Source organism: Glycine max, chromosome 19 (genome assembly GCF_000004515.6).
Source record: "Glycine max cultivar Williams 82 chromosome 19, Glycine_max_v4.0, whole genome shotgun sequence".
NCBI lineage: Eukaryota > Viridiplantae > Streptophyta > Magnoliopsida > Fabales > Fabaceae > Glycine > Glycine max.
Window position 1 is genome coordinate 46,627,842 of NC_038255.2, and position 142,855 is coordinate 46,770,696.

At 31.9% G+C, this 142,855-nt stretch overlaps 18 protein-coding genes and 3 pseudogenes across 26 annotated transcripts in view; 6 read left to right on the forward strand and 15 right to left on the reverse strand.

The window, feature by feature from the left end:
- Nucleotides 1–5,968: 5,968 nt before the first annotated feature.
- Nucleotides 5,969–6,961, reverse strand: LOC100527344 (uncharacterized). The gene is made up of 2 exons (NM_001364712.1): nt 6,889–6,961; nt 5,969–6,298 (listed from the first exon to the last, which is right to left on the reverse strand). Exons 1-2 carry the CDS (start codon nt 6,935–6,937, stop codon nt 6,096–6,098), a joined length of 252 nt encoding a protein of 83 aa, NP_001351641.1. The 5' UTR covers nt 6,938–6,961; the 3' UTR covers nt 5,969–6,095.
- Nucleotides 6,962–10,109: 3,148 nt separating this feature from the next.
- Nucleotides 10,110–11,202, reverse strand: LOC100500046 (uncharacterized). Its single transcript, NM_001249158.2, has 2 exons — nt 10,911–11,202; nt 10,110–10,531 (listed from the first exon to the last, which is right to left on the reverse strand). The coding sequence occupies exons 1-2, from the start codon at nt 11,145–11,147 to the stop codon at nt 10,274–10,276; spliced, it is 495 nt and encodes a 164-aa protein (NP_001236087.1). The 5' UTR covers nt 11,148–11,202; the 3' UTR covers nt 10,110–10,273.
- Nucleotides 11,203–17,120: 5,918 nt separating this feature from the next.
- Nucleotides 17,121–18,674, forward strand: LOC100790570 (40S ribosomal protein S28). Of its 2 annotated transcripts, none has more exons than XM_006604628.4 (2): nt 17,121–17,229; nt 18,226–18,674. In XM_006604628.4, the coding sequence occupies exon 2, from the start codon at nt 18,227–18,229 to the stop codon at nt 18,422–18,424; it is 198 nt and encodes a 65-aa protein (XP_006604691.1). In that variant the 5' UTR covers nt 17,121–17,229; nt 18,226; the 3' UTR covers nt 18,425–18,674. The 2 variants fall into 2 exon arrangements, with proteins under 2 accessions (XP_006604691.1, XP_003554511.1); XM_003554463.5 differs by having other exon boundaries at nt 17,144–17,229; nt 18,223–18,674.
- A 1,408-nt stretch (nt 18,675–20,082) lies between these two features.
- LOC100779549 (NPL4-like protein 1) lies at nt 20,083–24,362 on the reverse strand. Its single transcript, XM_003554443.5, has 2 exons — nt 23,156–24,362; nt 20,083–20,639 (listed from the first exon to the last, which is right to left on the reverse strand). Exons 1-2 carry the CDS (start codon nt 24,140–24,142, stop codon nt 20,385–20,387), a joined length of 1,242 nt encoding a protein of 413 aa, XP_003554491.1. The 5' UTR covers nt 24,143–24,362; the 3' UTR covers nt 20,083–20,384.
- Nucleotides 24,363–26,732: 2,370 nt separating this feature from the next.
- On the reverse strand, nt 26,733–28,446 carry LOC102661865 (peroxidase 39-like; annotated as a pseudogene).
- A 6,425-nt stretch (nt 28,447–34,871) lies between these two features.
- On the forward strand, nt 34,872–38,201 carry LOC100781160 (rho GTPase-activating protein 2-like; annotated as a pseudogene).
- A 1,948-nt stretch (nt 38,202–40,149) lies between these two features.
- Nucleotides 40,150–41,121, reverse strand: LOC102659645 (uncharacterized). Its single transcript, XM_006604630.3, has one exon. It carries the CDS (start codon nt 40,606–40,608, stop codon nt 40,237–40,239), a length of 372 nt encoding a protein of 123 aa, XP_006604693.1. The 5' UTR covers nt 40,609–41,121; the 3' UTR covers nt 40,150–40,236.
- A 3,643-nt stretch (nt 41,122–44,764) lies between these two features.
- Nucleotides 44,765–49,376, reverse strand: LOC100776362 (RNA-binding protein BRN1). The gene is made up of 9 exons (XM_003554437.5): nt 49,113–49,376; nt 48,921–49,003; nt 47,620–47,671; nt 47,363–47,488; nt 47,190–47,269; nt 45,914–46,093; nt 45,409–45,742; nt 45,112–45,255; nt 44,765–45,031 (listed from the first exon to the last, which is right to left on the reverse strand). The coding sequence occupies exons 1-9, from the start codon at nt 49,273–49,275 to the stop codon at nt 44,904–44,906; spliced, it is 1,290 nt and encodes a 429-aa protein (XP_003554485.1). The 5' UTR covers nt 49,276–49,376; the 3' UTR covers nt 44,765–44,903.
- Nucleotides 49,377–55,957: 6,581 nt separating this feature from the next.
- On the reverse strand, nt 55,958–61,359 carry LOC102659913 (uncharacterized). Of its 2 annotated transcripts, none has more exons than XM_026126988.2 (8): nt 60,870–61,359; nt 60,099–60,455; nt 58,016–59,925; nt 57,660–57,929; nt 57,493–57,573; nt 57,266–57,377; nt 57,102–57,168; nt 55,958–56,410 (listed from the first exon to the last, which is right to left on the reverse strand). In XM_026126988.2, the coding sequence occupies exons 1-8, from the start codon at nt 60,916–60,918 to the stop codon at nt 56,329–56,331; spliced, it is 2,928 nt and encodes a 975-aa protein (XP_025982773.1). In that variant the 5' UTR covers nt 60,919–61,359; the 3' UTR covers nt 55,958–56,328. The 2 variants fall into 2 exon arrangements, with proteins under 2 accessions (XP_025982773.1, XP_006604694.1); XM_006604631.4 differs by having other exon boundaries at nt 60,099–60,464.
- Nucleotides 61,360–62,045: 686 nt separating this feature from the next.
- On the forward strand, nt 62,046–63,134 carry LOC100801858 (zerumbone synthase-like; annotated as a pseudogene).
- Nucleotides 63,135–65,124: 1,990 nt separating this feature from the next.
- Nucleotides 65,125–66,229, reverse strand: LOC100527606 (uncharacterized). Its single transcript, NM_001251677.2, has 2 exons — nt 65,994–66,229; nt 65,125–65,635 (listed from the first exon to the last, which is right to left on the reverse strand). Exons 1-2 carry the CDS (start codon nt 66,222–66,224, stop codon nt 65,363–65,365), a joined length of 504 nt encoding a protein of 167 aa, NP_001238606.2. The 5' UTR covers nt 66,225–66,229; the 3' UTR covers nt 65,125–65,362.
- Nucleotides 66,230–67,134: 905 nt separating this feature from the next.
- On the reverse strand, nt 67,135–78,551 carry LOC100802387 (auxin response factor 2). Its single transcript, XM_006604634.4, has 15 exons — nt 78,193–78,551; nt 77,922–78,091; nt 77,499–77,611; nt 71,999–72,100; nt 71,847–71,903; nt 71,389–71,544; nt 71,223–71,307; nt 70,759–70,849; nt 70,254–70,424; nt 69,995–70,111; nt 69,754–69,829; nt 69,475–69,652; nt 68,775–69,310; nt 67,969–68,159; nt 67,135–67,462 (listed from the first exon to the last, which is right to left on the reverse strand). Exons 2-15 carry the CDS (start codon nt 77,983–77,985, stop codon nt 67,366–67,368), a joined length of 2,034 nt encoding a protein of 677 aa, XP_006604697.1. The 5' UTR covers nt 77,986–78,091; nt 78,193–78,551; the 3' UTR covers nt 67,135–67,365.
- A 9,761-nt stretch (nt 78,552–88,312) lies between these two features.
- LOC100777958 (flavin-containing monooxygenase YUCCA10-like) lies at nt 88,313–92,521 on the reverse strand. 3 transcript variants are annotated; one of them, XR_005889833.1, is made up of 5 exons: nt 91,798–92,506; nt 91,302–91,535; nt 90,248–90,373; nt 89,811–90,081; nt 88,313–88,684 (listed from the first exon to the last, which is right to left on the reverse strand). XR_005889833.1 is itself a non-coding variant. In NM_001254572.2 (4 exon segments), coding segments are annotated over 4 exon segments (1,173 nt in total). In that variant the 5' UTR covers nt 92,413–92,501; the 3' UTR covers nt 89,704–89,883.
- A 715-nt stretch (nt 92,522–93,236) lies between these two features.
- LOC100783309 (protein NETWORKED 3A) lies at nt 93,237–97,113 on the reverse strand. Of its 3 annotated transcripts, none has more exons than XM_003554449.5 (3): nt 96,927–97,113; nt 95,938–96,058; nt 93,237–94,176 (listed from the first exon to the last, which is right to left on the reverse strand). In XM_003554449.5, the coding sequence occupies exons 2-3, from the start codon at nt 96,032–96,034 to the stop codon at nt 93,371–93,373; spliced, it is 903 nt and encodes a 300-aa protein (XP_003554497.2). In that variant the 5' UTR covers nt 96,035–96,058; nt 96,927–97,113; the 3' UTR covers nt 93,237–93,370. The 3 variants fall into 3 exon arrangements, with proteins under 3 accessions (XP_003554497.2, XP_014627559.1, XP_040868628.1); XM_014772073.3 differs by having other exon boundaries at nt 96,790–96,928; XM_041012694.1 differs by lacking the exons at nt 95,938–96,058; nt 96,927–97,113 and adding an exon at nt 94,266–94,636.
- A 4,732-nt stretch (nt 97,114–101,845) lies between these two features.
- LOC100802909 (cysteine proteinase inhibitor 1) lies at nt 101,846–102,316 on the forward strand. The gene has a single exon (XM_041012695.1). It carries the CDS (start codon nt 101,940–101,942, stop codon nt 102,282–102,284), a length of 345 nt encoding a protein of 114 aa, XP_040868629.1. The 5' UTR covers nt 101,846–101,939; the 3' UTR covers nt 102,285–102,316.
- A 792-nt stretch (nt 102,317–103,108) lies between these two features.
- On the reverse strand, nt 103,109–104,209 carry LOC100786484 (translation initiation factor IF-2). The gene is made up of 2 exons (XM_003554455.5): nt 103,890–104,209; nt 103,109–103,449 (listed from the first exon to the last, which is right to left on the reverse strand). Exons 1-2 carry the CDS (start codon nt 104,060–104,062, stop codon nt 103,362–103,364), a joined length of 261 nt encoding a protein of 86 aa, XP_003554503.1. The 5' UTR covers nt 104,063–104,209; the 3' UTR covers nt 103,109–103,361.
- A 15,734-nt stretch (nt 104,210–119,943) lies between these two features.
- On the forward strand, nt 119,944–123,753 carry TIR1C (protein TRANSPORT INHIBITOR RESPONSE 1C). Its single transcript, NM_001358245.1, has 3 exons — nt 119,944–120,630; nt 121,913–122,408; nt 122,532–123,753. Exons 1-3 carry the CDS (start codon nt 120,161–120,163, stop codon nt 123,327–123,329), a joined length of 1,764 nt encoding a protein of 587 aa, NP_001345174.1. The 5' UTR covers nt 119,944–120,160; the 3' UTR covers nt 123,330–123,753.
- A 2,245-nt stretch (nt 123,754–125,998) lies between these two features.
- Nucleotides 125,999–126,784, reverse strand: LOC106797396 (N66 matrix protein-like). The gene is made up of 2 exons (XM_014771685.1): nt 126,276–126,784; nt 125,999–126,188 (listed from the first exon to the last, which is right to left on the reverse strand). The coding sequence occupies exons 1-2, from the start codon at nt 126,782–126,784 to the stop codon at nt 125,999–126,001; spliced, it is 699 nt and encodes a 232-aa protein (XP_014627171.1).
- Nucleotides 126,785–130,934: 4,150 nt separating this feature from the next.
- LOC100784376 (rRNA-processing protein FYV7) lies at nt 130,935–133,992 on the reverse strand. Its single transcript, XM_003554451.5, has 3 exons — nt 133,376–133,992; nt 131,751–131,860; nt 130,935–131,599 (listed from the first exon to the last, which is right to left on the reverse strand). Exons 1-3 carry the CDS (start codon nt 133,620–133,622, stop codon nt 131,303–131,305), a joined length of 654 nt encoding a protein of 217 aa, XP_003554499.1. The 5' UTR covers nt 133,623–133,992; the 3' UTR covers nt 130,935–131,302.
- Nucleotides 133,993–135,599: 1,607 nt separating this feature from the next.
- LOC100784906 (CASP-like protein 1E1) lies at nt 135,600–137,277 on the forward strand. Its single transcript, XM_003554452.4, has 2 exons — nt 135,600–135,966; nt 136,599–137,277. The coding sequence occupies exons 1-2, from the start codon at nt 135,731–135,733 to the stop codon at nt 136,951–136,953; spliced, it is 591 nt and encodes a 196-aa protein (XP_003554500.1). The 5' UTR covers nt 135,600–135,730; the 3' UTR covers nt 136,954–137,277.
- Nucleotides 137,278–140,655: 3,378 nt separating this feature from the next.
- COL9 (zinc finger protein CONSTANS-LIKE 13-like) overlaps nt 140,656–142,855 on the reverse strand; it is a 4,680-nt gene continuing 2,480 nt past the window's right edge. The window contains exons 3-5 of one of the 3 annotated variants that reach the window (XM_041012382.1): nt 142,705–142,855; nt 141,977–142,080; nt 140,656–140,906 (exon numbers count right to left, since the gene is read on the reverse strand). The exon at nt 142,705–142,855 is cut by the window's right edge and continues 112 nt beyond it. In XM_041012382.1, coding sequence (XP_040868316.1) covers nt 141,984–142,080; nt 142,705–142,855 — 248 coding nt within the window. In that variant the 3' untranslated portion in view covers nt 140,656–140,906; nt 141,977–141,983. Of the gene's footprint in view, nt 140,938–141,976; nt 142,081–142,704 lie in introns of those variants that run through there. The other 2 variants (XM_041012383.1, NM_001254470.1) reach the window with 2 other exon arrangements.

Below are 142,855 nucleotides of genomic sequence, written 5' to 3' on the forward strand. Positions count from 1 at the left end.
AGATTGTGATTCCCTATAATTTGATGTTTAAATAAATATTACATATTGAGATTGAGATTGTGATTACCTATACGGTAGAATTGTTCCATGCAGCCATCGTTTGGATGCTTAAATAAATACTATGTGGTTAACTTGTGACGATTACAAGTTTAGGCATTCCAACTACTAACTTAAAACATTATTATTTTGAGTATTGTGCTTAATAAAAGTTTAATCAGGCTCAAGATAAATACAAGTGATCACGTATTGAGATTGAGATTGTGATTCCATTTGAAGAAGAAATTGAGCAGTCTTTGAAGAGGTGAAGCATCCTTGTGTCTTGGTGTTGCAAATTATTTTTCCTTTCCCTTCGAATATTGGTTGTGGCCCCTGTTTTGTTGGTGTGAAATCTTTCGTCAATCCAAAATCGAAGCATAAGATGAATAGTTAAGTATGTGTATGTTGCTTTTTAATTATCCAATAACAGGTCAAGACTCAAGACGATAGATGCATGAGTTTTTAATATTCTATCTATGGTTTTTGCTTTATTTTTGTTATTTTATTGTTAGCGTGTGAAATGGACTAAAATGGGCGATTCGACCAGTGAACTAACATAGTGCATTCCAACCTAGGGAACCAAAATAGCTAAAATATGGAAAATAATACACTTAACTAATTCAAAACCGGTGTACTAGTGAAAAAAATGTTTTGGAATTAGAACCCAACCATTGTTTCCCTAAAACCAGCCTCTATCAATTGACAAACAAGTCATTTTCGTCAATCATATGCCATTGACTTAACCTACGTTTGCTTAAGACACGTGACAGTTAATTGGTTTTGTGCACAAGTTTTTGGCTTCGTGTGATTGTAATTACCCTGTTTTAGTATTTCAATTCATGAATCTTTCCCTGCACGAAATTTTGAATATCTGGGTCCTTTGACATCGTGATCTTTATCGTTAAATTTTGCATGGGTATTAATGAATCAGGAAAGTACAATACAATATTAGATCAACTAAATTACATTCGTATTTGATATGTTTTTTCTCAAATTGTATCCGATACTTTCTCCTTTTTTTATATTACTTTTATTTTCTTTTTGTTAATGTCATTAACTAATAACAATTAAAATATATAAGCACATGAAATTATCTTAACATCTTTATTACACTTGCACTTTTGTGTTTTTTCAAATTTCACCTAATACCTCTCCTTTTTTTTACATTATTTTTATTCTTTTTGTTAACGTTATCAACTAACATCAATTGAAATATGCGAACAAATGAAATTATCCTAACATCTTTATTAAATACTCAATAACAAATTAGCAGTTGATCATGTGAATGGACCTTTCTTAAGGCAATAACAAATTTTCTTTTAATATTTGACTCCTACTTCATTGTTGTTAACACTTAAATAAGATATAACTCTTGGCTGAGATATTATATCAAACACCTAACCATAAAAAAATATTTCAAAGAAAGAAGTTAAAACACTAATGTAGGAGCAAAACACTAAAATTTGAAGTAAATGACCATATTCAATCAATAGACATTGTTGGGAACACGTTCAACAAAAACGCAACAATCAACCAAACGACTCAACACGTACAAAAGAAATTGAACCAAAAAAAGAAGAAGAAGGAAGGGTATTAATACATGCGTACCAACAAGGTGGGTTCATGTCTAATAAAAAGCTAGATTCATGTTTAATTAGAGAAAAAAGAAAAAGAAGAAAAATTATTAAAATATTTTCAGGTTGAAAATAGTGTCATGTCTTCTATGGAGTTAAGATGAAGAAGATAAGGATATTTTAGACTTAATTTTTCATTAAAAGTCATATGATAAACATGTGCCTACTTTTTGTTAAATTATTGAACAGTGCTTAGGAAGGAGAGAGGTCTGAGTGTAATTTGAGTTAAATAATTAAGGAGTTTTTGTAGGAGGAAAAAAAAATAAGAGTGTCGAGTGCAATTTAGAAAAACACACAAATGGTGTGATTGTGAGGAAAAAGATCAAGATATTTTAGACATAAATTTTTATTAAAAGTCATATAATGAACATGTGTTACTTTTCATTAAATGATTAAACACTGAAATGATACATGAATGTAATGAGAGCTAAACAAATAAGGGGTTTTTGTGGGTGAAAAAATGAAAAGTATGGGATGCAATTTGAAAAAAACACTAATAGAGTATAATTTAGTCTATTATATATTGGAATTGCTAACTAAATACTGATTTAATTATTCATAAAAAAAGACTAATTCAATTAAAACATAAAATAGGAACAATGAATCAAGAGAATACAATATGCATGAGCACGGGATGCACGAGAGTAAATCCCATTTGTAAACATTTTTCTCTTTATTCTTAAAATTGGTAAAATAATTAAAAGATGACAATTAATCATCATGTCACAATTTTAAAAGCCACCCTTTGTAAAATTTGCTCTTTATTTTTGTATTTGACAAAATAAAATAAAAATGGCAATTGAACATTATGTCAGCTTTAAAAGTCAAATCCACCTAAAAGCTTGCGATTATTGGTGTATTTATGTTAATTATACAAAGGACAAAAAAATACAATAATAATGTTGGATTTTCCTGGAGATATCCCGGGATAAACATCAATAAATCAAAATTTCAAGTTCCACATAATGTAAGACTTTAAAATAAAATAAAGAGGAGTACTGATAATGTGTACGCATTTTTATTTTATTTTTTATCACATCCTTTTTAACCTATATTTTATTATTGATTAAAATTTATTAAAAATTATAAAATTAGGAGAGTGATTAAATGAGTTTTAAGATTCATCAAATTTCGTGATTTTCCTCAAATTTAAGTCGATAATAGATTGTGTATTAAAAAAAGTATGTTGTTAATATTTATCTAAAATAAAAGACCCACATATCCTAAAGATCGTAAAAAATACAACTCAAGGTATGAGTTACCCAACGCACATAAGAAGATGACACGTAACATGAGGATTGCAATTATTATCCTACGAAAGCAACCATAAATAAGTAGATCTTAGATAAATAAAAATGACCTATGCTCATTTTAACATAAACAAATTAATGCAAGAGACGCGTTCTTTTTTATTCTATCTATGTTTTCCCTATCTCCCCAAAACTCCCTCACAATCATATATTCTTTTTATCCTTCTGGCCACGGGCGGATGCACGTAAAGTAGTGCTGGGCAATTGCCCCCAACAAGATATAGTTGTTATTTGTTTGAGTGTAATTAAAAAAATTTCTCCATAAAAATAATTTTTGTTTCCATAAGATATTTTTTTAAAAAAAATGAATGTAAAAAATTTAAGATAAAAAATAACATTAATATTAATTTTATTATTTTATTCTTTTAATTTCTAATAATATTGACCATGAAAAAAATCATAAAAATTTTTAAAGTACGGAAATACATAAAAGACAAGTGTAATGTATATAAGCTAAAATATTTTGAATTTTTTTCATGACATTATGTAATTTGTAAAAGTTTTTCATATTTTTATTTTGTAAAAATATAATAAATTATTAGTTTAATTATATTTTGTATCCCCTAAACTTTGTATAAATTACACTTTTAACATTTAAACAAATATTTTAACATTTTTGGTTCCTATAATTCTTTTGTTAATCAATTTAGTTCTTGTTGTCCGATAACAATGTTAATTAATGATACAACTAGTAACATTAAGATCCAAATAATTTGTTAGGTCATCAAGGAGTCTAAGAGAGACCACCATATATAATTTTTTTAGTAACTATGTTTAAATTAATTGATGATGTCAAATAAGTTTATGAGAGATTAAAAATATTTTAAAAAAAATTACATACAGTTGTTCTATCAAACTCTTTGATAATTTGATAAGTCATTTGACTATTAACATGAATATTATATCATTAATTAACATTGTTACTATCAGAATAATAGACATGATTAATATATAATCTTGTTCCTTAAAAATATAATCATGAGTTCGATCTTTAATTGATGCGTATAGAAAAACATTTGTTAAGAGAAATTAATTTTTTAAATGAATCTTTGAAGAATAAATCCTTGACTCTTAGGCAAAGAATACCGTAGTTCATATCAAAAGAAATTAACATTGTTACTTGATAAAAATCAGTAAAACCATTAATAAAAAAAATATAGGAACCAAAAATATTTAGGAGTTAAACGTAAAATTTACAAAAGTTTAAGAAATAAAATGATAATTAATCCTAAATTATTTGTTCTCACACTAAGAAGAAAAAATTCTGGATCTGGATTTGGCGAACGCCATAGCAGATTCCGTCACGGAACTTGTCTCACTCTTTTTCTTTTTAAAACAAAAACATCAGCCTTTTAATTCACGTGAATCAAGATGAATTTAGGAAAATGCTGAATTGTGAGAGAGAAAATATACAGCGGAAGGGAATCAAATGCATGAAATGATCCCTGTTGCAATTGAATTAAACAATGGGAGGTGCGTTGTTTTCATTGTAAAAAAAAAACGGATTTTCGTTATCAATTCAAACACAAAGACAATATTATAAATATCTAGCCATGAAAGAAAATAAACTTAATTGGTTCGAACTTATTTCGTCCCTTTTGTCTTGAAGACCAACATATTTTAATTCGGGCAACTATAACTAATAAGTGTTTAAAATAATCTCGTACTTTATGAAAACCAATATCTAGAATTAGTGAAACAGTCACTAAGCAAAGCAGTGGTTTTGAAATCAGAAGGAATAAAGAAGAGGTTGTTTAGCCTCTTTAATAATTTTTTTTTGGGGGGGGGGGGGGGGGAGGTGTAGATTTAAAAAACCTAAAGTAGTTTTTAAAAATTAACTATATATCTTAATGTTTCTCTCATTCTCATCCTAAACTAATTGATGTAGGACAATGAAATAGAATTTTCAGTTTTTTTTTAACAAAAAAGCTAAAATTGTCAAACAGCTACAACTTCATTTTGAATATTTATTCTTTAATTTTAAAGTAACTTCCAAGATAAAAAAAAAAAGACCAAACATGGCCTAAGTATCATTTGATCCGATTTTGGTTTAGGTACGAATCAATTTTAAATTTCATAATTTGATCGGTTGCCTTTGGACTAATCTTTGACCCGACGCTGGTATTACTCCTTTGAGATCATCCAACTTCATCAACATATAGAAACGGGAAAGAAAAAGAAAAAAATTATAGTCCATTGGCACAAGTTTGTTCATGACTTTCTGAAAAAAAGAGTTTATTCATGACTTCTTATTTGAACTATTATTTTTCTTTTGATCATAAGATACGGATGTCCTTCAATTTACTAAGTCACTGGTAGAATGAATTTATAAGACTGAAATAAATAACCTAAGAATTAGATGACTAGATAGTTAGATAATATCTTTTATCATTATTTAGTTTTATTTTATTTTCCTAAATTCTTGGATCATGGCAAGCTTAGGATTTTCATTCATTAGGTATCCTATTTAATGTAAGATTACAATGTCTTGAGGCATGAATAAAAATATTGAGACATGAATGAAAAATTAAAATTGTTATTTTATCTTCTCTTAGCTTTGTTAATAGTAGGTAGCTTAGGAGTAGGATTAATATATTTTTCTTGCGCCTATCATTTGGAGACTAATTTTATTCATAATATAATTGTCGTTGGTCTAAAAGATTTTATATTAAGAAAGGATCGAACATGGATTTTTTTGTTAAATAGATCGTTCCTCACACATAAAGTATCATGATCTTATATCATTATATAATTCTATGAGTTATATTAAACTAACATTTAGGTCCACTTTTTTCTCTATTTCATTTATATTCTGGTGGTTATTAATTTTGTGGCCTTTTCATATCAGATATTATTGTGGGAGATTAATCTAATTGATAATGTTAGATGTTGAGTCACCTTTGATACACTAGGTGTGCTTTCTGAAGTATAGGTTTGATGAAACAATGAAACTTTAACAGTTTAACCCCTTGACAGAGCAAATCATTTAAATGCGTCTATTTTTCGGGTCTAATTTATTAATAAACTCAGTAGCAAATGTCATTTGAGAAGTCGTGTATTGTAAGGCACAGATAAGAAGCACAAAAGCATGTGGAACAGAAAACAAAAAAAAAAATTATAGTGGGGGATCTTTACAATAGTATGTGCAGAAGCAAGTGGAGTCCTTGCATTCTCCAATTCCATATGGTTGCTTAGAGCACTCTTGAAAGCATTTCTGCAACTCACAATTGCTTAAATGGATCAGCTTGTGGCACCAATGTTCTGGGATCTTCACCCCATGAGCACGCCCTCGCACTACAAAATCAGAGGCTATTCCAGCTGCCCTCGGAAAATTGAATAGTGATCAATGAATTATTTCATCACTATTAGAATAAGAAAGGACAATTGAATAAAAGAAAGAAAACGAAGGAACAATGCACTTGCAACTTGTGGAGCCTCACAAAAATTGATGAACACCTTTACAAGATTAATGATAAAAGAAAAATGAATACTTATTGCCAATTCATTGCCCACCTTGCATTCTTAGTTAACCTATAAGAAATGTATACATATATGCGAGGGGCAAAAACACACTTTCTAACACTTCTACTCATTAACTGCCTACTATTAATTAAAATTTATTAAAAAATATAAATTCAAAAAGAAAACTTATTATATAAAAAGTAAGACCCATAAATTTTATAATTTCTAATAAATAGCCAATAATAAAGAAAATGTGTTTTAAACAATGTTAGAAAGTGTATTCCCAACATTTCTTAGTCCTCAATGATAAACAATTCTACTATGTTTTCAGTTTTCTGTATCTTAATGAAATAGACTAAAGAGGGAAGCATGGAGACAGAAGAGCACAGAGATTATATAACGTTGATATAGTGAGAGAAGGAAGTTAAATGGAAGATGATTAATACCAGAGAAAATAAGCAGTAGGAGATGACAGAGTGTGTAAGGTGTTTTCATTTTCCAACATGCACCTGATCCTCCACTTGTCTCAAGGTGGTAGTTCCAATATTTGTTACAAGGAGTGAGAAGTGGGGAAGGGAAGTAGATTGATATTTAAGGTGTGGTGGGTATATACATAGAATGGCCAAGTTTTAGTTCAATCAAAATCCAAAGAAGCAAAACCAGGATCTTTAAAAACCGACAGCTGTTGCCAAGGAGTGATGAAGAAGGTAAAAATACCGTCAAAATGAAACATGCAAGCTATCTCGTGTTTTGCCACGTAATACAATACAATTTTACTTGAAGAGTATTACTGAATCAAAGTATCTAATAACACAACTCTGCTTTCTGTATTAATTGTGACAAATTGTTTTCCCCCGGCACATATTCTTTCCTTTGTATTTACTCAATAACTTTTTTTGTCAAATTCGAAAGTAAATTGATTCAATTGTGTAAACCGTGCAATGCGGTAGGTTCACAAGCTTTCTCCTACCGAATGGTTTTGGTGATGCGCATAAAGTTTAATATGAAGAACGCTCACAATTCTAATGATTCTTAAAAAATATATCATCCATCATATTAATTCTTAAAATGATAAAAAATTCGTGCCATGACTAAATGCATATTTAAAGAATGACTAAACACATTCAGCAATCACGAATATAATCATCACTAGGAGATTAATATGACCGACACTAGACCAATATCGACTAATTTAACTACTTACCCGTTAGTATTATCAGCGAAGTTACAGATGACACACCAAATGGGCAAAATTATACAAATCGTATACGAATGAACCATTCAAGGTCAGAATGTTATCTCTTATTTCTTGATTATTGACCACATCGCATGCCTATTGACTCTGAAGGTGACATCCAACACCTGGTTTCCTTCACAAATATTTTTGGATAAATACCCAAATTCATCCCGGAAGTGTATTTCACGGGCATGACTCCCTTGAAAGATAGAAAACTACTTTTTTTGTCCCTCCTCAATATGTTAAATTGCCGACATATCAATCCTCTCATTAATTTGGTTCGTGAAGTTTAACGTCTCTACTGACATGACAAGCAAAAGCTGAAATGTCATGACAAAAGATTGTTAATTAGTAGCTAACAACTGGACTAATTTATCATCAAAATGTTGATAGAGTAATTTGTCCCCTCTTTCTTTTTTCTCTTTCACCTTATTCTCTTCTTCTGTCAAGGACCTTAGTAATGGTGGTGTTGCGGTGATCGGAGAAAAATCAGATTATGAGAAAGTGAATTGAATCCCATGCTCTGCACAAAATATCATTGCAACCAGATTTTTCTTTGAATTAAACTAACCCAATAAACCAGAAATCAAGAAATTGCAACAAAAAAAATTATTTGTTTGTTCTCTGGCAAAATTCACAAAAGGGAAAAGAAAACATAAAAAGGGTTGAGAATTAAGTAAAAGTATAAGCTTGCCACGAGGTGGAGTTGATGGGAGGAATAAGAGTGGGTAGTGAAGAGAAAAGAGAGAACAAAGAAAATGCAAAGAGCAATGGAGATAACTAAAGTGAAAAGGATGAAAGTTGGGATCCTTGAACGTAGAATTTGAGGATTCACCGTTACGACATCGTCGTTTCGAATAATAACTGCCTCAAGCAACACCACTTCAACACCCTCATCTACCTCTACTCCAACTCTGTTGTCGACCCTTCTCTCAAACCCGTAGCCCTTCACATGTTCGCCCTTGGCATCCTCCCCAACAAGGCCACCATCACGCACATCGTTGCGGTGAAGGGCATAGGCAAGTATAACAACGCTTCTTCGAGGCTCTGAACCTACGACCCTGCGTTGTTATGTTACTGTGAAATTTTTGGAGCAGTTAGGGCCTATAAGGTGGAGGAGCATATGAATGGGGGATGGGTTGGGAAGGGGGATTAGGTTGATTATTTTCTGGCAACGATCAATGCGTCGGTTAGTGGATATGACAACCAAGCATGAATGGTGGGAATGTCATATTTATAGATCTGATTGGAGAAGCAGAAGGGAAGGTCTACGGAAATATCTTTTCATGGTGACGGACCCTTTCCTCATGGTCCAAGAAAAAGAGAAAAGGAAAAACAGAAATGAATAAATTCTAAAAATCACAAATTAACTTTTCAATACTTTGATGACATTAGTAATGTCGAATCAGCTATTCAATGACAATCTTTTCTTATGATATCTTAGTTATCACTTGCCACTTTACGGGAATCAACCTAATATGAGGACTAATATGTTGATCATTTTACATATTTAGAGAAAAAAATTAACTTTTCATCTTTCAATAGCAAATTACACTTCCAGGAACCCAATATTTTTTAATTAATTAGCAAAAAACAGGTGCTTCGAGCTCAATGCAGACTATCCATTCAAGTTACTTCTTTAGAAAAGGTTAAAACATTTTACTGCTTATTAATTGTCTACATTTTAGACTTTTAGTCCTTACATGAGATAGATAGTTATAAGTTTTAATCCTTACACATACTCAAATTAAAGTTTGGTCTGTAGTACTGGTGTAAAACTACAAAAAAAAATATTCTGACATGAAAAACAACTAAAAAAAATTGTGTAGAGACTGAAACTAAAACTTAAAACAAGAACAATAGGACCAAGTAAACAATTTAACATTAAAAAGACTTAATCTCAAAATTACAATTCACAATTGATTATTTTAACTAATGTGTTGATAGACAGTGCAGTGGATCCAATTCATCATGTCAAAGCCCTGCCGCACGAGTCTATCTCGTCGAGGAATATTGCAAGGAGATGATATGAGAATTCAAAGCCCAAACAAATAGATCACGTCCAATAGCAACATTAGAAGGAGTAATTGCCACACTTCTGCTTCAGCCGAAGAAGGTATACCAGGAAAAATAAGGGGTAGATTCAACCCACCCTCGATTTGCGTCCACAAAGTCAGCAACCATAATAATACACAAAAAACTCTACCTGAACATGCTCACATCCACACTACCACTAATCACTTTCACCTAATTAAGCGTGCAAAGCAGCTTATACATCACAAATCCAAATATGGGTTTACCCAGAACGCACACATTAAACCCTATCAGTTTAACTACTTCATTACGTAATAGACACAATGCTGGCATGAAAAACAGCATATTCACAACTAACACGATAAAGATAAGGAATAACGCTGTAAAACACATTCACGAAGAGCTAAATAAAACATATCATTGTATGTAGATAAGCAAAAGAAAATAAAACAAAACTTAATAGTCTCGTTTGTTCATAAGTAATGGCCTTTTCAACCAAAAAGGGACAAAAAACTCAAAACAAAAAACTACTGAAACCAACAATCAAACAGGTAGACAAACTAATAACCTCCCTTGAGGTCATTGACAACATCATATGGGATGGGGGTAACTGTCTCAAGGGTCGCACCCTCCACCATGAAACCGGGTTTGGGACCCTGAGGCTGTCTCTTGGTGCTGATCTTCTCACCCTTGACCTTGGCTTCGGCCTTTAGCTGATCATTCTTAATCTTCCTGAGGCGGAACTCCTCAGTGCACCTTGAAGGCATAACATGCTCTACCCGCACATGAATCCTCTTCCTTATAATTCTGTTGCCAACCTGAATGAACATCACACAAAGTAATTTCAACAAAACATAATCCCCAAATCAATAAGGTTGGCATACACAAGAGTTTGACATAAAAACCCTAGAAACTAAAATTAGCCACAAAGGCAGAAACCTAATCGAGAAAATGCCATTAGGTGTAATAAGAATGCGCTGAAAACATAAAATATCTTATAAAGAACGCCTATAAATTTTTAAATTGGTATCAACAATACATGTGAAGGTAAAATATCTGAACAACAAAAATCAACAATCAAACACATTTAATTATTATTCGACACGAGAATATCACAATAAGAAACAGAAAACACAACAGATCGAAAAGCAGAAAAGGAAAGAAGGGTGGTGCTAGGGTTAAGGAAGAGTGTGAGACCTGCTTGTTGACTTCGACGCCAACAGCACGTTTGGTGACATTCCAGACGCGTCCGGTGCGGCCATGGTAGAATTTGTGGGGCATTCCCTTGTGAACGGCACCGTTAACCTTGACGTCAACATAGTCGCCGACGTGGTAGGTTCTCAGGTATGTGGTGAGGGCGATGGTTCCCTTCTTCCTGAAAGGACGAGAGAAGGAATCTCTGGTGCGGGATCTCAAACCATGACCAGCCGGCATCTTTTCTTCTTACCTAGGGTTTCTCTGACTCCCTCTCTCTCTCTTTAGGGTAGATAGAGGATCACTTCCAAACCCTTCTCGTATTTTATAGTGCAGCTCATCCCTAGGGTTTTGGTTTTGCCCACCGGGCTTTTTTTTATTGGACTTTTCGTTAATGGGCTGGAATGGTAAACCTCAAACCTTGCATTCTTTTTTATTTATTTATCCGTGAGACATTGCTCTTCGTCATATCAAAATATTTCATGTACAAATATTTTATTTTAATTTTCTCTCACTCTTCATCCTTTTAGTTGATGATATACATTTTTTGCTTTTAAAAAAATATATTTGGTGTTACAAAAATAATTTTAATTATAGTTTTCTAAGAAATAGAATACTTTTGTTTTTTTAATTTATCTTTCCAAATAAAATTTTATTATTATTTATTTACTTTGTTCAAAGTCTAAGATGATATTGATTTTATTTTTAATTATTCTTCTATTTATGTCTAATTTTTATTTTATACACTTAGTTTACCGTAAAAAACAATGACTGTTTGAGTCAGCTCCCTAGCTCATCGGGTTAGATTAGACTCAAGAAATATAGACCCAGATTTAATTGAATCTATTTTGGTCAATAGACCTGATTGAACTTCAAAAAATAAAACTCATATAGAATATAAGTTATTCCGACTTGATTCATTTTTTACACTTACTCAATGGACTGCCCTGATCAGCTTTTTTACTAGACTATATTCTTCTGGTATTTTTCTGGAAGTGTTCTTTAAATTTAAGCCCGACATGTAAAAAGAAAAAAAAAAGTCAAGCATGCCTCATGTATTGTTTTCTATCAATAAATGAAATAAAAGATAACAAAAAGACAATACAACTATCCAACAAAAGAGATGCTTAGAACATTAGCAAGACAACAAGAAGAAAGTGGAGCTGATCAAGAGTCCCTAACTTGACAAAGAGATTGGTCGGCTTCTCTAGCAGTGTGCTTGAAAGAAATGTTCAATTTTAAAGTAAACTTGATTTTTATATATATAAATGAAGCTTAAGCATTAAACTGAACACCTTCAACTCACTTATGAGTTGATTGCTTTTTTTTTCTTTTTCAAATTTTTCTCTAAGTTAAATTTTATTTTTTATTTGACATTTAATGAACACTTTCATTTTAGAAAGTAAAGTAAAATAATAAAAAATAGTTTATGAACTTAGTGAAGACCATTCTTATATCGTTTAATAACTTCTATTACTTTTTTTTTTCAAAAAAAAAATATCATTGGGTTAAAAGTTCTCAACTTATCATTTAATCATTCAGATCATCTCTAAAGTAAACTATTTGAAAATTTTAAAGTAGTCCCTGAAATTTTGCTGCAATGGCATGAAAAGAACTATTCACAAATCACACAATAACAAAGAAGTAATAATAATCGCACATTCACGATGAGCAAAATAAAAAATATACTTGGTGCATAAACAATGGCTCTTCCAAGTAAAAAAAGGACTAAAACATAAAATAACACAAGGGAAAGAAAGAAAGCAAGCAGGAAGAGCAAATTAACTAGTAGCCGCCTTTAGGAGCCTCAGGTTTCCTCTTGGTGCCGGAATTCCTCGGCGCAGCGGGAAGGCATCACGTGCTCCACGCGCACCTAAACATTACATCTTATTAAACAATGTAAAAATAGTAAGTCTTACATTAAGATAAATCAATTCCTCTGTTCAGCTCAACATTGACCAATTCATCATCACAATAACAAGAAATGCCAAGTATTTGAATTCATATATTAAAATTCAACCATGTGTCATCATCTTGTGTTTTTGGATATAAAATTCAATATGTTTTGTTTGGTAACTAATTTTTTTTAAAAAAAAAAGAGGAAAGACAGACATAAAATAGACAACTTAAGTACATATGTATAAATGCTTTTTGACGAATTAAACACTAAGATGTACTGATTTTATCGTGAGTTCTTAAAATAAAATTATAATTTTAATTGAAAAGCAGCACCGAAAACATTAATAATATCGCACCTAAATTTGTCATTCAAAATTTTAATTACATTTTCAAAATAACATAATTTCATTCCATTCTATGATTTATTTGCTCACAATGGGTTATTACGCCGGACAACCAAAAAATGAACTTTTTTTTTAGGAAACCAAAAATTGAACCAAGAACTTCGAATGTATAATTTTCACTAGAATCAGACAACGTTGACCATTATGGTGAAATTTTTATTCGATGAGATAATGGCACGCCAGCATTTCAGTTCAGATTGGCCGTTAAGAAGCATGGCACTGAACTAATGTATTTTCAGCAGAAAGACCGGAAACCTTGATTAGAACAAGCTCTATATATACATTCTGCAAGTTGAATTATAAACAGGTACTCCTAATCTTAACAAGTGTGGTAATTAATGAGTGCCAAATCAATTGCTAACATATAATTGTAAACTACAACTGTGGAAGACTAGCTTGATGCCCCTGCACAATGAAAAGACAAAGTGATAGAAGTTAGGGGGAAATACAGAACAAGTTTTTTTTTTAGGTACAAATGACTAAACATTTATATATATTTTTTGGAACCAAATGTTCACCATATACTAACAAGACGCAGAATTAACCAGAAAAAACAATATCAAAGCAGCATAAGATAACAGCTACAATCAACGAATCAAATAATAATAATAATAAAAGCTACAATTAGTTATGTCTCGTTTCCGAGGAGAAATTTATAGAGATTGTAAAATCTCCAAAGAAGTTGCATCCTCGGTCAGAAAAGCTCAAGAAAACAAGACTGAATTACAAAGTTTTCCGGACAAGTTATTTGAAAAAACAAAAGAAAAAGAGAAGCAGCAGCACATTAGGTAAGCATGTACAGCACACAATCACTTCAATGAGGCCAAAATATCAATTATCAATGATATCTCCAATTAACTTGGATGGATAAACAAAATTCATTTCCAAAGTCAGACATGCAAATTTGTTTTAAAATGCTGTATGAATAGCTTGGTCAGTGTCCAGCAGCAAGACAGATACCAAATATTGATTTGCTAATGCAAGATACCTGATGTTCTAGAAACTCCCAGTGACCTTAGCTTGGATGATGATGGGATTGAATTTATCAATCGATCATCTTCATCCTCATGTCTTTTCCCTTCATCTTGTGTTCTTGTTCATATGCACTAATGGAATCCTCGTCTTCACTTGAACTCTGCTCATCAAAAAGCTTCTTTCCTTGTATGTTTTGCCTCTTCCGAGGACGGCCCCTACGCCTACCAGAAACCCCTTCTTTCTCATCTGAAAATGATTAACTCAGTTAGTCATTATGTTGTGTGTTTGGAATTAATAAGTTTGGGCCCCAAAAGTTTATTGATTAAAAGCTTTTTAAGAGAATTTTAAAAAATGATTATTTCATTAATATAAAAATATCCATCTTTGTCATCTTAAGTTACATCATGTAACACGCATAGGAAAGGGAAGAAGATATTAGATGTAATTTAATTGTAGAGTTTCAAGTTAAAAGATAAGGTGCATTTAATATATAGTGGGAATTAAATTTTATCACTAAAGTTTAGGTCATTTAAATACAAAATGAAAGATTTCATTTTAAACTTATTTGAATGGATACATTCAAAGTTGTTTTTGTTTCAATTTTCAAAATAACTTATTTATTATAGTTGATGACAATCTTCACTATAAATAGAAAAAATAATTAGTGGGGAAGAGATAGAGGGTGTGTGAGAAAAGAAATTGTAAAACAAAATCACTTTGTTGAGAGAAAAGTATTTGTGTAAGAGTGTTATCATTTTTTGTAACCATTGAGTGAGGTACTCGAGTTTGTAGAGTAATAAACTATTTAAGGTGGGGATACAATCTTGTAATCATTTTTGTAATAAATAAAATACTTTTGAGACGATTTCATGGACATAAGCAATAAGTGCCGAACCACGTAAAATTCTGTACACATCTATAAAGTAATATCCCACCACCTGCACATGATATTCAATTTCAGTGCTAGTATGCTATAACAATGGCAAAGCCATCATCAAACGTCTAATAGGCACCTTAACTTTGATTTATCCTCACTCGATAGTAAACCAAATTCACTTATCTAGAATCCTAACTTTTTACATTAACAACTATATATTTGCTACAGAAATCAAATTATGTACTGTTCATAGTTTCACACACTATTGAGCATCCTCTAATGAGTAAATCTAACATTCTTGATCCTTATCACTTCAGTTAAGGCTATCTTTTATGTGATGGCCCCAACAAGCCCATGATAATCGATTAAAGAAAGGAAACATAATCTCATTTCTTTCAAAATTAAAAATGCCACTCTCATCATAAGTCTTTTTTTTTTAAATATGCATCTACAAGTCATTAAAACCTCCAAGCTAATCCAAGGGTCATGCTATTCACCCAATTTGGGAAGTACCACTATACATTATAATACACAGCAAATGAAACGGCAACAGACATACACCAAAAATTGCCGAATAAAAAATGTAGATAGAGATCACAAGTTAAATGAAAACATTGAAAGTATTTTTTAATGTTTAAGAATCGATTCTTATGAAATAATTGTTCTTGTTCCATGTTATCCACGTAGAAGCACTCCAATACTAAAGAAATTGCGAAATGATTGTTGCATACAAGAACTAGCTTTAAGAACTAATGTTAAAGATGGATAACAATATTAGATCACCCTTTTCCCCTATAACCTAAATATTGGATCTTTCCCATTTGCATTGGACCATGCATTTGTCCCAAAACCAACACCCACATTCTCCTTCTCATTGCTTTGCCATCATTTTTATCTCTACCTCCTTGAATTTTGGGCTCATTCATATCTAAGAATTAAGGGAATTGTTAGGGACACCTAGTGTTTTGCAGGTACATCCAGCAAAAGATGTGCAATTCCAATTGTACCTTTTTCATAAGCCTGATACGGATTGTCAATTTGTATGGGCTTACGGATTGTCAATAAGATTTTTTCTTAATTTTCTTTTTAAAAAATATAATTTACGATTTAATTTAAAATTAATGGTTCAAGCAGGAATCGAACTTGTGCCTTCCGCATTATTAATAGAATACTCAAATCAAGCTAATGGAGACTATTTATTAATAACATAATGTGTTTATTAGCTCAGTTGGTTTGAGTGTTTTATTAATAATGCGGAAAGCACCAGTTCAATTCTTGCTTAGACCATTAATTTTAAATTAAATTGTAAATTATTTTTAAAAAAAAATTAAAAATCCTATAGGCCACATGCGGATTGACAGGTGCACCCTCTCTCTTCTTCTTCTTGTGTACGTCGCTACAGTTTGCCGTTCGCTGCTTCCATTGACGGATTTGAAGAAGTCTCCACCATCGTCGTGTTGTTTCCGTGTCAAGGTAAGGTTTCTTCTTCCTTTTTTATGGCTACTTCGTCTTTCCGTATAACACATACGGGTTACCTAATCTATATGCATTATAGAAATTAGGTAATGATTTTGATTCATGCCATGCCAATTTGGTGGTTTTGGTTTACATTCCAATTTAAACTTTAAACTTGGTATAATTTGTTTCATTGATGGGGATTTGGGATTTGAATTTCGAGGATTATGGACTTGGGGTGGTGCCTTTTTTTATAAATTAAAATTACTAATAGCAATTAAAATTTGTCACGGAGTGAAAATGATTATTCTTTAAAATTAATTAAAAAATTATAAAGCGAGAAATTTTAATTGGTAATATCTTTTTTTATTTTATTTTTTAAGTATAAAATAAAAAGCAATGAAAAAGAATGAATAAAATAGTGAGATATATAATAAAAACAACGGAAAAAAATATATTGAGGTTTTTTTAAAAACAACGAGACACTGAATTTGTAAACAAGTGACATAAAATTGAATAAAACAAATAAATAGTAAAAGAAAAAGTAATTAAGCTTATTACCAAAAAAATACATGAGGGGTAAAAATGTCATTTCAGAAATTATTCGGCCCTTTATAAATCTTGCGAGGAGCTAAAATTTTCTGTGGTCGTCGAAGCGCGAGCAAGCATCCCAAAACCCTAGCTCGCGTTCTGCTTTCGTCTTTTACATCAGGTGCGAAAATTCACAGCTGATCTTTCTTCTCTACCTCTAATTAATTATTTTCCATGTATTGTTCTCGCTTCACTGCTTCCTGGTTGCCATTGTCATTTCAAATTCCTATGATAAACGTTTTCGTTTAATTCGAGTTTGGGTATCTGGTGAGGTGTATCGATATCTCTTATTACTGAGTTTACGACTTCATGGCGGAATTATTGTTTTGTACGTGACGTTGAATTTGTGGTGTATGTGGTCATCTTTTGTTCTTGATTTGGGTCCCATAGCTTTAGCTGAATTTTGTATTTTTGAGGTTAGTGTTTGTGGTTTGTTTGGTAACCCGAGTGTTCTAACAAATGCTATGTTGGATTTGTAAAATTAGCATACTTTTTTGTCACTTATTATTATAATGTTCCTTAATCTTCATTTGCATTTTTGATCTTGGGAATTCATGTACTGCTCAACATCATCAAGTATTTGGTGGGTATTATTTTGAACTAACATTCATTTAGTCCTGCTCCAACAAAAGAGTCTGGTGTATGTTGTATCCTATGAAAATGTATATCTGCTGAAGTACATTAATTTCTTTATAAGAAGACTAATCTGTTATTGATATTATTGCTGGACTGGTTTTCAGTTTTCCTTGTATGTGTAGCATGTAATTTTTTTTTTACCTAATCCCCGGGAACTAGTTTTATGTCTTCAATTTTCATTCGCTGTTGGGATGTATTCTGTTGAAATTTGAAAGTTGAAGAGCTATGATTTAAGGTTTTGGTCCTTTTGGATTTGGTATGTTATTCCTGATTTAACTGTCACGGTGACCGATTAGCTGTGAAACTGTGAATGCTTTTGTTATTTCCTGTACTTTGGATGTCTTTAATTCAAGGTTTTTAGTCTTGTGGATTTCGAAGGTGATACATATTTACCTGTCACGAGGACCGATTAGCTGTGATGCATTAAACCCAATTGTTTTCCACATTCATCTCATAATAACTGTTGATTGTGTTTTAGCAGGATGGAGTCTCAGGTGAAGCACGCACTTGTTGTCAAAGTTATGGGTCGTACTGGATCCAGAGGACAAGTAACCCAGGTTAGAGTGAAATTTTTGGATGATCAGAACCGTCACATCATGAGGAATGTGAAAGGACCTGTGCGAGAAGGAGACATTCTCACCCTACTCGAGTCTGAAAGGGAAGCAAGAAGATTGCGCTAGATGGTTTCTTTTGGCTTGCCTCCAAATTCGAACAAAACAGTGTGATTTTGTTGATTTTAATGGTAGTTGGTGGATGTCAAAGGTTTTAGCACCCTATCTTATTGTCTGTCTTTGGTCTATTTTTATTCGAATTATGGCGTGAACTTTGGATGATTTGAGTTTAAGCTTCAAGGTTTTAGTATGTTTTGGTTTAGTATATGATTTGAATCATGGCTTGAATTTTGGATTAATATATATGATCTGGCTTCTATATGGTGCTATTCCTGCTACATCGTCCTCTGTTGAAATAGAATAGTGGTCAATAAGTAACTTCAAATCTCTCAAGTTTAAATGGGGAGATATATAATACGTTATTGTAGGTACTATGTCTTGATTCATTTTTTAAAAACATTTTAGACAAAATTTCTCGATAAAGATGTAGTCTATTGATGTTAAGGGAGTTCATTAGCTCGAATCAGCCTGTTAACTCAAGGATCCAAATCGAATCAAAGTTAGCTTAAATTTTCCAATACAATCAAGTCCAACTTGAACCAAACCAAACTAACCCAATGTGATTAGTTTTGCAAACCCTTTAAATTCAAATTAAACCAAACATGTATTATTATTATTATTATTATTATTATTATTATAATAGTTGGTATCCCAATTACAACAAAAAATATATTGTTTATGCCGTTTTTAATGACACAAATGTATTTAGCTAAAATAAATTTTATTTTCCAAGGTTGAAACTCCCACGGTAGGTACTTTTAAATTGCTGTTTTTCAATAAAAGCAGGACATGTATAATAACCACCACAAATTTGTATTTTTGTTGACTAACTGCTTTGCTTGTTATATTCTATTTAAAAAATGACAGTACTCAGGATGCTTTTTGGGGTGATTTTAGGCTGTAATTTTTTCAAAATTTTAAAAACAATTAGTTTAGTTTTACTAAAAAATTAAAATCTCATTTTGAAAGTTTACAATAGTGTTTTTTTTTTTTTGATCATAATGATGAACATCAATATTGATAGTGATAACAATAACGATATCGATATTAGTGATAGTTAATAATGATGATGATAATACTGACAACAGTAATAATAATAATGATGGTGATGATATTACTTATGATGTGAGATGCAATGGTGGTGGTATGATAATATTGATAGCAACAACAATGTAAGTGACAATTGACAATAAAATGCATGTGATGGTGTGGCTATAACCATCACGATGGTTATGAAAGTACCCATGCTAGTGGTGACAACATTGTAATGTAGGAAGAACATTTTTTTAAAAAAACTAAATCAAATTTCCAAATCCTTTTTTTTCTTAATTTTGAAATTGAATCTTAAAATATTTTGAAATGAAGTTAAAAACTAATTCAGTTTTATTTTTGCCAAACACACTTTGTTTCAATTTGAAAACCAAAAACTCGTAACTAGTGCAAACAGATGCTAAACTTCAATTATGCTAAACTTAAGGGTGTTTGTTCCTGCACCCCATCAAGAAGCACCCCTTGATATTTCATAAACCCTTCCGGAATATCAAGGGGTGGCACTCCTAGAAACTTTGATGTAGTATAGTATTAATTTAATATTCATAGCCAAGTTCGACATTGGACTCCACGCTCACAATGCCCGAGAAAGACATTCCAGTAGCCTTGAGCACACATTTTAAACATTGTCTTCATTCTATAATTTTTGTAGCAGTATCGCACTTAAAATAGTAACTATTAGAAGGAGCTATCTCTAATTAATTTAAACATTAAAACATGTAAACCACATCAGCTCATTTTCAGTAAAATGACAGATCCGAGATTTTCCGCAGCAATAAAGAAGCAATGTACAAATTACCAACATACGAAACATTCCTTGAGTGCTATGGGGCAATATGCACCATGTTGCTGCAAAGGACCTGAACGTAAAGTGCATAATTCTCGTGTCACCATGAGTCCAGAACAACTGCATACAGCATCAAGCAGTGCTTGCCATAGACTCAATAAGGATCTGATAACCTTCTGGAACAGAAGTCTGTGTCTGCACACATTCCGTCAATGCAGGAACATCAGCATTCAGGTCTAAAACCCTTGCTAATACGAGAAGAAGATGAAAATCAGAAATTCGCTTCACAAATGGAAGATTTTTTGACCGTTCCAGATGATTCTTCAAAGCCTTCATAGTCACTTGAGTGTTCCGGTTCTCAATGGGAAATGATGATGAAAGAGGACCCTGCATTTTGGCCACAATACACTATTAAGTTCCGACAATTATAATTTACAAACTCTATAACAGATGGAATTAGTAGCTCAGGACCCTGCATTTTGGAAGACAAAAATCATTTTTATAACTGTTGAGTGCTGACATTATATTACACACATACTTGGTTCAAGTCACGGTTATACAAAAAAGAAAAATAAGATTAAAAAATTATTGAGTGTTGACATCTGCATAACGAAACTTAATTAAGTTTGGGGCAATAAGAACCGCACCATCAAACATAGCCTCAACTTCATAAAAAATCTGCAGAACCAAGGAGTTAAGCCCAATTCAAGGTGACAAAGAAACACTGAATTTTTGGTTTCCTCATCTGGTTCTGATAACAAACAGTTTGCCATCACTTGGCACTTGAAGAAAAAGGAACCTCTTGTTGTTCCTCAACGAGACATTGAATGACTTACAATATTTGAATGGTATTCTGTTGAAGAATTGCTCCACGCTAAAGTGCAGGCCTAACTTGCAGTTTCATTATGAAGTTAAAGCTAAGTCTAGTGGTGCAGTTCTATTGCCAAGCTAAGTTGAAGACCATATTGACCAGTTCAACTGGTTGAAGTGGGAATGGGAACTGATCAGGTCATCAGTTTGGACAACTATGGAAACAGATAGAGCAAAGAACATGCCAAAATTAGGTAAGAACCAGTGGTAGAAACCTAGTTTCTTAAGAAAATATTTTAATTCTATTTTTTTAAAATAAATAAATAAAGGCTCATTTATAAGATCAACACATGGAGTGTTATTATTCAACTATTATTAATTTCTAACTTATAAGACACATATAATATGATCCTTAACAGCTCATTCAAAATTTTACCTACCTTGATTTTCTTACATATATAATTATTACCAGTTTGATCCTACTACATAGTTTAACTATGTTGAACCATGAATCAATGCCTTCAGGGGGTTCATTTTAAAAACTTTGATTGCTATAACCAACTTGTCTCACGGGAAGATAAGAAAAAATCAGGAATTTTATTTATTTTTTGTCTCAATATCCTACTAAACCAAAACAATACGCTGATAAACAGCAAGGCAGAACAAACCAGTTTCATGGTATGAATAATTCACATAATAAACCTTGAGAGAGAAAATAAGCAGCAGCAGAGTTGCATAAAACAAAACTAGCACCTATGTCATACAGCAAACATTCATGAAAGGTTTCTAAATTTACTGCAGCTTTCAAGAACAATAGAATAAGTAGCATTTTGTGATTCAAATATTGGTAATACTTTCATGACAAGTAGCAATTCCCAAGTTTTTGGGATGAAAAAATTCACTTGTTATCTAACTATGATTGCCCATTTGAACATATTAAACTTCCTTTTTCTTCTCATAAGTTCTCATAGGAAGACTTTAAGAAACAATAGGTAGAAGACTCCTTAAACCAAAATATCTACCCTCAAAACAAATCCTGCTCAGAGAAGAATTATAAACGAGAAAACATTTTTTGATTCCCCAAAGAGGTTAGAGACTTCATCAATTATATGGCATTCATTGGCATGAATAAAGAAACGTTATTTTGCAAGAAACTAGTTCCTATTGATCAATTTTTTTTGTCAAACGACAGGGATCATCCATTGATTACTGTGACAAGCTGAAATCTATGATGTTCTGTAAATCTGTCAAAACTTCTTGTGCACATATTAAGCCCATACGCACAACAGTAGAAAATTTAAAAGAATGAAAGCCCAGCAATTAAATCATATCTAATTATAAATCACCATTGAAACCATGCTCCGTTAAATTATTAAACTTGATATATGGAAGAGAAAAAAATTACTATGACTCAGTGTTCTCCAATTTTACTAGCATCCACTGAAACCAAATACCAATCTGATGAGGCACATCCTCAAACCCATGGAACCAACTTATGCTGATACAGAAATTTATAACTTACACACAATCCAACTGATTCATCCATAAAAAAAAAAAAAAAACTAGGCTCAACAGAGCTGAGTAAGCCACTTTTTGTACCGAACATTAATCTCAAATTGGCTAAAAATCAATATTCAATTGCCTACTTATTTCTAGTCCTGGCGTAAAGTCTAAGGGGAACTAGAAAACCATGGAGAATTAATCCCTTCCCCTCTATTCCCCCTCCAACAGCCACCCCAATTTAAAAAAAATCACGGTTTTTGCAACCCCAATTGTCCCAGCATCAACCGCACTTGTCTGCAATTTGCCATAATATCAAGGATCATAATTGCAACAGTGACCACAATTTAAACATTCTATAACTTTATACCCCTCATGAAGACAAACTCTTTTGATGCTTATCCTAAAACAAGAGTTCCTTACACCCCTCATAATCCTAAAGCAGAGTTAAGTTGCAGCTATATATATATATATTGGTATCTCAGCGGCAGAACTAAATAACAGCTTAGGGGCACATGATAGTTGGTAAGAGACAATCACAATCACATTGACCTGAAGTAAAAGAAAGAGTAAAACCAATGTACCAAACATACCTGATGATCAGCGATTTTGACGACGACCAAGAAGAAATCATTGTCAACCTCTCTAGTATCCTTAACCCCGACAACCACATCCTTCTTCATCTTCGACAACTTGGGATCATCGTCCTCCTTGATCTCCGTCTCGAACCACCCTTCCTTAAACAACCTCACACACACATCACTCATCTGAAACGCTTCAAAATGCACATCAGCACCACCCATTTCCTCATTCACCTCAAGCTTAACCACCGCAGTAGCCCACTCCTTCAACCCACTCTCGGCATGGTACTCCACAGCCTGAAGCACCTCCCTATTCGACAAAGTGTAATCCTTCTTATCCTGAGTAATCGTCTGCGTGAAAATAAACCCAACCTTCCTCATCCCCAACCCCACCGCAATAGCTTCAACAAACTTCTCCTCTTCTGGGTCCCTGAAAAAGACGAGATTGTCCTCCGAACCCTGCTGCGGAGGCTCGTAGATGAAGTCCACCTCGACCTTTCCCACCTCCGAAACGGTGCCGTACATGAACCCCCCGCGCTTGACGGCGAAGGCGAGAGTGTCGTTGACGTAGTGCTGGAACGCGTTGGCGCAGTCGCGGTCGAAGGAGACGAGCTCGCAGTGTGGATTCTCCTGGCGCGTGACGCGCATCTGCTTGGCGATGAGGTCGTCCATGGTCATCTTGCGGCCGAAGGAGCCGGCGGGGTTGAAGGCGGGGCCCGCCACGCGCCGCTCGCCCTCGTAGGCCAAGAAGACGATGGAGCCGTGGCCGAGGTTAAGAGACGAGAGAGACGCATCGAGGTTGGACATGTCGGTGAATCGGAGGAGATCTTCGAGGGATTTGGCCAAGAGGAGGTTCTGGTTGGTGGAGAGGGTTTGGTTGTGAACCGGGATTCCCAATTGGGTTTGGATAATCCGTTTTAGGTCCGAGACTGTTGTGGCGAGGGGGTTTTCGACGCTCACTCGCTCCAGGCCATCGCGGCTACGAATTCTGAGCATCATCGTGACGGCGGTTTTATATATGTAGTATGTGAGAGTGTGGGGTTAGGGTTAAGTAGATGAGGATGAAGCGATTGGGGGAATGCCAAAGCTTCGCGCAAGGAAAACAAGTTTCACCGTCGACGCCAGAAGGATGCCAACACTGTTTGATGTGATCACATTATATACCTCTCATCTTCGCCTTGGATCCTGGGAATTTCATATTTTTTTTTTTTTCGTTTCATATTTGATGATCATATTATTAAAAGGAAAATAAATAACTATCTTATCTTTGTTTTAATCCTCTTTTTATTATCTTTTCTTCTTCTCATCTTCTGTTTTATCGTATAGCCCCCTTTCTATCACATTTTATCATTTTACCAAGCCAATAAAAAAACTGAAAATTGATATTTTTTTATAATCCATGAGATCGGATCAATTTCTTCTAGCCATGTTTACGAAATTCAACTAATCCAAACCAAATTAATATCTTTAAGAGAAAAAAAAATTGTGTACTATAATATAATTTTATACAATCATTTAATATCTTATCCTATATGATAATTTTGTTTATTTTATAATAATTATCTTAAAAATTAAATAAAAAATTATTACTTATTTATAATTGAATGAGAGGATAAAATCATTTTATACTATTAATGTATAACCATTAAAAATAAAATATTACAATGTCAATAAAAGAAAATAATTTTTAAATAGGTGAATTGTTTAAAAACAAATAATACAAAAAAAATAAAAAAGAGACATGTCAACCAATCAATCAATTGTCAAGAAGGCATCAATTAATTATCCTATAACATGATTTTTTTTGTAAGACATTAACTTATATAATTAAAATGAAAGTTAAGGAAATATTTTTCATCAAATACATAAATTAATTAGTATAAAATTATTCTACTTTAATCCAAGGTGTCAGATCCAAATCTTAGATATATAATTGTGTAAATATTTGGCTGAATAATTTTATTATTCATAATAATCATATATGATTCAATTCAATAAAAAATACTTATCATTTAGACTAAAAGATAAAAGCCAATCAAAATAAAATAATATAAATTATACCACGTTGGTTAAATGTATAACAAACGCATAATAAAAATATGAGTGAACCATGGAAAAATACAATAAATTAATTAATTATCCTTTTTGAAGACATCAATTAATTATCCCATAACATGCTTTTTTTTTCGAGACATTAACATATATAATCAAAATAAAAATTGATGAGTTTTTTTCACCCAGTGCAGAGATCAATTGACCTAAAATTATGCTAGCTTAATAAAAAGTCTCAAGTTTGAGTTTAATATATACAACTACAATATAGACATTATGAGAAAGACTTTTTTCGTCCATAATAAACCTATTCGACTTGAATAAAATACCTTCCATTAAAAGATACATATAATTTAGACCGCAAAAATAAAAGTCAAACAAAATAAAGTAATATATAATTATACTACGTTGGTTAAATGTATAGCAAAAATGTAATAAAAATATCATTGAAATATCGAAAAACACACTAAAATATATAAGTTACATGTGAAATAAATAATAACCTATGTGTATTAAAAATGAGAAAAAAATTATGCATTATAGATTAAAATAATTTTACACTATAATTCAATCAAAAATTATTATTTATGATAAATTGATTACCTTTTCTAAAATTATCTTAAAAGTTATAAAAATATAATTTTTAAGTTGTCTCCGTAATGACCCTTGATCCTCTGAACTCTTTTCTCTAATAATTAAAAATAGTCATTTAGTAATTACTTAAAAAGTAACAATAACTATAACTTGTTCGGTAAGAAAGAAATGGGGAAGAAATAAAGGAGTGAAAATAGAAGGGTGATAAAATTATTATTGTTAGATAGCTTAAAAATCAATAGTCCAATTTTATTTTTTGTGTTTTTTTCTCCTTGTTTCCTAGTTTGTTCCTCCTCCATTCGCATGCTCTACAGGGAGAAAGACGAAAGCTCCTGATCCCGTCCTTCAGGAAAATATATTTTCTTTTTAAGCATGCCAGCTTATCCTAATTAAGGATTTTATTTCATCTAAGCAGCTGAACAATAACAACGAAACACCGATCCAAATGATTACTCAGTCAAAATTAGTACCCTTATCAGAGGAACCCTTTAATCTACATGGTTTTGTTTAAGGTTCCCCCACCCCCTCTTAACACTATGACACAGATTAAGTGAACCCTGATGCAAAAATAGTGCATGCACTCCGAGTATTGGCGTGAACACTACATGAATTTTAGTAATATAAGGTAAACTAGTAATATGTAAGTCGAAAAAATTATCACATCAGGAATTAATTTTTGAGGTTGAATAGGCTCAAATACTAATTTTTAAATAATATCAAAATCTATGCTTGTTATTATATCTATTAGACCAAGTCTTACTGGATCAATTGAAAATGTTTAATCTCATAAACTTTACCGTCAAGAGGTATTGTGAACGGTGTGAAGAAATGTTAAAATTCCTATATTAATTAGTGATATAATTAAAATATTAAATAATATATATAAATGGGGGCAACTAAGTACATATATTGAATGTTAAGTCAATGAGGAAAAGGTGACACCGTTAATTTAACACAGCCTTCATTTATTTTTCACTCCCATTTGAAGGTATCTCAAAACAAACTTTAGCGGCTTTGCAACCAACATTAAATTGTGACAAAAAAATGTAGCAAAAGAAACACACCAAATTAAAACCAGAAAACAGCTCTTAATTAAGAGTTGACAACAGAGCACTTTCTCCTTGTTTTGTTTAACCAATTCGTTGACAATGTTTCTTGATATCTTAGTTGTTAAAAGGGCAGCATCTGATTGGAATAGACCCTTGTTCTGGCGAAGGATAGAATAATAGTCACGGTCAAAGGTGTTTGAGCTGTTAGGATCCATCTCTATTGTTGTGGTGGTGTCACTGAGACCTTGGCATTTTGTCTTCAAAAAGTTGGCATAAGTAGGATTCAAAGAAGGATCTTGATCACCTTTTCCAGTGAAGTTGAAAAGCCTGTTACTGAATAAGTTACAATGACCTATCCCAATTGCGTGTGCTCCTACACACACACACAAACAGCCAATAGGTTAATTTAGTCAGTTTAATTTAATATCTGATTGTGATAATTTGGGTGATCCCTTGATTACAATTAGTATTTGAAAAAAAAAAAATAGATGTAGTTCCCTAAATGTTTTAAGCAACATTGCGCAATTAAAAATTGAAGTTTCATCTCAATAACCCAAGTTAACACATTTAATGTAAACTTTCATTGTATGAATTACTAAAATAAAATTCCAATTCTAATGTTAAAATAGTTCTTAAAGTATATAAGAAACTGCATCTAAATTTTGTCCTTAGTACTTATTATAATATTAATTATTTATGTTTAGCATTGAGTTTATAAAATATTAAATGTACCTGATAACACAACCAAGTCATGCACAGTAAGCCCTTTACTAGCAAAGCTTTGTTTGAGCTGGGTGAAATTGAAGAAAGGTGCTGGCAGATTGGCTAAGGTTTCACCACTTATGGATACTCTGCCATCTCTTCTACCGGTAAGCACTTCCCACATTGGCTTATTAAACTGCAAATATTATCAATCAGCTACGTGCATAAACTAAGATTACATGAAAACATACCCAAATTTTGTAGTATATATAATGGTTAGCTTTAGGCTTTAGCTTACTTTGACGGCAACAGCGTCCCTAGCTGCCAATGTTAATATATCAGCACAAGATACAGCTCCGAGACATTTTTGCCTCCAATGCTTCTTTTATTTCATCTATGACATCAAAGCCAGCCAAAGATAAATTGGGAATGGCATCCTTCTCTGCAGTGTTGGTGGCAGTGGAGTCCAGCAAAACCGAACCATCACAACCCTGAAATGTTGTTTACAACAATGCCACGTGAATCATTTATATGTAGCTCTAAAACACATTGCATGGAAATTAGCATTGTTGTATTTAAATTTGAAATGATGCATGGTGTAATTAGTATTCATAAAGAGCAAGGATTAGGAATGTTTACCCTGACAAAACAGTCATGAAAATGCATTCTAATCAACTTGGCAGGCAAATCAGACCTTCCAGAGACATGTTCCTGGATTTTTGTTCTAACCATCTGCTCGGCTTGAGGACAGGTTTTCTTGTAGAATTGCTTTCTGAGGTTGCCTCCTTGGCAAACCTCTAGGATGCAGAACATTGCCAAACAAGCTACAAGGAAAAATCTCATCTTCATGCTTATTGTTTAATTAAACCCTTTCCTTACTTCTAAGCACTTGTCTTAACTAGAGAGTGCAATGCTTAGCTACAATGCATTTGCTCCCTTTTATAGGCATTCCATGTCATATCAATGTAGCAAAACCAGTTGAGCATTACATATTATAATATTAAAATCGTTTAGGAAAGATGACTATGAGAAGGAACTTATGCCCTCATACCAGGTTCAACCATATATAATTAATTGCAACTTCAATCATTACATGCATGTATGTATCTAGTTGCATTAAGATAATCTCACCTACCATTGGTCTGAGAGGATATAATTAAATTTTTTAAAACATATCTCTTAATTGGTAATGCCACTCTATAATAAAGTCAGTTTGTGTTGAAAGAGATTTTCTTTTTCTTTTCTTTTTGTTGAGTTTGTGTTGAAGAAGTTGAATACGTTGCTCAATTGTATAGTGGTTACAATATGCCAGCACTCTGCACGTATGTTCTTCACTGTCATAACCTTCGCGGGTCAACCCTTTTTTAAGCTTTCTTTTTTGGTTTGAGTGTTTGTCTGAGTTCTAGTCTTCTAATCTCTAACATCGAGTTGCTGATGAATCGGTATGGTTTTACAAGTTTTTTTTCTTTTCTTGGTACAGAAGGAAAAGTTTTACAAGTTAAATGTACATGACAATTGAAAGCGTACGTAAGTTTTGAACGAAACATTTTAAGATAACTTCAGTAATTTATATAGAAATTATAAACTATAAATCAATCCACTTTCTCAAATTTTAATCATCGGTCAAACAATTCGAGAATTAAAAAAAATGACAAAATAATCATAGAATTATAAATAATCAATCAATTTAGTTCATCCGTTGTTAGCTATACCGAATTGACTTGTCAAGTATCCGAGTAACAACCAACTAGATACATTTATCACATCATAAGTATGAAATAATAATTACTTTTTTCATTCTCTACATCTTTGTTGTTCCTCTGTACATTTTACACTAGTTTTACGATCTATCTATTGAGTAAATGCCACCAGTAACTTATCATTAGTCTTGTTAGAAAGGTTGGTCCCTGCATTTAATCATATGATTGTTTCACACAACTTATTTACTACACTAATATTTTGATCATTTCTATAGTGTGTGATAATTACGTGTATGTGTCAAGTTGATTGTCATTCAAACACTTAAAGTCTCAATTCTATCTGTTTAACATTGTAAGATGACACTATTGAATATCAAAGAGATTAAATTGATTGATGATTTAGAATTTCAGAATATTTTTTTTTTATCTATGAGAATAATTCACCTGAATTTTTTTATGGTCTCAATAACAAAAATGATTTTTCCATTTAATTAATTTAAGAACAATTTGTTCTGTTGTTTCAATTTCAAGATTAAAATATTTTTTTTTTATTTATAAAATATTGATCTATTAGAATGTTAATTTTTGTTAATAGAAGATATCAAACACACAAACTTTTCTTTTTTTCTTAATCATTTAATCCACCTTATAGTTCCTAAAAACTAAAAACGATTTTTATTTAGTGGAATGCATATGCAGCTTATACCAGAGTACACGTACATGACTTCAAATCAAAAACGCAAATTGGGTTATGAAAAATGCAGATTACTAAATGGACAAATAAAAAAAAGTTATTATGGAGCTAAAATTTACTAAATTGCAAATGGTTGGGATGTAGGAGGTTATTTAGAAGGTTTACTAAATTGCAAAGACGTAAAAAGTGCCAATACTCAATTCAAACTATAGTTTGAGCTCCATGTTTGTTGTTTTGTCCCACAAGCAACAACGACAACAAATTCGATGTATACGTTAGGTAGTTCTATAAATTGTTCTGGTTGTTATCGTGATCGAATGTCAACGACTAAAGTATTGCAAATTTGCAAGCCAGTGCAAAGGATTTAGAAAATTCAGCAACCAAGACAATCTTATGCTTGTCAATTGTCAAAGGCATCGCAAACATTCGTTTCTTCACAAGTTGTTCTTACGAGTTCGTCGTCTATATACTTGTCCCACGGCACATGCTTGCTTAAGATTTCAATTAGGAAATAGGAATAATAGCACGGATCCATGGGGGCACAGGTCGGTCCCCTCAATTTTTAATTTTTTTTATATTTTAAGTTTAATTATTTTATAAAAATTGAGATAAGATCAATTCTTGTTAATTTTATTTAAAATTATATCTCAATAACACATTATAAAAATGATTTCTTTTATCAATTTAACACTTGAATTGTGTAATATTATAGTAATCATCATATATATAATTTTTAAAATAATTTACACATTCTTGTAATCTAACGATAAATATGTATAACCCATCTAAATAAATAAATAAATAAATATGTATTTATATTTTTAAAGAGTGTATGAATGTTAAAATTAAGTAATGTAATAACATATCAATTAATTTTCAAAATGTAACAAAACTTTGTATACTTAATGTATTTTTAAGAACTTTAAATTTAATAGTTAGTTTGATAAAAAAAAACACCTTTTTTACAAAATAAAAATTTAAAATATAGTTTATAAAATTTAAAATTTCCATATAATATTATTCATTTTAATTATTATACTATTTATTTATTTCTTAATAAAATATCTCATCTTTAAAAATTTTAATAAGAATTTTGAATTAATAAAAAATATATTATACCTTAAAATATATTTTGTTTATAAAAAATAAAATTTATATAAATATATCATTTTACATTTGTAAGCTATTCAAATAAATAATTTTATTAAAATTTAAATAAGTTTTGTATCCTTGCAAATATTGTAGGGCCCTATTATTGGAAAAATATTATGTGTGTACAGTTATATATTTTCGTTCAAAACTCGACTTTCTGGTTAGGCCTCTCCAAGGAACAAAGTGGTGTTAAAGAACAATTGTTTGAAGAGTTCAATTTATTTTTCTTTTTGTCAAACAAACGCAAAAACCAAAATCTGAATTTTAAACAAACTTGGGGTTGGGGCAGGGTCCATGGGCCCCTTCAAAATAACAAGAGGAGCCGCTCCATTTGATCGACACAAACAATCTTCTCAGTGTACGAGACCTTTGACCTAACAATATACCTCACACAAAACGAAAAATCTGAGTTATATAAATTAAACTAAATTATAAACATTCACCTGAATGGTTTTGTATGTGTTTGACTTAACGATGTTACCATACATGCAAACCCTGTCAGTAGGTTTGATAAAGTTATATTTAAGGGAAATATAATTGAAAATAAATACGGATGGAATGAGAAGCAAATAAAAAAAAGGGAAATTAGAAAAAAAAAATGACCGAAAAATGTGTTACAAGACTTTAGAAAGAAAAAAATAAATAAATATATAAATGAATGTGCGCAAAATGCAACTTTTGTTAATATTTTGATCCAATTAGAAGAAAAAGAGCAAACTCGGTCAGAAAGACAGAAAATTTACATTTCTACATGCTATTAAGGATAACATATTTTTTCCCTTACAGAAAAAATAAGTTTTTTTTTTTTAATTCAACACCAAGCTCCCTCACCAAAATTAGATAATTTATATTGGTATAAACTGAATAGTCAATATCTCAAGCTTTTAGAAACCATACATATTCATTCTCCAATATCATAGTCATAGATCAATTGAATTCCCAAAAAATAATATCAGTGGGTTGAACCTGAATGGCCCGTCCCATGTCAGCCCCCAAGTGTCTCATCCCAATCCCATGTTAATCTATCTGAGGCATATGGTTCCACAATTACCCAACATAGCGGTAATTGTGTTCTTGGTTAGGACCCACCACCCACATTAATCTTTTCTTCAGACACTAGCTCCTTCAATTAATCAATTGTGAGTGCTGAGTAGTAGTAGCAATGTGAGCAAATATTTCTATCATTTCCCTGGGTGATGAAAATGTTGTAACGTAAACATTTATTGTGCATCTCATTTCTCATAAAGCATTTGGAATCTAGTAAAGATTCATACTAGTTGGACATGCAAAAGTTGTCGCCGTTAATAAGATGCAGCATCTACACAATAAGGAAATTGTTCATAAAAGACCGATCATATTTCTTTGCAACGGTCTTCCATAAAATTTGAATTTCGTTGTCAAGGACGGGATGTCTTTCTATGCTTTATTGGAATTTGGAAAATTGTCCTTGTGCCAACCAGACATCAATCATCTAATTATTAATTACAGGAGCTTAATCATGTTCATAAATTCTAAATTTTCATCATTTTGATGGACAAATCAAATCACCATTCGCGACTTGTGTTGTGTATTAAATGAAAGCAAGTTACTGATTTGATGTCAAAACTATTTAACGCATGGTAAATAGTTGTACAAATGCCAAATTTGATGCCTTAATTTTATACTGATGAATGTTTGTCTTGTTTTATTTTAGCTGACTCGCAAATCAGCAAGTAGCAAACGATATCACTTTTTCATAATAGAAACTATATTGTGAACGAATTCTTTTCCTTTACCCAGGCACTTATGTCAGCCTATGAATTGTTCCCATAAGAATATACTATTCTAATATTCTAAACCGTTATGTCGTTTTAAGATTTAAGAAACAATATTCTGATTACCTTGTAGTATGATTTAAGATTCAAACTATATTTGTTTGACATAGTGGAGCGATAAAAAAAAAAACTCAATTTAAAAATGTTTAGGGAGATGATTTTTTTATTCATGATTATACTGATGTTTGAGTACAAAATACAAGGCGAAAGAGAACAAAATAGCCCATTATTCAAATTGCAGAGTAATAATGGAAACACCATTAGTTGAGAGGAGACAAAATTACCACAGAATTGACATATATGACAGAAGCGTTAGATATACTCTGCAGATATAAATTACCTTTTTGAATAAGTTCATTTTTTAAAAAAATATATTCTAAACACCATTTTAGTTTCTAAAAAGCGTAAAGTATTGCAACATTAGCTTCTAAAATTAAGAAAATTTTAAATAAATATTTAAAAAATGTAATTCATCAATCCCATAAGTCCTAAATTCAAAAAAAAAGTATAACTTAAATTATAATATTAACATGTGTTTAAGAACCAAAATAATAGTGAGTAGTTTAATTTAAAATTTTAGATTAAATAATTTAAAATTTTAAAGACTTATTTTAAAAAAATATATTTAATAATTAATATCACATTATTTTTTATTTATTTGGTATCACCAAATGTAGGATTTTAGGTTTCCTAGTGATACTCTAAAGTATTCCCACAAGTTTTACCTTGTGTTTGGATACAAAATTTCAATTTTTTATAGAAAATTTGAAATACTTTAAATTTGAATTGCTATGAATTAAACTTACTTGGTTTCATAAATATTTTGTTTAAATGAAATAATTTAATTTTTCTAAATTTTAAATTTTTTGTTTAGATGAAGTAATTCAATCTCTATCACATATAAAATTTCATTTTGAAATATATATTTAAAAAGTTGAAATCTAAATATTAAAATTTAGTTAATGATTCAATAATAATTTTAAAATATTTAATATTTAATAATTTAGAAAGACCAATATTAATAACCACACCTTGTGATAATATGTGGTCCCTTTTTCTTGATCAATAAAATTATTTAGCTAGTTAAAAAATGACAAATATTAAATTTTCAAATTCTTTCTAAAATAGCTCCAAGCACCAACAACTCTATATGAGATCTAGAACTATGAGATCTAGAACTCAAAATTTCATATACAAGAATCCAAGCAAACAAATATCAGTATTGATTATCAATAATAAATTTATAAATCTTATTTAACAAAAATATTGTTTAACACAAATGATGAATGTATGAGTTTAGTTGCACTAGCAAACAAAACAGTAGAGAACAAACTCAAGATTGAAAGTCGATGATGACAAAATTAGCAAAAAAGCCAAAGATTTCGGTGGGGTCATCAAAAAGTCATCGAAGGAAGTCCAATAGCATTGCAATTGTTCCGGCGAGGGGTTTGAATGACAATTGAAGTCTTTGTCGTGTGACAACTATAGTAGTCAAAGGGTGGTTTCTGTGTTGGAGCGGAAGAGAATTTTAAATTCTTTTTTTTTAAGGAATTTGAATTTTTATGTTTTAAATTAACTAAAATATCTAATTAAAAATACTTGAATTTTAAATACTTTTTAAATGTATTGTCCAAACAGAAATTCACAACATATCATTTCAATTTCTTAAAAAAATAAATTACTCGATTCAATTGTCCCATCTAAAGTAAGATTAGTCTTTTGGACTGTCCGGATTTATTCACACTTATTTATTACAATATGATATATTTTGAGGCATAAAAATGATTGTTGGTTCAAATTATTTATTATTGAACTTTTTAAGAGAATTTAAAAGAAGCAATTCATGGATTGGAGTATAGGAGTTCATTAATAAAGAAAAAGGTTCAGTTAACGTGCGGTGGCAGTGAGTGTTAATTGCGTATGGAGAGAGAGGTAAAAAAAGACAGAGTACTGTAGATAGATAAAGTTAGCCCCTCAAAACCAAACTTTTAAACGAGTGGCCGTTGGAGTTCAAAGTTCACAAGACGCTTGCTACATAACTAGCAAACAACTTCAATGCAACCCAACAGAACTCGCATCCTCAAATTTCAAATCTCTCTCTCTCCACTCCCCAATAAACCAAAACAAATATAAATCTCTCTCCACTCGTGCATTCTAGAAGAGATTGAGATAAGGAGGATGACAGGGCAAGTGGTGGTGACCAACGGTGGCGGATGCGGTGGTGTCGGGAAGGGACGGAGAGGCGGCGGCGGCGAAGAGGAGCAGAACCCGGCGTCCCCGGTGGCGGTTCTGCTGGCGGCGTTGAGGAAGTCAATGGTGGCGTGCAGTGTGGACAGTCCCGACGATGTAATCTCCGCCGTCCATCATCCCATGGAGATCGGATGGCCCACAAACGTTAAGCATGTTAGCCATGTCACCTTCGATCGCTTCAATAGTTTTCTGGGTCTTCCTCTTGAGTTACAGGTTCATGTCCCCGCTCCCGTTCCCAGTGCTAGGTACTTCTTCTTTCTTCACTTTTTTCAAATGGGCTTCGCTAAAAATCTCAAAGTTTGTTTTTTTTTTTTTAATTTCTTTTTTGGTGTTTAGAGATTTTATCGTTGGTGGGTCTGTTTCCCTGTGAGTGAGTGGGTGGGAAGTAAGGGGACTTGAAGACTAAGGAGGTAGAATTTTTTTTTTTTTTTTTACTTTTTGTACGAGGTTACAAGTATTTTTTACAAGAGAAAATCTTGTTCGAAGCGACAAATTTTAAAACTGTATATTAGGACCCAAACTCGAGACAAGTGGTTAAACTGAAAAATTATATTCTGTGTTGGGATTTTGTGAAGTAGAGAACTGAATGTGTTGACGCTCGATGGAGGAATGGACGTTATTCTTAGATGAGGACTTTCAGCCTTTGCGTGGGAGAAAAGTGAAAGAAGAGGGATGCAAAACTAAAAAGTTAGACAGTTGCGTTCAAAAGGAAATTAAGCTTTAACCTTTATGATAGTTGCATTAAAAAGCTAATTAATGTTTGCCTTTATTTGCTGAAAAAATACCTGACGGTAATGTAGGATTTAAAAGTTATCTTATTTTTCTTAGGTTTGCCTTTATTTGCTGAAAAAAAATGCCTAACGGTAATGTAGGATTTAAAAGTTATCTTATGTTCTTAGGCTTTTGCATAAACAGTAATACTTCGTAAAATGGAAGCTAGACATTTTATGCGACTAGTTTGAGTCAAGTTTTCTTTGATTTGTGTAATTGCAGAGTGAGGAAGCTTGTGAATGTGTTTGGGTTTGGGATTCATGTGGATTATGTGTTTTGTTAGCCACCGAATGAACTTAGAAATAGGATTAAGGACCTTTCCAAAAAATCATAAATAGAAATTTCATCGAACTATGTACTTATTCTATCTGTATTTACCATTTCTTATGAGTTATGAGCCATATGCTAATGTGATTTTCCCATCATCAATTGCAGTGTTAGTGTGTTTGGCGTCTCAGCAGAATCAATGCAGTGTTCCTATGATTCAAAAGGAAACAGTGTCCCCACTATTCTACTGCTAATGCAAGAGCGATTATACTCACAAGGTGGCCTAAAGGTAGGCACCAATATTATGATATGCTTTGTCATTTGAGCCATTGACTACGCCCTTGCGAGATTGGGTCATTGACTTTCATTTTTGTTGTCTCTTCTCAATGAATTTTCAGGCTGAAGGTATATTTCGCATTAATCCAGAAAACAGTCAAGAGGAGAATTTGAGGGAGCAGTTGAATAAGGGAATTGTGCCAGATGACATTGCTTAGCAGGCTTAATTAAAGCATGGTTCAGGGAACTTCCTTCAGGACTGCTAGACGGACTTTCCCATGAGCAAGTTCTTGAGTGCAACACAGAAGATGAATCTGTTCAGCTTGTGAAGCAGCTAAAGCCAACTGAATCAGCCTTGCTCAACTGGGCTATTGATCTCATGGCTGATATTGTAGCAGAAGAGGATTATAACAAAATGGATGCAAGAAACATTGCTGTGGTTTTTGCTCCAAATATGACTCAAGTATGTTTCCATACACACCTTTTCGGTTTAAACTCTTGATTTTTATAATTAATTATTCATGTTACATACTTAAACTTAATGAACTCGTATTTTAATTATACATGTTACATCTGTAATATTATATTGTTACCTTTAGCATGTATACATATGTTGATAACCATGCAAACTGGAAATCTAGTATTCCTAATTCACATATTTTACTTTTCTCTTGAAACAGATGTCTGATCCACCAACTGCTCTGATGCATGCAGTCCAAGTGATGAATTTACTAAAGACCCTAATACTGAAGACACTTAGAGAACGTGAAGAAACAGCTGCAGCAGGATATTCACCCATGTCATCTCTTTCATCCGATTGCCAATCTGAGGATGACTATAGTCAGCAAGAAATGGATACCAGTGGCGAATTGAGAGAGACCAAGTTAGATGATGATGATGATGTTAACTAAGTCATGCCAGTGAAGAGGAAGGGAAGGCCGATGCATCAGTAAACGAGATAGTGGAATGCTTCTTGAAACGTTTGGATGAGAAAACAAAACGATTCTCAGAGGAACCTGCATGGGTATTTGCAGGAGAAGTTAGAGAGCCCCAAGAGTTGCTCTGGCTACAACTTGGAATCTGCTTTATCATTTACTGATATCAAAACTGTGGATTCGTGCTCGAGTCCCTCTTATGAAGATGACTCAAGAACAACTTTGACTACCGAGGAATCAAATGCTGACACAAGTACCAGCACCGATGATGTGGAGATGATTGATAAATTTACAGATTCTGTTTCACTAGTTCCACTGTTTGCATCTAGTTAAGAACTGAGTGTATTTTAACTTCTAAGCAGTGTTTAAGTACCTTGTTTTAGATTTTGTCACTACAAGCAGGGTTGCTTGTGTAAATTAATTAGTTACACGGTGTAGGAAGTGTTTGTTTGTTGTAGATTGTGGCCAGTGGTTAAGTTCAGTTTAGGGCTGAATTTGACCTGATTCTGTATGTCCCAGTACTAGATGGGGATGGGTATTTAAGGAGTAGCTTAGCGTATTTTCTAATTTCACATAGGTGGAAGTTGTATGCATTGATGAATTCTTAGGGGATAGGGAGATTGGTTTGATGAAATGGGGCTTGCTTTGTTCGTATCTGTGCATGACCAAAAATTTGGTGAATTGTATTCAGATTACATTACTGGTAGATAAATGTTGAATTCCTTTCACAATAGTAACATGATTAGAATCCTATATATTTTCACCCTCTATTCTTGGGTGGGAAACAGCATAAGCATCGAATATGGAAACACACAAAAGCAAATCAAAAGAAAATAATATAACTGTTGTGGTTCAATTCTTTTTACCTATACTCACGGAAATGCATCAATAAATATATCTTAGTTTAATTACTCAGTTGTTTTTATATTTTCACAATTTTTATTCTTTAATTCTTACACTTAGAAGCAATTCGTTTTAATCTCTACATTTAATTTTTTTAATCCACTCCAAGTTGTGTATCACCCTATAAACTAAGTATTGTTAATAATAGTCCCACATCGGGTAATTCATAAACATGATAAGTGCTTATATAGTTGAGTAGACCACCCCCTTATGAACTGGTTTTTAAGAGGACATTTCGGATGCTTTGCTGCACTATAAAATTTAATATGGTATGACGAGCCCTGGCTCGAAAACTATAAATACTCGACTCTTTCACAAAAGTCCTCTTATTAAGTGATGGGTTGTAGCTTCTTCCCATAATAAATAAGTGTCAATTTATTACTTCTCACAATTTCAACACCCTTGAAATATCTATCTTCTTCATTCAAAGATCAATGTAAACTTTCTATGAGTCAAATATTAAATTCCATCAATTTACAATACACTGGAAATTTAAGTTGACTTTTCCAACAATTCTTTTAATCGAAAATGGGAAGAGCCTCCCCGGTAAGAAACATTAGAGCAACTCCAATAGAGTTGCTTATCTTTGTTCTTAACTTACGAATACTATTGGAACAAATAAGATAGAGTTCATATAGAAGAATTATTGCTTATATACGCCACTACAAACAAACTTGCTTAACCATTAAAAAACAAACTGTAATTGATAAAAAGGATATTTCTATGTGAGAACTCAAGTTGGATTCCACCATTGGAGTAAAAATTAATGAATATCCTTATATTGGAGATCTCTTACAGACACAATTCTTGAACTTACTTTCACCAATGTTTTCTTTTTTACAAAACTAATGCACAATTTTATAAATATATTTTGTGTTGTTCTTGTATCAGAATTAGAGTTTCAGTTTAGTAATTCGCATAATAAAATTTACATGAGAATTACAAACTCTCTGATTTGAGAATAGTACTAAAAGTACCTATAAACTTGCATTCAAGTTTTTCTTAATTCAAAATGCTACTATTTGGTATTGTGTGAAGTTTGAATATCCCGTCATACCAGGTGATAATATAAGGTTAAACTGTAGTTGTACAGCAAATGATTTTCAATTATTCTGAAGATGACTTGTTATATTGCAATTATTATTCACTAACCCAATTCATGAAGGTCCACCAACTTGACCAAATAAAATACATTTTCTTAACGCTAACACAATAATACTATTTGATAACGTGTGAAATTTGAATGCTCCATCATACCTGGTACTAATATAATAGTTAATTAAGTTGGACCGTAATTGATTTTCAATTATTCTAAAGATCACATGATATCTTGCAATTATTATCAACTAAAAACTTCAGAAATTCATCAAGATAGGAGAAGTTTCAGTAGTGGGCCTAAACTAAACCCAAAACCTTCTTGCCCATTAAGCCTGCTGCACCCCCCTGTGCCGTGCTTCCCCAGATAGAAGTCACAGACAATCCAGAGTATTTCACAGTACTCAATTTTCCCGAATCTCCTTAAGGACCTTAACCGTGATATGTGATCAACTGAAATTCAAAGATAACTAAATCAAACAATTCTGTAACAAAATTACTACAAGAGTATATGTTACATAATTAAAGCAATAATATTTAAAAGGCAATTGCTGAATAATGTAAAATGAAAGGATCATTACTTTACACAAGTATTAACCAACATATCAAATATTTGACAAGTTGTTCAGGTAAGAAGTTATTAGAATGATGTTGCAGTCTATGTATGTTCCACGATGAATTGGGGAACGATTACAGAAAAGACACATGAACCTTATTGTGGTATGAACAAATTAGTTTAGGCATACATACACTTGAAAGCTTTTATCTTTATGATAGTATGAATACTCATGAAGCCAGAGAACAGTGATTCAGAAATAAAGAACTTCCAACAAACATAATCAAGATGCCAAACAAGCTTCCCAGAAAAGCCTGTTCTTTTCCATCTCATCCACCAATTCTTGGCCTGAATCATCAGACACACAGGACTTCTGGTGTTGCATATCATCATCATCACAATATGAAGTTCCATGATGAATAACATCATCTTTCTTCTCATCTTCAACATCATCATCAATATTCCAAGACTCATCATATCCATTGAGTTCAGAAGCATTACAAATCTCAGAACTATCATAGATGCAAGATTGAGCATCATCATCTGCATGTTCACCCTTAGTGTAGGGGTTCCAATCGGCTTCAGAGTCACCACTGGCCTCAATAAGCAAGTAAGAAGAAGAGACATCAAAAGGGCTATTCTTCATCATGTCCATCGATCTTGTAGCAACCAAGAGGGGAATGTTTTGCGTTTGATATCTTCAAATTCTGAAACTGTTGAACCCAACACAATACAAGGGCATCTCCAAGCCACTCAAATAATAGTGAAATCGAAAGGAAAAAACTTGGGGGCGTCTTGTTTGATACTTTTTGTGACACTGACGGGGCAATCTTTCTATAAGACCTGGCCTCTACCATATGGAAGGAACTAGTCAATAGTCATTACTAAAGGAGAAGGATTTGCCTCAAATTTGTCATGGTCTTCTAGAGGGATAGCAACTAGTTAGTCCAATAGCAATAGGGACATGTTCCAACACTCTTCTAGAAGAAATCGAACACAATGAAAGAAACATTACATGGGAACTATCTTCATAGCCACGTTTTTTCTTATTTGATTTTTAATTTTAGTACATGAGATCTTAAACCCTCCAGGATATAGCCTTTGACTATATCAGCCTCTAGGTGTCAAAATTCATGGCTCTCTAGTCAAGTTGGATCTATGTATACGACCTTCTTATAAAATTGTTGAATTTTATTTCTAGGAGTTGAAATTTTCTTTTTCGGCTGTGCCTGATTTTCATGTTGGGTTTGTTTTCTAATTACCTCAAAAGTTATGGCCGGGAGTGTTTTTCCTTTTTTATTTAGTTGTATCAATACGGGTTGTTAGGTTATTATGTTCTAATATCATGTTGGAATTTTTGTACAAGTCCAATATGAGAGTTGAATGGGTTTGGATCTGTATCAAAAATGGGAAGTGTTTGTTTAAAAGATTATAGTGTTAATAACTTAATCATAGAAAATTAGACATTGTTAGTTGAAGTTTAAAAACAAAGCTATTATTAAGGCAAAAATTAAGTACTAAGTTGTTTGTGACATTCTCCAACCTACCTTAGGTTGGTATGTAGGCTTATTTTGTTGTCATGATCTGAAGAATTCCGTGGTTGATAATGTATAGAACACGTCGCTGTGGGCTGCATGAAACTTAAGGCAGCCAGGTTAGAAAACTCTGATCTTTGGTAACTTTTGACCTCTGTTACGCTTTCCAATTGCACCAAAAGGAAAAACTTCAATATAAGGATCTAATCTGCCGCGGGAAAAGGAGAACGGGTTGGTAGTAGATCATGCCAAATTAAACATCATAAAAAGATAGAAGAAGATACACTGTTTTTTTTGTCGGCGAAAACAGAAAATATATTATCAAAGGTTTAAAAAAAACAATCATAAAGCTACCCTGTGATTCACGGTAAAAAATTGAACTTGACCTAAGAACTGTTAAAACTAATTAATGAAGTAGCCAATTGAAAGGAAATTATCACCATTGAGTTGTTCTACATTTGTGAATTAATAAGTTTCGGTGTTCCGGTTGTCATGCTTGCATCAGATTCTACTTTCAGATTCTTCGGGATGCGAAGAAATGAAATATTGTACGTAAAAAATGAAAAGTGTGAATTTTTTTTTGAATGTATCATTTTAATTAGCTTTTTTTTTTGTTTTCTTTTGGTATAAAATAAAAATTGAATGTGTAATATCCAAACTTTTTATCCACCCACACCCTATGCAAAGGTTTTTCCTTTTGCCTTTCAAAATATTATGCAGACAGCATATGTTTAGAAAATAAAAAATGACCGTAAAACATCAAGTAGGCAACGTGGGTGTGGTCATTGAATCGAGTTAGGAAGAAATTAATTAATTAAACAAAATGGGACCATGGTTGGTGGGTGGCCACCGGAAAAGAAAAGATATGGAAAGTTATGATAATCGGCAAGCTTGACTTTTGTGGAAGGCACTAGGCAGCCAGCATACATCTATGAAGCGAGTGGACAATTGTCAATGTCATCAGCAAAACCTAAGATGCCTTAATTCCCTTAAACAAGTTTATGGTGTTCATGATTTAAGCTTGCATAGGATGATTAAAACAGAATGCACATCCTTATAATTAAGAGTAAATTATACTCATTTTATGGAGAGGTGTTTAAATTATATAGTGTATTTTTCTTTAACTTAAAAACCCTATATTTTCTTATATATATACAAACTATAAAGAGGTGAAATGTACTACATTTTAAAATGTGTTTGATTTAGTCATTTCTCACTTTGATTGCCAACCCATGTTTCTATGGTCATTGGTGTACAAAATGAGTATTCAAATGCATTCTTAGTCTATCTTTTGTTTAGAATACAATGACGAATTGGCAAAAATGAAAATTAAACCTAATTATATATATATATATATATATATATATATATATTATTCAAACCTTCCAACACTAAATTGACCTTAATGAGTTACCCTTACCCTTAGTCTATTTAAATATATTTGAATTGTTAACAACATTAGATAATTATAAACAATTATTTTATGAGTATTTTCTTTCTACAGCTTTTAATACCACTTATAACTAATTTTAAATAAATTAATGTTCAATAATATTCTTAGAAGATAAAAAATATTCATTTAAAAGAAAATTAACAATGTCAAGTTATATTATAGAGTATTTAATAGCTAATTAAAAATATTTAAGAGTTCAGTGATCAAACGTAAAATAATTTTACATTATTATTCAATCACATGTTATTATTAGTATGACTATTAAAATAGATATTGTAAAAGTCTACAAACTTATTATATATAATAATATGTGATTGAATGACAGTGCTAAACTATATTACATTATTGGTGCATAATCTTTTTTTACTAAATATTTAATAAATATATCATTATAATTAAATAAAAACTTAAGTTTAAAGTATAAATATTATAAATATTTAAAAATATCAAAATTTTATTTAACTATATTATTTACTCATTTTTATAATAAAAATTAAAATATAATTGATATTTATTTATTTTATAAAATAATAAATTAAAACAAATTAAGACTTTAAATTGGAAATTCGGTAAAAAGAAAAAAAGTGAAAAAAATATTATTTTAAGATGAGTTGGATTAACTTTAAAAAATAATAAGTTGGATGTACACTTAATTAATTAAGATTTAATAATTTAATTGATCGGTTTAAACAAAATATATATATATTGTTTAAACCGATCAATTAAACAAAAGCAAAAAAACAAACAACACGTGGTATCAAAAACTGCTGATCCACTAACAGATCCCTAAGAGGAGGAACATACATACAAAATAAAAAACGAGGCAAAGTGAGAGGATCCTCCTGGTTAGAAAGTCAATCAGTACAAACATTAACTTTGTGGATGATAAAAAACCTTATTGAAAGGAAAAAGTTTTACTAAAGATTACCAGCTAGATTTTCTGATCAAGATTACTAACAAAATCGATAAATATTTTATATCAATAATAGGATTAAAAAAAAGTACAACCATTAATCTCATGGAAGATATGAGTAACGGACTCTAAGCAATTGCGGCCCAAAAAGGAGAAGAGATATGCAATGACAACTGAAGAGGCATGGGAAGGAGCCATAGTTTGACCGTAAAGAATCTGATTCACTGATGACCTTTCCAAAGCCTAAACTGCAAACATGCACCAAACCTTACTGATTTGCACAACATCCATAGGAGGACGAAACCATTGAATCACTAGTCTAGCCAAATACATTTAGTTTAAATACTAAGTATCTAGTTCAAGTAAATTACGCAAAAGCACTTTCTAAACTGCCCCTTAATACATAATGGCAATGCCATGACCTCAATACTGCCTTTCTTTTTATACAATGGCATGGCGACAATAAAAATCTCACCTAAATCTTTCATATATCCAAGCTTCACTGTTACTTCAATGTTGCATCTGTTAACACAGCTAATCCTAACCAAAAGCCACCGTCCACTTTTCTCACTGCTCATTATCATCGGAAATAAAGCAGATTATCTCGCATGCTCAGTGAAATACTAGTATTCTTGATTATCAAATTGTTATAAAAAGTACACATTTTATTTTACGTGCCAGTGTTCCGTTTTATTGGAATGTATTCCTACATGTAAAGGGAGTTCAAATAGATATTGGTTGGGTTTGAAAGGTTTTAAATCAATTGATAAGTTCAATTCCAATATCACCACTTGGAGAATAGATCAATGTTGCTAACAATTCATTAATACACTTAGCGAAGTGACTGGGGTAAACAAATTCCTCACTAAATGTACAATTGTACACAGGAAAATAAAGTTAAATCAAGAGATTTTGTGAGGGAAAAATCAATAAATTAATAATCAATGTCTAAATGAACTTTCATGTTACAGAAAATTACAAATTGTATTAACATCAGATGGGTCATGAATTACAATGTGAATTGTACAAAATTCCATTGTTCAGCTTCATCAGTAAGGTTTACCCTGTTTGTTATCCCTCTTAAGCTGGACCTTTAATTTCTTTCCTCCTAATTGGCATCCATTCATCATACTGATGGCAGATTGAGCAGCCTCTGGGGTATCATAACTTACAAACCCTGCAACAAATTCGAGCTCATCAAACACAAGCTCCAAACAAAACCCATCAAATTCATTAATAAATGGAGCATAAGCTTACCAAAACATTTGCTAACACCAGTTGCTTTATCAACAAAAACTTTAGCACTCAAAACTCTACCAAATGGTTGAAAAGCAGTAGCAAGCTCTTGATCTCCAAATTCTTGAGGTATGTGATAAATAAATAGGTTCGCACCAGGTGGTCCTAAGTTGGAAGATAAAAAAGTAGAAATAGAATTACCAAAGTAACATTTCTTGTTGTAAGGTAAGAGTGATGGTAAAACATAAATATACATGTACCAAAGATCAATGAACACAATCGTTTATAGTCAAGCACATATAAGATATAGATAACAACCTTCAACCTGACCCCCAGAATTTTTGCTGGCACCTGAAGATGCAGCAGAGCTGTTATTTCCACCAGCAGGTGAAACTGAACCAGGAGAAGTATTCATGGGCCTTGGACTAATCATTCCTGTAGGATATGCCATAGGATGTTGTAGACCTGGCACAGCAGGATAAGAGCTAACATAACTTGCAGGAGGCACATGATAATTTCTAGGGTTCATGTTGGGGCCAAGATCAGGCCGTAATGCATTTACTTGATTCATGTGAGGCATCACATTATGGTAACCATGTTGACTCTGCATTGGTGGCATGCGGTATGGCATGAGGCCATAACCTCCCGGAGCCTATCAAGAGAAAATGATTAGCATCACACATATCTTATCAAGAACTTATGCATGGAAACTAACATTAATACACAAATGCAATGGTTTCTGATTGGAAGGCATAACTATGCAGAAGAAAGACTGCAAGGATTAAGAGAAAAAATGCTAAAAAATAGTCCTGTTAGAACTAACCTGATAAGCATATCCATTATACGGAGGAACATAACTCATAGGCAAGGCTCCAAACATTGACAGGTGCTGAGAATCAGTATGTGGTACATTAGAAGCTTGGGACTGTGCTTTCTGAGCTCTACGAGCTTGCCTTTCCTTTTCAGTATCAGCCCATTTGACAACTAAGGGAACACTCGAATCCTATGGAAGACAACAAATATCATATTGCAAATATCTGAATTAATATACTTGTCGAGTTAGCAATATCAGTGACTTTCTCTCATGTATGAGTGGAGAACATATCAAGTAAACAAAATCCAATGACTTTAGCGCTATGCAAACACAATACAAAAGTGTGTAGATGAAGCTTCATATTTGATAGGTAATCTCACTGGAAGATTAGTTGCCAAGAGGAAATGTGATTTTTTAGTAAATCCTAATCCAATTAGTTGTGAACAAATGAGGTGCTAGTTTAACTCCAGTATGCCACCTCTTTGCAAGTTTACGAGCTTTAATTCAAATATTTTATATATTTCGTATATATTGTCATTATATATGTTGACGGAAACCATGCATAAGGGATTGTGCATTTGAAAGAATCCCAATCTTGAGATTTATTCAGCTTGGGCACATTTTATTGCAAGCATGTAATGAGCATCACAAGCAATAGCTTGAGTTTCCCTTTCCAAGCTTGGATCCAGTTCGAGCCTGCCATATAAATAATGAGTCAAGCCTGAGCCTGAGACATCATCTTATACAAACCAATGTAGGGAACAAAGGCAGTCTTAGATTTCGAAATTGAGACAACAATAAAAAATATTGAAATAATAAGTATTTGTGCATCTACAATGAAATCTGAGACACATGATTAAATGTTCACGTCCCTCACCAACAGGATTTTGTGGCTGAATGCCGCTTGAAGATCCAAAATACTGCAAACACCATTTACAACTAAAATTGTAATTGAGTTTAAAGGCATGCACTTTTCCATTCTACCACAAACAAGGAACCAAAAACATGTTATTGAATCTAAAATAGTCCATGTCTACACCTACATTGCATCAGCAAAATTAACATGGTACAACTAAATTGCTAAATATTATCAACCAGCTAACAATATACTTCTATCCTATCCTATCCTGTACATCAAATGTAATTCTCTCCTTCCCTCCATTAATAAAAATATGTAATAGCTGAAACTTTTTAACACTTTCATTATATACTCAAACAACTACACCAGTACCAAATTAAAAGATGGGGGCTAAAAATTCTGGAGATGGTTTTAGTAAACACCGACCTCCATTTTATGCTTTCCATTGATTGCCTCTAAAGCAGCAAGAGCCTGTTCTTTGGTTTCATACTTCAAAAATGCACAACCTACCACAAAGTAAGAGAACTATGAATAACACTTTGCAGTTAAGAAACACCAAAGCCTTAAATAAAGGATTGATTAAGGTGTCAAATCAGCACCTTTACTCGTTTGCTGAGAACCTCTTAAAATTTGTAAATCCTTTATAGTTCCATACTTGGAGAAAAGAGCAGATATTTCAACTTCAGAAACATTCTTTGGAAGCATGCCAATGAAGAGTTTGTGTTCTGGATTCAAGGACCACAGAAAACTACTTATCAAGGCATGACCTCAATATAGCACAAAGCAATTCTGGCATATGCTAAGAAATTTATCAGCTGAAAATAATTTTTCATTAAATAATAAAAACATTTTATACCTAATCTTTCCAGCTCGCCATCTGCATACTTCACTTGTAATGGACTAGATGCCTGAAATGGACACAGAAAAACAGGATGTTCCAAATCAGAATGAGAATAATATCATATCACATCGTTACTAAAGAAATATCTTCCACAACATTATTACTAAGGCTTTGGAATTAGGATTATCAAAATATAAAAAATTTCAATTGTATTCAATTTTTTACTTTTTGTGCATATTTATTTTAGATCATAAAAGATGCTACTATTTACCAAGAATCCCAAGGGCAGCGACAATAAGGCTGCTGCATCAATACTTTATAAATGATCTCCTCAGCGTCCCTTCCCCCCACCCGATAAAAATAAAAATTTGTAGAGGAGCTCAGGGCAGGAAAATTGGATATCAATTATCAAATTGAATAATTTTAGAAAGCTAAGATATTTTATTTTCAATTCTGCATACCTGGCAGAAATATTAGATATGTGAATGGGCTTAAGTGCATAACTGTTTGTGCATGTTAGATTCAGACTAAACCAACATTGATAACTATGAATATAATGACTTAAGAAAATATACCACAGTGTAAAACACTCTGTTACCCGTTATGGAATGTTTATGCAGCAAGTGGTGGAAACAGCACGAATCTTTAAAAAAAAAAATAATTAAATCATACCCTTAAATTCTCAACTTTAAAGGGTGACAAGAATTATAATAACCCATTACTTTGAAAATGAATGAAAAATTACATGATGCATCCACTCACATTACATGAAATGCATTTATTAATTAATAAAAATAAAATGTGATAAGTCAAATGCATACTTGTAAGTAAAATAAATGGATATATCACAATAATGAAATACTTTATAAAATTGAATTCTATCTTCATTCATTAATTTACCATTTTCTGTTCAATATAACAGTGACACTTTATAAACTCTCCCCCTCCACCACACCCCTTGTCCCCCAAAAAAAAAAACGAAATAAAATAAAATAAAATCCATCCAACCAAAATTGATTTTCATCAAAATCCAAATAAGGCCCGGAGAAAATACAGCACAATGCCACACACTTAATAAGCTGTTAAGATTCAGTTGATTCGGTTACCCCAAATATAGTAAGTAGCAGCGCATAAATTGCTAGAATTAGACACATGTTATTGCCCAATTAAGACACTCATTATTACTAACAAACACTCGCCAGCATCAACGAATAACTAGCATAGCATTCCATTAAAAGGGATCCATCCACCACAAGAACAAACAAAATAATAAATAATAAAGAGAAAAGGAGCAGCAAATCAAAGCAAGCACCAACCCCGGGTAACGTCTTCTTATTGTGACACGCATTGACGGCCTTATCCGCCTCCTCCCTTGACGGACAAATCAGGAAGCAACAACCTGCGAGCGAAACGGAAAATTAGGGTTGGAAGAAGCTGCGAGACAAGTGGCGCAGGCACGCTCATAATGTCGGAGAATACGAGATTGGAAATTGAATAAGGTAAGGTACCTCGGGAAGCACGAGTTGCTTTGTCTTTGATTATGTTGACCTCGTCGACGAGCGCGAACTCCTTGAACATTGCAAGGAGTTCGGGTTCGGTCATGTGCTTGGGCACTTGCCCTACGAACAGCTTCACACTTTCCTCGCTGCTAGATTTACTCTCTTCCGCCATTACCTTACCTTACCAATCAATGCCTCTCTCAGATTTCGATATTTTGGGGATTCAGATGCCAAACTTGAAGTTGGATCTTCAATTCGTTGCATAAAATAAACTATAATACAATTTTAATTATTAACGACATGCTTCTCATGTTTTTTTACCGTTTTGCCACTACGTACAGCTGGTACTTCTACTACTACTTACTACTAGTGGAGTCCTGTCTCCCTGCCTTTCTGTCTTCCATGCACTTCACTTCTGGAATTTTTATTATTTTCTTTATTTATTAAATATAAATATTTCTTTTTATATAACTGAAGTTTATAATAATTAAACATTTTTCATATATAAATTATATTTTAAATAATTTAAATTTTAATATAAGATTTTTGAGCTTTTTTAAAAATATTATTGAGATTTAATTCAAAGGTAGAAATAAATGATGAATAGTTAGATAAAAATAATAGCAAGTTGATATTATTGAAAGATAAATATTTTTTGCTAGATGCAGGGATAATACTATGCCTAAAAAGGAGAATATTAAAAAAGTCTACTTCTGAAAAGAGTGAAAGTTTTATTTATAAAATTGTGTAATTTTATTTATAATGTAGGAGCACATTATAAATAATTGGGATTTTGAAATTTTAGAAGTTATCGGACTTATTAAAAGTAAACGAATTTAATTTGAATGTATTACTAAAAAGAATAGTACTTTTGCTAGAGTACTAGTGATTGATTATGGTCAGCACATGCAACTTGAATGTTTTTTTGTTGACTGAAGTTTGTATGTGTGAATGTAGTTTGACTTGAATAAATGTTTGTGACTGGGTGATGGAATCCGATATCTATCCGAATTTCGTATTCTACGAGGGTAAATTTGTGTCTATTTTTCAAGTGTTACTAACAGTGATGGATGAACGAATTTCTACAACATGCAGTGGTAGTATGATATGGCAGATATGCAATATTCCGATGAGGTTTATTTACTAAGAGAAGTGCGTTTTGTTGAAAAAATATAAATGAAGTTATGATATGATACGTACCATGGTTGCGAATATTGTGCAGTCCAAGGTGCGTTTTATTGTAGGGGGGAAAGTATATCTTAAAGGAAGCAAGTTATTTTTAAAAGAATATGAAGTATAATTACGTTATTTTGTTAGAAACTTTGATATTAATTTAATTTTTTTCTAATACAAAATATTATCAAGTCATCAAAGTAATCACTCTATATATTTTTAACGATTAAGAATATATTTAAACTTTTTAAGAGACATATTAAAATTAATCATGCTTCTAAATCCATTGATCATTTGAAGAGGGATGGACATCAATAGTTTCTTAGGGAAAAAAGAAAATTGCTCGGAATGGCTCTATTGGTTATTTGGTTTGGGTGAGGTTAGGGGAAAAGTAAAATAAGTGATTATGTCACTTCAATTCAATCTTATTCAATTGCAGAATGAGGGAATGTATGTAGTTTGACTTATTCTTAATTCCGTTTGTTCTCATTTCTTTTGTCTTCTTTCCCCCCCTTTCATTGTAGCCATATTAATTTATTGCTGTTCATTGGTTGTTTTGAATGCAACTTTCACTATTCAATTTAATATTAAAAAAGGGTAAATTTCATGTTACCTACTCCAACTTTACCACGTAAGATCTGGCTAATCTAAAAAGTATTCATTTTAAAAAGATAAAATAGATAATATTGATTATTGATAAAAAAAAAATATATTAGTTAATATTATTTACATATAGTATAAAACAAATTATACGTACGTTAAAATATCAATATTACTCGCTTTACAAAACTCAATTCCAACCTCGATACCCCTTAATTTCCCCTTATTGGCAAACTCATTAATTTAACCCATCAACATGGACCATAGAAAAAAGAAAAAAACAACCATGAACATAAAAGTCGATGTAAATTGACTCTTATATTTAGAATTCTATTAAACTAAGTAAAAGTGATAATGTCTAGCACGTTTCTGTCTCCGGTTATCACGTCAAGTTTTTATTTTCCAACATAAAATCAAATCAAATCAAATTATCGTCACCCACTAATGCCATCAAACTTCAATGAATTGGCATTGCGACTTTGCTTATCTGAGATGCTTTAATTTCAAAAGAAAATACCTCAGGTATAAAGAAGTTGGCGCGGATTATATAAGTAAGTGTTTAAATTACTTTATTTTTGTTCAAGAAAATTTAATTGAACTCTAAAACTTAAAAAAAAAATGGTTACTTTGTCTATAATAATCTAATTGTAATTATGTTATAAGTAGTTTGATATATTTATTCTGTGTGATATTAAATAAAATAGGATATAGCTGAATCAAATCCGCACAATATATAACTTTTAGCATTATGTGGGATAAAATATAAAATTGAAAACATATACAATGAAAACAAAATTTTGATGATTAAATTAATAAATATCATTACTAGTACACAATTATTAAATAAAGTATAAATTTTTAAAAAATAGATATTGAATCTAATTAAGATGATCTGAAACATAACTTAAATATGTGTTTGTGTAATTAGATTTAATTTTTAAAACATAGAATTATCAAAATTAGGTTTTATTTGGAGTTAGATTAACAAGATGAGATGCGTTAATTTTTTAACTTTTTTTCATAATCATATTATAAGTGTCAAATATTTATCGATCACTAATTTTTATTAAAAACTTTGATTAACTATCTTTAGTAAAATTCTTATTTCTAATAACATTTTTTTCATTTATAAAACTTGAACTTCAAACTTTTTTAAAAAATTCAGAACTAGTTTTAATCAGATTGAAGTTTATTGAAACATTCTTACCATTTTACCATTATTAAACAACGATAACCTTAATCTTTAAAACTATAGAAAAAATTATTAATATTTTAAAAAATGGGTAAAAGTCATAATAATTAACGTATTGCTTATTAAATTTAACCAACGGATATTTTAATCCGTGTGAATAGAAGGAAGGAAGACAGAAGAAAAGATTTATATCAATTCATGTATTTTAATTAATTAATGAGTTAGATGTTCTTAACATTTAATCAATAAATATGTGAGTTCTATTCTAATGTGACAAAAAAAAAGGGTAGAAAAGTAAAGAAGAAAAAAGGGGTAGTATGGTAATAAGCTAGAAAAACGAGGTACAAAGATAAACAAGCCAGACTGTCCCGCCAAGACAGCGCAAATGGATGATAGATGTTGCCAATTGCCTTGCTATCTGCCCAAACACAATCAAGACAAGAAAAGGGCATTCAAGTTTTATTCAATTTATTTCCCTCATTTTACCCTATCCGTTATTCTGCCACCAATCCTTGTCACCCGTTTTATGATGTTTTGTGCACATCACGTTGGTTTGTCTTTTTTTGGTGGATAAAAGTTTACATTACGAGAACTAGAGAAGGTGCGTCCTATAAAACAAGGAAAGACTATTATTAACTTTAGTAAGAATTTATAAATAAATTTATATATCGCTTGTCAATAGAAAAATTTGAGAATTGAATTCAATCTCTATTAACTTGTTAAGTTGGATTGTCTTGATTCGATTAGAGACTCAAAAACAAATAAAATTGAGCTGGTTAAGTTTTTAAAAACACTATGTAAAATTCCTTCCATATTTTTTGGGTCTACGGAGGTAGCAATAAGGATTAAACATAAGTTATCATGCATATTATTCAAAGCTCCCACTAGGTTAATCCTAGTGGTTAAAAAGAATCCTTCTGTATGTTGTTTGCTTTTCTAGATTTAGGCATATGGTCCTATATGATAAATTTAAGCATATGGTCCTATATGATAAACAACTGAGCCTACTCGCTGTGTATCTTTGCTTGACATTAGAAATGTCAATTCGTGACGAATTGAACAAATGAAGAAAATCCTTTTCGTGTTGATTAGCTTCCTTTGTCTTCATTGATTGATAATATGCTCCAAACGTAAGTGGAAAACCAAAATCATTTGCACTAAGCTAAAGATAGTTTGATAGTTCCTTTTCACTTTCAGGTCAATTAAAAAGTGTGTCAAATTGTAATGCAAAGGGGAGTTTACCTTTTTGGTGGCGAGTGAAGAAAGCATGATATTGGATATTTCTCAACTCTCTCTAGTCCCTACCCAAATGATAACAACCCAACCACTTATAATCTTATACCTATATAAAATGACAGCGATAAGCAACAGAGGAAAAGGGCAATTCCCTTTCAACTTTGAAGTTAGCAAGAGAGAAACTATTTGATGTGTTTTGTTTTTCGTTGGAGAAACTCCAAAGGCACGTTCAAGGAAAAATAATGCTTTGTTACTTCTCACAAAATCAAAATGCATTGAATTGGCATTCAAGATTAATAAAATTGCCTCTAATGGAGCAGCTTCAAATTAAGATCCAGTAGGGCCCATTTGGTTATTATTGTGCATGAGATTGATATTGCTACGTTGGGAAATAATCTGGTGGAAGGACAACGACGGTTGTCATATTTGCAATGGAGTGATAAGGTACAATCCTGGGTTGGGCCACTTCCTAAACAAGAAGAAACAGTAAAGGTATGCTGTCAAACAGGTTGTCCCGTGCTTGTCTCTTTTGGGCTCATGCTGTGTCAATGAGTTTATTTATAGGCCAACAAAATTGGTATAAATTCAATTGCGGCTACCAAAATGCTTTTTCAATGTATAATTAATTTTGAGATGGATCAAAAGACTTACTCTAAAGTCTAAATATGAAAGTTATAAAATAATTTACCCCTAAAAAAATTTATAAATTTCATTTGTTTAAAAATACGCACGTGTTTAGACTGTTCAGAAATTATTCTATTATCTAACTAAACTTAAATTTTTTTACAGAAATAAATTTACTTTTTGAATATTGTTCTCAAAAAATTTCTTTTTTGTAATATCCATAATTAAAAAAATCTCAATGTATTTTTTTTTAAATCGATTCTACTAAAATATAAATTATACTGAATCTTACGGGCTTCAGATTCTAAGTAATTTAGGACCAAAAATATAATTGCACAAAAATTAGCACCTGCAATAAATAACTTGGTGCAGTTATTAAAACGCAAAGTCAGTGCATAATTAAATAATAATTTCACAACATAGGCTAAAAAATACAATAAGTGATTAGCCAGGTTACCGCTAACATTATACAAAACAAAATTGGTAAACACTTTACACCAATACAATAATAAAAAACAAAATAAGTAATATAAAAATCATTTAAATTATGATGAAACAACATTGTTTTGTGTTTTATTGTATAAAATAAATATTTTCTTGATTTAATTAAAGATTGTCATGGAATGAGCTTGAAACTCAATCCATATAGTGGGACTACCTCAACTCGAACGCTAGATTAGCTTGAGTTATACACAGTTGATCAAGGTCAACACCACTCAAACACTTGATTCCTAACATACACTTATGCATAATGAACCATATTTCAGCCGACAGTAAAGTTACTCTATCACTATATCAAAGTAAGGTTTATATACATTGAGAAATTCTGGGACTTGTGTTGGGCAATCCGATCGATTTCATACTCTTATCAATACAACCAATATTTGTGATGTAAACATTTATTACATGTCATTTTTCTAATGAAATTTTCATTAACTTGAGAATCAAGATGTCTTTTGCATATATTTACCCCTATCCATGATGTCCCAATTGTGTTAGAGTTGCACACTTGCACCATTGTTAATAGATCTCAGACCACGAAGATAGCACTTGGATCAATGTTACATAAAATGCAATCCAATAAAACAGTTTAGACGCATCAAAGATAAATTACAGTTTATACTTTTCCAATTTGCTTTTGTTGTTTTAGTTTTTCTCACTTAATCTTCTTTTACTTTAAATAAAAACAAAAAGCACTTAACTTTTCTATTAAAGTTAATATTTAATACATTTTGTATTATTCTACCCGTTCAACTTAAAACTAATTTATCATGAAAACCGCTGAAATGAAAGATTATAATCTTGTCCAAATATTAAGATTATATTCAATAAAATTAGTTGAAAAAGCTTTGCTAAATTTGAAAAACTAATATACTAAATTATAAATATTTGATAAAACGAACTGTTGAAATAGTTAAAAAAATATAAAATCATGATTTATTTAAAAAATTTGATAAATATATTAAAAATAAAAATAAATAAAAATATAAAAAATTAAAAATTAAAAGCTAACGTTTTAAAAAATATTACTTTAAATAATATTTTAAAAAATATTAAAAATTACTAAAAAAAACTTATTTACTAAACAGTCAACTAAATTTTTCAACTAGTAAAAACAAATTAGAAACTGACACCATAACATAAGTCTTTTTTATAATATTAACAAAAACCTAACCTATTTTGTAAAAAAATATTAATTGGCAATAACTTGTTTAGTTAAGATATCTAATAATGGGGTTTATTTAAAGGTTGATTCTTTACTTTATTTTTGAGAAATAAGTGAATCTATATAAATAAAAAAAGGAAAATTGGGTGAAATTCCCCCAAATCCTCTAGATCCATGTACAACACGGATAAGACTCTGTCATGAAATTGGGTACTAGGTGAAGAAAATAAATCACCACAAAAAAACCCAGGTGAAAAAATCTGGCAACGAGACAATCTATATTCTATACACATGGGGTCTATGCTTTATTATGCGTTAGAAGCAAACAAAATTCAAGAATTCATCAATTCTACGTGTGCAAAATGCAGCTGGAATAGGCAATGTCTTGCATTTAGCCAGAAATGGAAAATACGTACATTGTGTATCTACAGATTTGTCAGAATCTTCATGCCATTACCTTGGTCAAGTTATATACTACATTAAAATCACTACATGCACCCAAACGAGAAACAAATCCCCTGCTCTGTAGCTATCCTTTGACGCCATTTGATTCTATTAACAAGAACATGCCAAAGTAAAAAGAAAAAGAAAAAGAAAGATAAAGACGCATTTGTAAGTAACTGCACAAGTAGCATAAGTCAACATCTGAGATGAGAGTGCCCATTAATTTTACGAGTTCCACCGTAGACCTGAATGACACTTGCAAAAATCAGCTACGGTCCAGAAAAATGGCCTCAACGCCTTCTGTAAATCTTCCCAAACCGATTAGACACTCTTGGGTTATTCCTTGTATCTTGATTCATGAAGAGTTGGTGTCTGCCAAAGATCATAATGATATTAAATTTTGATAAAATTGTTGAGATGATGCTTACTAATCACCTTATTGGGAAGACAGTAGTTTTACTTTGGCCTCAGGGACGAACAATAGGCTCGCTACAAGCAAATATGTGAAAAGATTCTACTTGACTCCTAAGTTGTCTGAAACTTACTCATCTACATGGCATAGGTAAGTTGTGCTTGTGCCTATGGATAAGGCTCTTCTAAGTGAACTTATCCTCTGCAGTTGACACTCAAGGGTGTAATCATTAATTGTAATCTGAACCCACTAAAAGTCAATATAGTAGATACATCTTTTCTTGTTCACCTCTAAAGATAATCTCAGTTTATAAGATCTTTTTCCTGTGCTTAACTTAAGTTTAGACTTTAGACATAATGTCAAAAGAGGGACTGTAATGAAAACTACGGGTTCATACAGTAATTTCAACAACCCAATGTGCTTTTTGCACAACTTGAACTCAATATTTTCTTAGGTGTTTTTACTTCAAGCCAACAAATCATTGTAGTGGCAAACAACTGCACATGGTTGAGATCAAAGATGGCATTTATGTAGCTAGGCTAATATATCAAACAAGGTTAAAAAGGCAGAAAATAATGAAGTAGAAAAAAAAATCCTTGTCCATGCAGAGTAGCGGACAAAAAAGAATAGAAATATGAAGGAAAAATATACCTCTCCAGTTCCAATTTTTGGATTACAATTCCATTCAGAACAAGCTCTGGGCTGTAAACTGCAGTTCCTGTAAATTTGTGTAGTCCATAAGAGTTATAAAACATGAATATACAGTGAGTCATAACTGCACTATTTATCAAGAAGATAATAATAAAGTTCAACACCTCTCTTAAGGAAACGGTGGCATATTGCATAGTCGTCTTCACAAGAAAGAATCAACAGATCATCTAAGCTATTATCATTCATGTCTGCGCACACCCCACTTTCATCAACTACCTGAAAATGTGGGCAAGGTGGGGATCGCAATATATTAATAGCCTAAACATGCCTAATATTGCAGCCACAGGTCAGCTGCAGATGTGGAGTGGCATGCATAGGTGAATATGTATACCTGGCCATGAACATCGGTGACCAAACTTACAAGAACTTCCTTATCAGGTTTAATATGTGGCGTGATGTAGACTCTTTTACCCTGAAGAGGCAAGCAACCAGATTGAGGCAAATATGATGAATGCATAAGAATTTGGGCATAACTAACATAAGTTTATATGAGAATACCTTTAGGAGCGGCTTTTGTCTTGCTTGAGCAAGAGAAACAGGCATGTTAAAGCCTATTTGCTTTTCCTTTTTCATATCCCTCAGAATGTAATTTTCCTCGTCAATAAAACAGTTGGCTTGTCCACAGCTCTCAAGCCATAAGTGATTCACAACTAATTTCCCAAGAGCCATTGTTTCCAACATATTCTTTGTGCGTGTAAATTTGTCTGCTATGAAATGTGTGGCCTCGATTGAACTTGACGCAACAGATATATTGAGACGTGCCAAGATCTGCAAGGAGGGAAAATAACAAAGTCACAATCCAGTCTTGGTAACATGTAACATCTCCTATCATAAACATAAAATCAATGGCTAACCTTTTTTTGCTGCTTGATAATACTGTCATCCAAATGTTGGCTAAACAGTACTTGAACATCTGTCATATCTCTTCGATGTCTCAGATGCTTCCACATCATATCTGACGTGAACTCAGGAACTCCTAATCTGATAAGCTCTTTCAAAACTGAAACCGAAGTCTTTGGCAGGGATTTTTCACATGGCTTTTTGTGATGCTCAGTGTATGTATGGTTAGCATTTGAAACTTTTATGCCTTTGCTTGCAGTAACTGTAGCTGGAATTTCTGATCTCGATTGTGCGATGCTTTTGTTTGATGATAGTTCAACATGTGCCAGCAATAACGGGTGCATATCATGCAAGTTATCTACCTTCATTGCATCACCAGCTGAACCTGGTGGCACAAAGTTCCCCTGCAACAAGCATCTGGCATTGTCTACACATGAAGCATTGCAGAGTGGATGGGTGTGAGGAAAACATGGTTTATCCACATCATCTTGATCCTCTAGACCTCTAGGGGAGAAAACATTATTTTCTTTTCCATCAATACACACAACTGTTGGTGCATTAAGATTGGTTCCCACATTATCCCCCTTTCTTTTCCCTCTCGATCTTTTTGGATAAACCCAAGAATCAGGCCTTGAAAAACTGCTGATTGCAGATAACTGTGGACTAACTTGAGCCAGATGATTCAACCTGCTTTTCCTAGCAACTGTACATGAATTGGTAGGCAATTTAAGACGCTTTGTCCTAACACCAAACTTCACTGGTTCAGCCACTAAACCACTCCCCTTCCTCTTGTGTTTTATACCCTTCTCCGTAACATTATTGTTCCCCTCTGTATGATGACTTGGTTGATCTTTGATTCTTGTCTGCCTGCTCTCATTGTTCCAATCCTTAGGTTCTTCAGCAGCAGGTTGCAAACTTGTGGACTCTCCCAGTGAGCAAACCGCTTCAAGCAATACATGTTTACTGCATATTGGCAAACTAGTATTATTATCAATCTGTCCCTCAGAATTTGGCTTGCTTCTCATTTTTTTCATTTTCCATGATACAAGACTTGGCTCCTGCTTGTCAGTGTGCTTGCAAGAAGAGCTAAAAGTTATTTTACTAAATCTAGAGGAAGATGGATTTTTCTTATTTGATTTTATTGTGATAGAATGTAAACCAGGATTCTGAATCTCTGAAGAATTCTTCAGAAGAGCTTCATTTTCTGTCAAGTCGCTCAAAGAGCCATCTAATGCATTCTCTGGTTGATGAGTATCATTGAACTGGCAGCCAGAAGGGGGCACAAAGGCTAAGGCATTCATAGCTTCAGCAGCTATTTGAGTGTCTAAACCAATATCATACAAGTCTTCTATATGTGTTACACTGGAATAAACATTAACATTCTCACTTATAGCACTTGGTTGAACATCCAATTCCTTGAGAGAGTTATTATTTTCAGTTTCCGTTCTTGGTCCTTGGCGTAACTTCTCATCACATCTATTACTTGTATTACAGTTTCCTTGTCCCTGAAGATGGCCACCTTCTTTTTGTCTTTTTCTCGTATATGTCTGTTTGTATCTTCCAAAATTTGAAGATTCTTCAATTTTTTTACCAAAAATACCAGCTTTGTTGTCATGTTGGCAACTATCAACCCATTTGAAAGGTTCTTTTTCTTCACTTTGAGTTCGAGCTTTAATTTTCTTAGCCAGATTTAGTGGTCCTCTAGAACTCAAGACATAAGGTGATTTCTCCCTAGTGGTCTTTCCATAATGAATTACTTGAAACAAGTCCACATCATTTGATGACAAGTACTGATCCACAAAGCCAAGTGCAGCTTCAGTGGAATCCCCAGGCTCTGGTGAGTGAATGTGACTTAGCATTGCAGGTGGATATAAATGGTTGTTGTCATCAAAGCCGTCAGCATCAACTAAAGCTCCTTTGTACCCTTCAAGCATATTATGGTCTTGAAAAGTTAATCATTCATGAAATGGTCCATAAACAATTACTTCAGTCGAACAAGTATAACTTATAGCAATGCCATACAAAAAAATAAGCAAAAATTATTACAAAGACAGAAACAAGGTAAACAATATTAAAACGTACATAACAAACACATACCAGCAGTAGACTTCCCAAAAGTGGTGGCATTTGCATCTACTTGCTCACAAGGTGGCTTGGGCTGTCTCTTTTGAAAGAGAGTCGAATGAATTTTCACTGTTGGACTAGTTTCATCCTTAAGAAATCCTTTGCCAACACCTCTATCATTCATTTCTTCGTCCTCACTGTCGAGCACAACTTGTTCATACTCACACATTGTACCAGTTGTCATGTCCTCTGCAGGCTCCGTATCCTCTACAATCTCAGTGTTCAGATTAAGGTTTTCAACCTCCATTTCAGTGAATGGACTATTGAGCACAAAGGAGTCCTCGAAGAGCTCAGTTTCCCTAAATTGATCCTCTTCATTTGCGTCTTTAACTGTATATCCTAATTGAAGTCAAACAACATTATTATCGGTCTAAGCTAGTTCTATGATTCTATCAATAATCTTCAACATGCAGAACCCTATGCACAACTTTCATAATCACTCCTTAGTTACTTGCATACATTTCCTATTCAATTAAGAACATTGTAAAAACATTTAAACTCAACCTGATGCATACTTACAATCAGACCCATTATAGATGATCATGGAATAGAGTGTGTCGATCAGATTAAGTACCCTAAACATTAAATTCAATACGATCAAAGAACAACCCACTCGTTGTCTTCGACTTTTATGCATTAACCGTACAAGTAATGATGAAAATCATTGAAGTAACAGATAAATAAGTTTACTACAAAATAACAGCAACAACAACAACAAATAAGCAAGGAAAAATGGTGGATTACCGCCAGGGGATGATGAAGTTTGAGAGCGAGGCGAAGAAGCCTCAGCCATTGGAATGGGAACTCTGTTTTTCTTTTTTCTTTTAATAATTTTTAAATCTTCTTCTATGGATGATGAATTTGGTAGTAATGGAGTTTGAGTAGAACCCTAATGCAGTGATCAGAGTGCTGACAGAGAAGAATGCGAACTTGCGAAGTTCAGAAGACGCGACGCCAAATTAAAATGCCCCTCCATTTGGAGGTGAAATCAAAATCAGAGTGTAAACAATAAAGGAAAATTTTCATTTCGATGTTTTGGAGGGAAACGGCTTAGTGTTTAGTATTATTTTATAAGAAAATTTGAAATTTCTCGAGAAGTGTATACTTTGTTATTTAGGCTGTGTTTGTTTTGAAAGATGAAAGTAATATATAAGAGAAATGTTGTATTTTTTTATGTGAAATTTATACCTCTTATTTTTTTATTTTAATTCAATTTTTTTCTTTTTTATTTTTATCTTTTAAATGAAACACACTCTAATATTCTTTTTTGGCAGAGACAAGAAAAAATAAAATGGATAAAAATAAAAGATGAGCAGAAATGAGTGAGAAATAAAATAAAAATCATCATTTATTCTGATCAGACTAATGAAAACCACCATTATGGTTGATTACGCGAATTTTTTGCAAAAACAAGCAAAGAGGGTGAATGAGTGAATATTCATATTGTATCAGGGCACTTATCCACGATGCATGCTCGACAAGTTCTTAATTTATAGTGTTTTCACTCCAGTCCTTTCATTTTCACTGTTACCACTCTCATTGTTACAGAACTGAAGGCTTCTGGTGTGTACCTGATGGATTAATTTAATAAATGCATAGCAGCCTTATACGAAGATACTCACTTCTTTAGCACACAGTCTCCTGGCCATTTTGACTTGTAATTGAGACCTTGCATTTTAGTTGATATAGTTCCTTTCATAATATGAAATGGATTAGCTGCTTTACTATTTCCTTGCATCTGATAATCATGCTTTGTAGTGTATGTGCTTGGAGAGGACTATAGAGATGAACAATGAATATAGTTCCATACTGATATACCAGACTTTGATGGCACATTTAAGACTCTACAACCTTTTAGTCCTGAATTTCTGATTCCACCAATTATTAGATACATATCACATGACGCTCTGCATAATATAAATGTTATCAAAAGGCTCTCTGTATACTTTGTGGCTTTAATTCACATTTGCTGTTGGAATAATTCTAAATCCTCCTACAAAATCTTCCTACTAATCCTCTTACTAGACTCCATTTAATACGTTCTTCATAAAGTATTAGAAAGATTTGTAAGATGATATAACATTACTCTTTAATGTGATGGTTCAGGAAGCTACAAGACAAGGTTGCACCGATCACAGGCGCAGCCAGTGGAATAGGAAATAGGAAAGGCTACAGCTACAAAATTCATCAACAATGGGGCCAAGGTTATTATTGCTGATATTGATCAACAGCTTGGCTAAGAGACTGCAAAAGAACTAGAACCTAATGCTACTTTCATAACATGTGATGTCACTCAAGAGTCAGACATTTCCAATGCTGTTGATTTTGCCATTTCTAAATACAAACAACTTGATATCATGTACAACAATGCAGGAATAGCCTGCAGAAGTCCTCTAAGCATTGTTGACTTGGACCTGGAACTGTTTGACAAAGTCATGGACATAAATGTTCGTGGCATTGTGGCAGGCGTCAAGCATTCAGCATGTGTAATGATCCCACGTGGAAGTGAGTCCATTCTCTGCACAGCAAGTGTCACAGGTGTAATGGGAGGGGTGGCACAGCACCCTTACAATATCCAAGTTTGCAGTTATAGGCATTGTTAAATCTCTGGCTTCGGGACTATGCAGACACAGAATCCGAGTCAATTGCATATCACCATTTGCCATCCCCACTCCTTTTTTCATGGGAGAAATGAGTCAGATATATCCTCATGTTGATGCTCAGTGACATGTGGACATTGTTCACAATGCTGGTGTCCTAAAGGGTGTGAATTGTGAACCGAATGATATTGCTAATACTGCACTTTTCCTTGCGTCTGATGATGCCAAGTATGTTAGTGGACACAACTTGGTTGTGGATGGAGGTTTCACATCTTTTAAGAATTTGGAATTTCCTGCACCAGATCAAGTGCAGTAGGAGGTTGTACGAATTATATTTTGATAAAGGTAACAATGATGAAAAACACCTTCAATTTCAAATTTTAAATAATTCAATGAGTGAGTTAATTCAATTTTTTTACTCTTCTTGTTGGAGAACTATAAAGCCCTACATGGGACAAACAAAAGTATATATAAGCATGGAGGAATTCAAATATGGGGTTTGAGTATTGACCCCCAAATGATATCAGTTTCGCAGCCGACCAAAATGTTCGGACACCCATGCAAGTGTCGAGAGCCAGCTCAAATGCTTGAAGGCACCCTAAACAAGCATGATGACATAAGGAATATGTATTTTACTGTTCTATACTTTTATTCAAAAGAAATGAGAGAAAGAGAACCATTGTAATGGGACTTTCTGTTGAATTTGGTCCCATTCCAACAGAAGATGCATTTGCAAGGATCACTCTGCTTTTTTGAGAGAATCTATCCTGACAACCATATGACAGATCTTTCTCTGAGATCGCATGTGATAGAGCTTTTAATCTTTTGTTCTTTCTATTGAACAAAATGTCCTGAATACACATATGAGAATTTGTCTTGGATGGCTGGACCATAGTCATTCCATGTCCTTCATTTCCTTATGATATAAGAATAATATCTATCATGTTTACCTTCAGATTTTAAGCATATAAAAAGATGCTTTAGTTATAGTCAACTTTAAAAAGTTGATAAAGGCTTTGATTCTCAGAGTACACCTTATTGCTCTCCTTTTGCTGATGTGATTGAAGCTTACAAATGTATTATAACCAATCAGCTTTCTATTAACAGGCCTCTTTATGATGGCATTTACAGCACCAATGGACTACTTGACAAAGGGAATCACTAAGTAGAAGGTACTTAAACTAGCATAACTTAAATCAGCATGAAATCTGTCAAATGATTGAAACTAAAGAACATTGTACAAATCCAGGTCAATTCCATCTATACCACAAATACATTCACTTGAGTTTGTATGAAAAACATGCAAAAAATTTTGTTCCTTTACTTAGAAATTATATAGTTCCCATGTGGTCATGTTTTTAGGAGTTTTATCATTGCTCATGGAAAAACGTGTACAAAGTCCAGGTGAACGAAGAAGGAAAGTGACAAGAACCTTGGAAGAACCACACCACAAAAGCTGGTTCTTGTAGTTATACTTCCAATGTGAGACTAAGTCTCATATCTTACAATTGGATCCTAACATCCTACCATGCTTTGCAGTCGCAGCACCCACACAAGCTGGTTATGCACTAACCATTTGACTAGTGCCGAGTGAACACTGCAATGTTGGCTTGCACCACTCGTTTGCAGTTGAGAGACATGGTGAAAGATTCTTGATACTAATTGATAAGAACATTTAGGAAAACCACACTACAAAAGCTAGCTGTTGTAATTGGAGAGGCCATACAAATCCCATGCTAGAATTTCATACTTCCACGGGGGACTCAAGTGTAGCTTGCGATTGCAACCTAACAGAAAGTGATGAATTCTACTCCACTGATAGGGACGTGCGCTACTTACCCGTTCTAGGTCTCTAGGATGCTAGAGAAAATGACTAGGATCAGTTTTTGTTTCTATGCAATGCAGTCTGACTCAAGAATTTCTGAAGAACCCATTAATTATACCAATAAAAAATAGTGATGGAGGCATGGTGACAATAAAAAAAATTGATCCCAAATTGCCGGTTAAATAGCTCCAGAAGGAACCCTGTATACTGATTGCCTAGAGTAGCACCAATGTCTCTACAAATCAATCCATCACTTTCTTCTTCGGGACTAACCTACCATAATAGAATATGTGGACAAAGATTCCAAAGCAAAGTTAGATGTGTTATTCAGTTACTACTCAAACACGATTCTTGCCTATTTGTCTTACAGACTTCATTCATTCATAAGAAAGTACCACTCAATGTATGAATTTCTTGCATTTTTTTCCTTCAAAATTATTTGAGAGAACAATTTTGGTTCATTTGTTGAATGCTAGTTCTTGAATGGACTCGAGAGAGTTTGAAGGTTGAGCATTAGTGACATAATAATAACTTCAACAGATTCCACGAAATTACGGAAAAGAAACCCTAACTCCATGCATACCAACTTAATTAAATTCAGAGTATAACATGAACACATTGCTTTATGAGATTCATTCCATTTTCAGGAAGCTGAGAAATGGACACCAAAGTACTCAAACATTAAAAAAAAAAAAAAAAAAACCATAGAATGGCCTACAATACAATATTCCGGGGATTAAAGCTAAGAAGAAGTCAAGTGTGAAACAAGATTGTGTACTATAACCAAAACAAACAAATTAGAGCAATCAAATTCAAATTGACTGGCAGAGCTGTTCTATCCGTTGAGCAATGAGGTCAATAGCAGCATTTGCTGATGAGAATGCCCCATGGAAACTCTCTTTATAATTAATAGACTCCAATTCACGGGCCATCTTCAACAGAATCTCACCCAAGTCTGTTTGCTTCTGTAGCAGAGAATTGTAGAATGAGTTGGCAGCAACTCTGCTTATTTCCACATTGGTTTCTTCAGGACAGTACTCATCATCCAACCATTTATGTAAAGTAACCCTAAGCCACTCTGATTCCTGTTAAGTCAAAAAACACATGCAAGTAATTCTCCTCAACCGCTTATACTCTAAAATTGCCAATAATTAGTGTATATTTGGGTAAGTGATGATAAAATTGATTTTGAATAAAATTAATTTTGGTTAGAATTGATTTTGAAGTAAAATTCAGTATAATTTTTTTTTATCTAATTCAGAAGCTACTTAAAATTGCTTTAGTTTAGAATCAATTTTCGATCAGAATCAATTTTGGTCTCTTTTCAAAAGGAAAAACAAACATGTGAAAAACTATACAAAAATCAATTCTGCCACGTCAAACAAACACATATACTTAAAAATTAATACCAATTTGGGATTAAAGGCAACAAAAAAGTAGTACCTGGAAGGCGATGGTTGGGTCTAACCAATTGTCAGGGACCCTAAGGTCTTCAACTTGGTCATCGGATTCTGGGAATGGTTGAGAATGGGACCTGACCCGTGTACCATTATGACGTAGAATTAGAGAAGAGGAGGAAGAAGGAGCAGAAGCATGTTGGTGAGTCAGAGATACGGTAACGGAGGAGGGTGGTGCGAATGCGACTGTGCGAGTGGCCCGGGGAGACACAATCATGTGCTGACCCAGATTTAGTTTCAAGGTTGTCATCATATTCATGGGATATTGTCGTCTCCTCTCCTTTTCTCTACATACAAAAATAAAATAAAAATCACAACTACCAATACGGACCATCCATTAAGAAACTTTTAACCTTTTGGATGAGGTCTTGCCCCCACATGGCGCAAGGGTAGTTTGAAGTTTAAAATCTTTAAAACCCAACAAGAGCCTTTTTTTTTTTTTTATCTTTACTAAACAGTTTTAGAAAATTCGTTTGATTAGTGAATAATTAAAATATTCTCTGCACCTCGCCAACAACTATGCTTAAGTTGACACGTGAGAAAAATATACATGTATAAGCATGCTCTCTGGTCCCGACAATATCTTAGAAAAGAGATCCTAAACCAGGTGCAGCCATTAGTGCAGGGGTCACAGTGGCCTGCAAGATTGAGTTGTGGGAGTAGCTTCCTGCCCCTCTTGCAATAGAAACCAAGGAACTATACAAAACATCTTTTGAGTAGTTTTTGTTTTTTCTTCTTAAAATATTTGTTTTGAAAATAATTTTCAAAAGTTGATAGATTTTGGATTAGAAAATAACTGATAAGTAGCATAAATTTGGAAGCTTTTTGGCATTAACGTTACCTGACTAAAAACTTGGTTCGATTTTTTTGTGTGTGTGTGTAGGAATCAAAGATATAAATACGAAGCGGTTTTCAACACTCAACCACCTGAGACAAACTCCTTGGTAACTATAGCAACCAAACCAGAGATTCTGAAAATTCCGGCTGATAAAACCAAGCAACCAAACCAGAGAGCAATAAGAATGATACAAGATTTTAAACGCAACGCCCGTTCATGAGGACGGAATGGCCATGCATTAATTATTGTCAATTATTTATTTCACAATCATGAGTACTTTCCACAAGTATCATGAAAAACAGATTCTTAAAACAACAACAAAAAAAACAGTTTTGGTTTTTTCACCCTGTAAATTTAACTATGATTGCTATATTTCTATAAAGCCATCACTGCAGAAACTTATGATATTGCGGATCTCCGAGATTGTCAGGAAAAGAGAAATGTATTGGAACCAGAAACAACACGGTACTGCAAGCTGTGCATGCATGCACTGGAGGAGAAAGGGAGAAAAGGAAGGTAACTAAAGGCTTGATGGATTTGCTGAGGAGCTTGGCTTGATATTGTTAGTACCTTCCTTTGGACATATGATCATCTTTTGCACCACACCCTGGAAATCCCTGCATAGTTTGATGGTACAATACTAAAAGTTAGCAAAAAAAACAAAAACAAAAAAGAGTGTAATTTAGCAGAGCAAAGACAACTTCATGTATGTGAGAAAAATAAAGATTAACCATTAAATTATATCATGAATAGTAAAAATTAAAAAACATGCGACCTTTTATAAATGATCATGACCTAAAAGAAAAAAATCCCGACCATGTATTTATGACTGTACACTCAAATTTGCTCCTCTCATATAAAAATGACTTCTCACTACATAAATTTCCTTATTTGTTGACAGTAAATATTCAAAACCATTTATGTGTAAAAAGAAAAAAGGGAAACAGTTGACTTTTTTGGGGGGTTACAAAAAGAAAGCAAATTTTAATAAGGAAATGCAGAGTTTACAAATATCATGCTTGTTATTTATAACAAATAGAAACACCTACAGCAAAGAAGTATAAAAAATTCAATTATATAATCTTGCTTTCATATGATACTGTTAGTTTCACCACTACTTAACTGCCATGGATAATCTCCTAATTGCATCATGTCTCCATCATCATCCATGCATGTGACATGCCATCCACTGCTTTCATTGATTAAACTTCCTCGAAACTCAAACATGGAGTCGAGTTCAGCAATGAGTTCGGTATATCCATGAAAGCGTGCAAGGTCGACTGCTCTTCCAAGAGCAGTTCCCAACTTAAGCACCTGAAATAGTTAGTTGTCTTGTCAGATGTCTCTGAATACGAAAAGATAAAAATGTTTCAGCTACTTACTATAGTGTTTGAGTAATGTTATATCCCCCTGTAAATCTTCTTACTACTACTGCTTTATAGAAATAGTATTAAATAAAAAAGTAAATGCATTTAATGTCTTAAAAATACAAGACACTCAACAAAGGAATTAGCAAGATTAATAGGAAGATTTAGAATTATTCATAGATCACAATGTATCCCGAGGGTGAAAATCCTGACCTATTACCAAAACGCTTGGACAGTCAAGCAATAAGGATCTAGCATGCCTACATCTTGGTACCCTTTCTATCCAACTGAAAAAATCTGGATCCTCTCTAGATGGCTACCAAGTGAAAAAATCTGCTGAGTTACACAAATCCTTTCCCAAGCACCCAAAAAAAAGGTTGATCAACAATTTTATTCCCTAATTAGGCTGACCTACTAGCACTAGCATCCTTCTATCTATCCTACCTGCCTATATTTTAGTTAGGAGCACTGAAACAATAAATATTACATAACAATGAGAAACTTCCTACAAATCTCAAGAAAACCAAGTCAATCCAACAATAAATATTACACTGCTACGTACCTTTGTGCAGCTCCGATTATTAACACGGTGACACTTCTTACATGTTTTCCCTGGGGCAACACGCATTGGAGGATTAGAAAGGAGACTCGAAGTCTTGTTGAAAGCAGCAGATTGCAATGAAGGGAGCTCCGAGGAGCGGTCAATTAAGCTAACTCCAAAAAGCTTGAATGTACTGCAACTGCCAGGCTGCCCAAAAGGAACATCATTTTCATTTCTAGATTCAGTTGAAGGCCATCCCAGAGATTCAGAACCAATGGAGCTTAGATTTGAGCTTGTAATTGACAGGTCTTCATGTGTAAGTGACATTGATCTGCTAAGAGATTTATGAAGAGGACCTTGCATGGGAAAGGGAAGCTGATTCGGATTCTCCTTCCCAAACCGCGAGCCACGGATTGGGACCTTCGAGGGGTGGATAACATCAGTTGGTGGTGCTCTTTGTAAAGGCTGTGCAGAATGTATGCCGCTGTAATCTTGACCTTGCAAGTCTCTATCTTCTCTCCGAGTCTGAGATGAAGGCCCAGCTGAATTCTGACCATCTGATAGCAAGAGAATTCAAATAGTCCACAATGCTTAAAGAAAGATCACATGTAATTCTTATTTCTAAACATGAAAAGTTATAACATAACATCTTTTAGCTTCCTCAAATCAAGAGAATTTTACAGGTGACTCAAATTAGAGAGATGAATGTATAAGCCCGGACCATGCATGCCAAAGCTACTTATTCCAGGCAAAGAGCGCTGGTTAAGTGCAAGTGCTTTTTTTGTTGTGGGGAGAGCAGGAACTTGCTTCTTCTCCTTGGCAGATTCCAAGGGCTCAATCCACCAAGGACAAACCCTTTCAGGATTCATTTTGTCATCTAGTACGGCATCCCATTGCACCTAAGAAGAGACATATATTTAATTGAATCAAGCAAAATAAAACAGAAAGGTATTATAACTTCAAGGAACTAAATCTAAAGACTTGAAAAGAATATGATTACCTTGAGACATCTCCATTCAGAACCAGGCCACCTAATCTTGTCGATATCTTCATGACCAATTATCGTACCTGCATGTCTGGTTACTCAAACAAAAAGGAAATAGACCTGGTTACAAAAGGTTTCCTTGTAGATGCTATAACTACCATTAAAAGCTTCTGTAAGTTTTTTTTCTTCTTTTTCTTGGGGATAGATGCATTTCCAAATAAACCATGCATGACTTGCAAAACTTTGACATCATTACCTTCTTAAAGATTCTTCAACTTCATGCTGCATTTGTACCCTCATTCCAATTGGATAGTCTGGTACAGTTGACTTCAGATAGGTTCGCAAAGGAACAATAAATTCAAAGGGATTTGTCCTGCAAAAGATACGTGTAATAGAAAGCTCATTCCAATTAAAACGTATGCCCAAAGGGCATATATATACATCTACAAATACAATGCAAGAGAAGTAGATATGTCCTTTAGAATTTTCAATCTGACAAATCCTGAAGAACTCACCATGGGTGGTAATAGACAATAAACATGGTTCCTGAGCTAACAGCGTGGGAAGCACTAGCCAAAATTCCAAGTTGCATGCTATGACCCGATATCAGAGATGAAGATTGCGATACATTGCTGAGATGTTCCGTTGCCCGACGAATCCCAACACGAATTTCTCCAGATTCCGCTCTGCAATGACATAAGTACTGTCCTGGTTACTTACACTTCCATTTTGAATAGATTCATTTAATAAACCAAATCATTTAGAATATTACAAAGCTCCTCTTATGACATTTTTTAAATAACCGCCAAAAGCACAAGCCACTAATATATTCTCTACTATTCCTTCAAAATCTATAATCTACCTAGTGGAAATTGAAAACTATACTGGCAATGATTAACTTCTCTTGATGCAAGACAAGAAAAGAAAATAACTCGTGATTCTAACTAGAGTTCCTATGGAATAGCAATAAACAAAAATTGTGGGGAGGCGGGAAAACGGAGACATGGAAACAGAAAGTACCTAACGAAAATGCATGAATCTCCAGCAACAAGTTTCTTTGCATTCACGAATGTGCTCCAACCGCTAGTAAGCAAGTGTCGTTTCGGCTTACCTGCATTTCATTTCAAAAAATATCTAACTCAGAAACCAAATATGGAGCCAAACAAGCATTTCTTGCAAGAAAAATATGTCCACGTGTTCCAGAACTTATGATCATAAAATTTCATCACTGATTTAAAAAAAAAAAGGAGGTAAAATAGTAAACACGTTTCTGACTCTTCTAATTTAAAAAAAAAAAAAAAAAATCAATTCTAACATGCATTTTCAATTATTTAGTTTCGAAATGAAATATCACGGACTAATGTCATAATCAGAAGGATCCTAGAATTATTCAACTTAGCATTAACATTTGTGTCTCTACATTCAGTATATTGTTGCAACTGAATCAGAAATTTTTGACAAAAAAGAAAATAATCTAAACTTACCACGATATATGTGTCGAAAATGCCACTCAAACCCATTCAAGTCCTTTGCAACAATTTCCTGCGCTGGTGTTTGTTGAGTCATGTCCTGTAATATCAATGACCAGAAATAAGCCAAATTCTTAAAAAGGAAATAAAAAAAAAGACGACAAATGATAAGTATTCCAACCAGCGGAGGGAAGCATTCATCAGCATGTTTCTTCGGAACAGAGAATCCACCATGTGTACTTGTGTCTGATGGAGTGAGTATCTTACTAAAAGTATAGGTTGTAGTTATGGAAGGTATCTGATCATTCTCTTCCACCTCCAAACGAAGGTTATCTTGCTGCAAAGATCCAAAACAATAATCAGTTCTATTAAGACATTATCCATATTTGCATGCCGTACAAGGTAAATTGTTATTTCATTCTTCAACATTAAACTCTATAGCATACTAATTTAAAATTATTATTATTATAATCACTTTAAAAATCATATTATCCATTATTTGTGATTGGACAACACTATAAAAGTATTTTACACTGAAGGTCATTAAACTCTATAATAATAAAATAATAGTTGCACTTTTAAAGAAGAAATAATGGAAGAAGATGAAGGTAGATGATATTAGAAGATAAAGTGGCCAACCTTGAGCGCCGGAACTAATGTAACTTGAGCATAAACCTCGTCTGAGAAGGCTTCGGCCTGCAGAAACCACATAAGAACATTATTTCCAACATGCATTAAACACTTGATGTTAATAACGATATTAACCAGAGTAGCTAGAAAGATGACAGTACCTTTAATTCAATATGCATAATCTTGCATAAGATCTTAGAAGGCAAATCATACACAGGAATTTCCATGTGACCATCTTGCTGATGCTGAGTATATGCAGCAACCTATTCCACATCCCAATCATTCGATCATGAAAATGGTAATGATAAGAAAATATGGTTTTTGTATACAAATACATGTTCCATCTAGCACAACTTAGGATCCGGTAATAATTTTGGGGAAACAATAGAAGATCACTTTTAATGTAAAAGTTCACATAAAACGATGCCAAGTAAACACAATATTTTAGAATAAACAGATTAGTGAGCATAAGAATTTGAAAGAAGTTGTCAATGAGGGACAGCGCACTTTTAGATAACCAGTTTAATGAAGCATTTATTTAATAAAATTTAATTATATGAGAGTTTATTGATAAGCTTAATCGTAAAATTGATTGAAATAAGATAAAAAGAAAGATTTATAGAAATAGAACAAGTCCAATAAACTTCATAGAAAATCTTCCAAATGCTTCCTGATTAAAACGATCCTAATCCTTGAAATAAATTGAGCTGTAATTAAGTCTCTTTGAAAAGTTGCTTTAATTACCACTACCCCTAACCAGCCTTAATTGCAGCTTCTTTAAGAACTGCCCTAGCTAATGGTGTATTTAGTCTCACGATGATTTAAGTAGAGATTATAAAATTTGGACAATCTTCACAAGTTAGTTTGTGGAGTTGAGATAAGTCCTAATTCTAAAATCTAGTATGATATCAAAATATAATTGAAATGCTTGAGTACCTTTTAAATTCTAAGCAGTCCAACACATAGGTTTCAAAAAGATTAAGAAGAAAAAAATACTTCTTCAACCACACATGAGTTATCTAAGTAAAAAGATATAGCCGTCAGGACTCAGGAGCAAAATGAGACAGAAATCAAAGGAATTTTTTTTTCCGATGTAAGAGATCAAAGGAATTTGAGAGAAGGTGCATCTCTCAAACAAAATGAGAAAATAGAAAGTGGACGAGAGAAAAGAAAAAAAGTAAACGTTACGAATTTAGGAAACACACATGTCTCGTAAGGTTGTTAAATAACATTACAATATTATTTTAATTTCTTTTATTAGTAAATAAAAATATTTTGAAAAATAAATTAATTTTATGAAAAATATTAATGTTATTTATTTCTTTAATCGTTCCAACTGAAATGATTGAGTATTTTTAAATTTAAAAAAAAAACAAAAATCATATGTTTCCGAAAAAGGAAAACAAAGATAAATTAAGAATTGTAGTCACGCCAGAATAACCCAAGAATAGAACCATAGTGTCGGATTTTAAGAAGATTTTTGTTTTTATTTATTATTTGTTTTCAAAATTCAACATTACATTAATTAGTCTTTTATCAATTATATTTTTATTTGTCTCTATTTACACGTATATATTTGTTGTGAAGAAGAAATAAAAAGGAGTAAAATAGAAAACCTCATACCAGTAACTATTTTATTATAACCAACAAAATTTATTATAATTCTTGATCTTTACATAGAAACCTTTGAAATATAAATAAAAAGGATAAAAAGGAACAGAAGTAAAATGATAGTACTTGAGTATTTCTCAAATTCCAAAAATCCAACCGAATAGGTTTAAAAAAATAAAAGAGAAAGAACTCAAAGACACTGGAGTGATCTAAATAATATAGTCATAATGGTCAGGGACCCAAAGAAAAGGAAAGATAACAAGAGCATTTGAGTAAGATGAACAGTCAAATAGAGGTGAGAAAACAAAAAATGGGAGAAAAGAAAACCCCAAATCTAACAAATTTAGAGTCAGACTTGTCGATCTCGTAAAAAAAAAAGGTTAGCCAAATAATGTTATAATGTTATTTTAACAACCCTTTTAATAGTTAAATTAAATAGTAAATATTTTGAAATCTACTAAATATGAACGTTATTTATACTTGAATCGTATCATTTGAAATGCTTGAGTGTACTATGGTTCATTTGGTAGGAAAGAAAAAAAAATGAGAGGAAAGAAAAGTTTAATATTTGAATTACAAAGAAAATAAAAGGAAGAAAAATAAGAAAGAAAAGAAAAGTTTAAAATTTGAGTTAGAAAAAAAATTAAACTTTTGTTTTTATGAGTCAATTATTCTGTATTTTTCCCCAACCAATAAAAAATGCTTGTTTGTTTCTTTTCCTATTTATTTTATTTCTTTCCATTTTGTCTTTTACTAAACATAGGATTAATTCCAAAAAAAATCAAATTGACAGGTGTCAAAATAATAAACGAACGAGGAAGAATTTTAGCCACGCTAGTGTGATCTAGCTTTAGTATAGAGCTGTAGTGATCGAGTAAAAAAAAAATGCATGGCATTCGAAAAAACATTAGGATTTAGGATTTAGGTTTTTGAGTAGAGAAAGAAAATCATAAATCTTGCATTACTCAAATAGCATTTTACAATATATTTTTTATATGTAAATAGAAGCTTTGATGAAAGCCAAGCCTCGATGCATTATTATTTCAATAGCCCATTTAATAGTCAAGTTAATAAAAAATTATAAAAATCCATTAAAATATTAATGTTATTTATTTTAATCGTATCAATTAAAATGTAATATTGTTATTATTTTAGTAGCCCTTTTGATAGTTAAGTTAAATAAAAATTATTTTAAAAATCTATTTAAGATTAATGTCATCTATTTTTTATAGTATCAGTTGAAATTACATCGCGGTAAAATAATATGAGAAAATCTTAATGGGCGAGGAAAAAAATTGTAAATCTTACACCAATCAACTAGTGTAGCAATATAATTTTAATAACCCTTCTAATAGTCAAGCTAAGTAAAATATATATTAAAAATCCTTTAAATATTGATGTTATGTATTTTTATCGTATCAATTGAAATAACGTTACAATGAAACAAAGATGAAAAAACATTAATGAAAGCGAGAAAGAGAAAACCGTAAATCTTACATTAGTCAAATAACATTAGAATATTATTTAATAAACTTTTAATAGTTAAGTTAAATTAAAAATTTTCATTAAATATTAATGTTATTTATTTTTAATCGTATCAATTAAAATGATGTCATGGTAAAACAATGTGAAAAAATCTTAACAGGAAAGAGAGAAAATCATAAATGTTATCTTAGTCAAATGGCATTACAATATTATTTTAATAATCCTTTTAACAGTTAAATAAAATATATTCTAAAAATCAATTAAATATTACTGTTATATATTCTTAACAGTATCAATTCAAATAATGACCCGATAAAATAAAGACGAGACAATCTTAAAAAAAGATAGAGAAAAAACTGTAAATCTTACATTAGTCAAATAACATTACCATATTATTGAATAACCTTTTAATAGTTAATTGAAAATTTATTAAATATTAACATCATTTGTTTTTAACTGCGTCAACTCAAACGATGTCCCGATCAAATCAAGACGAGAAAACCTTAATGCAAGAGAAATAAAAACCCATAAATCTTACATTAGTGGCATAACATTACAATACTATTTAATAACCCTTTTAATAGTTAAATAAAAAATATTTTAAAAAACCATTAAATATTAACATTGATTTTATCAATTCAAGTGGCATCCCGATCAAACAAAGATGAGAAATCCTCAATGAAAAAGAAAAAGAGAAAAAAAATAAATCTTACATTAATCACATAGCATTGCAATATTATTTAATAACTCTTTTAATAGTTAAATAAAAAATATTTTAAAAATCCATTAAATATTAATGACATTTGTTTTTAACCTTATCAATTCAATCGATGTCCAAGTCAAATAAAGATGATAAAATCTTGATGAAAAAGAAAAAAAATTTGGTAAAGATAGTGTTACAATATAATTTAATAACCCTTTTAATAATAAATAAAAAAATCATTAAATATTAACATCATTTATTTTTAACCGTATCAAATTCAAATGAAATTCTTATAAAAAAATATGAAATGAGGAAATCTCAGAGAAAGAGAGAAAAGAAAATGAAATCTTACATTAGTCAAATAGCATTACAATATTATTAAATAACCCTTTTAATAGTTAAATAAAAATATTTACAAATTTATTAAATGATTCAAATGGTGTTCTATTCAAACAGAGATGAGATAATCTTAATGAAAGAGAGAAAAAAAAATCATAAAATCTTACATTAAACATATAGCATGACAATATTATTTAATAATCATTTTAGTAGTTAAATGAACAAATATTTTAAAAACCCTCAAATATTAACATCATTTGTTTTTAACCCTATCAACTCAAATGACGTCACAATAAAACAAAAATGAGAAAATATAAATGAAAGAGAGAAAAAAAAATATAAATCTTACATTAGTCGAATAACATTACAAAATTATTTAATAACCCTTTTAATAATTAAATTAAAATTATTTTTAAAAACCATCAAATATTAACGTCATTTATTTTTAATCGTATAAATTAAAATGGTGTCTAGATCAAATAAAGATGATAAAATCTTAATAAAAAGAGAGAAAAAATCATAAAGTTTACATTAGCCGAAGGGGCGTTACAATGTTATTTTATTGATCCTTTTAATAGTTATATAAAAAAATATTTTAAAAACTCGTCAAATATTAATGTTATTAATTTGTTTTTAATCATATCAATTGAAATGACCACGATAAAATAAAAATGAAAAAAAATCTTAATAACGAAAGAGAAAATAATAAATTTTACATAAGTTAAAAAAATATTTTAAAATCCATTAAATATTAATGTTATTTATTTTTAATCGCGTCAATTGAAATTGAAATGCTTGAGTATTTTTAAAATTTTTAAAAAGTCCAACTCATAGATTAAAAAAACCTTTAGCCACAGTAGAGTAATTGATGCACATATTTTATTCACTTTATTTTAAGAAAATAATTACTTATTTTTATCAGTTCTTTTTAGAAAACTTTTGAAAAAACGAGCAACTATTTTTTAGTAAGAAATTGTAATGAAACACACACTGAGTATAAAGTTATAGTTGTCTACAACAGATAGTGACAGAAAGTATGTTTGGAAATCCATTTGTAATGATGCATAGGTTATTTACCATTTCCAAAGCAAAAAATCAAGAAACAAAATGTTGCATCATGCACATATAAAACGTTCCTTTGCATATTTTTAATTGATAATCAAACACACACAAACAGCACAAACAGAACAAGAGCATATACCATAAGCGATTCCCTAGAAAATCGAAATTGGGTTAGAGAAATAAGAAAACCGTAAATCTTATAAATTTAAGAGATACATTTAGTTTTGTAAACTAAGTTTTTATAGTATTATTTTGATAAATGATAATCCAAAACATTAATAATAATTCAGCATGATAGAAAATTAAATGCAGTAATTAATACATGCATGACAACCTTGGAAATTACCATCTTCGTTCTACATTCGACATAAGAGATCCACACAAACAAATAAAATAGAAGAATTCAGAACAAGATTAAAAGAACAAGTAGTAAATTAAGTAAAAGAGAAAGAAGATTGAACCTGCTCCAAGTGACCTTGAGGGAAGTAGAGAACCGTCTCTTCTTCGCGAGGAACATAAACGAATGACCCAGCACATGCACGCCACAGTTCAGTGTACAAACTATCTTTCACACCTGTAAAACCATAACAAAAATAATAATAATAATAATGAAGAATTAACTAACAAAAAGAAAACCCGATCCATGAACAAAGAGTATAAATTGACGAGATCCCAGATGAAAATCAAGGACCGATTAATTAATCATCTACTAAACCACTTAAACAATAATAGTTATTGACTTTCACCCACAGATTGTACAAAATATTTGTCCTGTTAAATCCAGCACCATAGAATTAATAAAAAGAAAGGTATCACTATTCTATTGAAGTAATGCCAGAGAAACAGATAATGATTCCAAATTGATAGAAAGCTATGGAAGTTACCTTTCTTGGAGGGAAGGAGGCCTTGTTGTGTGTTTGGAGAGTCCATGTCTCTCCTCTTTCTCATACAAGGAAGGCGGAGAAAACAAAAACAAATTAACGGAGAAAGAGAGAAGGAAGTGGAGCACCAAATAAGGACAAGTGAGATTTAAGGAGAGCGAGCGAGGCGTGTCCTGTTCCAAACAGAAAAATAATAATAAATTAAATGAACGTTTCACACAATTTCGTTCAAGTTTGCTTCACACTATGGTGGTTTCTCTCTCTAAACAAGTACCCTCCATTGCCATGCCCCAACTCAAGGGGCAGTAGTGGCGGAGAACGTGGCGTGTTGAGGTGCAAGGTAGGAACTAGAAGTAGAAAGACAAAAATTAGCAAGAGTATCTTTTTAGGGTGATTATGATTTAGGAAGGAAAAATAAATAAATATGGTTATTAAAGAGGTGTCCATTTCGTGGGGTGAGTGTTATGTTTAGGGGTTAGTATAGTACAGTACACCTGCAAAGCAAGACCCCTTTGCTTTTATTGTTCCTTCCATGAGTCGTTTTGCAGTTTCTCACAATATCCGTACATCATCACCACTTTTACACCCTCAACACACCTCTTGCTAACTTGCGCCGATACATTCGAGGTGTTTGATTGATTTTATCGCTCACTCCTACTTTGGCCTGCGTTCGTTGCTAACTTGTTCCACCGCCTTCCTTCGTCTCCTTTTCGGAGCGTGTAGTGTCACAGCGTAACCCTGACCGTTGATTTCAGTTAATTAATTTTGTTTTTAGATAAATTATTTGTTAATATTTAATTAAGATGAGAGAGAAATTAAAGATGGCGTAAGTTAGGGCATGCGAGTACTTTGCATGCAGAAGCAGCGTCAGTGATTGCAGAAAGCTTGTACGGCCACCCCATTCACACCGTTCAGGCTATTATGGCTTTCTCCTGCATCACTATTTCCTTTCTTTTCACTTTCGAAGCCTTCATTTAATTTCATTTTTTAGGTTGATTATCTTCATTTTCATTTTTTGTAATTCTACAGATTCAAATAATAATCGATTCATGCTACGTACTAAGAACTAAAATAATATTACCCCTTAATAATTTTCAAAATAAAATAATATTTTTAGCATTTTTAAATATATTTTTGGTTTTGTTTTTTTTTAATTTTGATTTTTATAAAATTTTTATTAATTTTAACTCTTATAAATATCAACTTATGCAAATTATAAATTAAAAAAATAAAATCTTAAACAAACTAAAATTTAAAAAAGTAAATTTATAAAGAATAAAAATTAATAAAATATCTTGCAAAAATCAACATTAAAGAACACAAACTTATAGCAATTAAAATTAGAAAAATAAACCTAGAGACAAAAAAAACTAACTACTACGAACATAATTAATCCTTTTAAAAAACAATAATAATTACCGCTATTTGTAATCTAATGTAGTATTAATCCTTTTAGTTTGAATACATATACGGATGCTAAGACTCTTTTTAATCTTGATGCCTAATCAACAACTCTTTAAAATATTATTCATACTTGTAAATTCACTATCTTGTGTCTTTAAATGATCACCATATACTACATTTAAAACAAGTATGTGTTTATTTTAAAATTTTTACTGGAAATAATTTTGATGATATTAAATTTAAACTATTTGAGTATAATTAAAATGTGAGTGTTAAATTAATCTTAGCCATATCTTGTATTAAAATATATGGTTTTTATTGGAATTTAGAAGAAATTGTTTTTTATCTTTACAACCAGTAGAGATTAAACATTTTTTTACCATGGAGCCATTGAGATTCAAAGCTATGATGTCATATATACTATTCAAATTTTCCTATTACTAGATTGACCCAGTGATTCTAGTATTAAACATTAATTATATGGATGAATTGCAAAATTTACAAAGTGATTTGTAGTTTTGCAACTTAAGAAACAATAAAGGTTTATTTGTCCAATGCATTTACAAAAGGACTCTTTCACTAATATGTCCTCTGTCTCTATCATAAATCTTACAAATTTAGAAATCACACATGTCTCATAAAAAAGGTTAGTCAAATAGCGTTATAATATTATTTTAACAGCCTTTTAATAGTCAAATTAAATATAAAATATTTTAAATTCTACTAAATATAAATATTAATGTTATTCATACTTTAATTGTATCAATTGAAATGCTTGAGTGATTTTTTAATTCCAAAAAAATTGAATTCATAGATTTCAAAATAATAAACAAGAGAGAGAGAAATATTTAGTCACACTTTGTTAGTATAGAATAATAAAAAGAAGAAAAAGAAATTAGGAGAAAAGAGAGAAAACACAAAGTTTTAACCTGGTTCGGCACAATATATGTATGTTCACGGTTATACTAAGAAAACTTTCTTACTATTTGGACTTTTTAAAGCTTAGAAAGTGTCTCTATATATAACACTAATGAGACACAAGTTTTTACAAACTAAGCGATGTGAGACAAAGAAACTAAGACCATAAAAACTCTAACAATTCTTCCATTTGGGGTCTAAGTTCCAAACTCTAGCAACTCCTTGTAAGCAATGAGTTCATCGACTCTTTACCTAATGTAGCGCCTTCATCTTTAATTATCCTTGAAGGCTAACTAAGGCAATGCAAAGCCTCAGTTTATCAACTGTAACAACTTTAGTCAACATATCAACATATCTATTGGATTCTCCTATCCTAAGATCTTCAACAAAGATAAGTCTCCATCATTTATCAACTCCCTCATAAAATGGTATCTTAATGAATATGCCATCTAGAATGGAAGATTGGATTCTTAGCAAGATTTATAACACTTTGACTGTCACTGAGCATTGAAGCATTATCTTGTTCTTTTCCTAATTCATTGAGAAAATTCTTTGACCAAATCATCTCCTTTTATGTTGAAGTTTAGACTTCCAACTCACAGCAATACCTCCCAAAGTAAAAATGTAGCATGTGATGTTTTTCTTGGTATCAAAATCTCCTCCTAAGTCTACATCTGAAAATTCTTATAAACACATCTCTAAAGTACCTTTCAAACATCTAAGTATCTACCTTACACTTTTCCATGTTCATTTGTTGGATTTGATAGAAACCAATTGAGAAATACATTTAAAAAAAATGTCTCAACCAAATAAAAATGATAAAATTTTAATGAAAGAGAGAATCATAAATCAATAGTGTTACAATGTTATTTTAATAACCTTTTAATTGTTAAATTAAAAAAAAATATATTTCAAAATTCTATAAAATATTAATATTATTTATTAAATGTATTAATTGAAATGACGTCACAAATTAAACAAAGATGAAAATATTTAATGAAAGAGAGAGCAAAAATTACAAATCTTACTTAAGTTTACAATATATTTTAAATAACCTTTTAATTGTTAAGTTAAATAAAAAATTCAATTCATTAGATATTAATCTTATTTATTTTTAATAGTATCAATTGATATGCTTAATATTTTTTTTAATTTGAAAAATCAAACTTTAGCCTCACTAGTCTGATCTAAGTACAAAGTGGTAGCGTTCAATGAAAAAAAAAAGAAAAAGACAAACATCAAGGAAATTTAAGTGAAAATGCCCAAGTGTAGTTGTTATGTTGGTTGAGATGCACAAAATCCGACGCACATTCACCCTAAAAGCAAGAAATATGGTGTTTCTTGAAAACTTGCGAAGGTTGACGTTGACGTATGTTGTGACCGATAATCCAAATACGAATTTTAATTAAAAATGAAAAAAAATCATCAATCTTATAAATTTAGCAAACAAACTTGTCTCGTAATTTTTTTTTATTCATACCTGTCTCGTAAAATAAGTTAGTCGAGTAGCGTTATAATTTATTTAGCAATATTTCTTATAGTTAATAAAACATTGAAAGTTGCTGTCAAGAAATAAAAACCTTGAAAGAAAAATATTTTTCAAAAAGTACATTAAATATTTGAAAATTAATATTAGTAGTTTTGTTTTTTTTTAATTGATTCATTTGAAACGCTTGAGTATTTTTTAAATTCTAGAAGTCAAACTCATAGGTTTTAAGAAGAAAAAAAACTTTTTTGTGTCTTGAAATTAAAAAAATGCATCACAATTATAAAAAATATAATATCATTTATTGTCCAAAAATAGTCTTTGATGGTCAAAAGCAAAAAGAAATACTAGTAATTAAGGATATCTGAAAGAAGATGGCCCATTAAACTAATAAAGATGAAAAAAATGAAAATAGTAGAGAAAAAAATCCATAATTTTTTCAAGTTAAAAAAATACACTTGTAAATAAGTCAACTAATGTTTAATATTATTCTAATAAAATATTTTCACGATCATATTTATATAAAATATTTACTGGTTTAACTAATAACATTATTTTTTAATCACATTTTTATATTTATAAGACTCAATTCATATATCTTGATTAATCAAGTAGACGTAAATCAATTACTCTTTTCTTCTTCAATTAAGATGATGGATTTTATTTAGACGAAAAAGCAGTAGATACATTTTGTAAGATGATTTGGTCCATAACATGGGACATCATGAATAGAATAAAAAAGATAAAGAAACTAAACAGTGTGCCACTCTTTTGCCATCACGTTTTGTGAATGACACTCCAGGATTAATTAAAATAAAAAATAGGTAAAATAACAATAACTTGTAAATTAAAGATCATTTTATTTGATATATAAATTATTTTTTCATTAAATTTATATTTTAACTAAAATTTTATAATTAAAATATGTATTAATAAATAAAATAATTTTTTATAGTTAAAATATGAAATTACTCTCGAAATAATTTCGTGTAATTATAATATGTTAATTATTAAAAAATTGTATAAATAAAATATTTTTTAAAATTTATTTAATATATAAGTTATATTCATTCTAAGTATATAAATCAATATAATTACATAAAATAATGTAAAATATTTATATAAATTATTTTATGTAATTTATACAAATTACATCTTTTTTTTATTTAAATTATACAAATGAACAAAACTTCAATATTTTTTATAATTTACATATTAATAGTTTTTGATCATTTACATATTTATAAAAATTTAAATAATTTGAGTAAATTTCATAAAATAATTTAATTTACGTAATTTAGTTAATTTTTATAATTATAATAATATCAGAAAAAAATGAATAACTCGTGTAGTAATCATGTATAGGAAAAGTTGTCTACAGTATTAACTCTAGGAATTGTGTAGTCCAGTGGTTCATTATCTTGTTTTTGTGTAAGAGGTATTGGGTTTGATTTCCACTAGGATTAAAATTGTCAATTTTTTAAAATGGAGGACTAAAAATTTTGATTTTAGAATATTAATACTATCTATTTTTTAATTGTTTTAGCTGAAATTCTCAAGTTTTTTTTACGAAAATAAAAATTCAAAATCTTAAGTTAAAAAAAAGGCCTTAACCACACTAGAGTAATTTAAGTACATTTACTACTTAATTTATTTTAGAAGAATAATTACTTATTTTATTAGTTCTTTTAGAAAACTTTCGAAAAACGAGCAATTGCTTTTTAAGTAAGAAATTCCAATGAAACACCCGTATAAAGTTTACAAATTTAAGTTTATAAAAACAACTCAAGTCTTATTCTATAAATATATTCACACAATTTTTTATGTGTAAATGTATTTTTGAAGGTAACTAAATATGTCATTAAAATGGGTTTATCCTCCAAAGTCTAAACTGAATTTGGTACTCCACCGACAAACCAAACATTTTTTTAATCAATCACATATAACATTTGTTTGCATAATTTTAATTGGTAATCAAACCCACACAGAGAGGTTATACTTAATACCAAAAGTATATTAAAAAGAGAATACCGAAAAGTGTATTACTAACAAGTTTTTTTTTACAAACTGAGAATAAGTACTTTGAGTTTGATTGGCTCCATCCAATATTTAATAAAATGCTGATACGGTATTTAGCAAGCCTCAAGAAAATGAAAGAGTGCATCAAGGTTTCTAGTACTATGTCGAAACTGGAAACTGGAAACTGAGCGATCGACCAAACAGGATTGGGTTGTTTAGGTTAGAAAATTAATGTTTTAGGCGTTGACAAAGAGGACAAGTCCGAAATCTTAGGTGAATTTAATCGCCGCCATGTATTTACATAAACTCCAGATGGCATTCCAACTCATAAAGGCGGTTTGATTTACTATTAAAATCAAATCTATATATTATACACGTGTGTTAATATAAGATTCATAATTAAAATTAATTTAAGTATACATTTCGTACTATCTTAAAAAAATAAAATAAATAACATGAATCAATTGATAAGGAGTTATTTCAGCTAAATTAATTTACTCTTGTTTAAATGCTAGATATATAATTACATTAAATACTTAAAAATAAAGTTTTATCATCAATAATAATCCTAATCAACTAGAGTAAGCTCAACTCAAATATAAGATATTTATGATTAAAAATAAAATAAAAAACAGTTCTTCAACGCTTTCCCCCATGCCAAATTGGTTTGGTACAATTATGTTAAAGAACAAGTCCTACCTGGATGAAGTGTTCCCAAAACTTATTATGTTTTCCCCTCCTTTTTCCATCTTTTTCTTTCAAATTCTTTCTTCTTTTTTTTCTCTCGTTCTTCTACCTAGTTCACCGCAAAAATATAGGGTGCTTAGTGGTTACGTTCCATTTTCCTTTTGTGGGAACGAAAAGAAATATGCATGCGCGAAAACGAAAAACAACATCGAATGGAAAGCTATTTGCTTTTGCCGCTCGACCGTTTCTGACTTTGATTTGCTTCTCAGGTCTGGCAAACACGGTGCAACCCTGATTAGTGATTAATGTTTATGTTGTATCAAACGCACTTTTTATCCACGCCACTAACGTTAATGTGGCCATCATCATTATCATTTCTATCCTCTATTTCATGTTTTTCTTTTTCTGAACATAATATTAGTTTAAAGTTGTCTTCCGTCGAAAATATTAACAAATTTTAGTTGGAAATCATAAGTGTAATCAATATTTTTCTCTAAACACAATTTATTTCATATCCATCACCACTTGATTAAATGATATAAACTGTTATTACTTGTATCAATCCTTATTGATATGCTTTATTATTGTCAATATTAGATGTAACATAACAGCTATCAAAAACTTAGATTCAATTCCGCCACGCACTTCACTTCCCGTGACAAAATAAAATGTAGTAGTATATATAGGAGGCTGTTAGACGGTATCATTAATCTGGACTAGGTGAGAAGATTGGATCCCAATTTCACAGCAACATAAAAATGGTCCAAAATTAGAAGAGAGACTGGACCAAGCCCAGTCTGGTTGCAAGACACAGGCCCAGAAAGTATCTAAACCAAACTAGAAAAAGAAAACGATAGGAGTAGAACAATGGAGCAGATGGTGGATAAATTATTATTTTGAGGAGTAAACTGATAAAATAAAATAGTTGTTCGGTCAGACTGACCCAATGTAAATTGATTTTGTGCAGTAAAGAAGGAAAAATACATTACTCCTTTTCTCCTAAAATAATAATCATCTTAAGTTATTTTATACAAATAAAAAAATAATAAATAGATCAAAAAATTAATTTTATATTATCATTAATTCATTTATAAATTTTGTTGTCTACTATTAATACTATAAGTTATATAAATAAAGAAACGATAAATTTTTGTTGTTATATGACAATTATAAATTTATAATGAAACAAAGATAATAACATAAAGGGTTAATCCCTCAGCGACCTTTGTCTTTATTTATTTTATCAACAAAAAAGTAATTTCATTGATAGGGATACTAGCCGTACCCAACATACATACATGAAATAGACAAGTGTCTTGCGCTGATTAGCTATTTATAATATTGACAACTATAAATATAAGATAACCATGTAAGCTTGGCAAAAAGAAGGCACTTCAACCAAAAAGGTACCCAACAGACATTCAGTGATCCTTTATTGTTAGCTTAGGTTTTGATAATATAGTTATATTAAACTAAATTATAATTTATTTCAATTAATACATCTCTCTCTCATATTTCAGTTAGTAAAATTATAAAAAAACATTCAATTAACAAATAATTCATGGTTTTAATTATTTTTAACAGGATTAAAAATAAAATAGTAAAATAATATACTATAATAATATTATATTTCTTACGCTGATCTCAATTAGTCCACTATCTATTTGATCTGTTTTCTCTCTTTTGAACCTGACTTTTACTTACAATGAGTGAGGATAGAAAAGTTCTTTCTTGTTCTCCATATGTTTATGTGACTTATTTTTATGTCAGCTCAGTTTTAAATTATAAATTTTGTAAGTAATAAAAAACATAATATTTTTATTAATAAATTAAAAGTAATTTTTATCAATATGAAAATTAATTTATCTTTATCTTAATGTTATTCATGTAAGTTTACATTTACTAAAATGTATAAAAGTAATAAAAAAGTTTCTCAACATTAAAAAAATTGAATTTTTCTATCTAATATTATTCACATGACTTTTATTTGAATTCTATTTCAAATTACAATAAGCAAACAATTAATAACTAGAAAAGTTTCCTTATTCTTTGAATGCTTTAAATTAAAAAAATCAAGTATGAAAGATGATTTATTTTAAATTTTCTTTAAAACAAAAAAAAAATGCAAAATTACAGATACTAGTGATTTATGAAGGAAGGAGAAAAGGTACCAAACCATGCAGGTATTTGGCAATTTTAATTGAGATTTGAACTTGTGAAAGCTATGTTACACCAACCAAAGGTTATCTTTAAAAGCGTACCTTTAATTCTCCAGACTTGATTTTTTTATAGGTTGCAACGTCAATAACTGGATATACTTTCCATACTTGACCTTCATATAAAAGGGACCCTCATTGGGCCTTGCAAGCCCATATTTGGTCACATCCCCGTAAACCATTGTGCTAAGTATCAAACTTACCATCTCCCTTGATAGAAAATGAACCTGTTCATTGCATTATTGCATTAATATGCACTGTATTAGAACGCGTAACAAGCAAACCACAACTCGTTTAAGTCAACAACAGATCTAACCAAATCCATTATCACAATTATAAATATGCCTAGTTTTATTTTTCCATATTAATTCATAACCAATACGAGAGAACAAAAAAGTCAAACTAAGAAGTTGTCGAAAACACTTTATACTAAACTCATGAAAATATGACTTTATGACTTTTTAATTGTTTTTTTACTCATTTTTAGCTCTTTTTTTTTAAAAAAAAAAATTGATCCCACCTTTTTAATGGTACAATTTAATTAATTTATTTATTTAACATTCTATATTTAATACTAATAATAATATGATAAATGTGTTGACATGATAATACATTAGAGTACCATGTCAACCTCTCCATCAAATATTACAAGATGCTAACAAAAATCAAAATTGCACAATTAAATCATGAGTTGAATTTTTTATAAGCAAAATTAGTTGTTTAATGGTAATGTATTATCATGTAAAAACTTTTTTGTTTCAGTGTAGAAACTTTTATATTATTAACCAATCGAAATCACATCAACATAATTTTTATAATAATTGTAAAATTCAATAAATATATTATATATAATAATTTCTAAGAAAAATATTTGCAACACACTCTCTTTAAGATTAACTTAAATTTATTGAAATCACAACTTTTTTTTTATCTTATTTATTATATAATAATAATTATCTCTTTTATAATTTTCAATAAATTCTTACTCATCATACATTGTGTTATAGGAAAAGTGTGTTAAGAGAAGTGTTTTAGTAATACTTTTTTAATTTGTAATTGAATCATAGGGTAAAATTATTTTATATTATTGATGTTTTTTTTTAAATGGTAAGATCAAATATTTTTAAAACACAAATTGAAGAACGAACTTGGAGAAATTAAGAAAACAAGGAAACAAAAACTGCAATTAGACTTAATTAATCTATTATCTTATAATAGACGCTAGCTGACGACTCATGCAAAACAAACCTTGCTTGAGCTTAACTAATTCTATAGTTAAAGACGTAGAACATTAATTAAGAATATGCGATGAATGAATGGATTATCGGTCTTCTCACGAAAATGGAGGTCTTAGATTGTTAGTAATGTTGGGTCATACATATTTATAATTTATAATTGAATGAGTTGAGATTATTATATAATTAATAAAAAAAATAAATTAAAATGATCTAATTAATATAAAAATATGATTGATGACATGTACATTATAAAATATAATTATATAGATACTAATCATATTATAATTTGACGAGGGATCAAATTATAATGATTAAATGTGTTGTTGAGTTACCAATAACAATATAAGTGATTATGGTTTCATTTATACAAAGTAAGCTACTTTCTCTCTACATGAATAGGACATGTGTGATTAGGATTGATGATTGTTTATCAGAATCAAAACTGATTGATTGAATTCTTATATTTGAAATTAAATTCCAACATTTGACACCATGGTTGACAAGGGTGGAAGGCGATTTCCATGCCACTCAGCCCTTCCAGCTCCGGCACAAAAGGGTCATTCGTTCGTTTCCCCAGTGGCCACCACCAGAAACCTCCCACGGTACTCCTCCGCCAGCTCCACCGTTCTTCCGAAGTTGGCAGTACTGTTTCCTGAGGTGGAGGTGGAGGCGGTGTAGGAATATTTCTTCCACAGGTAAGCATGCTGTGGCGGAGAGGCCTAATGGGCCTGCTCCCACGATTATCACTCTCTGCTTAATTCCCTCCTGCTGCATTCTTCTTTCTCCTTCAATGCTTTTCTGGATCCATGTTTTGTTGTTAGGAAAGGGAAGATGAAGAGAAGAGGATGTTTTTGGTATTGGTTAATCAACTAAAAAAAATATTTATTGTTTAAATTATAGAAAAGTATAAAAAAATAATATAAAATTTTATCTTCTAATAATAATTTTTACTTTAAATTTTTTAATCAATATCTTCACAACAATAATTATCATTTTTCTTATTATATACTATCTATCATGGTAATGAAATAATAAGGGAAGGTGGTGTATACTTCTAGCTCACGGGTACCAAGAAAAATAAAATATATCTAAAACAAAAATTCATTCATAATTGATATTTTTATGAATAAAAAATATATAATTATATAAGTTTAAATCTTATATATTCACAACACAAAATAATCATCGAATTAAATTATTTTAAAAGATGACAAATTTATCATGGTAAATTATAATTGAGTAGTTATGTCAGTGTATAATTGTTTTTTTCTTTGAATATATTACATGTAAAAATAATATATAAGAAAAAATAATTAGAAATTTCATTTAAATATAATTAGTAGTATCAAAATTTTTAATATTATCTCCTACTTATAAATTATTATGTATGATAAAATTATTAATTTTTATAATATTTATTTAAAACTTAATTATAATAATTTCTAATTTGTTTACAACGCAAACATCTGTACACTAATTTCATCCTATATACTCCTTTCCTTTGCTTATAATTATTATCCTTGTTTTATAAAAATAATTGTTATCCTAAAATAAGAATATGAGTTCATAAAGGTATATGTTACTATTGAAACAGCCTTTTTTGTGTGTTGATACTTTTCAAAACTTCTCAAACAATGTGTGTTAATTTGTGTGTGCGCCCGGGAGGTACGTAATAGGATATCATGAATACTATAGTACTCATATTCTCATTCATTCTTATTAAATTTTACAAGTAAATCTTCAGCCTCAAATTCTTTCAAATTGAATGAGTATTTGCAGTATCGATATGAGTAAATCTTCAGCCTCAAAGTGTAAGTTTCTACAATAGTAAAAAATTTATTATTGAAACAAAATTATATATGAATTTCTTACCATAATAATATCACATTACGAGAATCACAACAAGTAATTTAAAACAACATACCTAATTCATATCCCCAAAAGAAGAAAGTGTCATGTACATACTGTTTCTGCAACCAATAATAGATAATAGATCATTACATGACACAAATTCCTTCTCTTTCTTCTTGAGGAATTAACGAGGCAATATCATTTGCTACTAATTGGGCATCCATGTTAGCTCCAAAGAAACCCCTTCTTGACAGCCCAACACAATACAAACCATTTCGACCTTTCCAATGATTTGGGAAACTGTTTTTTGGAAAGCCATCCTCATTTAGAAGATCATCACCCCCCTGTACAGAACAAATTAATATTATCATGTCTTTCTAAACTTTCTTGCATGATAGTTGTCCACAAGTATGAACATAGGTTAATTTAGATGGAATATAATGGTGTATTCATTAAAGGGTACGTACGTAGCCAATATTGTCACATATAGCATATCAATATGATACATACCTTAAGCCACTTTTGAGTTGATCTCTTGAAGCCTGTACAGAAAACAATTGAGTCGAATGTGTACGATTTGCCATCCTGGAACAAAACTTCATTACCTCTTATACTCTTTATTTCAGCTGGCAACACCTACATAACATATAATAGAATTAATCAACCTCAGCTCATACGTCTCTTCAGTTGAAATTTTATTTTTCTTAACCTCTTTAATTTTAAACCAATCAGTTGAAATTTTATTTTTTTTAACCTTTTTAATTTTAAACCAAACGGGCCAGATAGACACAGCAAAGGGTGTCGCTAGATGCACCCAACACTTAAGGTAAAATGATGAAAATATCCTTGATTCGTAAGTCATTTAAGTTGATCCATAAAAGTTTTATGGATCAACTTAATATGTAAACTTTTTATGGATCAACTTGATCCGTAGAAACCTTACAAATCAACTTGATCCGTAAGCTTTTTACGGATCAAGTTGATCAGCAAAACTTTTATGGATCAAGTTGATCCTTATTATTCCGTAAAAGGCTTACGAATCAAGTTGATCTGTATCAACCTTACGGATCAACTTAATCCGTACGATTTATGGACCACCCTCACACACACCCATCACAAATACAAAAAAATATAAAGATAATTTTAGTATTTTAAAAAAATATTGGATACACCAGCAATGCTGAATGCACCTAGCAACACCACCAGAGCAAAAGAGGAAGTAACATTTATGAAGCCCGTTGCTCCATTTTGACCGTATTTCATTCTATTGTATTGTGTACCATAAAATGGGATGACAATTCTATTCTATTTTATCATATATAATGATATAAATAAATAATACATTTGCATAAACAAAGTATAATTTATTTATTTATTATTATTTTATTCAGAATTATATATCTCAAAAGTGAAACTATATAAAAGCTTTTACACTAAAAACATATGTATTTATTTTTTTGACTTAAATGTCGTTTTGGTCCTTTCCTTCGTTCTTTTACATGTGTTTTCGTTTAGGCTAAATCAATTGTTCACACCATCAAACTCCAGAAATTAGGTGGTATACCTGTATCTCTCGAGATTTAATTTTCTTGACAGTTCCTACATCGATGATTGGGAACTTGGCATACTTCATCTTCATGGTGAAAGGCCCCTCACTCGGATACGGTATCCCATACTCACTCAGATCTCCATACACAACCTTGCTAACCATCACCAACACCTTCTCCACCGTACTCAGCGACAAGTAATTCAGCATAAGCGACGCATAATACATCATATCCCTCGAAAGAAAATGAACCTACATGCACACATAACCATCATAATAATCTTATCAAGCTTAAAAATCTAACAACGAATACGCCAACAAATTAATTAAAGTATAAGAACCTTGGTTGTGTTTGGGTGAGGAAAAATGAGAGAAACCAAAAAGAAATTATATGGATATCATGTTAAATCATACTTTAATTAAAAAAAAATTGTTTATTTTCTTTAAACCAAACACAACAACATTAGAGATTAAAACATATTTTAATCTAGAAAAAGAAATTGAAAGTACCCACCGGGCTGCGAACAATGATGGAAGGTTTGGCACCAAAATTGGACAAGTCTAGCGCAATCTCCATGCCGGAATTGCCAGATCCGACAACCAGAACATGTTTATTCTTAAACTCGTTCCCGTTTTTGTAGGCAGTTGAGTGAATCACTTTTCCATTGAAACTCTCCAAGCCTTGAATCTGAGGCAGACGAGGCTCGGCGGTTTCGCCACTGGCCACGACCAGGTACTTTCCAGCGTATTCCTCAAGCTCACCAGATCTTCTATTCTGAGCCTTCACTCTCCAAATCCCTTTCCATCCATCATACTCCACCAACTCCACTGCACGCTGGTACAGAGGCTTGATCTCAAAGTGGTTAACGTAGTTTCCCAAGTAGTCTATGAACTGCTTCCGAGGCACGTAGTGAGGGTAAGACTTGGGAAACGGTAAGTGCGGTAACTCGCAAACTTGCTTCCTCAAATGAAGGTGGAGACGATCGTAGGTGTATTTCTGCCACAGCGAAGCGAAACAGTCTTCTCTCTCGAGCATTATGTAAGGTATTGATTGCTTCGTTAAGCAACCGGCGGTGGCGATACCAGAAGTTCCGGCACCGATTATTATCACCTTCGTCGCTTCCTGCATCGTGTCTTTCTCCGTTCTATGAAAGAGATATTTCAGATAAAATTAGTTTGTGATTCAAGTCGTGTCGTAAAACCAATGTAGTTTCCTACACGTTATTCCCTACTTGTTTTGTTTGTTCTTATCTTCTTAATTATCTTAACTTTATCATATTTATTTTTTATTTTATTTTTTTAATATTATATATAGGGTAAAATATATTTGAGGTTACTATAAAACTTAAAAAGTATAATTTCTTTCTCATAATTTTTTTATATTAATTTGATTCTTGTAAGTAAAATATAATTTTTTGGTATAGAAATTACATTGTTAATGTATAGAAATTAAATTTTTGAGATGTAAAAAAATTTAAAATATGTATTAAGATGAATAATATGGAGAAAAAATATTGATAAAAGTTAATATAAAAAAGTATTCTTAAAATAATTTTATTTTAATGTAATTAATCATTAGAGAGGATCAAGTTGTGTTTGATTTAAGAGAAAAAGAATGAAACAAAAGAAAAAGTGAAAAGAAACTTTAAGGAAGAAAGAGAACTAGAAAAGAAAATGATTTTAAAGTTGTTTAGTAGGATGGAGAATAAAAAATTATTTCCGTTTCCCCTAGGACCACAAATCACTTTGATGGCTCTGCTTGGTACAAATGGACACACTTCCATTAGTAAATAGTTAATTAAGAGGCATGTAAAAGACAGATGGGAATTGGAATGGACAACGTATATTATAAGGAATACAAATGCAAATTTGTAACAATTGGTTGTAATACAACTCGCTAAAGAAAGGACATTCAAAAGAATATAATGAATATGACAAGTACTCACACTAGGATTCAAAACCAAGGAACATATAATATATAAAATAAAAGATTTTAAGCCTAGGCTTTTTGGGTCATAAGTTCCTAACATAAATATAGACATCTTTATAAATATTGTTGTGTATAATTACTCAATCTGCTAACTTTGTTAACCACATCTAGAGAGCTCAACACCGGGCTGATTCTTTGGAGTGCCACTGAACAACTTCACCGAAAATGCTTCCACAAGTTTGTTGATCTCAAATGGGTTCTTCCATTTCTTGGTGGATTCCTTAGCAATGTAGTTTCTCATCTTTGCATTCTCCTGCTTCAGCACATCTATTGCTAAACTCAGCTGTCTTATCACCTCAATCTTCTCTTCATCCTTCTGCTTGAGTCGTTCCTTTTGTGCCTCATTCTCATCTCTAAGCCTTTCTATTTCTTCCCTCAACATCATTACTTCATCACAAATGGTATCCTTCTGCTTGATTTGATCCCTTTGAGCCTTGTTCTCTTCATTGAGTCTCTTAATTTCATCCCTCAGCTTCATCACTTCAACATCACCCGCAACCACAAACAAAACTTGCTCCTTTTTTGTGCTTTTATGCAGAAACTTGGTCCCCTCTTCTTCCTCCTCCTCCTGCTCAGGATCATCAACTTCAGATTCCTCAGACTCGTACACATCACAATGCTCAGAATAGGTATCATATCCGTTATCTGAAAAAGTCATCAACTTCTCCAACTGATACTTTGCTGAAGCGAAAGGTGACCCCCCAGTAATGAGGTGTCCAATTCCAGTAGTATCAGGCTTGACTTGATCATAGCGCTCAGCTAGGGAGCGGTGTGCCCTGTAGAAATCCTCAACCATGCTCACAAGTTCTGGTCGCTTCTTGTAATACATCTCTGCACGTTTAGCAAAGGAATCTGCATCTTCTTCAATTAACTTTAACATTGCCCTTGTCTTCTCATTTAGCTCTGAAACAAACATACAACAGACAATCAAACATAAATTTATTGCCGTTTAGGATCAACTTGTTTTAAAGAACTAATAACTTTGGTTTTACATCTTCCAAAGATAGCTTCTAAATAAGGAAATGTGCCAATAGCAATACCCTTTTGAATTATGAGCAGTTTGTTTGGCTAAACACCCTTGATATTGGCCCCCCTTTTTTTTGCCAGTGAGTTAGTGACGGGCTCTTAATTGAAAGGGGGGAATTTGAAAAAGAGCTATGCTATTTTTAAAATTTTTTTTTCCAAGAAATAACATTTTTTTCACTAATAAATATTTTCAATTCAGAGTTTCAAAAATTCATTCGCGATTCATTTAGAATGAAATGGATCCTAGGAAATGCAGAGCCACGAGTCTGCAATCCGAATCAATAATTTGGGGAAAGAAAGAAAATCGTAAGAAGAGCTTGTGAAACGATAAAAGAGAGAACAAAAACCTAAAATGAAAAGAGAGAGAGAGCCTCAGATTAGCATTTTGGCACATTATTCATCGCAACAACAACCCGTGTGACAATACACGGTGCGCAGAAACGTTGTCGCAGCTCATGCCAATAATTCATTCATCACCAGCTACTCCTCAAAATTCGATTCACTCTTCTTTTATTTAAAACAAAGCAAAATCCCCTCCATCCTTTCTAGATTTCATAATCCAATTCATTTGCAACAAAATACAACGTTTGCCATGAAAAATGCAAAACAAAAGAGAAATTTCTGAATTCTCAGTCTCGCAACTCGCAAAGATTGCGAATTGCAATTAACAGCGAAGCCAATTAGGGTTTCATGACATTGAATTGAAGTTCTGTCTGTGAGGCAGGGCGACTTTTTATATAGAAAGGCCAACATTGGGCTTCTTCTCTTTCTCCGGCCCACATTTTAGACCGAATTGATTTTGAGCCCATTGAAAAAATTGAACGGGATGTCCAATGTTATTAGTTATATATGTAATATGTAAATTAAAGAGAAAAGCTTTTATTGATTTTTTTTTCTTTTACTGGATTAAAAATTATCATTAATACACTTTCACTGTAATTTTCAATCCATATGTCATTTTCAACAATAGCATTCTAGAGTTAATGCCCTTTAAAACAATGACAAAATGATACGCTAATGTCATGAGGAAATTAGTTAAGAAATTAAAATGAACTATTAAAGAATGTATTTCCCTATAACTTCCAAGATGTACGCAATATGGTTTCTAATAAAAATTTCTATAATTGATTCTTTAACTTGTGTCTAGAGGAAGTTCTGGTTAAAAACTCGTTTTTATTCATTTTTACCATCAGAAATGACTGACATGATTTTTAATGGTAAGAACCGATTTTTACATAAACAAGATATTCTTGTGATTAAAAAAATATTTTGTGAAATAATATGTGAGATTCAAGCTTTAAGTCCTTACCATCATGTTTTAAAATCTATACGGTATGACAGGACCCACTAAAATGTACAATATTGGAGATGCTCTTATTGGAGTGGTTTAGCAAATCCGAAAAAAGAATGTGCTCAAAAAGGTCCCATGGGTTGCTCCAACGGCTAAATCCAAAGGGCAAAAGGTACAGAAGATAAAGAATTTGGAAAGTAAAACTCAGACAAATCAGAAGGGTGCTCCCATAACCTTTTTATGTTTTTGTGCTAGTGTTCCTCGTTTTTCTATTACTACGGTAACGTTTCATTTGGCAATAGTAGAAGAAAAAAAAATGTAGCAAATTGACAGGGAAATGCATATACCAGAGAGAGTGGATTGAAGCCATGGGGATCGATTAGTGGTGGTGTGGCTTTCAAGCCACCACCACTGTGACGGTTGATTGTTCGTCATTCCAGCCATCTTCTCTTGGTTGTCCTCAAGAGCCTGTGTATGGAAAAAAGAAACACACACAAAAACAACAATAAAGAACCATGACTCCCTAACATAAATTGCACAAGCATAACTATCAACTAGTAGCAGCAAAGAATCGACCACATACTTAAGAGACCGACCCTGCTGCCCCTTCGTTATTTTCAACACAGCACACAAACACTCAAGTTACCGTGATACCGCAAGGTCATTCCCGTCATTTCAACAATGCTACAACTACTACTAAGCTAGCCAATTACAGTATATGTATTATGTGTACTTCCCCTTACTTATAACTTTTATAAACTACTATATTTTATTCATATCAGTTATCAAATAACTTGGGATCTTCAACATACTCTGTCTCACTGAGGATTATATACCTCTATTCTCTTTTGTAAGATTGGATGTCTATAACGGCTCTATATCACGTGACCCAATAGGTGCAACAATAACTAATAAGATAGGTTCTGATAAGTGATAACGATTAGAATTTGGAATTAGCTTCAACTTAACCTCCAAATCTAACTCATAAAAATTGCCTCTCACTTATATAAAGTATTTTAGTTGTATTATAGATCTCCAACAGGAAGTATTCAACTTTCAAAACCCCAAAACTAAAATGAAAGCCAGAAAGAAAGGGGAGGGGGAAACATCAACAGAGATAGGAACGAAAAGGACAAAAGAGTTCAAAATAGAGAGAAACAAAAATGAGGTACAATAACTTAAGAACTAGGAGTAAGTACATATTCAAGATTTCAGTGTTTTGAGGTTATCCTAGTAGATTAACATGCTGCAAACCTTCACCAAAGGGACAAAAGACTCCAACTTTACAACACCCATGGCACAACTGAATCTAGAAACGAAGAAGGAAGAGAGGTACCTGATTTAGGTAGTTGTTTTGAGGTGTTCACTTATCTTCCCTACTGAACAGCCTCAGAATCACACACTGACGCTGAATCTGAGTCTTTTTCCTTGGCTCTGTCTTGTGTTTGTGCTGTTCTGCAACTGTGGTGGAGTAGCGTCCACTCAAGGGTCGCTGAGAGGGAGTGCTGTAACATAAATACCCTGTTTTGTTCTGTTCTGTTCTTTAAGATTTTTGAATTTTTTTTGTCTCATTCTCAACTCTTCACCTATCATATTCTTCCACGTGTATTGTTATTTGGGCCCAATCTTCCGCCTTGGCCCATTAATACGGAGTAGAGCTCAAAGCCGAAATTTCCACTACTTGTTGTTTAAACTAGTAGATTAAGACCCTTTCTTTCTTTAATGATAAGATAAGATGGTTTGATCAATATGATCAGTCCAATCAATTCCAAATAATAAGAGCATCATTTGTGTATAATAAATTAATAGTACTAATAAGTAATCATAAGGTGTATTTAGGATATTAATTAAAGAATTTAAAAAATATTTATTGTGTGGATGATAAAAAAAATTATGAACAATCAAATTTTGTCCATCTTAATAAAATTTAACTTTTTTTTAATTATTTATCTAATGTTTTAAGGACATTGATTAGTATTTATAATAATTAAATGATATTTGAAAATACATGAAATTGAGTAGATCTGGGTGTTGGATCATGGACTAGACTTAGAAACGTGATGGAGCGTGCACTACAATTACAAAAGAAAAGTTTCTGGTGCAACGGTCACAGACAAACTTCTAGTACGCACGCTGCTATTTTAATTCTGGCTAAATGATTTATGGGATTTTTTTTTCAATTTACTCTTTTATTTTTAAAAATTTTAATTTAATTTTTTTAACAGTTTATTTTTTTTAAGAATTATTTCGTCATTTATCTTTTTTTTCAGTTTCATTTTTTATTTTTTTCAATTTAATTATTTTATCTATTTACAATTAACGTTGTTAATCATTTAAAAATATTTTTTTCTTCTGTTTTTTCTCCTTTTTTCGCTTCATTTAGAAAAGTCATTCTTAAATAATTAAGGATGTTAATCTTAAATGGATCAAAAGATTTAAAATTAAACAAAAAAAGATAAATAATTAAAATAAATCTTAAATTTTTAAAAAAATAAAGAATAAAAAGAATATTGACTTTTAATTTCCATTTCGGAATTGCATTCAGGATTTTGGAAAAACTTGTACTCGCCCAAATTATGCGTGATTGAAGGAATCAGTTGGTCAATTATATTCCACAAAGAATGTCAACGTTCCTTTGGAGTGTATGTGTGTGTGATAAATAAAAAAGAAACTTATATTTTTAGCTAGAAATAAAAAATATTAATATCAGAATCACTTGCTGTAAACAAATATCACAATTACTTAAATTCGTGTTTATAGTTAGAGTGATAAGTATTAAACATCTTAAATACAATTACATTGAAAGTTAAAAAATCTTAATCATAAAAAAATAATTATTTTTTTCTATCAGAAAGTCTCAAACACAAATATATTCAGAATATTTTTCTTTATGAAAATATATTTACTTTTTTAATATGTAAAAAGATTAATATACGTACATATATAACAACTAATAAATATATAAAAAATTTCATTCTTTCATTTCTTTTCTTTTTGAGGATGAAAATTTACTTTCTTTGGTGATCAACTTGACACTATTCTCTCTCCCAACACTTGCTTAAGCAGCAAACCTTAAAAAAGTCTATTTTTTAATTAAATTTTAAAAAGAAAAAATCTAACGGATAACTTACAACTAACAATAATATTTTATTTATTTATTATATATTTATAAAAATTTAATATGTAAATATTTATAATATTTTATTTTAGTATATAAAACGACAAATTTAATTAACCTATTTTTAACATGGGTAATATTATATAAAATTTAAATAATTTTAGTTTTACTTTTTTTCAATAATAATTATAGTTATAAGTGCTATTAATAATATTCTAGAAATGATACATATTTTAAAAAATAATATTTTAATATAATATAATACTTTAATTATAGTATAATATTTTTATATTAATGTTAATAATATATTTTTAGGAGGGAAGAGATAGGGTCCAAAATAGATATAAATAATTTTCTTAACTTTTTAAATAAATAAAAAAATTACACTTAAATTATTTATAATACTTACATCTATATTTAATATTTGTGATCTTATTGATAAAAATAATACTAAATAATATATCATTCTATAACATAATTTATCATTTAGTAATTAAAATTAGTAAAAAATATTTTATTAAAAAATGTATAAAAATATTGAGATCCTAAAAAAATTGAAGACCTAAGACTCTTATAGCCAGAGTCGTTCAACTGTTTTGTTGAACCAAGAAAGGAACAAAAGTCCCAAAAAAATAGTGTTTTATGCTAGATTAGATTAGTTATTTTTTTCCTACAAAACAATTAATAGATGTAATAATCCGGTTATATTAGAGAAAATTAGTTGAAAAACTATTTATGTCTATCAAAACTAGTTATTGAAATAACTTAAAAAATATAAAATTATAAAAATATAATAAAATCATGATTTATTTAAAAAAATAATAAAAAAATAATAAATATATTAAAAATAAAAGAAAGGAAAATAATCAAAATAAATAATTTTTTCATTTAATAAAAAAAATTAAAATTTACTGAAATGTCTTGATCAAAATAATGTGTTTTTTTTTTTAAACAAAGCCAATTTAATATATAATATGTAAAAGGCACAAACGATGCCCAGACATATACAAGAGTGTGTGGGGATCAATACACATGTATACCATATACCCCTCATGGTTAACACATATTAACATGAAAAAGATGTAAGTATATGATAACCACTCTACCTATTCTATATAAGGCAACAAAAAGATAGTATATTGAACTGTGAAGCACCAGTAGCAGCTCTAGCAAGGTCTCCCGAGACTGCATCAAATATAACAATAATAAATGCAAAGACAAGCCACTGCAAAACAGATTCCAATAACCGCGGCCTCGTAAATGGTGTTCCTTGCATGTTGAGGAGCATACCAACCATAACTGAATGACGAGGTTACCATCACAAGAAAATGCCAGCACACATGACAGGCTCAAACATCAAAGGAAATGTTCAAGGATCAGCAAGATTCAACATTCGTGTATTGCTTCCCGAATACAAGCTTTGGTGTTCAAGTGCCACTGCATGAATGAACCCATCAAGTTTTTCAGCCAGAACCAAGAGAAGAATTTGATATCTTGGATGGCTTTTCTGCAGATCAAATATGCCTTCTTTGAATACACAATTATTTCTAATCTTCCACATATTCCATGCAGTAGAAGCCCACAAAATCTTCCTAATCATGCCCCCTCTTGTAGATGATAGAGATCCGTTATGTTGCTTGAAATGCACATCAGCTATATCCGGCAAGACAGTAGATTCTCCCAGCCACTCAAAGCAAAACCACCAGACCTGGTACGTGGTCAAAGGATTCACCGGTCCAAAGACAAAGGGGCCACAGAGATGATGGCAGAGACACCTTTCTCGATCCTCATCAAGTTTAAGCCAGATGGTAAGCTATTGTCTAAGGCTCTTCAAATAAAACATTGTACTTTTGGAGCGACTTTCAAACACAATATCTCACAAAACATTTCATCGTTCACACCCAGTGGCGGAGCCAGAAAAATTATAAAGCCTGGGCAAAAATTTAAAGATAGCAAATTCACCGTTACTGTTGTTAGTCTAATATGTAGCATTGTTACTGAGTTCATCACCTCTAATGCTGCTACTGCCACCCTTCTTGTCCCACTTCTTTATCACATAGCAGGAACTATGCATGTGCACCCTCTTATTCTTATAATCCCTGGAGGAATAGCAACCGAGTTTGCTTTCTGGCTTCCAACTTCAACACCATCAAATGTAGTTGGCTTTGCCACTGGACACATAGAAATTAAAGACATGTTCAAAGTTGGCGTACCACTCAAAGTTGTTGGGATTGTTGTGCTGTCTCTTCTCATGCCATCACTGGGTGAATTGCCTACAAATTACAATCTCTGTTCTAGTAAACAAATGCTTTGAGAAAATCATTTGGTTGAAAGGAATTCTATCGTTTTAAGTTTTGCTGTTGCAGGAACTATTGTTTTTGGAACAAACAATGATACTCACAATAAGGGACATCATTGACGAAGGAAAACTCTTGGTTGCTAGGAAATTGATTTTTTCTCCAATTAATTTTTGTATTTTAGCACGAATGCGCTGATTTCTGTCCTAAATCTATTTATGCATTATCTTAATTCTTAATTAATATTTATTTAAAAGAAGATTATGGCCCTCTTAAAAAAAAGAATTGTAGTGATCCCAGCCCTTTATTTAAATTTCGTGTGTTTCGTGTCGTGTTTTTTACTTAATAATTTTTAGGTGGGTTTGGTAGTTATCCTATACATGTACGAGTTATAAAGAGTAAACTTAGAAGTAGAAAATAGGTGTATTTGGTAAAACTATGCAGGTATAAATATTTTTTTTAATAATTGAATTTATGATTTTCTCATTGTGCTGTATATTTATGAAATAATAGCTTATATAGGTAATTGAAGATGTGACTAAAAATTTACTAAATAAATTTTAGTATATTGGATTTTGAATTGATTATAAACTTATGTTTTAAAGTTAATTGTTATTAAATTTGTAACAAATTCACCCACTCACCTTAATATTTGTAGGATTTAATTAGAGATTGACGTGCAGCTATGTTTTTTATATTATAAATTGTTACCAGCTTTGATTCCTTAACACACTATTTAACGTTTTAAAAAAGCGGGGACAGGAACGCGTGTTTCAGCCGCAATATCTAGGAAGCAGAAGGGCAAACATGCGCTAGCCCAAACGAGAATACTCAGGACAAGCCCGTTAACCGCGTTTTTCCAATGCTATAAATAGCAGCAACAACCAGCCCCATCCCTTGCGACACAAATTTAGGATCCAGCGTTTGATTCAAAATGAGACACCACTGTCTCCTTCTCCTCTCCCTCGTCTTGGTCTCCTACGCTGCCCGGCGGTCGGAATCTGCGCTGGGCGGCTGGAGCCCCATCAAGGACGTGAACGACAGCCACGTGGCGGAGATCGCGAACTACGCGGTGAGCGAGTACGACAAGCGTTCTGGGGCAAAGCTGACGCTGGTCAAGGTATCAAAGGGCGAGACTCAGGTCGTGGCCGGCACCAACTACCGCCTGGTCCTCAAGGTCAAGAATGGATCCACCACGGCCAGTTACCAAGCCACCGTGCTGGAGAAGCCTTGGCTCCATTTCAGGAATCTCACTTCCTTCAAACCCCTTCGTTCTTAGATCCATACTTTCTCTCTCTCTCTCTTTCTCTGTTATCAACTACACATTCTCATGTGTGTCTTGTCCTGCTTTTCTCAATAAAATTGGGGACCCCGAAGAAGTGGTGTTTTCTGATATGAATTTGGGCCAGAGCCTGGGCAATTGCCCAGGGTAGCCGGGCCTTGAAACCGCCTATGTTCACACCCCTCCCTGTACGTTGCTTTTAGTTTTCTCTGTAGCTCTTCTTTTAGGACCTCCTCCCATACAAATCACGTTCTCCTCCATCTCAAATCCCATTTCCATTCTCCGTTCTCCCATCTTCCCATGTTGTGAATAGTTGCTTGTTGTTGAAGGGATAGGACAAATAGTCTAGGGTAAATCGAAGGCAAGATTATGATCATCTAGCCAATTATCATTCCCCCCATATTTCACTTTTATTGTGAGACAAACCACGATGAAGGCTCTTGACCACCACAAATAGCACATAAATCGCACTATTGTTCTGCCATTACGTTTGTATTTCAAGTGATCGATAGTTACTAAAAAAGAAATCTATTAACAAGTGAAATTAGTGGCAAAAGAAAGAAGAGTTCATTTTTCATGTATTTTTTTAATAGAAATTTCTTGTATTATTAGTGTAATGTGATTTAAGATAACTTTTAAGATAATGATTATAAAAGTTAATAGATTTATCTATAATATAAACATTCTTCATATTCATTCAATGTTCAAATTAAGAGGACCAAAAAAGAGAGAGAAAAGAAGACCAAATTTTAGAGATAAAGTAGCTTCAAAATTGAATAAGAAAAAGTAGCTTCAAAATCTTTCTCAACAATCAAAGCAAAGAACTCAAAATCATGATCGTCGACATTACTAAAATTCTTTAAATAGTAATGAACAATAACATAGTCTCACATTACATAGCTAAACAACGACTTTCGACTCAGCCAAAGCATAAAAACTGGAATTGAATACAAATAACCTAACCCTCTAAATGAACAATGGACATATATGGCTTGACAATCATGGGCAGCACGTAAATCTTCAACTCTTCTAATCCAAATTAATAACACTGTAACAGTGAAAATGTGCCTGTTGTTAGAAAGGAGGTGGCATGCCTGGGCCTGGGCCGCGTCGACCACCAAAACAATCTCGGAACAACCAACAACAGCACAAGCAGTAGAAGCTGCATTTCCCAGTTACCATGAAATAAAATTTAGAAATCAGCTCCAACATGTGAAATCATTATTGATTAATAAATATGCACGGCCAAAGTTTCATCATGTTATGCACCGAATTTTTTTTAGGTTTAATTACTCTTTTGCTTTTCTGTAGTTACTACAAGAATTTTCCTATTTCATTTTAATTTCTATAGTTACAACTTTTTAACTCTTTTAGTTCCCACATCAAGTTTAGACGGACGCCATTTGATACTGCAGGCATGAACAACATTCATCTCAAATGTATTAGACGATATTTGACGGCAAGAAAGGATAAAAAAATTACAATTATATAATAGCCCAAATAAAATGTGTTAAACTATTAGAACTAAGAAGATAAATTCTCTCAATTATAAGGATGAGAAAGGTAATTAAACCTTTTTTTCAAAAATAAAATGTTACTCACCATGAAGATACAACGTTGCATAGGCCATCTGCACATCCACCGAAAAACCCACCAGAACCAAAGAAACCAGGTCCTCCCGGGCCTGGACCCCAGCCTGGCCCACCAGGCCCAGGACCCCAACCAGGTCCACCAGGTCCACCAGGCCCAGGACCCCCTGGTCCACCAGGTCCCATGTTAATTGGCTACCTCTGCAACACCGAACACCACACTCACCGAGAAACGAATAAACGACTACTGAAGTTTGATTCGAAAAAATAGAAAGCTTGGGTTTCAAACATATTCCACCTGCTCCTTCTATATGATGTGTGCTTTTATGAACACAATGCTACAAAGGTGGCTCCTATTTAGATGATGTAACTTTCAACATGTACAACTTCCCTTCTTGGCTAAGTGATAGATAGAACTGCACGTTTTACAAATAAGCCAAAACTGTAAGTCAATTCCATGCTTAGCTACCTTTCAAACCTACGAATCAAACCAAGATTAAATTAAGAACATATATATGTTGCTAGGGAGAACAGTTGCTCGATAAATATCCCTTTCAATTTCAAATAAGTTACGTATGTCATTATGATTTGCGTAATGTATAGCATACATTTATAACTTATTCGAGTAGAAGTGAATTAAGAATCATGTTTAACAGTAAGTTTTAGTGTTTTGTTAATTTTTAGATATTTCAAAATCCATGTTTTGGATGAAGATAAATAATTTTAAGAAAAGAGTATATAGAATTATAGATGGATAGATAGACACTATAGATCTTAGTTACAAACTAGTTTATTGTTTTTGAAACATAAATAATATGACACGTTTTATTTATATCTTATATATGTTTTAACTTTTAAGCACAAAAGTACCTTTTGGCATAAAGAATCTTAACAATGTTAATTTTACTTTTGTAATTTTTATTTTTTTACCATGAAAAAAATTGAGTTTGCAGTCAAAATAAGTAATATTGAGGAAAAAATTACACAATTTCGTCGAATAGAATTAATTTTTTATATATGAATCATAAAAATTTAAAAATATAATTGTATTTACGCTTCAAACACAATTCTACTTTATCATTGAAACAAAGTTAATTCATATCAGCTCACATTTGAAATATAAATCCTAACACAAATAAATTTTTGTAATAAAAATTTAAAATAAATTCACTATTATAGTATAAATCTAAATCTCTATTCTTAAGTTGTGTCCTAATAATCTCAATTTTCGAAAGTGTTTTTACTTTTTAGGAACTTTGGGATGTATAAAAATCAATTCCACTTTAATTTTGAATTTGGATGTACTATATCAAATTAAAGATATTTTTTAAAAGATAAATTGAATGATGAGATGTAAACTTTCCCAATCCTATTTTTTTAGTGTGATTGTTAAATTTTGAATTCTGACACACAATATCAATTAAAATACTTATTGCAGTTAATTTTATATTTAAAATAATCAATTATTTTAAAAAATAGTAAGAGTCGTTTAAAAATTACGCTATTAACACTTTTGATCGTGTATCTTAATGTTTATTTCTTTACTAAAATCATATTAAGCTTGTCATTTTAAACACAATTCCATTGTGTATTTCCATTGTCCAACAAAATCAGGATTATGTTAGTGCATTTTTTCAAGGAGATATTTTGGAATAAGTCTAAAAGGCACCCACATGGGTAGAAGTGGTAGTGCTAATAGGAATACCCTTTTGAATTATGTGCAGTTATTTTGTTGAGCTAAAGGCCCTTGATATTGGCCCCCTTTTTTTTGTCAGTGAGTTTGTGACGGGCTCTTACTTGAAAGGGGGGAAATTTGAAAAAGAGCTTTGATATTTTTTTTAAATTTTTTTTCGAAGAAATAAACTTTTTTCACTGATAAATATTTTCAATTCAGAGTTTCAAAAATTCATTCCCGATTCATTGAGAATGAAATGGATCCTAGGAAATGCAGAGCCAAGAGTCTGCAATCCGAATCAATAATTTGGGGAAAGAAAGAAAATCGTAAGTGCTTGTGAAACGATAAAAGAGAGAACAAAAACCTAAAATGAAAAGAGAGAGAGCCTCAGATTAGCATTTTGGCACATTTTTCATCGCAAATCGCAATAACAACCCGTGTAGCAATACACGGTGCGCAGAAATGTTGTCGCAGCTCGTGCCAATAATTCATTCATCACCAGCTACTCCTCAAAATTCGACTCACTCTTTTATTTTAAACAAAACAAAATCCCCTCCTTCCTTTCTAGATTTCATAATCCAATTCATTTGCAACAAAATACAACTCTTGCCATGAAAAATGCAAAATAAAAGAGAAATTTCTCCAATCTGAGTCTTTCAACTCGCAACGATTGCGAATTGCAATTAACGGCCAAGTCAATTAGGGTTTCATGACATTGAATTGAAGCTCTGTCTGTCAGGCAGGTGCGCCATCTCCGGCCCACATTTTACACCGAAGTCATTATGGGTCCATTGAAAAAATTAAACTTAATGGACCTACGCAGGCCCATTAGCTCTGGACTTTAAATCTTTTTTGGTGTGCTTTTACAAACAAGTGAAAGAATATATATTGGTTTTTATATAAAAAAAAAAATCATTCACTCAACATTTTTAAGCAATCGAATGCATAATGAATTTCATAGTCAGGCAATGAGTTTAATTACCGGTGATACTAATTAAAATGCTACTTTTCTTATTTAAGTAACAAATCCATCACCATTTTTTGTTGTATAATCTATCATTTTATATTTTATGTTATTTTAACTTAACTAATAATAACAGTTTATACAAAAGAATGAAACTATAACTCTTACTTTAACATATTCATTTATATTTTTTTACCTTCTCGTTGTGTTCTCCATGAAATGTTCAATGGTATGAGCAGCAGATAGGTCTATTAAGAAATTATAATGGACCTTCGGTGTTGGTTGAAGACTTGAAATTGCATAAACTTTCGACTTTTCCAGAACTTACTATCAATCAACTTGACTACTAATCTACTATGGCATGCTTGTCATCCTCACCACTTCGTTCAATAAAAAGAGAGAGAGAGATTCATGGATAGTGAAAAGGATGTGTAAGGAGCAAATAAAATATAAACGCTCATTAAGTGTTTTTAGACTTGGCAATGACCCACTTCAATTAAAAAAGAAGATCCATGAGAGAGTTGAGAAAAGGAAAGCGAAGGTTCTTGACGTCCATCCATCCCACATCGTACCAACAAAGATTTATGGCGGCACTTCGGGTTTTCCAATTAATATCAAACAGTTGTTGTACTTGGCCCCCAAGACTAAAAAGAGAAAATAAAACAAAAAATGGAACTTATGTTCAAGCAAATCTATGTAGGATTATATTAAAATCCCAAATGTTATTTTGGTTATTCTCGTTAAAGCAACCTATATGATTTAAGAACAAAATGATGGCCTAGGCCATTCATTCAATCCGAGTCAGATGGAAACAAAATTAGTGAACAAAACTGGAAATGCGATTGTGGAAAAAAGTTGAGCTTTCACTTTGGAAGTGAATCTAGTGCAGGGCTTATTACGAAGAAGTCAATATCACCAGAAATGGTCCCCAATAGACAAAGGTTAATAGAGTAGTCCTTGGATGACAGGAGGAGTGGTCCTCTTCACCATTGGTCCATGAATCAGGCGTTATAACCATAAACTAACACCAAGTTACGAATTTAAGAAGATGGAGAAATGTGACATTGCATTCACCTCAAATATTTATCTACATAATACACAAGTCTCCAAAGGTAGCAGAATAGCCAAGGGGAAAAAATGTGACAGCCAAGAAAAGGAAAGAAAAAGTGCAAGAAAAGAGACCTAGAGGCAGAGAGCTAGCTAAAAACCGAAGAGCGTCCTAACCCGTCAATATTTAAAGGATAAATCACTTTCCTTTGTCTTTAGATGTGTTAAGAATTGTAATATGACTTGTCATATACAAGTCCATCAAACTAAAAATATTTTAATCAAAACCTTGAAATTGCTACTCGTTTTATTTAAATCTACAAATTTAACTACTATCTATCATTTTGGTTTCTGAAATTATGTTATTATATTATCCCTTAATTCACATTATTTATAACAGCTGGAGTAATATGATTGGCACGTTACCATTTCATAAACCTTTTGAATTTTCTTAGTTTAAAGAACTAATCGTGTGTTTAGATATGTAGCTTCTGCGTCTTTTCGGAATTTGGCTAAAATTTGGAACGTACGTACATTAAAAATGTCATCCAAAAAGCATGTTAAGGTTATTGCATTTAACACTGTCAGAGACAAATAAGTGATTTGCCCATATTTAAAACACAATAAACACTTTTTAAATTCTGGATTCAAACATAGAAATTAACATATATGGCAAAGTGTGTGTTTGCTTAAGCTTCAAGGGTCATTCTTCAATGCAAAATCACATGTAATGCGAATACAATTATTAATTGATTTTTCGATTCATGCTTAGTAAAAATGAAACACATGAAAAGGAAATTCAATATAATATCTTTTATCAAAAATAAATAAATGTTAGTAATACACTTTCTAATATTTTCTTTATTCATTTCAGTAAAAATTATAAAATTATAAATAAGACTTATTAAATAAAAAGTTACACCTACTTGAAAAAAAAAATACTGCAATTAAAGCATATTAATAAAATGCCCACAAATCCCAATATCATGCATGCAAGTTAGAAAATTGATGGATTTACACTGAAACAGACTAACTTGACCCAATATTGTACATCCAAGCCTAATATTCTCTTACTAGTAGTTTGTTTATAAATTATTCAAACACAAGTTAGCTAATGTCAAGCAATGTAATACTACTATTTACATTTTTTTAAAATAACTATATTAATAAAGTATCATGCCCATCCAATCCAGTGAATCCACCTCACGTACTGTTGAACCTTATGAACCACAGTGGACTTCAATGAACAGAAAAGCTTCACAGAACCATGATAAATGCCGCAGAAAATTCATAAGCGAAATTGATGACTCGAAGCTAAAAATTTAAATTTCTAACATCCTTTCCTTTTCATGTTTTGTTTTCATTATTTCCATTCTTTTAAATTTTTGTGTGGGGGAATGGATCGTGGTGGGGGAGAGGTGGAGATTTGAGAGTCGCTTATATTTATGCGTGGTCCCAACACATACAATTATAATAAATGATGTTACCCATTAACTACTTTATGTACCACACATAATGTGGTCAAACTAGGAAGATTCAATACCACTTCTCACTACGTCTTTCAGTTGTGGAAAATGATAGTATATGTATATAATTGCTAGCAATATATTTCATAGCAAATTAGGGAGAGATTGGAGATGAGCTGACTCGTTAAAACAAAAAACAACGTATGATCCAAATAATTCCTCTTAATGCTTGTTGAACATTGGTTCTAGCGATAATTATTTAATATTATTAGTTAGAGTGTGATCTCTGAAGTAATTTTATATAAAAAAATGTCTGTAATTAATATATTTTATTTGTTCTGTTTGGAATATAAAAAAAGTTAGATCCACGAAGATGCTAGCTGAATGGATTAACCCACATATTTTGAAATTAAAGTCCTTTTAATGTGGGATATAGATTAGGAAACTACGTACATACAAAGAACTAATTGAAGGGGGGGAAAAAAGCATAAAGGGATTGAGATGTAAAATTAAATGGTGAAGTGGTCAAGCAAGGGAACGAAGCAGGGCAAAAGTGAATACAGTTTGGTGTACCTCATCATCCGAATTGTCAAAGAATGTGCAAAAGGATTGACTACGGGACATTAAGCGTGCCAGATTTAAATCTGTCATGTAGTGGACAAACTAAGAATAAGCTTTTAACCTTTGGGAAAAAGACTGGCCATTGAACATGGGTTGGTGGAGGCATGCAATGCATGGTGCTACTTTTGTAATATAGCATAGCGGTGCGGTGATATCCTAGAGGGAGAGAACCTAGATTTTTTTATAGAGGTCATATTGCAAAAAATCAAATTACGAGTATTTCATATTTCAATTCTAAATCACTTATTAATTTGAAATAACTTCTCATCAATTAATTAATTCATAAGGTGGGTGGTTGAAAGAGCAACTAAATACTACCCGGCCTTGTGTTTCTAACATTTTTAAGAAATGACAATTTTTTTGAAAATCATAGCTTTTGATTGTCCAACAACTGAGATAAACCTGATTTGGATGGAAAAAATAATTCGGTTCTTGTCAGAGTAGCTAACTTTTAAGAAAAAAATCATCAGCTAATCGAACCTTGACCACTTAGTTTAATTGATTGAGGAAGAACAATTTCAACGTGTGACTGAAGTTGGGTATGTACATGTACATTGTTGCCACTCTAGTACAGTTTGCGCTCTCTTATGAGTTATCACCATGGTATGGGTTCATTGCACATTAAAAGCAAATTATTTGCCGGGTTATTCTTTTTCTACTTGGGGGTGAGGTTGATTAGGTTAGGTGTATATATATCATGTCCTCCTTTTTTGACTTGCTCAGAACAGAAACAAGGAGCTTAAAAAAACTGACGGAATAAGCTTCTTCTCTTTTACATACACAGCCATTAGAGAAATGGGTCCATGGGGGCCCTACTATAGCCAGTACTAATAGATACCTCTCACATGCATGCAGACACCGGGAGCGAGACACAAACAAAGAGATAATGACCACCAGTTAAAATTTTAGTTTTGTTATGTAGTTTGATTACTTTATTCTATGTATGCTATGCGTTTAACAAATTTCCGCCCCCTAATTTTGACGATTTGCGCCGAAATCATTATTAACAACCCTTGAGTTTGTTAATCTTGTCACGAAAGTTTTAGTGTTTATTCAAGGTACAGGCATAATTAATTCCTCGAAAACTAAATTAATTAGAGATATTGAACTGTAAGACTTTAAACTCAACGTGAGAAGCATGTGTCTGGTTAAAGGGATGAATAAATAAGTATTTAAAGGATTAAATAATAAATTGGTAAAAGATGGATCAGTTTCTAAACATAAACAAGGTGTCCGTCTTGATATAAGACTATAAGAGTATTCACTCTTTCCTTATAATATCCATCACTTATATAAAGAGATTAGATGGACAATTGATATAAAAAAAGAGAGGGAGAGAGATTAGATGGACAAATTAAATAAGTGAAATATTTCATTATCTTTCAAGCAAATCAAAGCCACATTAGAAATTATATAAAGCACTTGTTAAGGTAAAAAGTATGCTGTTTTAAAAAAAGGAAGTATAAAGTATGTGTTCCTTTTAAAGATGGTGAAAAACTGTAAATCACGAATGTTTAAGATCTTATGAACATTTTTAATGCTATCAATTTATGATATTTATTTTGGATATTTTATCTTATATTACAAAATAATTTAAATGTTTTTTAGTTATTATAAAATAATCCTTATATAAAAATTTCTTTAACTTTCATTCCTCGAAAAGTAAAATTTTGTTTTTGTCCATAATGCAGATTTCTCTTTTAATTGCTTGTGTGTTTAACGAAAAGTCAATTGACCATCCTAGATAACACCCATTAATAAATGTTATATTTTTGTAATATAAGATAACACCCAGCATGTGATATTTTTTAAAATTGTAGATTTTTAAAATAAATGTTATTTATCTACCTTAAAATGAAATTTAGGGACCAAAATTAGTATATAAATTCAGATTTCATAGGGATGAAAAAAAGTATTTTAAATGGACGAAAACTAAAATTTACTCATTTTATATGTACTAAAAACAATAATGGTACATTTTAGAGAGATGAAAAATAAATAATTTTTTATAGGGAAAAAAATCAAAACATAATTATTTTATAAAGACTAAAACAAGGTCCAACGCACTTGATAAATAGTTCAATTTCTTAAGCATACTAACAAGTGACACGTTTTTAATTTCCTGATCCTCATATGAAAAAAAAATGTTGGAATAAAATATACATTTAGGCTTTGAAACAATAGTCTCATGATTTTTTAGCTATAAAAATATCTTATTTTTAGAAAAATAAATAAATAAATATTTCCCACAGAGTCACGTATATTTTTAGAAAAATATCTTATTTTTTAGCAGCTCTTGCATAAATTTTCTCTAATGATATGAAAAAGTTAAGCAACTAATACTTTTATAATTTTTTATTTATACTTTGTTTCACATTAAAATATTAATTTTTTTTATTAATACATATAAAAAATACTTTTATGATTTTTATTTGTAAGAAACATTACAGTTTTTCATTACTGCTAATCCTACAATATGGAATTTATGATTCTATATATAATATGAATTAGGAATATATTTAAGTCATATGACATATTACCAAACTAGGATATAATTTGAATAAATTCTCAGAATTAAAAAAGTCGTGATTACGAATGAAAACTTCAAAAATGAAGTATTAAAACTGAGTGACGATTTTAAAAATAAAGTCGTGTTTCGTGAATATTCCCACCCAGTTCACTTTGCTTTACTTTAAGTGTCATTTTGTTCCAATGTAAATTTGTTAAAGCCACCCAACGTACGTGTTCTTCCAAGGAGTGGAGTTTGTTGAAACTTCAATATATATAGTGGTCAATTATCTTTTGCAGCTGTATCGATCTTGTGCAGTTCTAAATACGACTTTCTTTTTTCATTCTTCCCTCTGGAGTGTGTTTGGAGGTCAACAAATGTTAGCAACATTAATTTCCGGCTTGATCTCAAGAACCATCCTTGACCTTCGATTTTGAGTTTCTTTATGAAAAATATTACGTACATTAGTTAAGGATGTATTACTGTATTAGATTTTTTAATTGCATGGTAAACGTATTACGTATGCAGATGGGAGATAGAGGTGCAAAACTGAAGGGATTAAACTGTCACTAATGATAAGATAGAGACCCTTCCACCACTGAAAAAGCCATTTGACATACACATAATAAAAGAACATAGCTTTCGATCACGTGCACCTAATCTCCATGATTGGCTTCACTTTCATTTGAGCTGCAAATTATGGTCATCCAATACTTCTAAGTTTTTAATGGGCCAATCAACAAAAGTCTTTATCTTGATATTGCCTTGCTATTCAATCCACACCCCCAACTGTTTTTTATTACTTAAAGCAAATTTTTACACGGCTTAATTTGCTAAACTTATTAACGATAACGTTTTGTGATGTAAATGACTAAAGCTTTCGTTACACTTAGAAAGTTACATGCGAATAATAGGTTTAAATATATTTTAGTTTATGTAAGTTTAATATTTTTTTTTCTATATAAGTTTATTTTTTTAATTTTCGTTTCTATAAGTTTGTATTTTTTTAATTTTAATCTCTATAAGATATTTTACTCATTTTTAATTCTTATAAATTTTTATTTTTTGAATTTTGGTCCTTGCAGGCTTGAACTTTAATTTTCATTTCTATAAATTTTTGAATTCTTATAAATAAAAAAATTATAAATTTAAAGGGACTAAAATTGAAAAATACAATCTTATAATGACTAAAAATAAACAGAAAAACTAATGGGAACAAAAATTGGAAAAATGTCTAGTTACAATTATTAAAATTAGAAAAATGAACTTGGATGAACTAAAAATGAAGAATGTTAACTTACAGAATCCAAAAACATATTTAAATCCCAATAAAATTTCACCTCCTCCCTAAAATTACATATTATAAAATACAATTAATTTGAAGATTTTGTCTTGTTATATTTTTTTTTAGTGTAAATCACATGCATCATTTATGAAAAACAATTTTATTTGAGATTTGTTGAACTATTATAAGAGACAAATTTTCTATACAAGTATTTTCTATACAAGTATTTATAATATCATTTATGAACTTCTAAGTATTTAATGAGATTTGTTGAACTATAGTTACAATCTAACCCCAAGCAAATGCAAAATCTAGCTACCTATTCCCATGGATAACACCAAAATGCAAGATGGAAAAAAGAAATGGAAGAAAGGAGGAAGGAGAGCCCCTTTTCTTTCAAAGGAATGATTTTTACAAGCTAAAAACGTGTTACTCACAAATGAGTGTGAAATCTATTTATACAATCCCAAAAAATCTACATTTTAGTGAAGATTTGCTTAAACAAAAAAAATTAGAAATTTAGCATATTTTTTCAATTTTGCAATTCTGCACTTGTGTCTCAATTCAGCTTAAGCCAAAAACTATTTGACTTGAGCTTATATCTCCTATGCAACTTAATTGCATCTATCCAAAAAGGAGCACTTCAACTTAGGCCCTCATTTCCTAACTTGAGCACACTTAAGCTATATTTTTCACTTCAAGCTTTCACAAAAATTTGCTCCAAATTACAATTCAATTCATTTCAAATTTCTAAATAATTCATCAATAAGCGCATATAACCTAGCAAAATAGCAAAATGACAAGTTAAAGAAAAAATAACAAATTCACAAATTAACATAAAAAAGGCATATGCAAAGTCTAAAATAAGAAAAAATATGAGATAATTATTTAAATTCACATCTCTCATATAAGAATTTTTGACAATTATCAATGCTCGAGTCTTATATTGGACTACTAATCTACTAATTCTCATGATTCGGACAGAAAATACTTTTTTTTTAAGAAAAAATCCAATTCCACATATAATTTAAAAATATTTTCTTCTTCTATAAGCTTTTCGTGATATTTAAATCTTCGTTATGATTCATTCTAACTCTAATAACTATGTATTTTTATAATGGAAAATGTCGATTTTTTTAATTGACACGCCCTTTTGAACTTGATTCAATAAGATTATCAAGTACAATAAATCTCTCTACTAAATTTTAATGTAGTTTGTATCTTGATGGAAATTTTAATTCAAAAACTTGTTAAATGAAAGTAGTCTCCTACGAGCTAATTTGCATTATTACGCTTTTAAATAAACTAATTGCACGTTTTAATGAAAAATCGAATAATAACACGCAAATATTTATTTTCTCATTTGGCAATTAATACATTCTCAAATGAACACTAGTGTAAGAATCTTTTTTGGTGGAGTCACTAGTGTAAGAATCTGAATACAAATTTTGTGTAGATGCATGAGTATAAAATTTAAATAAAAAATGTTTTAAAAAATTAAAGTTATATACTTTTGGGGAATGGTTTGATGGCATTTGTGGAAATTGATCGAGCATCTTGGTGTTAAGACAAACTCTTTCAAAGAATTTTTTTTAGTGGAACTCTCTCAACCGATAATTTTAAAGTAACTTTCTTACGATTATTTATTGAAAGAAAAAAAAAATGTCTTTCAAGATATGTATGGTCAAGGCCATTAAGACGATGATGATTGATCCCTGACAGTTCATGAGCGATGGCCATGGTTTGTTGAAGGTTATTGGACAATTGGCCTGCAGGCCTAGGGCACTTGGAGTTAGAAGAGAGAGACAGTCCATTCTTCAGTCACATTAACTTGACCAGCACCCATTAAAGAAGGCACACTTAATCCCATCATTGATTGGAAAATACGATTGTAACGATATATGCCAAAGAAAGAAGCAATGAAGAGACAATTCTGTCTAGTTGAATCCATAGTCTATGGATCCTACTAACCATAGAGCAACCTTACTATTAAACCACGATGTACTAAATTTTGATTACCATAGAAATTGTAGGAACATCAAAATTTGCATTTTCATCCAAAATAAAAAATTCTAACATGTTGAGTTGGCCAAATATAATGTATACCAACTAAATAAATCTAGTTTTTTTTGCAAACCATAATGCATATCTACTAAATAAAATAGGTAGCAAATCATACAAGAAAAACGTGAAACAAAGGCTGCTAGTTTTGATTTTTGAATAGGATCTTGCTATTATCAAGCATCAACAATAGGACCTGGATTTAGAGGATCTGTAACGCCTATATAAAATCAATAAATACACCCACCTCAAGTATATAATCTGGGTAGATGATGAATTGTGAATTATATATGGATCATTCTGTTAAGGAGATTGTGTTGTTGTCTGCTGGCACAGTTCCTGAATGTGCCTTTGCCTTCTATTATTTGATCAGCATGTGTTCCGGCATGCTTTCCGCTCTATTCCCATGGATCCATGCTTCTTCTTCTTCTATCTCCTCCTCGCATTTATTTCGCTTCATTTATTTATCTTCTTTCCAATCCTTGACATTGGATGTGCCACTTCACGTGTAGAAGTTAACACAATCATAAAATCTAAATAAGTTTATTTAAATATTTGTGGTGTTATTTTCAACAAAAAAACATTATATATATAATTTATTATTATTATTATTATTTTAAATTCTGAAGTTCTATCGTTGACAAAAAATAGTGAACCTCAGCCATTAAAGCCACAAACCAAAAACAAAATTTCAAAACCAATCCTATTCCGTAAAATTCAAACTTGTTCTCAAATTTGACGCTATTTTAATTTATTTTTCTCGGTGTAATTGTATAAGACTGTTTTTTTTAATACTTCATATACGTTTTAATTAATTTTGTTTTCTTCTTTTGTCAGGTTCTTTTTTTTGACAGATTGTCAGATTCATTTTTTAAGTCGATAAAATTGGAGGGTACCTTAAACAGTACTATACGAAGCAAGCATATACTAATATTAAAGCTGAAGGCAATTTAATTCCACTCGAGGGAGAGAGAGAATCCCGGAGAACCGTGCGTGGGCTTAATATTAAACTCATTAGATTAATTATCTCAATTCATTAATGCGATTTTAAAATCATAAGCTCGATTTCTTGACCAAAAAAAAATGTTGAACTATACGTGCAAGACAACTAAGCTCCCGCTTTACTATTTTAATACAAATTATTGGAGTTCATAGTTCAAACACAAAAAGAAAGAGATTAATGAAGTGTTTGTTAATTCATTACCTAAGACCATAGGTTTTGAGCGGAACTCGTTTATAGTAATTATTTTTGGGAAAACTTTTTGCCGTTTACTAAAATAATGTAATAATAGTTTTGGAATTGATTTTGACAGTCAAAATCGTGATGTAATTGTAAAAAAAAAAAAAAACAGAATCAACAAAGAATTATTTCAATGTGACTGTGAAAAAAAATTGATTTCGTTTCACTGTGTCACGTATCCAAACACACACTTTCATCATTTCAAGAGGGAGAAGAAATGGCGTCAGGCTTTAGCTTTTGTTGGGATACGTGTGAGTTGTAATTGAACTACAATATACATATATAGACCGTACACTGTGAAAAAAGTTAAAATGAGCTTTGAGGATGAGGGAGAGAAGGAGAACTTTGATTGAGATGCAACGTGCAGGTTGTTTCTACTTTAATCGTTTCCATTACAAAGCCAACGGATTGCTCCCTTCTCCTCTTACTTCATTAACAAATGCTCTTTTAGTATTTAAATCTAAATGCACATTATTTTCATATAAAATTTTGGTAAATTACGTCTCGAGATTTATCAAATCAAAATCAAGACACACTTTAAAATTTAAAGTGTTTATATAAATGCTAACAAATTAGTTATTAATAAGATTTTTACATTGCCTGCAAAATTTAAACCCCCTTTTTTTTTTTTTTTATATTAGCACGATTTTTGTTAACTGAGTCTTTTGTTGACAAGATTAAGTACCTTCTAAAGGTATACATTTAATTGTTAAGCAAGCGCATAGTCTAAGTCTATACAATGAAAATACAAAACCAAGACTCGTAATAGCAAGTAATGAGCATTTAATTTTAGTTATCCAAGTTTTGATTGAAAATGAAAACTACTCCAAAATTGTTCGTTACCACGAGTAAAAAAGTAACCTTATTGAATGATATTTTAATGACATATTATAACTCCTTAAATTCTTTTTACTCACTTTCGTGTAGAACAATATATTTTCAATTGAATAAAGTAATTAAAAGACGATAAATTAGAAAAGTGAAAAACAACCAAAAAAATATTGATGTTTTAAATAAAGATGATAACACGAGTAATTTATTTAGGATTTGGTAAAAAAAAAAAAAATTTGGAAGTTATTTACAAAGAATTCAGTGTTTTTATCGTCATGAATATTTTCATTATTCTAGAAGGGTGAAGTGGCCATCATAGCCGAATTTTGAATATCTACGTTTTAGTAACAATGAGATGTTAATGTACAATTTATATAATTTAGATTAGATACTCCTAACTATTTTTTTATAGCTCTACCGATATGTAGTTAATAGAGTTAATTAGGGGAGTAGTTAGTCTATTTTTAAATTTAAATATATAAATGAAATATTTATATAATTATTTAATATTTTTAAATGAAATTTATTATTTTTAATTTTTTTGGATAGCAGACCTGAAATGTTAGCGCGTCAAAAAGTGAATTTTATAAATAATACTTCCTATAAGAAAAAAATAATCTTATATATTACACTTAAATATAAATAAATCTAACTAATTTTATTTTATTTTATGTTATCATTCTTAAAATATTATTTTTATTTAATTATAATTTAATTTTTAATGATTCTTCTTTATTTATGATAACAAATTCTAATAAAAGATATTTTACAAATAAATTTATTTTTGAAATTAGAAAAATCAAATGATATTAACTAATATAAATTAATTAATTTTTATTAAATGAGTTTAGAGGGAATACATTCCAAACACACGTGTGTATGTACAAAGGAGAAAAGAAGAGGTTGGTGCTTTGAATTCTATATTTCCTGCTTGCTTTGGAGGTAGGTTGAGATAATGGAATTCTTGCTATCTAGAAATAGAATTTGACTGAATATATACCAAGGATAAAAACCAATCAATCCTTGCCTTACTAAACTTGATTTCTTATTGGATATCGCCACTTGTGCTAATCAACTTTATAGAGAATTGCTTGTCAGGTGAGCTTAAGATAATAATATGATTTAACTAACCAAAGATCTATGATCAGCATCTACCAAAAAGGGGAAAAGAAGATCACGAACCAATACGGTAACTGGAGATATTTATATGCTATTCAGGGGTTTGGTACTCCAATAGTTTTGCACTTTTTTTAAATTTTAAGTCACCATCACACTCATCTAACAACCAAAAATACTTTTAATTAATTCTAAGATCCTTCGTTAGCGCCGATGAATAATAGTTTGCCTTTCCCTTCTCTATTCATTCCGTTTTTAAATTTTTGCGTGATTGACACTATACTTGTAAATATACAATTTATTTGCTATATGACTTCTACTTAATTAGAGTAATTTATAATTAGTTAATAGCTATATAAATTATATTTAGTTAATAGTAACTATCATAATATAATCATTCGTATATAAAATGTAACCTAAAGTTGAATTTTATTTCATAGGTTAACCATAATACCTTAATTGATGGATAGTATGTATTTTGACATTTGCACGATAAGGTCATTAATGCAGGCTGATTCGTACTGGTACCATAAGCATATGGTAAATAATGGCATGGATCATATTAGATTAGTGTGTATGGTGGCATTAATAAAGTGGACCTAGCCTTTTCTTTCGAGGGGGAGAGATGAGTGAGAAAAAAACAAGTTTGATACGAAATGTGTGAGAAACCGGAAACAAATATCTGACTGTTAGAAATCATAGAATGAAACAGTCACATATGATTGGACGGCCATGATGTCATGATTTCTAGTCTCCACTTCATATCATTCATTCCCTCTTAACACAAAAACTTTTTTATTTTATTTTTTCTCTCGAGAGTCCGAAAAACATACTATAATATCCGTGCATCGCGGGTGGTCCCCCCATCTCTTCAGATCCAGCCGTGCAACGCGAATCATGAGATTCTCTTCCACACCCACTTCGGTACACATGATAACACTTTACCAAACCCCCCTCCCTCCGCGATAAAATAAAACCCTGTCGGTCTTCCCATCCCCCGACGAGTCGCGAGAAAATAACAACGACATATAAGGAAAAATCTCGTCCCCATTTGGTCCACGGCTTTTACGTACACCCGTTTTCTGCGGCTCCTCTTCCATCCTTCTCACACCTCTCATCCAACGGCTCCTATCACCTCTCTCACCACGTGTCTCCTTCATAATTGCTCAGACACAAAACATCACCAGTTTCAGTAGTTCATAGTTCGGTTCGGCACCACCTCCTATTTAACCATGGTTAAATTCTAACCTTACCGGGCAGCATAAGCATAAACTTAAACTCCTTATCCGTCTTTCTCTCCCTCACATCACACATCACACATCACACAAACAGAGACACATTATTATTACATACTACCACTCTCGTAGTCTCGCTTGGTGTTAATGGCGTTTCAGATCTAACAGTGCAAGTGGTTCGGCGTGGTTGTTAGTGAGTTGGTTAAGCGACGGCGTTTGGTTGGGGTTAGTATTATGCAGAGAATGGCGTACACGTTTTCGTTTCCGGAGGAGGTGCTGGAGCACGTGTTCTCGTTCATATGGAACGAGAGGGACAGGAACGCGATCTCGCTGGTGTGTAAGTCATGGTACGAGATCGAGAGGTGGTGCAGGAGGAAGGTGTTCGTGGGGAACTGCTACGCGGTGAGCCCTCTGATGGTGGTCAAGCGGTTCCCGGAGGTGAGATCCATTGCGCTCAAAGGGAAGCCGCACTTTGCGGACTTCAATTTGGTCCCCGATGGCTGGGGAGGTTACGTCTGCCCCTGGATCGCCGCCATGGCTCGCGCCTTCCCCTGCCTCGAAGAAATCAGGCTCAAGAGGATGGTCATCACCGACGAGAGCTTGGAACTCATCGCTAAGTCCTTCAAGAACTTCAAGGTCTTGGTTCTCACTTCCTGTGAGGGTTTTACCACTGATGGACTTGCCGCCATTGCTGCCAACTGCAGGTTTCTTTCTTTCTTTCCTTTTCTTCTTCTCTCTTTTACTCCTAGTAGTGTCAAACGAAACGATACATTGCTGGAGTTTCTGGATTCTGATTGCTAGTGGAAAAGTAGGCAGCTATTGCTATTGCTATAGCTGCTGACGTGTTGTTCTCTTGTTGACGGAAGAACCTCAAGTTCGGATCTTTGCCTTTTGAGCGTCGTTTTGCGTTATGGTTAATGTGAACCACGGCACTCTCTGTCGCCGTTTTTATGCTCAGATTTGGCTCTTTTATGTTTCTCTTAAATCAAGTTTTGGATTTTAACTACGTCTTCGAGTTAGGACTTAGTAGTAGTTCTTAAGATCAGACGTTCAAATCGAAATTATGTTTTTTGAACTTTTTTATTTGTGAGTTTTTGGAACGGACGTTGTGGTGAATTTGAGAGACGTGTCGTTATTTTTTATTCGTTTTCTCAGGTGTATGTTAGATCCGTTTTCCGTGTGGTTTGTGTTGTGGTTGTGGCGCTATTTGTAAAAAATTGTGAAATTTTGGCACCGTGAGTATGGTTGATTATGGATGGCTAGTTATTTGACCTGTGATGTAATTATGGGGTTTAGATTTCGCAAAGTCTTGGTTTAAATGACTATTGTAAGTTTGCATTTCTTAGATTATTATATTACTGTTATTTTGCTGTTGTTTTTAATTTCACTTTCCTGCCATCGGGAATTGGGGTATTCAATACTGGCTTGTTAGGATTATTAAACTTTGAAGAGTTAATTTTCTCCGCTTATTAATTTCACTTGCATCCCGATTTTTTTTCTTTCTGTTTTTTTAAATTAATTATGCTGCTTATTAATGATTTTTTTATGATGTGACAATTTATTTTATGATTGATTGACAAGTTAACACAGCCTAAAAGTTTGAACTGACAGTGCATTTCAATTAAATCCATAGTTAAATATATTCCTGTATTTTTTCCGTCTATTCTTGTACGGAAACTTACATGTTTAGAGGGACGGACACTTTTTGTTTGATAACGGATTAGAGGCGGTGGTCTGAACCATATGGGAAAACTTTATATCAGTTTCTTCTTAGCTTTTGCTTTACGGTTGGTGCGTCTGTGTTGAATGGGATGGTATGCTCATATTGGGTTCGTTGCCTATAACGATGTTAAATGTTAAATTATGGCTCTGTTGTTCAATGTACAACATTTTTCTTTAAGAAACCCAGAGGATGCCAGTTTATGAACTGAAGTGTCTTGACACTGTCATTGATAAATCTCTTTACTGTGTGCTTGTGCATTGTAGGAATTTGAGGGAATTGGACTTGCAAGAGAGTGAAGTGGAGGAGGACCTTAGTGGGCACTGGCTAAGCCATTTTCCTGATTCCTATACGTCATTAGTTTCACTTAACATCTCTTGCTTAAACAATGAGGTGAGTTTATCTGCGCTAGAGCGTCTGCTTGGGAGGTGTCCCAACCTGCGGACCCTCCGTCTCAATCGTGCCGTGCCCCTTGATAGACTACCCAACCTACTTCTCCAGTGTCCTCAGCTGGTTGAGTTAGGCACAGGAGTCTACTCAACTGAGATGCGACCAGAGGTCTTCTCAAACCTGGAAGCAGCATTTTCTGGCTGCAAGCAGTTGAAGAGCTTGTCTGGCTTTTGGGATGTGCTCCCATCCTACCTTCCAGCTGTCTACCCCATCTGCTCAAGGCTAACATCGCTAAACTTGAGTTATGCTATTATTCAAAGCTCTGATCTTATTAAGCTTATCAGTCAATGCCCAAATTTGTTGCGATTATGGGTATGTATGATTTATATGATGTTTCCTTTATTTATTGCTTGTCCCATGTTTATATTACGCCTCTGATTCACTGTCTAGAGTGTCATACTATAAACTCTTGGCTAATTAAGGTGATTGCTACAGGTGCTGGATTACATAGAAGATGCTGGTCTTTATGCCCTTGCTGCATCATGTAAGGATCTAAGAGAGTTAAGGGTGTTTCCTTCTGACCCATTTGGTTTAGAACCAAATGTTGCATTGACAGAACAGGGCCTTGTCTCTGTGTCTGAAGGTTGCCCCAAGCTCCAATCAGTTCTATATTTTTGTCGTCAAATGTCGAATGCAGCCCTACATACAATTGCGCGGAACAGGACTAATTTGACTCGTTTTCGGCTTTGTATTATTGAGCCTCGGACTCCTGACTATCTAACCCATGAACCCCTGGATTCTGGTTTTGGGGCTATTGTAGAGCAATGCAAGGATCTTCAACGCCTATCCCTATCTGGTCTTCTTACTGACCGTGTTTTCGAGTATATCGGGACTTGTGGTAAGAAGCTGGAGATGCTATCTGTGGCTTTTGCTGGAGATAGTGATTTGGGACTTCATCATGTGCTATCAGGGTGTGATAATCTTAGGAAGCTGGAGATCAGGGACTGCCCCTTTGGTGACAAGGCCCTTTTGGCAAATGCTGAAAAGCTGGAGACAATGCGATCCCTTTGGATGTCCTCCTGCTCGGTGAGTTATGGAGCATGTAAGCTACTGGGTCAGAAAATGCCAAGACTCAACGTTGAAGTCATTGATGAAAGAGGACCTCCAGATTCAAGGCCAGATGATTGTCCAGTTGAGAAGCTTTATATATACAGGACTATTGCCGGGCCAAGGTTGGACATGCCTGGTTTTGTGTGGACAATGGAAGATGATTCTTCACTAAGGCTTGAGTGATCACGCTGTGGATTGAGCCAAGGAAATCTAATGCCACTTTGGTTTCTGACATCGATAATGGCAGGTACATGCTCAGTATGCAATTCTCTAGTGGATTTACTGTTGCCTGGCTTATATATATAGTTAGTTACGGCTTTTGGTTGAGCTAGGTAAAGGAGAGTACTCAGAAGGCTTGAGCTCGATTGCCATTCATTTTACACTTTGGCTGAGCTATGGGATGCCAATTTTACTGATAAATAAAGAGTCTGAAACCGTGTTGTTGTATGTGCGTTAGATACAGTTGTTATATTATTCTTCATACTATAATATTTGCGGGCTTCAATTTATTTGTATGTTAACTTTCTCTTTCGTATTAGGATGTTGGACACATTTGTCATTGTCACTTGTTAGCCTTCCCAATGAATAATGTTCGTATTCTAATGCAGCCAGCGTTATTAGCTCTTCGCAATTTTGATGCATTTATGTCCATTCTATGTTTGCTTGCTCGTTTGATTCAAAGTCACTCTAAGCTTAACACAATTGGAATTCACCATTGAGTTCCTGCGCGAATACCATGTTTAAACCATGCAATGGTTCTACTGTTATAAGAAATTTTTGTTGTCCCATAAAGTCGTAGGGGGTATTTTATTTGTTTCCATTGGACTATGACCTTATCTTAGATCATATAGAAGCTCCAAATCCTTATCGCTTAGTGGATTACGTTGTGTTTGGTGAAATCTCCCCTATAAGCATAAGAAAACTCTAAACTAGTATAACACCATACCTGTGAAGAAAGTAAAAAGGTAAGCTTGGCATATCAGCTCCTAACGGTTGAAACAGCTTTATTAAACCCTATAATCTATGTATAACTTTTCACTCAACTTTTAGTTGTTTCTGTTTCATTCATATGCTGCTCAATAAATTACATTACCAAAAGTATAGAATAATTCTCACAAACGAATCAGGTTTTATTCAATCTTTTCACTTTATTGCTCATACTTCACATATACTATACTAGTATTATTTTATGCCTACTGAATCGTAAGGTATCTAGTTCGTACGCCTTTTACCCAGCATTTAGGAGTTATGATTATGTTTTTACGTTAACAGCTTGCCAAATCCAAATGGAAGCAGTGTGTAAAAGGCTAAAAGCCTGCGAATGGATCTTTGGAGCTCTCTTCCACTTGAGAACTGGAGAGAATCCAGTAAGTTTTTACTTGCGGAGGAGAGCCATCAGGTTTCAGGTGGCTTTGGCAGGCTAATTAGTGAATGGCCCAAATTTTGTGGCACTGCCATTTTGAAAAAGCAAAAGAAATAAATAAGAAAGGCTACGCTAAAATGGCCTCCCTCAGGTGTGGTGACTTCTGCTTTTCATTCAATTTTATCGGGGAAAGAGAGGAGGAGAGCCTCGACTGGTGAGCCACGTGATAGATTCGGTAACATTGGATGGTGTCCCTAGCTTTTTTGCTTCCTTCAACTGCTCTTTTCTTTTCTACTATCCACCTGACAGTAAATAATAATAACAGTGACTCACTAATCTAATAATCTAATCAGAGAAAAAAGAAACTCAGATTATGTTCTAATCAAGTAGCCAAAAACCTTTGTTTAATGTACGCTAACATGTCAATTAAATTTCGGAGAAGAGGGTGTAATCAACAACTTTTCTTTTTAAAAAAAAGGAAACTGAAAATCAGTGAGAGAAAAAGAGTGTGGCGGGCAGGACAAGAACAGTATGTTGCACGTACACTTTCGTCCCCACCAAACTTATCCAATCAATAAAGAAAAAGCAGTGAAAGAAAGAAAAGGGTGAAGGTGTGGTGTGCGAGTTGTAGTGAGGCCTTGTTTCATTAGTTAATGATGGCCGCACGTTTCATGTTAATGATCATCATCATTTATATTCTCTTATTATTATGGTCCTTTTGATCATTAATTCACCCAGTTCCCTGTTCCATTCTGATCTCACTGTTCTTACGCACACTTATTACTTATATTACAGTCGCAAATGGATGTCCTATGATTACAAAACTTACGATGACGCTGCAGCCCATATCACTTCAGTAGGTAAACTCATGCTACGCTTAAACCTTCTTATTTGTAAAACAGTGATGCTAATTAGTACGAAAATCTCTCACACAAATGCACACGAATTCAAAACTAGCCACGTTATTGCATAAACATTCAAGTATGAAATAGAATAAAAAGCTAAAGCAATCAGTTTGTGGCACATAAGATTTGTATGGATTCGTTCAATAATATTCCGTATCTAATATCATTTTCCTTTGTCAAAAAAGAATGGAAGCAATAAGAAATGAATTTTAGACCATTTACATGTATAAGTTTTATGCTCAATTAAATAATTTTTATATTATCATCGAATCATAAAATCATCATTTGAAGTGTGTCCATTTGAGGTGATTGTGAGTTCTTTTATTTTTGGTTTTCAAATATTTCAAACAAAAAAGTATTTGATAAAAAATGAAACTCAAATAATTTTTAAATTATCTTTGAAATACTTTTCCACTCATTTTTAAAACCAAGAAAAAATATTTTGTGAGTTGGTTTAGTTTAAAAAACACACACTTTTCCCAATTTGATAATGATACTTTTTGTTATCATCGTTACTATCACCACCACCATAGTTATTGTCACTATCACCATCGATACTACCATCACCATCGTTGTCACTGTAACTAATTGTCACTACCATGACCACCAACATTGTTATTACTATCATCATCGACATTACTATCACCACCACCATTATCATTGTTACCACCATTACCTTCGTCACCAACACCGCTAACACAACCACCACTGTCACTGTCACCATCGTTGCCATCACCACCACTACCATCAATGTCACCGTTATTGTCACCACCACTATCATTATCAATAATACCATCTCTATTACTATCATCACCACCACAACCACCACCGTCATCATTGCAACCACCACCACACCATCACCACTTGTTGCCAATACCAATATTGCTACTAGCATCCCCCACTACCATCATTGTCATGATCACACCAACACCACTACCATCATTGTTATCACCATTGTACCTGATTGTCACCATCATGATTATTATTATCGTTATCACCAACATTGTCACTATCACCACTACTTTCGTCACTGTCACTACAACCACCACCACTTTGGTGGCGCCACCAACACCATTATCATCATTGTCACCACCGACATCACCATCGACATTGCTGCTACCACCACCACCATCAATGTCACTATCACTATCACCACTACCAACGATACCACATCCGTCATCATCATTGCCACCATAACCACCACCATCAGTTGCTTCCAACACTAACACCACTACCACAACCACCCTACCAACATTGTTACCACCATCGGTTGTCACCACCACCAATGTTACCTCCACCATCATTATCACTATTGTCATTGTCACTATAACCACCATTGGTATCTCTATTGCTGGTGTTACTTCTAACATCACTAACACCATATCATCATTGTCATTATTATTACACAAAAACACTCTTAAACTAATTTTAATAAATAAGAAATTTTCAAAATGACTTTATTTGAAACTAATTATATTTTAAAAATTGGTTTGAAATTTTTTTGAAACTAAAACTAAAATCTGTTTGTTATTTTAAAAAAATTCAAAACTCAAAACCATCCCAAACAGGATTAAAAATAATAATTTTAAAAGTTAACAAACTTATCATATATGATGAATTATGATTAAATGATTGTGTAAAACTTTTTACACTATGAATACATAAACTTTTTTCCCTCAAGTTTTAATGCTATCACGTTATAGATTAATTATTTTGAAATCTTCAATTATTAGAATAATTATTTTATCATGTCTCTACTACAAATTCCAATTACGTGCGAGGCCGAACATGATTCTTGAATAATCCACTCCATCGTCAGGGTTTTGGGCCTCAATGACATGTACTCTCTTCAAGCATTGTATAACATCTTTAGCCCAGCCCATAAATATAAATTATTTAAAATGATACAAAAATTTGAATATTTGATATAAATATAAATTGAAGTTATTAAAATATGCAAATTAGATGCTCAACATCAACACTAATCTGAATCGCCTCAACATTAATACTAATAATATTTATTAAAAATATTATTAATATTAGTTTATACTTCTATAAATATATTAATAAAATATAATAATAATAATAATAATAATAATAATATTAATAATTATATTTTTAGGATTATTATTTTATTAGTATATTTCTTGAATATTAATAAGTTTCGTAATAGTATATTTCTTCATCGTCAATAGTACATTAATATTATTAGTATTATTACTATTTTATTAATATATTTCTGTAAAAGTTTTGGTTAGAAAAATAGACAATAAATAATATAGCATTCTCACATTTCGAAAGATATCGATAACTTTTTATATGGGCTAATAGTAATTTAACAACTTTACATTATTGCTCCACCTCATAATCAGACTGTTTTTTTTTTCTAGTTTCTTTAATTTCTTAAATTAAGAAATTACTAAACAGTCTAAACTGGGTATACACAGAATTAAAATATTAGATGCCCAAACTTGCAAAGATTCATTTTAGCCCTTTTGTTTGCGTTGTGTTTGAAAAAACAATCACTATTAATTAAAATGAAGGCTTGGAAAATAAAATTAAAAGGATATTATCCTCTGACTTGGCAACGTTATCTTTGACGCCTCTCCGCTCACCACTTCGGTAAATCTCTACAATGTTTGAGATATATTTTCAGAGGGTTTTTCTTTTATTTTTAGTTATTGTCGTGTGAGACCTGCTTTATTTAGAAATTTATGAATATAAATACTTTTTATATGATTATTTTAACGTGTGGCTCTTCGGGAAAATGATGAGCTTTATGTGTATTTGTGTGGCATAGTAAAATAACATGAACTGAATGAAAACTTAATAAATGTCAATTTTGAAGATTATAAAGTTCGAGAATTGAGTCAGAGAGAGGATCGAAGTAGGAAGATCAAGAATTCAAAAATCAAAGATTTTCTTTTTGTTTTTCTTCTTTGAGTTTGTATCTGTACAAGATAAGCTAAACCAATAATTGATGGGGGTTTTCCTGAAAGCTGATTAATTGGAGGCATTTTGAAGATTATATTTTGGATCAGTTTATACTTGTTAGACAGTTATTGACATTTGTATATGGAAGTATCAAATCTAACATGTAGAAAAAAAAAACTCTTTCAAAAAAGATTTTCTCTAAGTGGAGGTCACTCAGTTTAGAATACTTAGGTGAAATGTCCTGGCTTCTTAGATCATAGAAAAGATTATTTATGTTTGTCTATTGTGCATATTTCTTCAATATTCATGGGTCAGGACATTACGTTATGATATATCAAAATGTTTCATCGTATTTCAAGAATTTTGACATATAATTACGCTGCTTTCATAGGTAATTGGATTGAACAGGAATCAAACTTAAAACTTAAGATGCTATAAGTAAGATTATGGGTGATCTTATGATTACACAATCCCCTTGCCTGAGGTACAAGTTACATAGAAGTTAAATGTATATGGATTAAAATATAATCTGATACAAAAATTACACTTTAAATTTAGAAAAAAAATATTTAAAACATGGAGATGAAAAGTTTTGTTTAAGATTTAAGTTTATGTGCTCATTTATGTTATTAATTTTATTCTATTCATTTTCTTTTAATTGATTGATTTTTTTAAGAAATAATTGATTAAACCAAGTTTTATACATTTCCTAGAAATTGTATTTGAACACAAATTAAGCACAAACAATTATACAATTTTGCCAATGTCATATAGGTATTGAGTTTCATTTGGATTCAATTTCGCAACCTCAAGTTCAGGTGCAACCTAACAAAAAATTTGGACTTCTCTCCGTCACTTGATCTTTTATTTTTTTGGTAATTTGGTCTTAATCAATCTGTTTGGTTTGCAATGTGCTCTGCTTCTGTTGTAACTACTTACTAGATAAGATTAATTAATAAAGCATGCCCACTTATTATATATATATATATATATATTCGAGAGAATCTCATTGAATGTAATATTTGGCATAAAGATCAGTAAATTGGGAAATTTTTTAAAAAAAGTAAAAATAATGGGAAACAACCTATTTGATTTTTCTTTGCTTCTTTTCCTGACTACAGTTGAGAGGGGTCTAAGATGAATTTAAATCATAAAGTAAAGGCATTTTATTTCACGAGTAAGAAACAAAGAGCATAATAATTTTACATAACTTGTTGATTGAATAGACTTTGGTTGAACTCGAAATAGGCTAACTAAATCTTATTTTTTTTGGAACCTAACCCCGAATTTGTCTACCCTGGGGTGCTCAAGTCATCAACTAAAAGTTAGGCCAAGCTAATCTGAACAAAAATAGTACATGTGGTTAGAAAATTTAGAATATAATAAGTTGAGGGAAAGATTCTTGCGTACGCAATTGAATTAGAATATTATAGCGGGAATAACTTATTCTAATTCAAGGTAACGAAGCTAATTTCGTTACTTTACGAGTTTTTTTTTTTTAATATTGCTTTTTCAGCCTCTGAAAAATGATAAAGACCAAAGACCTCGTCAATTAGTTGGTTTTGAAAACTAAAGGACATTAAAGCTACTTGATAGTTGATATTGAAAACTAGAAAATGGGCTGCTTTATTTTTCAATTTTCAAACAATGTTGCGATTAAAGGACATTAAACAAACTAACCCACTAGAGGAAAAAATGAAAAGAGATAAATCAAGCATGCCCCTTGATCAAGTCAACGTTGGTGCAACTCAACAACCACCATGAGAAACGTCGTAAATCATATTTAAATGGACTTAGACTTGTAATAGAGCTAATAATGGGTTTACTTTTTAAATTAAAAGAGACAAGCCATAGAATAAGATAAGTGAATCCGGTGGCCATACACGAACTTATTTCGTCTTTGCAGAGCAAGACTTACGCAAGACCAGGGCATAACAATGGCTTGCGTGGAGTTATGTATTGACTTCATGGGACTTCTCATGGCGCTGGTAATTGCTCTCACCCTCATGCTCATCTGCTCCTCCCCTAAGAGGCGCGTCGTGGTGTATCACTGGCCATGACCTTTTTCTCTCCTCAGATTTCTGACAATCTCAAGTTTTGTCATATTGAGTTTTTGTGTTCATAGGGTGATTTTTCATTTCTGTGTTTTCCTTACCCTTTGTGATTTTATCTGGTGTAATTCATATGGCTAAAAGAAGGTAACTGGGGATGTGCCATCTTCACTTCCTCTGCCTCTCAGCCAAATAGATACTCTCTGTTCGTACAATTGAAATGAATAAAATAGAAGCTACTTTTCAATCAGCGAGATACCCACTTTCAAGTGATATCTAATTTGCATATCAATTAGGAAGATAGGTGCACAATTTTCTTTTTTCCCTCACATATTTCGTGTGGTTGACTTCAACGAATCAACGAATTTCTTTGATGAGTAAATGGTTAAGATATTGGAATTACCGATGAGATTTCTCAAAGCTACCTTACGTTTTATCCGTGAGAGAATGGTTGCAACTACTATTATCCCTTCCTGCGTTAAGATGATACTTACATGAATAATAATAGATTAAATAAATTGAAGAAAGTTTACATGATAAACATTCTGCATTTCGTATTTATCTGTTTCTATATTGGCGCAAATGGCAACTTAATGTACTCACTGCCTACAGTGATTATCACGGCTGCTACATAAATATTACTAGCATCGATTGTGGTACAAAATTTGATACAACCATGGATGAAGATGGAAATCTAGTCTGCACAAAATTGTGATGAACTATAGTATACTGCACAATCAAATATGCTACAATCAATATATCATTAAGCAGTGCATCCTTCCTCAATAACTGTTCTACTCAAGCTGGTTCACCGAATTAATGTCACTGTCATGATGCTCTGATAAAATTCAACAGAAGGAATGTTCTCCACCATTGGTCCTTTTCTACTCCACGACTCAGGATTTACTGGCAGCTGCTTTTAGTTGAGCCTTGAATAGTCTCCAAAAGATGCTCAATTCTGTATTTCATAACAGGCTGCCCTTTTCGTGTCTTCTTAAGCATTTTTTCTCGCATAGCCTTTCTCTGAGCTTCAGCTTGTTCTCTGTCTTCCTTCTTTACCCTCAGGACAGCCTCTTTCTCCATTCTTTCTTTCTCTTTCTCTTCATGCTGCTTCTTGTACAACTCTTCCAAACTAAGGGCGCTATTCTTCCTCTTCCTCCTCTCACTCTTGTCCTTGTTCTCTTCAGTTTCATTTACATTCTGTAATAGCAAACAGAAACTAAGTGGATAGTGCATAAAAACATATTTAAGAGCGTAATTATGAATTGAAATTACAGTATACGCTCTTAGGCCTTATCAATTTCACAATCATGTTAACAACCCAAAGCAAGCAGCTAATAAGATATCAAACCTCTTTAAGTCTCTGAGCCAAGGAGGGATCATTTTGCTGGTTTTGCTGCTTTACCAACTTCTTAAACTTATTCACATTCTTAGCATTTTTATAGAACTCCCTTTGCTTCTCTGACAACAAGGAAACAACACCCATGAGAAGTGCGTAATGGTATATGACAAAGGAACTTAAGTTAGATATCGTGACACCCACATTCTCATATCAATTCTTAAGTATGTATGATAAGGATATAATCAGAATTCAAGCAAGGGTTTAGAGACCTATTTACTAACCTTATCACGATTGGAACATGTCTTAAAGACTATAAAAAAGGAAATTGTAGGATCTGTAAAACATATGGAAAGTGCAGAAGAAAGAACTCTTTCATATTTTTTACGAATCACATAATCTGAACAAATCATGACAAGGACTTAAGGTTTTTGATTATCACCAAAATATTCAATTACATTAACAAAACCACTTCAACTAGCTCCAAAAGATTTTTGACAAATGTAGCCTCGTGGAAGTGTAGAAAATGAGTTGCAAGATTAATATATATTCTTGATTCACTTTGCACTTATTTTACTATAACTACCACTTATAAGAAATTTCTTCATCAAATTTGTTTATTGTATGATTAATTTTTATGGTTCAAACTATAATTCATCACATTGATTCAGCCAATAAATATTAATTCTCACAACAAACAAAGAATAAGGGTGTTGGACAATGTCACAAAATGAGAGGGAAGATGTTTGGGTGAAAGAAGTTTTAAATAGTGGAAGAAAGACTACAGCTATTTTTTGATACATGAAAAAGAATGGAATGAAGTGAAATGATTCTAGGTTCTGTTGGCTGGATTGTTTAAATAGGATAGAACTGAACCTTGAAGGAACGTATTCCATTCCATCCAATTTCAGGGGTATGAAGTAAAACAAACATTTTTCCCCATTTTATCCTAAAAACGTCAAAGCAATGAAATGGTAGCATTATTATTCAATTCAATCTAATTGCATTCCATGACATTCCATTTTGTTCGACTCACCATTAGATATCCAATTTATTCCATTTAGCACAAAGTGGTAACTTTATTCAACAACCAACTGGGATTTCCGATACGAAAATGCCAAAACATTTGGTGAAATTAGCAAGGAAACGTTAACTGTTATAGCATTTCCATGTGTCTAACTCCATTAGTATCTGTGTTTTAACCTAGAAAATGCTAAACACAATGCCACATCCACATTGAAAGCACAACGTTGCTGGTGCTGTGCAAGTGTAAGTAGAAAAGTATGAAGAAAAAGTCGAGCCCAAAATATTAAGGGAGAAACCATTGAGCATGCTTTAAAGGGCTGTGAGCAGTAAAATATGCGCAAGGAACAAAGAAAAACTTATCACTCTTAATCCTCAGAAACCCAACTCAAGTTTGCAAAACTTAAGATGCTATTAGGCATCAGAGTTGGCCGTTTCTCCATAAACTCTCGTACTCAGCAGGAATAATAAAAGGCACATAGCATGCTAAAAATGCACCCAATCATTCACAATTTCAACCACAAAAAACAGGGTTTTGCAATAAACGATAAAAGGGTTTAAAAGCATTGGTGAGAAGTTGAACGACTAATAGTTAAAAAGAGAAAGTTGCGTACTTATGATGGCTGGGTTATAGAGATTGTTCTTGGATTTTGCGTTGGCGAAAGCGTCGAGCGAAAGGCCACTTCCACCCAACCTCGAAATGTTCTTCTTTTTCGTCATTATTTGTTTCTGCTTATCGCTGCGTACCTTGTCGTTCTTCTTCATCGCCGAAATTGAGGTGCAAACCCTAACAATTTGCAGAGTATACCAATTACAATTAGAGGACACTACCCTAAACATAATAAAATACTGACACGTCATTAAAAAATTAACAATAAATAAATTAGTATTAAACGAAATCTGGAGCGCAATGACAACGGCCTTGCCCAAATCGATCAATAAGCTCCACAACTGATTTCAAAGCTGACAAAGGCGCCAAAACGACGTGAAGATTTGTCTGTTCATGACAACATAGCTTAGGTTTGAATATTGGAAATTCTTGTTTGTGGATGATTCATATCTTCATTGTCTCTCAAGCTAGTGATTTCCTTCAAAATCCTCAATTTTGAACTTTTTATTAGCCAAAAAGAAGAAAAGAGCCTTTAACTATGCAAGCTTTTCGTTACTTCTGTGTATTCATTCACCCTTATTTTCCTTGCAAAATTTGTTATGGTATACTCATTCGATGAATAAAGTCTGCAATTTCCTTGATGACTATTGAATTTGAATTAAATAAACACCAAAATATATATACTTTACAGGGTATTTTTTGTTTGTTTGTATCTTCTTTTCTATCACACTATTTAACAAGCTTATAGTCAATCGCAGTTTAGTTATTTTCAAAAAGTATTATTTTCGCGATCTTAAGTGTACAGTTGTCACAATCATCAACGTTAAATTGAACTTAAGAAAATGAATGTACCAATTAATGTTCGCATTCAAAAACAATGTTGAGTAATGAAAACATAGCTCAGGTTACCTTGTGCCAAAATGTGATTTCACTTTTTATTTATTTATTTACTATATTATTAGAATATGATTCTTTGAATACTATTTATTTGGAGCAAAGTAATTAAGTGCATGTCCTGATAATCATTCTTATGACTCTATTGCTATTATTTAAAGTTCTTTGATCTAGCAATTTATGCTCAGTTGCTGGAAATTACTTTTCATTTTATAGATAGTCCATGATAGTCAGTTTTATTTTTCCCTAAAGACTTCCTTTAATTTGGTCGTTGTTTTGCGTGTGTAGTTTTGCTTTAGGGCGTTTTTTGCCCTCCTTATACAAAAAAATGTGATAACCATGCATTTTTCCTTCTCAAGGATAGGCTAGGGTGATTCTTTTGTCTATGTTTCCACACTGAATAAAAAAAAACTATGTTATTATTGATTCGCAAAGAGAAAAAAAAAACTGATAAATATTTTTGTTTTTTAATTTGTTAGATGCTGACAATCAGATTTTTGATAAACGTAAAAATTTAAATTATTTTTAAATATGCATAAAATGTAACATATTCATTTTATCTTTGACCACACCTACATGTTTGCTGATATGATAACTTATGATTGTCATATCATTTACATAATTGTCCTGTATAAAAATGTTAGATTTTTAATTTGATCTCTAAATTTAATAATTTATTGTTATTTTAATTCTTAAATTCAATCACTTATTAACATTTTAATCTTTAAACTTAATATGTATCTCATTTTGGTTAACATCGTTACATGCTAATGTTAGTGAATATCCCTCTTAATAATAATCTACATTCATAGTTTTATTGGTCAGAACCATAACTGATGTGTCCCCAATCCGGATAATAATTTCTTCTATTTGACACCTAGAATGAAAAGGAGAAAAAAAAAATAGAAGTATAATAACTAATGTTAGAAAAAGATAAATAAAAAAATATAATTACTATTAAAAGACATTATAGACCAATAATAAGTTAATACAGATAATTAAAGATTCAGTACCAAATCTCTCATTCTTGATAAGTGAGTTCAAAAATGTCTATAATGCTACTTATCTAGCTTGTTGATACTAAAATAACTGTATTCAAATATAAATCTAATCTAACGTGTCATTCACATCCTAATATCAGGAGCATCACCCCATTCTGCAACTTTTCTTAAGAAAAAAAAGGATATCTGATATGTCATTACTCTACAAGCTAGAGTAATGCATATGAGCATTGGGCATAGATTGTTGATGACATTAAATAGGTACAGGCCGTACGTGGTGCCTTGAATGCATCTCCAACCTCCCCACCTTTCTCATTCATATATACATCTTTCTCCTAATAACATCCCATCAACCCTCTATCTCCTTTCCGTATGTTATAACAACATTTTATATATTCTTCTTCTGAGTCCGGTTTTTTCTTTCTCTCAAGACCATTATACCAGATCCAGTAATTGAAGAGAGTATGAGCAGCCAGATGTCGTCGAAGCCGAACGTGGATGGAGTGCACTGCGATGTGAAGGTGGTGGAGAGACCAATGAGAGAAATTAGGCCCTACGATCTGTTGCTGCGGTTTCTTGGCCTCTCACTCACTCTTGTAGCAACCATCATTGTTGGTGTTGACAATGAGACCAAAGTCATCTCCTATGCCGAAATGCAGTTCAAAGCCACTGCTAAGTGGGAATATGTCTCTGCTATTGTGTAAGCCCTTCTCACTCTCATTCAACACTTGTTTTTTTCTTTCTTTATTTATTGCCAAGAAACTCATCCATGTATACACACATAAGGTGGTCTATTTAGCAAATTAGAGTGTGTGAAAAGAGATACTTTTTTTTCTAATTATAATTTGAAAAAAAAAATATTTATATCTACTTTTTAATCATAACTATTCAAATATCAAATACTTTATAGTCATTTATTTTTTTTGAAAAATCATAAATATTCACCACATTTTGGGATCGATTTTAAGTGGAAGAAAAGAGAGATCAGAAGAAAAAAAAATGATAGATGTGACAAGTGATATATGATAGAAAATGGGGAGAAAAATAGATAGAAAATAAAATAAAAATGAGATAGAAGAGAATATGAATCTATGAATATTTAATTACTCTTTGTATGTTTATATTGATTAGTCAAAAAATATGTAGTTGTTAAAGGTATTTTTACTCCTAAAACAACAATTTCTTTCTTCATTTTGTGTACTGGAATTCAGAAATGAGAATTAGAATTGGCACAAGTATTTTTCAAGATTAATTTATACGAATATAGTTAAGATAGTTAAAGGTTTATTGTTTCCACTGTGATCTAAAAAAAACGAGTCAAATCTGGAACAGGTTTTTCTTGGTGATAAACGCGATAGCATGCTCATACGCAGCTGCATCATTGGTTATCACATTGATGGGAAGAAGCAGTGGAAGAAAAAATAACGATGTGACGCTTTTGGGGCTAACAGCGCTAGATCTTGTGATGATGGCTTTGTTGTTCTCAGCCAATGGTGCAGCCTGTGCAGTGGGAGTGATAGCACAGAAGGGCAACTCGCACGTGCAATGGATGAAAGTGTGCAACGTCTTTGACGCCTATTGTCGCCACGTCACTGCTGCATTGGTCCTCTCCCTCTTCGGCTCCACCGTCTTTCTCTTGCTCGTGCTCCTTTCTGTTCTCAAACTCCATTACAGAACAAGAAGCTAGATCTCAATATGATACACACTATAATATATATATTTGTAGTGTTAATTAATTAATTAAGGGTGTGAATCGTATTTTTGGCTTAGACCTAGCTTGCACTTATTGTTGTGTTTGATGAAGAACGCCAAAGCACTTAAAGATATAGATATGCCCCAAGTAGTGATTAAATTGAATGTGGTTCGTTTGTAGTAAATATACTTTAGCAGATGGTAGGTCGATTTATTTAAGAGAGCAGTAACAGTAAATTAATATAGCTAGCTAGCTAGCTACTTTAATTTGTTTTTTCTGAATGAATGCGTGATAAAGTGATCATTTCACTTTGGAAAAGTAGGTAAATGTAGTAAGTAGTCACGTCGTAGCTACCATAGATATCTCAATATACGACGACCTTCTCCACCCTCCTTCTTCAAAGGAAATTAATGTTACCTAGTAATAATAATAAAAGAAGGGAATATACGTACGTGTACTGTAATAATAAAAGAAGGGAATATACGTGTATTGTTGTAACGACTAACTAGTGAAATACTAGCACGTTGTTTTTTTTTTACTATAGATCCATCCATAGTCGTTAATTTCTTAATTAGCTATATATCCATTGGCCAATAATTTTTCTTCTAAGATAATTTCATAAAGAGACAGTTGCATTTTTAAAATAAAAGAATTTCATGCTTATGCAATAAATTAATCATATATAATAAATTATAATTAAATAAATTAATCATATATAATAACGAGGATGTAAAATTACACAACCATTACATAACTCTCAAAATAAGTACTTAAAAAGGAAAGATCTTCCAGTCAAATGCAGACAGTATTATTATTGTAATTCCTAGAATGAAGGCTAAGGGATCTACAGACACCTTATTGAAGGCACATGCCACAATCAATACTAATAAATAGCCTGAAACTTGAATTGTTGTACTTGGTTTCCGTGTTTAGAAGTTGCCTTCATTGAATGTGTTTGGCAGGGACATAATAAGTTTAGGGTTTAATCAAAGTATATTATGCACCATAAATGTTAAAAAAAATTTTATTCAATCACAAACGTATAATAAGTTTGTTATACTAACAGTATTAATTTATGATTAGTTAATAGTCTATAAATTTTTATATTAATAGTATATAACTATTAAACTCAAGAGTATTTCACTTAATTTACAACGTATTTTGTAATATTATTTCATGTAGCATTTGAGTTTATAATTTCCTAATTTATTATTATTTTCATTATCTTGTTAAAAATTATTGTTTACCATTCCCATGTTAAAAAATATTTAACTCTTACTCTCATCAAATTTCAGTCTTTTATAAATAAAACATTAAAATTATAACACAAATCTATTTATATTACCTCATTACATTGAATAAAATAAATTAAATATAAATATTGATAATTATTTTAACATATATATAATTAGCAAATTTTAAATTATGACTAAATAATTAGATATTATTTTATCTCTTTTTACTCTTATTATATTTTAACATTATTTCTAGCCACCGTTAGACTTAGATTTTTTCTAATACATAAGCCGCTAACAAGGAATTGCATCCTGACAACACCTTGATTCATAGTTAATTTGCACACAAAAATTATGTTTCCAAACCCTTTATCCCATCCTATATGACTTTCAAAATTTTAAAACATGCAAAATTCACAATTATACATCCAATAATATTATATGGTAGTGAATGTTGAACTTTAAAATGATAACCTAAGACAAAAGTGAAAATAACATAAATGAGAATGTTAAAATAAATATATAATCATGTAATAATAGATAGAATTTAGAATGTTCATATACAAGAAAATATTGATGTAAGCATCTAACACCCATCAAGAAAAATATGACAACAAATTGATTAAAGTGTTTGGAGATGTATCAAAAAGGATATAAGAGACGTCAACTAGAAAAGTATATTGTATGATTTTTAGTCCAATAAAAAAAAAGAATAAAAACCATAAAAGATGTTGACAGAAACTTAAAGGAGACATCTCATGCTCAATAATACTTTTTAAACTTTAATTTTTAATTGTGTCAAATGACATTGGTGATCTATATAATCAAATTCATAGTGAGATATTTTGTTGTTGTTGCTACAGCAAAATTTACAATCGTCTAATTTCGAAAGCATCTCTAGGATAAAAGGGGTCTAGATTTTCTCCCGTCACTAGAAAATTCCAATAGGAGAGAAAAAGAAATAATGAGTGTATGGGTTTGGTCACACACATCCGTTGTGTTTTTCTCTTTCCTATTAAAATTTTTGAAATTTTCCAAGTGTGAGTTCTACACAGCTATTGAAGCGGAAAATCTAGATGCTGGCCTTCCATAGTTCCATCAGGTTAAAAATGTGTTGGGTCATTTTTAGCCTTATAAACTCGGGCTCCGTTCTTCGGGACCAGTATGCTTTGTGGGCTCGGTACATAGGAACTGGACTAGTAGCACTTATAGTTCGGCCCAAACTGATGCTTATCCAACTATATAATAGGTTGCAACCCAATTTATATTTCTGGCAATTAAAAAGACCAGATAGTGCGAAAGTTTCCCTAACATAACTTAAGCAATCCTGTTCATACGGACAGATGATGCATATACTTTTGAAAAAATAGATTACGAACTGATGATATAAAATAATTTTATAATGTCATCAAATTATAAATGATGATATATAATAAATTTATTGTCTTTTATAATATTTATATTAAAAGTTATATTAATAATTATTTTTTTATTGATTGATAATGTAAAATATTTACAATATTAGGATATAACCCTAATGTGATCTAAATTGTTGCATTACACAGGTAAACTCAGAATTTAGTTTCAGATAGAAACAGAGATTCACTAGCAGTTGGGATATTTGGGCTTCAAGCAACGAGTTAACAAAAAGAAACAAAAATCCTATTTTTCCTTTCAGGTCAATGGGAAACCTGTGCCTTAACGGTGGCACCATTATTGAATGTGGTTTTTAATGTGAAAAAGAACCCTTTGGATATTCGAGAAGCGTTAGAAAGAGACCTCACCGGCTCACGCTAATTTCTTTCATAGGAAGGTGAAGACAATGGCATTTATGCAGTAGTTGCCAAGGGGACCAAAACGTGTGGGGACCAAGAAATTTCTTACACTTTGTGAAGAGGGGCACCCACCACGGTTGATGCATGAATACAATAATCATTACGCACCATCTTTGCCCAGCAAACATGTCCCATACGTGTTTATGTATGTTAGCATTAATTATTTTGGACGTTTGATTAATCAAGAACCTTGTGGCAAGAGAATGACACATACCCTGCTATCCAATCCATTTTACAATGACCTTGTTAGTGCGGACTAATTGCTTTGGCAGCATTAAAGTAGCAGCTCCTGGGACAACTTTGTATTTTATTTATTTATTTTGGCTTGGCTAGCTAGTACAAATATTTATAACCGATAGTACAGTAGTATCATCTCTTTCTTCAATTATGTTCTAGCTTCGTCCCTTTCGTTTCACCTTATTTTGAACATGAACATTACCAAGATGGATTAGATGTGAGATGGCTTATCAATCAGAGAAAGCTTCAACACTAGAAGGGGTAAAAATATTAAGGTAATGAAAAATATAAAACTATTCAAGGTCAAATAACTGAGAAGTGGCTTTTGGCATATATTCCAAGGAATTCACCATTAAACTTCCCACATCAACCATTCATAATTTTTTTTATTTTTGGTATATACACGTCATACTTTCATAAATTTCTGAGGAATGTCTACAAGTAACACCATACAACTCTACATCCTTTAAGCTTCATAAGTGTAATGGGGAAAAAAAAAAACTTGTACAAGCTTACATTTTGCAGGAGAACGTAAACATCATCCAAGCTACTGTTCTCTAAAACAATTACATAAGAATGCGTTAGCCAGCAAAATGGTTCCTTCTCCAATGTATCTTCTGCTCCATATATACTTCGAAGGCTAATGACGTTTGTCGAACATGATATCAAAGCTTTAAGTAAGCATGATTTGCAAATGAAGAGAAGAAAGTACATAATCACATTTATAAGATGAAATAAATAAAAAAATTGTAAAAAAAACGAATGTTATGAGGGTCCATGAAGACAAGGATTGCCTCCCACGCATTGCATTCAATCAAATACCAATGGACTAAAGTACAGCCGAATATTACATAACTTGGCAATATGCATGAAGCACAGAACATATTATATTGTTTTTCTATATTAGATGATTAGAACATAATGCTGCTCATCAACACATACTTCAGTGTTTACCAGACAATTAGTCTGATAAATTAGACAGTTTGTGTCCTTTGCTTTTGTGCACTAACCACTTTTATTTGCCAGCTTTTTGCTGAGTCATCACTCAGCAGTGTTTATTGTTCTCAAATTACTTCGAAGCACATAGAAATTTAAGAGGTAAAAAAAAACATGCAGACTCAGCTGAGTTCAGTAACATATCCCCCTCGTCAAAACAAGAAACGATGAATTTGCAGAAGATATGTGTTCTTTTGTCATGAATCTTCAGCTAGCACTTTCTGAGCTGTGCTATACCTCAATCTTCATATTCTCATAATATTCAAATATTTAGATAAGTATAACTTGTTTTCCCTTGCTCCCATGGAATGTTCAACACTTATTCAAACCAATTTAAGGAGTCTGCAAGCTATCTCAAGTTGAGTTTTTTTTTTTTTTTTTAATTTATTTATTTGATAATCAAGAAAAACAAATTCTAAGTCTGTTCACAAGATACTCTCCAAACATGATCCTAGACCCCAGTAAATTTGCTTCTGATTTACAGAAGTCTGCACATATTTGTCTACCTCAGGTGCAGTCAATTATGAAGCAAAAAGGATGATAAAAACACTACTGTCAACTGTATTGCAAAAATATGTCTGCATAATATCCTAGCTCTGAATCCAAGAATACATCACTTGGAAAATTTTTTCAACTTCACTATACAAGGGATGCGTTACATAATGTATGTGATTTGAGCTTGGGAATTGTAGTTATGATGTCATAGCAGCCTACCATGATTTCAATGTTCATGTCCCATCTTGGCAAATCGGCCCTTGACTCTTACCCTGCTTTCAGCCCGAACTTTTCGTGATTCATACCTTATGTGCTTGTCAAATCTGTTGTTTTCCATATAAAGCATGTCAATTTAATAATCTAAGAAAGTTATAAATTCATATATACAATCATCATGACCACAATTCACACATACACAAATACTTGCAGTTCATAATTCATATTAATAAACAATACAACAATCATTTAATTTAGCAAGGAGAAGAAAATGCCTCGTTAACAACAGAAGCACGGAACACAGTAAATGGTGATAAAAAAATAACAAGACCATTCTTCCAGAAAAGTCTGAACTGAACTCTTTCAGTCAACATATTGGAGAAAACTATGTAACATATTAATGAATCATTCCTGATATCTCCCAAAGAAAATATATCAAAAAGGAAGGTCCCAACTCCCAAAAATATATCCAACCTTACTTGTGGCCAATGTTTATAAAACATGTCTAGGAGGAGTTAAAGCTTGTCCTATGAATAGATGGAAATGAAAATAACTCTTATTTCTATAATTTCAGCATGTTTCGGTTAAAGGCCTGGGATATTGTGTATTGAGAACTTAACATATCAGAAATTGAGTGGCTCAGTCTCAAATGAGCACTTCCAAGCATTAGAAATTAATAGATACCTCTCACACAAACACAAAGCAAGCAAAAGATGCTGTAATTGTAATACCTCCTTGTTTTCTTCTTCTGCTTGTACCGTAATAATGCAGAATCTCTTTCTTGGCTTGTTAACTCACATGCTGCAGCTTTGGGAGTAGTTGATAGGGTTTCAGACTTGAGAGAAATGGATGGTTTCCCTTCATTGTCACCATAGGTGTGAT

Bases quoted from the DNA above. Each gene is read 5' to 3' on its own strand.
- LOC100783309 (XM_003554449.5), bottom strand. From the start codon at position 96,034: ATGGCTGGAATGACGAACAATCAACCGTCACAGTGGTGGTGGCTTGAA. The intron at 94,177-95,937 runs GTATATGCATTT...TGTTTGTTTCAG, and splicing joins GCTTCAATCCACTCTCTCTG to AGCTAAATGAGAAGACAAGG.
- TIR1C (NM_001358245.1), top strand. From the start codon at position 120,161: ATGCAGAGAATGGCGTACACGTTTTCGTTTCCGGAGGAGGTGCTGGAG. The intron at 120,631-121,912 runs GTTTCTTTCTTT...TGTGCATTGTAG, and splicing joins GCCATTGCTGCCAACTGCAG to GAATTTGAGGGAATTGGACT. The intron at 122,409-122,531 runs GTATGTATGATT...TGATTGCTACAG, and splicing joins CAAATTTGTTGCGATTATGG to GTGCTGGATTACATAGAAGA.
- LOC100802909 (XM_041012695.1), top strand. From the start codon at position 101,940: ATGAGACACCACTGTCTCCTTCTCCTCTCCCTCGTCTTGGTCTCCTAC.
- LOC100779549 (XM_003554443.5), bottom strand. From the start codon at position 24,142: ATGATGCTCAGAATTCGTAGCCGCGATGGCCTGGAGCGAGTGAGCGTC. The intron at 20,640-23,155 runs GTATGTTTGGTA...GCCAAAATGCAG, and splicing joins TCAAAATCGCTGATCATCAG to GGTCCTCTTTCATCATCATT.
- LOC100527606 (NM_001251677.2), bottom strand. From the start codon at position 66,224: ATGATTGTGTCTCCCCGGGCCACTCGCACAGTCGCATTCGCACCACCC. The intron at 65,636-65,993 runs GTACTACTTTTT...TTGACTTAACAG, and splicing joins ACCCAACCATCGCCTTCCAG to GAATCAGAGTGGCTTAGGGT.
- LOC100786484 (XM_003554455.5), bottom strand. From the start codon at position 104,062: ATGGGACCTGGTGGACCAGGGGGTCCTGGGCCTGGTGGACCTGGTGGA. The intron at 103,450-103,889 runs GTGAGTAACATT...TGGGAAATGCAG, and splicing joins TGCAACGTTGTATCTTCATG to CTTCTACTGCTTGTGCTGTT.
- LOC100776362 (XM_003554437.5), bottom strand. From the start codon at position 49,275: ATGGCGGAAGAGAGTAAATCTAGCAGCGAGGAAAGTGTGAAGCTGTTC. The intron at 49,004-49,112 runs GTACCTTACCTT...TTTCGCTCGCAG, and splicing joins AGCAACTCGTGCTTCCCGAG to GTTGTTGCTTCCTGATTTGT. The intron at 47,489-47,619 runs GTATAAAATGTT...CCTTGAATCCAG, and splicing joins TGGCGAGCTGGAAAGATTAG to AACACAAACTCTTCATTGGC.
- LOC100802387 (XM_006604634.4), bottom strand. From the start codon at position 77,985: ATGAGAAAGAGGAGAGACATGGACTCTCCAAACACACAACAAGGCCTC. The intron at 72,101-77,498 runs GTTCAATCTTCT...GATGTGGAATAG, and splicing joins CTCAAGGTCACTTGGAGCAG to GTTGCTGCATATACTCAGCA. The intron at 70,425-70,758 runs GTACTTTCTGTT...ATGTCATTGCAG, and splicing joins GATTCATGCATTTTCGTTAG to AGCGGAATCTGGAGAAATTC.
- LOC102659913 (XM_006604631.4), bottom strand. From the start codon at position 60,918: ATGGCTGAGGCTTCTTCGCCTCGCTCTCAAACTTCATCATCCCCTGGC. The intron at 57,574-57,659 runs GTATTCTCATAT...TTGCCTCTTCAG, and splicing joins GACAAAAGCCGCTCCTAAAG to GGTAAAAGAGTCTACATCAC. The intron at 57,378-57,492 runs GTATACATATTC...CCACATTTTCAG, and splicing joins TCACCGATGTTCATGGCCAG to GTAGTTGATGAAAGTGGGGT.
- LOC100784376 (XM_003554451.5), bottom strand. From the start codon at position 133,622: ATGACGTGTCAGTATTTTATTATGTTTAGGGTAGTGTCCTCTAATTGT. The intron at 131,861-133,375 runs GTACGCAACTTT...CCTTGTTGTCAG, and splicing joins CTATAACCCAGCCATCATAA to AGAAGCAAAGGGAGTTCTAT. The intron at 131,600-131,750 runs GTTTGATATCTT...TTGCTATTACAG, and splicing joins TGGCTCAGAGACTTAAAGAG to AATGTAAATGAAACTGAAGA.
- LOC100784906 (XM_003554452.4), top strand. From the start codon at position 135,731: ATGAGCAGCCAGATGTCGTCGAAGCCGAACGTGGATGGAGTGCACTGC. The intron at 135,967-136,598 runs GTAAGCCCTTCT...AATCTGGAACAG, and splicing joins GAATATGTCTCTGCTATTGT to GTTTTTCTTGGTGATAAACG.
- LOC100527344 (NM_001364712.1), bottom strand. From the start codon at position 6,937: ATGAAAACACCTTACACACTCTGTCATCTCCTACTGCTTATTTTCTCT. The intron at 6,299-6,888 runs GTATTAATCATC...TTCCGAGGGCAG, and splicing joins CCTACTGCTTATTTTCTCTG to CTGGAATAGCCTCTGATTTT.
- LOC100500046 (NM_001249158.2), bottom strand. From the start codon at position 11,147: ATGCCGGCTGGTCATGGTTTGAGATCCCGCACCAGAGATTCCTTCTCT. The intron at 10,532-10,910 runs GTCTCACACTCT...ATGTTCATTCAG, and splicing joins GCGTCGAAGTCAACAAGCAG to GTTGGCAACAGAATTATAAG.
- LOC102659645 (XM_006604630.3), bottom strand. From the start codon at position 40,608: ATGGACATGATGAAGAATAGCCCTTTTGATGTCTCTTCTTCTTACTTG.
- LOC100790570 (XM_006604628.4), top strand. From the start codon at position 18,227: ATGGAGTCTCAGGTGAAGCACGCACTTGTTGTCAAAGTTATGGGTCGT.
- LOC106797396 (XM_014771685.1), bottom strand. From the start codon at position 126,784: ATGTTAGAAGTAACACCAGCAATAGAGATACCAATGGTGGTTATAGTG. The intron at 126,189-126,275 runs GTGATGGTGTGG...TGATAATGATAG, and splicing joins ATTGGTATTGGCAACAAGTG to TGGTGGTGACAATAACGGTG.